The following is a 140,189-nucleotide window of genomic DNA, read 5'->3' on the forward strand; positions in this document are numbered from 1 at the left end:
ATATTTGGACTCTACAGCACAAATTCCGCAGGTGACAGAGTGGCGTGGCGAGGCCTGGTCCCGTGCAGAGCCCCCGGCCTTGCCTAGATTGCCTAGGCGGCCGAGGCTGGGGGCTGGGGGCTGGGCCGCTACCCCCCCCCCCCCCGGCGCTGGAAGAATCGTGTGTAGGCGCTATAATTGTAGTATGTAGCGAGTCTATAATTGTAAGTGCACACATTGAGGTGGGGGAGGGGGAGAGAAGAGGACGTGACAGTGTAATGAATTTACCTCAGCGTTGCGTGTCAATTTTGTAGCATTTTTACCGCGAGTGAGAAATGGCGTCAGCGTCGAGCGAGGGGGGCGTGCGCGCGTTGCCATGGCAACTGCCTGTCAGCGGTTCGTGCATGCGCAAGAGCGTGCTTTGTCCCGCGCCGGTCGGCAAATTTAAATAAATAAAGAGAAATTGCACCAAAAACTCTATTTTTACTACTTTAAAGGTGACGGATGGGAAAACGGAATAGCCTATTCCCACCGCGGGGCTCGGGGCGTGCCGCCCGGCAAATTTATTTCGTCGTAAACCCCACCGTCCGAGAGCCAAATCCCTCGCAAGCGAGCGTGTGCAGACGGACAGAGGGAGAGACAAAGAATGCCTTTTATAGGTTAAAAGAAAAGAAGATAAGAAAAAAGAGACTGTTGGAGCAAGTGCTGTTAGCGAGCACCTATGAAGGCCGGTACGGCACACGAAGGGGTGGGTGACAGCACCACGCTCAGCCGCCTTTGTCCCCCCAGTGGCGATGTTCACACAGCAGACCAGTTACTCGTTTGAGGCTGATTCGACCTAGGTGAGGCCCAGGACCGGTTAAAATAATCGTCACCAGTGGTGGCCGTGAGCAGGAATCGAACTCGGGTAGCCGGGTTCGTAGCGCAGCGGTGCGCTAACCACTACACTACAATGCGTGACGCTTCCACATGCGCGGGTCACATGACAGATTTGACATCACAGCTCACTTGCTGTGTAAAAAATATATGCATTATTGAGCTCCCCCCCCCCCCCAAAAAAAAGTGTAGTTTAAGAATTTTTGCATGGTGTACAGTCTAGAAAATACCCAAATGGCAAATTTCAAGTTTGTTGCATGTCGGGAAGTACGCTAAACATTTTGAACAGACACACATAATCACAACTTTGCCTTTTATATATATGGAGATAACCGTCGACAATTACAATTGGTCTTGCAATTGATACACATGTATTGCTACAGTAGAGTTATTGCAACGTGAAAAATGCAAACAGCGAATGAGTAAATTGGCAAATGCATGAACGAATGGGTGAACAGACAAACGAGTGAATAGGGAGCGTATACATAAGTGGAATTGGCAAATGACCGTGTAAATGATGAATGAATGATGGAATTCGTAGATGATTGACCGAATGAGTGTGAAACTTCAAATATCGAATAGGCGGATTAATTGAATGAATGAGCGAATGAATGATCACATAGGTGGATGAATCAGCAAATAAGCGGATGAATGAACGAAGGAGAAAATCAAATGAGTTATGCACGCACGCAGATATTTACCTTTATCCTCTGGGGTCTCTTCAAGCGACTGATAATTCACCTTGGTAGCTCCGACTCTTATGGCCTGGGACTCGCCCCCACACGTGTGGTCAGAGGTCGCGGTGGGCATTGGCAGGGCCGGACCTTGGGCAAACACACGAGGCGCACGGTTGAAAGGTAAACTTTCTTTTCGAGTAACGTCACGGTTCAAGATTATTATTGACGTTTTTCGTTGACGGTGGTGGTGGTGGTGGTTATTGTTAAACAAGGTGTGGATCGGACTAAACGGATGGTGGAGGAATTAATGAGTGAAGTTCAAGTTAACAGTGACCATTGTTATAGCGATAAAGTAATGAGGAGACGGCTGTCCGCTGGTCAGTGATTGGAGTGACTTAGTGAATGCACATGATCATCAACCTTAAACAAAATATCTGCTCATGCTGCTGCATTGCCAGTGCTACGCAAGGACAATTAAGAAAATCAACACATTTTGATTTAAAGCTTTCGTGACTGCAGGGATTCATATTCTTGGTTCTTTCGGTACCGAACTGTGTAAAAGTACCGAAAGAACCAAGAATATGAAACTCAACAGATTCGTCGATAACACTGTGTGACATTGAAAGTTAAAAATTCCTTCTAATAGGCGACTTTTCGGGAAATCTTCCTTCTTCGTAGCACTCAAATCAATAACCCCGACTGATTTACGACGACTGCAAACACTCCTGGCAAGCTTGCTTGGCTGGTTGGTTGCAGTGGGGAGTGATCATCACATCGGCTCTAGCAACGACGCTGAAATGACCAGGCATTACAAGGAGGAGGCTGTCACGTGGCTCTCTAATTACTACTTTTTTCACTGTATATCTGGTGCACTAACTGTGTAAAAGTCACGTGTAAAAGCATTAACTTGCGATCTGGCTTGGGCCCTTCATTGTTCCTGTACTTTTCTAACACCACTTCTGTTCTTACTGAAATCACAGCCAAAGGACCTGAGCAAAAATATCCGAAAATTGCAAGGTACTTAGACATCTGGTCTCTTCAGTTCTCACCTGAACCGCCACAACCCTATCAACACTGGATTTAGAAACATGCGTTTAGACTATTTGGCTGCTAAACATTTCCACATGAAAAGCCAATTTCTTAACCTATCATTTGTGGTCAGGTCACTTCTGAAAAAAAGTTATATAGCTCCGTGGGCCTTACCTGATACAATAAAAACTAGTTTAAAAGTTTACTTTGAATAGGATACCACGACTACCACACTCACAGTGTCCTGGCATCATCACCATGAATATAAAAACAAATCGCCACAAACTACGGATCTAAACACCATCGTGATAACACCACCATCATCATAATCGCCACAACCCTACCACTATACCACCACCACAACACCTATCCCACCCTCCCACCCACCACTACGCCATTGACGGTTAGACCTTGGCACTCTGAACAGTTAATTTATGGTCACGTTACGTTCACACCCACTGCGGTACACAGAGCTCGTGTCAATATATAACCCGCGGTATATGTCACAGTCCTCAATAACGGTCCCCATAACATCGGCATGCCCTTCCTTTCCTCTGCCCCTTACGCGCCTAAATCACTGCATCTGAATGACCGCGAGAGTAACCCCGAGGTATTAAGAGAGAGGGGATTGGTGGTTGGAGATGTGGATACAGGGAGAGTGACTGAATGAGAGACAGAGCGCCGTGAGGGATAAGAGAGGAGTGACGGGCGAGGAGAGAGCTGTGGATGAAGAGGAGAGGACTGTGGGTGAAGGAGGGAGCTGTGTGTGGATTGAAAGGTCTGGATCTCTTACCTGTCCCCGCATGCCAGTGAGAAGAGTGTTCGCTACACGTACATCGTCACATATATCAACATCAGCAACCATCATCATCAATCCACTGCTGGATGAAGGGCTTGCCAACCAAGCCACCCCTTACACTCCCTGCTATGCTAATTTCGAACAGTGTGGCCTGCCCAAGAGTGTTAACCTGGTTAAACAAATTAAACTTAAACATGAAACAAGAACAAGTCTATTAACATTCAGAGGGATGTCTCTAACCTGCACATGTTCTCTCATACAGCACGTGCATTTATGCTCAGTGAACCTTACCTGGTCAAATATAAAAGATGTTAAGTTTCCTAGTCGTTAGTTGTAAAATGTTAAGGAACTGGGACAAAAGCTGAGAGATGTGCAAAGAAGCATGTGTAGATGCGTGCTTGGAATTCACATTAAAGACGGAACAAAAATTACCCGCAAAAATGTCCTCAGAAATGTATTAGCCACCTGTATTATTGCCAGAAATGGTAAAGCATTTGCTTTTTCTTTTGTATGTACCCAATGGGTGTTTGTTTACCTATGCCAAAATAAAAACCAAACCAAATACCTCTGCTCCCAGCTATTGTGTGTGTATCATTGATCATGTCTATTTGTTTTGCGAGTAAAGCGCCTGTAAATGGTAAACCTTGAAGCGGGGTTTGTGGTTTGGCCCTGACACAGGCGAAGGTTGAGGGGGGAGTGGAGCAAAAGCGGCTCGAATAAAGCAGCCGCCTGGTGTGGTAAACACCGCCTGGCCTCATGGTTTTTTTTCTCTTTCCAATAAATCAAATGAGGATATTATTTGGTGATGTTGCTATGTCGGAAGTGGAGCCCAAAGCACGAATCACAAAGCAACTTCAACACATCCATAACATAGTTTTTTTGGGTTAGATTGCGTAGAAAAATATTATCCATAAAAGAGTTTTTTTTTTAAATATATGGATAATATCTATCGCGAAAGCCTACGTGTTAAACCAACGTCAACACGTCCGTGGCCTTAAAATAAAAATATAATCAGTGACGTTTCGGACAGTGGCCTTCTTCACAGCATATATAAAGTGCCATTAGCCATAATGTCGCCTGGTGTATATATATATAAATTTCCCCGTTTAAGGCCACACACAGTATTTATTGACGAGTGGAAATGAGCTGTTAAATAATACAGTTTACAAGTGTAGTGACATAGCGCTGACTGCTGTCCAGCAGCGGCAACAGTGGACAGTTAGCGCACACACCGTTGTGCCGGCAGGGCAAAGGAACTGGGGCAAGAGTCACAGAAGACCTCATCGGGCAGCCCCTGGAGCCCGCTAGTGGGTACGAGAAGGGAGGCGCAGCCAGGTTGGAGCCAGGCCGCCTTCACTCGATAATTGCGCGGCCGGACAGTTGTTGGCTGTCTCGGTTGACGCCATCGGTGCAACGCGGTTACGGTTGTGTCTCAGCTGGGCTGTACGGCAACGCGAGCGAGAAGGGAGGCGATCCTATGTGTGAACGGCCGAAGGGTGTTACAATAAAAGAAGGTGCCTCCCGCAACTACCTCATCTCCGACTTGCGCTACTCTACATCTGGTGTCAGAAGTGGGGTTCCAAGTGACCCTGAAGAGGAACCCACCTATAGTGTCATCGGGACAAGGATGGCGGGACGGTCATCCCTCCGACAGCCCCGGGACCAAGCCATAAAATCTGGTTACAAAGGCTGCGGAGCAGTGGGAGAGGCGCCGCGGATCAGCACAACAGCCACTGCACATCGACGGGAAAGCGGCTACGCATTTGTGGGAGAGCGGCTGCAGAGGAGAGCGGCTGCGCATCTGCAGGAGAGCTGCTATGCATCTGCGGGGAAAGTGGCTGCGCATTTGCGGGGAGAGCGGCTGCAGAGGAGAGCGGCACAACTTTCCGCAGTCGCGCGCCAGCCACATGGCAATGTGGAGGACCGCAGTGTCGAGAGGGGCGCGGGATGGCGCGGAGAGCGCACCGTGGGCGACGGTGCGGAGAGGAGTCACGGGGAAATCTCGGCTGGAGCGTCCGTCGGAGCAGGAGTAAAGGGGCCCGGACAGGAGACCGTGCATATGGTGGGCGCCATTTTGCTCCTGGAGGACCTACCGTGGCTAGCAGGCTTTTTTTTTTTAAGTTGAGCGCGGGAACGCGCGGAGGAGGCGCAGAGGTCAAAGGCGCTGCAAGGGGCCGCTTTTGACCTGCCACAGGAGGCCCACACAAGATTCCTCAAGAGAGAGCAAGGGGAGGCCAAGACGCCCCACGCTTTCCGGAAGGCGCTGCTGGTGCTGGGACTTGGAGGCATACCCACACTCGGGTGAGGGGGCGCTCGACTTTTGGGTGGCGGAAAGGTTGAGGGCGCTGGCGCGGGAGTTGAATATCGTCCTGCCCTCCGCTACCGGTGCAGAGATCTCGTCAAGCCTATGAGGACCACCATCATTGGTCAAGAATGGAGGCTGGGCCATGGCGGATGGAGGACATGATTGCAGCATTGGGTGGCCGGGGGACGCGCTAGAGGGTCCCCGCGGGGGGACTGGCAACGGGGGCAGTCCCTCCCACCCTGGGAACCTACGGCCAAGTGTTTTATGTGTGACCTTTTGGGCCACATCGCTATTGAGTGTCGGGGTGTCAGCAGGGCGCGGCAGTGTCACTGATATTGTCCGACCCTCCAGCAACGTCTTCCCAAGCCCCACCGGACTCGGGTCTCTGAGGCCTTCGAGACCGCCATATGCGAGTTCTCGGAGACCAGATCCGGACAGGTGCGGCAGAAAATCCAGGGAGGGGCCGCGCCCTTTAGGCCGCGAGTTCCTCCTTCCTCCTTCATCTCTCCCCATTCCTCAGAGTCCTGGGGGTGCAAGACCATGCTGAGACAGGGGTGACCACTGCTAAGAACCGGCTCACGCGAGCTACGTTCCGGTAAAACCGGACTCTCCCTTGCACGGTGAGACTCGGGGGGAGAGGAGGTATTGGGGGTAAGGGCCTGTGTAAGGGGTTGCGTTGGGTGTGTTGCCGGTTCGCGGGAGGTGCCACTTTGTGTGAGTGTGTTGCCGGTTCACGGGGGGCGCTGCATTGTGTGAGTGTGTTGCCGGTTCGCGGGAGGCGCCGCTTTGTGTGGGTGTGTTGCCGGTTCGCGGGGGGCGCCACGTTGGGCTGTGTGTTGTTGGTTCGCAGGGGGCACCGCGGTTGAGTCACGACTGTAAAAAATTATATTTCTCTTCCTTTTATGTTCGGTTGGTTCGGTGATAGGGGTATTCCTCAGGTTTGGGGGTTGCTCTGCCGGTACACTAGTTTTGGCTGTGGTATTGGCAGCCGGGACGGCTGTCTTTTAACGGACAGCGCCTTCGTGTGAAGGATCGTGTCTGGAAGCCCAGTCGACCTCTCCCAGCGAGGGGTCGCACCCTTTAGGCCATTTGTGTGATGTCTCGGGGGTCCCCAGCGTGCAAGTTCCTGCTCGAGATGGGGGACCGACGTCGAGGACTCGCTCCAAGAGCGCTTCTTTCTGCTGAACTGCTCCCTTCCTGTCATGACAATTGTGTTCCGACATTGTCCAGTGGGTGACCGCCGCCGTGAGCAGGGCTGTGGCTTCCAGTTGATCTGGGATCCTTCCCGATACTCATAGGCTACGGCGCACCAGCGGACGTCGTGAATTGTTGTGCTTCCCTCGCGGTTCGGGTTAAATAATTACGGGGTTTTGTTACTGATATTCTTTGGGTTTTTCAGTAAAGCCACGTAGATGGAAAAATTATCAAAATAATAACAATAATACGACGTTTCGATCGTAACACAAGCAATCGTCTTCAGGTTAAAAAGAGGGGGAAATCTGCCGAGGCAGGCTGTTTATAAAGGTTTAGAGATGGGTGGGGCAGCTAATGCCAATGTGGGAGAGGTACTACGGAGCTGTGGGGGTGGCCATTGTATTATGAGAGATTAGCATGTCAATGTAAGAAAGTTGCTTGTAAATGTAAGCCCGGACACCGCAGTGGCCACATGGAGGTGGAAAAGAATGGCAAGCCGCCATTTACTAACACAGCTAACGGTGGCTGTGTTAGTGAATGTAACTCAGAGAGTCGAAAATAACTGCTAACATAGGTAGGGAGGATAGGAACATCACAGCCAGTTATAATGACGTCTTTCCAATGATTGCTCAGTTTGTACCCATCTTCTCGGTTGAAATTGTGTCTGTGTTGACATATGTGGATGGCTTCATGAACGAATCTTTGTTGATAGCCAGTGGGTTTGCAGAGTACCTTCCTCTTGGCGAAATCAATTTCGTGTGTGTCCACAGCGTTAAAACACTGATCAGCCACGGCTGAGATATTGGTCCTACCGTGTTTCAGATCTGCCTTATGTTCACGGACCTGGTCTGAGACATGTTGCTTAGTTTCCCCAATGTAACTGCCGTCGCAGACACAGCTTAAGTTGTAGACACCAGGGTATTGCATGTCGGGGATCGCATCCTTCACAGAAAGGATACAATCACGAATTGTATGTACTGTGTTGAATCGTAACTGGATCTTATGTTTGCTCATGATTTTCGAAATCTGATCTCAGAGAGAATAAGACTGCCGCGATTTGAACTAGACAATTTAGACAAGACCCTCTTGCAATCACACTTAACATTGACAGAAAAAATGTCTACATCTGATTGGGACCATGTAGATAACATGACAGCCTCTTCAGCTGCCTCAATGTCAGCTAAATGCAAAGATAACTTGATTTCCCAGTTCAACCTCCTCTCCAAAAAGAAGCCAGATCCAGACACTAAAAGTTAGATGGTGACAAGATTGTTATCAATCAGAGCAACAGCCCAATTTCGGACAGCCTAAAATCGGTTCTAGCTAAAGGGTTGAATTTCGCAGTCACCCCTAAACACATCCCAGTTGATGATATCATTGTCCAGGTCGACGGGTTTTTGACACATTCTTGCAGACGTAGCAAGATCGGAAATCGCTGCAATCCTCAAAAGCGCTTAGCAACATCAGCAAGGATAAGCGCCTTGAACTCTCTCAACTAAAAAAGAGAGATGACATAGTCATCCTCTCAGCCGACAAGGGCAATGCCACTGGACCTACTTAATGATGGCAGCTATATCAAAATCAATAGAGATCCTACCAACCGCCTGGTTACGAAAACCAACAACATCATCACTGATTCGACATCTTTAATCGAACCAACCAAGCTGCTTGCCTTAAAACCCTCTGCTGCTAGACCACCCAGATTTTATGGCTTACCAAAAATCTATAAAAAAAAAGGCACACCACTCCGCCCTATCATCTCCACCATTGGCTCACCCACCTACAAACTGGCCCGATTTATGTCTGAGACCTTGCAACCATTCACTGGTAAGACCACCTCAGCTGTACTTAACTCAGCTCACTTGATATCTTCAATTAAGGACATCTCACTATCTCCAGGTGATTTGCTTGTCAGTTTCGATGTGGTGTCTTTGTTTACCAAAGTTCCTGTGCCTGACACCATTGCAATCATTGAAGATTTTGTCCAACAAGGATTGAATGCTGATGTACCAGCCCTGGTTAGACACTGTCTCACCAACACTTACTTCACCTGGTATGGAACATTCTACAAACAAGTTGAAGGCTTCTCCCATGGTGAAACACATGTAATCGGGTATACCTTTTTTCATTATAACATTACACATTGTTTTACTTTTTCTTTTTTTCGATTTAAAGCTTTCGTGACTGCAGGGATTCATCTTTTTGGTTCTTTCGGTAAAGTCACGTAGAAGGGAAGTAATAAAATAATAAAAATAAAACATAATAAAATCATTCTCACGACGTTTCGGCCACAACGCAAGCAGCCGTCCTCAGGTGAAACCAGGTCTGTCGAGGCGAAAGAACCAAGAAGATGTTTTACTTTTATGAGTACAGACTACATGAAAGACAGTTTAACTGCGTTTTACACATACAATTGGTCAATAAGTCAAGGTGAACGGAAAGGAAAAATTTCGCAACACTGCAAATATAGCCATTTTGCAAAGTGAATGTCACGATTGCATACGCGTTCGTGGGAGTGCGTGAGTTATTAACGAGATGAGTCGATATATGTGTGTGCATGCGCGCGGGTACGTGCGTGCGTGTGAGGGTTTGGGTGAGCTGGTGGGGTTAATTTGCTGAATCGGTGGGTGCGCGTGTGGGTTGATGATTACATGTCTGGGTAGAGGTGGTGCTGTACGTGGAAGAAAGTGTGTGTAGTCGTTTTTGCGCTTGTGCGTGTGCAGTTTAGTGTATAGGTTTGTATTTAGGTCTGTGAGTGTTGGGCTTTGCTTACCTAGGGTGAGTCAGTGTGAGTACGTGTGGGTAGATTGATGAGTATTTATCTGGGTAGGTGGGTGTGTGTGTTTTCAACGATGGACCCATGGAATTGGGTGTAAAGTTGACAATATAAAGGTGGAGTTGCCAAATGTATACAACCAGCGCAGAGACCGAGGCTTGCTAATAAAAAAAAAAGATCGCCCCATATCCTTAACATACTACAGTATTTGGGGCAAGTACTGTTAGCGAAAACCTATGTAGGCCATGGGTGGGTAGCCAGCACCCCGCCCGGCCGCCTTTGTCTCCCTAGTGGCGACGTTTACACACCGCGCCAGGTACTCATTTGAGGCTGAGTCAACCTTTGGGAGGCCCAGGAGCGGTTCAAGATAATCGTCACTGGGTGTTGGCCGTGAGCGGGAATCGAACTCGGGTCGCCGGGTTCGTAGCGCAGCGCGCTGATCGCTTTCCGCGATGATGACAGCAGTCGCCGCGCAAAACTCAATCGGAGGGGCGAGTGGAAGAGCAATGATTGATCATAATGATGGTGGTGACTTTCAGGAGCTCAAACAGCAGAACATTTCGGAGGCGGGATACATAGAGTGCAAAGTCACATATAACTCCACGTGTCTTTCGGCTCACACGAATATCGTATTACACCACCTGTGTTTTTATCCTCAGTGCTGACAAATCCGTGTTAACTGGTTTCCACTGCGGTAAATAATTAAAGTCACTTTTTTTCGGGAAACAATTCTGATCTGGTATAAACTCATCTTGCAATATAAAGTGAAATCTTGATGTGAAGCTTTCGTGACTGTCTAACAAGCTTTCGTGACAATAACAAAGCATCAACAATATTAGGTGGGAGGGTAGCTTCATCCAGCAGTGGATTTACCACGGACGATGAGGGTGTCCTATGAAATGTGTCTAAACACGACGCAGTAATCTCCCAAATCCGTATGTATTTATCTATAATTTGCATTAAAAGTCTCAACATCTGTCTACGGCACACAGAGGCCCCCTGAGAGCGAGCGCTATCTACACCACCTCTTCTTGCCGACCCGCCTACGGTTAAGGAAATTCAGAAAACGATGAAAACATTCGCAAGTTTTAAGTGGATTTACCGATATCCGTGGGCGCCGCCGGAATGATGATGTGGTCACCCGGATCGTGTTCACCACTCACACACGAAGTCCAATTTATAGTCTCGAAATGACGCTCACTTGAAAACCCTTAAACAAAGCTCATACATATTTCATGGACGCTTGATATGCGAATGGTCGCTTGTTTGAACACGCAATTGGACTCCCTCAAGTCCTATATATAAATTATAAATAGCGGACGCTTGCGCGTTATTTTCAAGGCAAAAGCAGACCCATCACTTATGCCCCCCAGCCACCCCCTAATATTGATGATGATGAATTGTTGTTGCATTATTGTTGTTTGTGTTAGATACACTTAATATTATACAATTTAAACTGAATTAATACGAAGCTCAAGAATAGAGTATTCAATTGGCGTGTGCGTTACCTGCGATGACATACGCGTCAGAAGCGTGGACTTTGGCAAATACCGCGAAACGAAAGTTGAAAAGCGTGCCAAGGAACACGTAGGGGTTGTTTGATTTAAATTACGCCGACAGACAGAACGCGAAATACGCATCAGAGAACGTATCGCAAAATTTGGGAGATTATGGATAAGACGTCGCAGGAAGGGTTGATGGCCGGTATCGACAATCAACGGCAGAATGGAAGTCAAAGGACGAACAGAGGGTTGCACACAAAAACAAAGAACCCCCGTATATCTTCTTCTTGGTTCTTTCGGTAAAATCACGTAGAATGGAAATAATAAAATAATAAAAATAAAACATCATAAAATAATTCTCACGACGTTTCGGCCACAACGCAAGCAGCCGTCCTCAGGTGGAGAGCAGGTCTGTCGAGTAGACAGAGAGAAGATTAATCTCTGCAGTCACGAAAGCTTTAAATCGAAATTAAATCGAAATTTAACCCCCGTATAGTCATAACAGACTGCCGGGAAAGTGCTGTTAGCCAGCACATATGAAGGCAGGCACGGCACACGAGGGGCTGGGTTTGCCAACACCACGCCCGGTCGCCTTTGTCTTCCTAGTGGCAATGTTTACACACCGCGCCAGGTACTGATGTAAGGATGAGTCCACCTTGGGGAGGTACAGGACCGTTTCAGATGTTCATTACCGATGATCGCCGTGAGATGTGTTCGGGCATTCTGTCAGTGTTGATACATGTGGGAGGAAAGCGGAGCACCCCGAGAAACCGCACGCGTGTGTCATGACGACTCAACGCACTTCTCTTGAGATGGCACTTTATTGCAGACACGTTCACTTGACATCAGGCCCCACCTTCTTGGTTCTTTCGGTAAAGTCACGTAGAAGGGAGATAATAAAATAATAAAAAGAAAACATAATAAAATAATACAATTCTCACGACGTTTCGGTCACAACGCAAGCAGCCATCCTCAGGTGAAGAACAGGTCTGTCGGAAAGACAGCGTATTTTATTATGTTTAATTTTTATTATTTTATTATCTCCCTTTTACGTGACTTTACCGAAAGAACCAAGAAGATTAATCCCTGCAGTCACGAAAGCTTTAAATCGAAATCAGGCCCCACTCCAAGAGCCCCTTTTATACCGACCGAGGCCAACGCCCCCCTTCCCGAACCTTCTCGCTGACTCCGGACGCTCGCTCCACCGGCAGACTCCACCGTCCTCTTCCGTCACCTGACCGCGCTCCCTTCTCGAATATTCCCGTAGCCTAGATTTGAAGCTTTCGTGACTGCAATGATTCATACTCTTAGTTCTTTCGGTAAAGTCACGTAGGTAAAAAATGAAATTTAAATTAATAAAAATAAAATAAAATAAAAAGCACGACGTTACGGAGGCAACACAAGTCTCCGTCATCAGGTGGGACCGTCACAGCCAGATTTAATTTAATTTTTATTAATTTTAATTTCATTTTTTACCTACGTGACTTTACCGAAAGAACTAAGAGTATATTCCCGTAGCCACCAGTCCCTTCACACTCACAGCTGACTCCCCTGTCATTACCTCCCGTGGCCACTAGTGCACTCGCACCACATGCAGGCTCGATTGTCATTGCACATGCGAGGGGGCAACGCTCTATCATATACAGAAGGGACAAATGATTTCAGTGCACACTGTGCTGTATTGCATTCTGTATGTAGGATGTTTTGCACACCGTACGTAGGCAACCGTGTTAATCGGGGAGTCTTGCAACATTTTGTCATTTTGTCCGATCCACTAACCCTCCTCGCTGCTGCCTCCACAGTGCTGGACTACAGGCCACGTGCATCGTAGCCACCGCCCTTGGCTATACCTGCACGTGGTTTGTTGCATCGCGGGACAGCGAGGGTTGGTGACAACTTCGGGAGGCCTTCATCCAGCAATGGATAGATCATGGCTGGCTATGATGACAAATATTTACTAAGAGTCCGTTGAGAACAGGCGTCTTTTTTGCACGCGGAGACATTGGATGGAGTAAATATACCCAAACAGCACATGCACACATCAGCAAATGTTTCATGGTGCAAAGTCTTAAAAAGCCAGGCATTGAACAAATAATATGGAGAGCGGGGGGAGTGGGGAGAGAGAACTATTATTTAAACTCAAATATTTTATTTTACCAGGTAAGGCCCTCTTGAGCTATGAATAGCTCTTGTTCAGAAGCGATCTGGCCACAAATGATAGCTCAACGAAGTGGCTTATCACGTGGAAATTTATAGCAGCCAAATACTCCAAACGCGTGTTGATTCTAAATGTGGACGTCTAAACCCGGAGCACCCAGAGAAAACCCCACGCAACCACGGGGAGAACATGCATACTCCAAATATACAGGCGTCAGGTCGGGGTCGATCCCACGACCTTCTACATAACAGGCGAAGTATTTAACATCTCACCAGCGCGACACCCCATTTTTATAATAAAGCGTCAAATAAAACCTTGACCGTTGAGGACAGGCGACAACTGTGCAACGCGCAGAAGGGTATTGCAGACAGAAGGAAGCGAAGGCGGCGTATGGTGTCATCAAGAGCATTGCCAGTGACGGCTTCTTCAACTTGAGATTTGTATTCCTTACCAACATCCCCGTGGTATCGTAATCCAGAGCCACTGCCTTTTCATAACCGATATAAAGAAGCAAGCAATATAATCCTCATCATCAAAAGAGGAAGCCAGCAGTCGTGTTCATGTGGATATACTGGTCCTCGTCATAAAAAGGGAGAATTTCCACGGTTGGCTGAGAACGTAGGAAATATTTTTTGGCCCGAGCTGGGAATCGATCTTCGGTGGACTGGGCTGATCGCGCAGTATGATAACCACTGCACCACGAGCACGACCCGACCCATTGGTTATCATATTAGAAATAATTTACAGTCCTTTGTCAATCCACCACGACTGGATGAAGGGCTCTCCCAGGCCGTGTCGAAAATGGGGAATTGCTTGACCATCATCGACCATACTTGGGTGCAAGTTGGTGAAGACGGGATGACTCACGACCTGTTCAGGTATCACTCGCCACTGACGTTCGCCGGGGTTCGGGGCGCACCACTGCTCCCGGTTTTCCAACTGTGTGCACATTTTGAGATTGTAAAACCTCACGAGACGCGCATCGAATCGCGTGTTTTTTTTTGTCTTTTTTGTGCAACCATATAGGCGTCGTCACATTCATTAGGGGCCGTCCATAAATGACGTCACGCGACTTTGGACGATTTTTGACTCCCCCCCCCCTCGTCACACGGCGTCACAAAAAGTCAGACCCCCCCCCTCAAATGTGACGTCACAAAGCTCTGCCCCCCCCCTCCAAAACCATATTTCTATTTTGAAAATAAAACATGCTTCAAATCGCTTTAAACTATTGTCATTGCAGTGCGTGTTTAATGTGGCGCTGCACTCTGATGTTGTAGGAGAAAACATTTATTAAAAAATCTATTTAATTAAGTAGAACGTGTTGTGTATATTTATGTAAAGTTGCGCATTTTTATGTGACGTCACATTTCTCAACCCCCCCCTCGTCACACATCGTCACAAATGTCTGACCCCACCCCCCTAGGTGCGTGACGTCATTTATGGACGGCCCCTTACGATGGTAAAAAAGAAATGTTGCTTTCATCGTTACGGAAGTGGAGAAGGGAGGTGTGAGGAGTGGTTTAGGATCACGTCGAGGAGGTGAAGCTGGACTAAGGTGGAGGTGGAGACTGCTGGCCACTGTCACTCTCAGGAGCATCGGCAGCAACATCAGCGGCATCCGTTTCAAGTTCCATTTCTTGACTCGGGCGGTGTGTGCGCCACCTCGTGTCCATCACTGCCTCTACAACTGCACCATGAAACCCATCTCGTATTCCCAGGTCAAAGGCGATTCCGTGGTCTTTTCAACTTTGATCAGCATGAGACCATGACCAATCCACGGCTGGATGACCCCTTAACCCAAACCTTAACCCTGAAGCCCTGGCTCAGTAGCAGAGCTCCAAAAATGTCCCTCAATCGGAGAAAAGATACACTTTGCCCTGGTGCGACTTCGATCTCTACCGAGATGGGGAAACTCGTCGACCTTTCACGCCACCCCGAGCCCGATTGCCGCATCCAGCGAACCCGCTCTTCTGTGCTGCTTCCAACGCCCTCGTGGTTCACACTTGCCTCATAAATGCCCAAGTGCCCTGTTTTAATGTTTCACAAAACCTATTTGATACAGCGTGGGGGCGTCGCGGTGGCGAGATGTTAATTACCTCGCCTGGTATACAGGGAGTCGTGGGTTTGATCGCAACTCCTTGACGCCTGTTGTATATTGGGAGTTTGAATGTTCTCCCCGTGATCGCTTGGATTTTTCTCCGGGTACTTCGATTTTCCCCTCCACATTTAGAATCAGCGTGCGTTTCGAGTCCACGTGATAAGCCACTTCGTTCAGCTATCATTTGTGGCCAAGTGGTTTCGGACAAACAGCTGTATTGCTCAGTGGGCATTACCTGGTAAAATATAAAATATGTTTAGTTTCGTAGTCGTTAGTTGTACAATGTTAAAGAACTGGAACAAAAACTGAGAGATGTGCAAATAAGCACGTGTAGATGCGTGCTTGGAATTCGCATGAAAGACGGAACAAAAATTACCCGCAAAAATGTCCTCAGAAATGTATTAGCCACCTGTATTATTGTCAGAAATGCTAAAGCATTTGCTTATTCTTTTTGTATGTAAACAATGGGTGTTTGTTTACCTATGCCAAAATATTAACCAAACCAAATACCCCTGCTCCCAGCTATCGTGTGAGCGTCATTGATCACGTTTCCTGCATAGGCATTAAGAAGTCGTCTTCTTGTTTTAGCGAGTAAGGTGCCTGTCAATGGTAAACCTTGAAGCGGGGTTTGTGGTTTGGCCCTGACACAGGCGAAGGTTGAGGGGGGAGTGGAGGTGGAAGCGGTTCGGATCGAGCAGCCGCCTGGTGTGGTAAACACCACCCGGCCTCGTGAGGGGTATTTTTGTTCTCTTTCCAATAGATCAAATGAGGACATTATTTGGTGCTTTGTCGGAAGTGTAGGCCAAAGCACGAATCACAAAGCAACTTCAACACATTCGTAATAGAGGTTTTTGGGTTAGATCGCATTAAAAATATTATCCATCAGAGTTTTTTGGGTTTTTTATTTCCAAAAACTTCTATTATGGATAATATCGGTCGCGAAAGCCTAAGTGTTAAACCAACGTCAACACGTCTGTGGCCTTAAAATAATAAAATATAATCGGTGACGTTTCGAGCAATGAAGTGCCATGAGCCGAAACGTCGCTTGGTGTATATTTATTTTATTCCCATTTTAAGGCCACGCATAGTATTTATTGACGAGTGGAATTGAGCTGTGAAATAATACTGGTAGGAACCTTCTGGTTATACCAGCCCACAGGGGATTATTGTGTCCGTCGTGCAGGGAGGGGCTGGGTGGGAGGGAAGGGCTGGGTGGGGAGGGGCTGGGTGGGGAGTGTGGGGCTGGGTGGGGAGGGGAGGGTGGGGAGGGGCTGGGCGGGGAGGGTGGGGAGGGTCTGGGTGGGGAGGGTGGGGAGGGGCTGGGTGGGGAAGGTGGGGCTGGGTGGGGGGTGGGAGGGGTGGGGAGGGGCTGGGTGGAGAGGGTGGGGAGGGGCTGGGTGGAGAGGGTGGGGCTGGGTGGGAGGGATGGGGCTGGGTGGGGAGGGGCTGGTCACCCCGTGGTGCCCTTATAAAACTCAACGTTTAACCTACTCACGCCGGCTTGTGCCCGCCCTCACAGTCGGGCATATTTGCGGAATACACCACGCCGCCGTTGACCCTGGCCATTGACCGAGCAACCCAACGTTCCTACCAGCTCCCTCCGCAGGAATGTGTTAAGTTGAATACGTTCGGTATAAATGAAGGGAACGGTTCACGGCTTTGTGTCCAGGCGATGGCGTTGACCGGGGGGACAGCAGAGGGCGCTGCCCACCCGCCGAGACGAGTTTCCTCTGAAGGGGTTACCGAGCCCCCCTTCATCAGTGGGTTCAACCCCTCCACTCAGTAAAACCGCTTCACCAGGGGGGGTTCCGTATCTCCTCGATCGGGGGTTGGGGTCCCCATCTGTGCTTCTTCTCAACGGGGGTTAGGGGATCCCCTTTAGCAGGGGGAGGGAGGGGGGGTCCAGATCTGTCAACCCAATACGGCTTACCCGTATTCGTGTGCAGGGAAATTTATATTCTTGGATCTTTCGGTAAAGTCACGTAGAAGGGAAATAATAAAATAATATTTTATTATCTTTTATTATTTTTTTTATAATAAAATTATATTTGATTATTTCCCTTCGACGTGACTTTACCGAAAGAACCAAGAATATGAATCCGTGCAGTCACGAAAGCTTTAAATCGAAATTCATGGAAATTGAGTTTAAAATTAAAATAATAATGTTGTCTATTTGTTTGTGTTTCTTCCCTGCGATGGGACTTCGTAGAATGAACGTTGAGATGTATAAGGGGCACGGGGGTGACCAATAAGTTCTGAATCGGTCTGTAATAAGTTAGGGCATTGACAAGGGGTTGTCAGGTATGGGGGTCCCCTTCTCCCCTTCTTCTGTTTATCTTAACCGTGGTCCCCTCGACAGCTTGCCGGGGTCCATGCCACCAGGGTCCCCCCCCCCCGAACCCTGCACGGGGTCCATGCCACAAGGGGGGTGTCCCCCCCCCCCCACCCTGCACGGGATCCATGCCACCAGGGGTCCCCCCCCCCCCCCACTCTGGACGGGGTTCCCCCCAGCAACCAGCACCCGGGACCCCGTGGTCCCCATGGTAACCTGCGCGCGAGAATGGGCGTGGCACGCGCGCGCCCTCCCTATAAGGGCCCTGATTTCCCTTAAAAGGAAACCCCGTGCCTTTATATGGAGGAAGGGCGGAGTGCGCTGAACGATCCCTCCGCGTAAGTCACTTTCCCGTTCTTTCTCGCGCGAAATTCTCCGTCGATGTCGCCCTCCTCCGACGCTGTCTAACCCCCCCACACCAGCCGGAGCCGAGCCGCGATGCCGTCCCGCGTGAACGCGGGACGGCGGGCGGCTTCCGAGCGCGAACTATTTTCAGCGGCTCAAGAATACAGCGTAGGGGGGTGGTTGGGGGGGTGGTGAGTCGTCCTTTCTGAGACGCGAGGAAATCGCTTCGAAGTGAACCCGGGGACCAGGAACCACGCAACGAGGAACCCCCAGACGCACAGGGACCCCTCTCAGCAAGGGACCCCGATCGATCGGGGACCCCGAGACACAGAGGGACACCCCCAAGGACCCCGCTCAATCAGGTACCCATCTCAACCAGGTACCCTGAGGCGCAGGGCATCTCAGCTCAACCAGGGGCCCGCGATACCCTGGGGACCCCTTTCAACCAGGGGCCCGAGACTCTGCGAACCCCAGGGACTTTGCTCAGCAGGGACCCCCCCACCCCCCAACGACTCGGAAGACCCCAAGGTGACACCCAAGACCCGAGAACACTCTGCGACCACCTCGCCGAAACCAGTCGAGAGCCCGAGGCCCAGCGAGGGTAAATCAAGAGGGGGTGTCCCCGAAACGTCGGGGACCAGGAGGAGGAGGAGGAAGGGGGTTGCGATGCAGGGCGGCGTGGACCAGGACATGTCCGCAGACAGCGACGCGGAGAGCGAGGGCGGCGGGGTCGTGGCGGGGTCGAGCCAGGCGGGAGAAGTCGCTCTCAAGCCGGGCAAGAAGACCCGCGGGCGAGTGAAGATCAAGATGGCATTCATAGACAACAAGCTCAGGCGATACACCACGTTCAGCAAGCGTAAGACGGGCATCATGAAGAAGGTGCGGGGTACTGGCAAGCTCACCAGAGACACCCACCCTGTCGTGTAGCACCATACAGTGCACACACACAGAGAACGTGCACGCAAGGCATGAGGATAACAGCGAACAGAATAGAGTGCACAGGGCATAGGACACAGCAGTACATAGCAATACACAAGCCGTATGAAACCGCGTACAGTGCAACACAGTACGGAAGCCATAGGACGCAACGTACAGTACATATACCAGAGTACACAAGACGCGGCACCAAAGACTGTAATTGATGCACAGGACACAACTCATCCTAACGCTCTTCACAAGCCACAGGACACGGCACCAAAGACTGCAATTGATGCACAGGACACAACTCACCTAACGCTCTTCACAAGCCACAGGGACACGGCACCAAAGATTGTAATTGATGTACAGGACACAACTCGCATAACGCTCTTCACAAGCCACAGGACACGACACCAAAGACTGTAATTGCTGCACAGGACACAACGCACCTAACGCTCTTCACAAGACACAGGACACGACACCAAAGACTGTAATTAATGTACAGGACACAACTCACCTAACGCTCTTCACAAGACACAGGACACGGCACCAAAGACTGTAATTAATGCACAGGACACAACGCACCTAACGCTCTTCACAAAACACAGGACACGACACCAAAGACTGTAATTGATGCACAGGACACAACGCACCTAACGCTCTTCACAAGCCATAGGACACGACACCAAAGACTGTAATTAATGCACAGGACACAACGCACCTAACGCTCTTCACAAGACACAGGACACGACACCAAAGACTGTAATTAATGTACAGGACACAACTCACCTAACGCTCTTCACAAGACACAGGACACGGCACCAAAGACTGTAATTAATGCACAGGACACAACGCACCTAACGCTCTTCACAAAACACAGGACACGACACCAAAGACTGTAATTGATGCACAGGACACAACGCACCTAACGCTCTTCACAAGCCATAGGACACGACACCAAAGACTGTAATTAATGCACAGGACACAACGCACCTAACGCTCTTCACAAGACACAGGACACGACACCAAAACCAGGACACGGCACCAAAGACTGTAATTGATGCACAGGACACAACGCACCTAACGCTCTTCACAAGCCACATGACACAACACCAAAGACTGTAATTGATGCACAGGACACAACGGACCTAACGCTCTTCACAAGCCACAGGACACAACACCAAAGACTGTAATTGATGCACAGGACACAACGCACCTAACGCTCTTCACAAGACACAGGACACGGCACCAAAGACTGTAATTGATGTACAGGACACAACGCACCTAACGCTCTTCACAAGACACAGGACACGACACCAAAGACTGTGATTGATGCACGGCACACAACGCACCTAACGCTCTTCACAAGACACAGGATACGGCACACACAGTACCCAATACAGTACGCGAGACACAGTACACACAGATCGACGCCGCACACAACAAACGCACAGCACAGCGCAAGACATAAATCAGAAGAACACGTACACAAGTGCACGTCGCAAAAAACAACACGCCACTCGGGCGCACGTATTTTGTGTCAACAGATCATACCGATACAGTGCTGCTTGCCCGGTGATCAATGTCAATGTTACACATTTGTCGGTGTGTTCCCCACAGACGCGCACCTACTGACGGAAGGAATGTTCTTAGCTCGTGACCCTAGTGGCATTACAGAGTGAAATAATAATCAAGGTTGTCTTTTAAATAGTTTTAAGCCGTGCGGCGTTTCTTGTGTATCCTCGCTCCCCCCTACCCACGTCCTGCCCCCCTAAGGCATACGAGCTGTCAACTCTGACAGGCACGCAGGTGCTGCTGTTGGTGGCAAGTGAGACGGGACACGTGTACACGTTTGCCACGCGTAAGCTGCAGCCCATGATAACCAGTGAGAGTGGCAAGGCGCTCATCCAGACCTGCCTCAACTCGCCCGACTCGCCACCAAGGACTGACTCTGGTACCCAACAGCGCATGAGTGCCACGGGCTTTGAGGAGACCGAACTGATCTACCAGGTGGCAGACGGGGAAACTTCCTCGGCTGACGTCAAGGTAAACCCACCGTCCGTCACTCGCAGAATATCTAACATTGCAGCGATGCGAACATTTTTTTCTTGTTGTGTTCTGTGTTAGAAATCGAGAGTGATCTCAGAAAATGTGGAGAGAAATGCTGGGGGCTCCCGCTATCATTTGTGTATGCGCACGCGCGCGTTTCTTTAAAATCATCGTTGAACAAATTATTTGGTGATGCTGCTACATTGCCAGTGCATCATTGACACCGTAGCGGCAGCATCACCAACAAAAATGTAATACTCTTTGGTTCTTTCGGTAAAGTCACGTAGGTATAAAATAAATCACGATGTTTCGGGCGCAACACAAGCGTCCATCATCAGCTTTCCCACGTGACTTTACCGAAAGAACCAAAGAGTATTGATTCCTGCAGCTACGAAAGCTTCAAATCAAGATTAAAAATGTAATAGACAATCTTTTGGGCGATAATCTCATAGTTCAACGAAAAAATCCCATTGCCCGAAATGTTACCTATTTTATTTTAAAGGCATCGTTATTGGCAAAGTGTGGACGTTTTTACATTTTATTTATATCATAGCTGGGACGCTTTGTCCATTTCACGATGATCCTTGCGCGTTCCAGCACGAAACCACAGCCAAGCCCTCCCTGGTAACCATCTCGAACATCCCGGGAGCGGTGACCAGCGGGCAGTCGGCAGGGGGGGCCGCCACCAGCGTGCAGTTTGGAAGCAGCACTGCCTTCCCCATCACCAGCTACATGGCGCCTGTGCTCGGTACCCATACCAGCAGCAGTGCCAGCAGCAGCGGCACCAGCAAAGGAGGCAACCAAGGAGTTTGCCAGAGCTCCAGTGTGCTACCCAATGCCATCACGCTCATGCCCGGTCAGCATTTGCCTCGAGTCGGTCTGTCCACCTGCATCTTTATGCCTTTTAGTGCCTCGCCACCAATAGCAGCTCCAGGGCTTTGGAGAGGGATGAAAGTCCTCGCCTATATCCCAATGTGCCGTGATGTATAGGAGTAGATTAAGTATGGCTAAAGGTTTGCCTGATAAAGTGCAAGCGATGCAGCTGTTCTAACCCTCCGCAGTACAACTATGCCACCCCATTTTGGCTTCAAGATGCCATGCTGGAACTTAAAGGGGCTGTAACCTCACTTGTGCATGCACGTTTCTGTTCATGTCACGATTGCCGCTTGTTGTAGAGATTCGCGACTCGAGCCCAGCGGCCGCCCCTGGTTAATACTGCACATGCACTCGGCAAAACATGTGCTCCCACTGTTTCACAGTGGACGTTAAAGAGGCTTTGATGGTATTCGAAAAAGAGTAGGCCACGTGTGTCAGCTTCACGGTCCAAATTTCTTCAATTATTTGGCACATTACCTAACCATCTAGCAACATCACCCTACCATCTGTGAAATTACTGCAGACTATAATCGAATGTGAAACATAGCGCCTTTCGTGATAGACTTGCACTATAAGCATGGCGCAGATACACAATGTACTAATAATTGGATTTGATATGTTTGTAGGTACTATCTTGCCTCCAGGAACACCAATCGGATCCCTCTCACAGCAGCTGACCCTTCCTGGGCCTCCATCGTGTGGTGGACAGCACACTGTATTCCGATTTCCAGGCTCCTCTGCAGGACAAATTCTTTCCATAGGTTTGCTTTGCCTTCACACTATTCCCCCTCCCTCCTGGATGACCATAGGCTGCGTGTTTCAGTGCAAGAGCTATACAATGATACATTTTGAGTTGTTTATCTTTTCACTTGACCATGTTAATACATGGGTGTCAATTGGAGGAAAAATGTACCACACATTGAAGATTTAAAAAAATAATTCCCTACAATTGTCACCAGGGTTGTGTAAACTGGACTTGCACATGAATAAAAACCAGTTACCTTCTGCAGCTCCGACTCCAGGCTACTCGACCACTTCGCTTCCCCTCTCTGCTGTCAGATCTCTCCTCAAAAGTTTCCTCTTCAATGCCATGTCTTCGGGCCCCATAAAATGCTTCCATTCTCCTTCCCTTGCTCGGTCCCTCCTGTTCTCTCATGCCCCACCGTGCTGTGAGACGTGTATTGCATTGTGGGCGTATCGCATGTACAACCCTAATGAAACACCATTATTATGTAAGATAATCGTGCAAAGTATAGAAAGTCTCCAAAGAACCATGAAGGTGCCGAGTGCCAAAGTGAAGTATACCCCGAGATGCCACGTAGGTGTAGTGTGTTGCACTGTAATGTGGTGACATGCTTGTGCCTCGAGATGCCATGTGTTAGGGTGAACTGTGTTGTGCTGGGTGACGACGTGCTTTTGAAGTGATTGGTTTTACTCCTCCAGAGACAAATGGAGTTGCCCAGCAGATGCCGCTGCAGGCCATTCAGATCCAGCCGGGTCATGTGACCCTTCAGCCAACCAATGGACATGTCAATCTCCAGCCAACCAGTCAGACAGCAGCATCGAGCAGCACCTTCACTGTTGTGGAGTCTCCGCCCACAGGTGTGTAGCAGGGAGCATGGGGAGACCTCGGCCGCTCTCTTATTCTGTCATGGCTGAAAAGGACTTTGCTACATTTTGTCTACAGTCGTGTGTGTTGGTATCGCAATCGAAAGAGGTGTGCCACCATAAAGAACTTGCACAATATTGTACAACTTAGAATTGCGGTGTCAAGAATATTACCCAAACTCAATGCGATGCAGCATCGGCAGTGATGCGCAAGGACAAATAAAAACACATTTTGTCAATGGCAGGGCCATTATCCATAAGTATATACTTTCCTTGAGAGCAAGATTTATTAAGAATACAGTATATTATTCTTGCTTTGTTAAGATTGGTTCTTGAAAACAGAATCTAAAATGTGATTCAAAGAAGAACGTCGCTCATTGCCTGTCCCCCCCCCCCCCCCCCCCCCGCGGTCGTCACTGTTTTAGTGTCCATGGCAACCCTGGTCCCTACAACGTGTGCCACGACGGTTGGAGGCCACGTGATGTATCCCCACGGCGTGATGTACGCCACATCTTCCGAAGGGCTCACCCTTCTCAACGCGTTCAACGCGCACTCCGCTGGCACGCACGAGCAAGGTACCCCACCATTAAATTTCGATTTGAAGCTTTCGTGACTGCAGGGATTCATCTTCTTGGTTCTTTCGGTAAAGTCACGTAGAAGGGAAAGTAATACAAATAAAACATCTTCTTGGTTCTTTCGGTAAAGTCATATAGAAGGGAAATAATAAAATAATAAAAATCCAATTTGATAAAATAATTCTCACGACGTTTCAGCCACAACGCAAGCAGCCATCCTCAGGTGAAGAACAGGTCTTGTCAGGAAGACAGCGACAGACCTGTTCTTCACCTGAGGACGGCTGCTTGCGTTGTGGCCGAAACGTCGTGAGAATTATTTTATTATGTATTATTTTTATTATTTCCCTTCTACGTGACTTTACCGAAAGAACCAATAAGATGAATCCCTGCAGTCACGAAAGCTTTAAATCGAAATTTAAAAATAAAACAATAAAATAAAATTCTCACGACGTTTCGGCCACAACGCAAGCAGCCGTCCTCAGGTGAAGAACAGGTCTGTCGGGAAGACAGCGTCCGAATGAGCACTCCACCCTTGAACACGGTTCCTCCCGGCAGGCGCTGCACAAGCATGCACGGCTGTGTCCTGGCAACACACCTGAAGGGAGCGTTGACAATATTCAGAATCCACTTCGTAGCCAAGTGCACATTGTCATACGCATTATATCTGCATTTTAATTTAGTTGAAACGCCGTGGCAAATCTGGACGTTTGACATGACGTAACTGATGGAATATTGTCAGTTTCTGAGTTGATGAAGGATTGTGATTGGAACTGGTCGGGACCCACCTTATACTACCAATGGCAATGTAAAAAGCTCCTAGTTTTCCTAATATATATTATAACAGAAATACAATGTTTACTTCAATGGTGCTCATTCCAAATACAGTGTTGGTCCAAGAAGCCAGGTTGGCTTGGTGTGCCCACGTCTCATTTTTAAACTAATGCATCCACTGTTGCTTTTGTCTTAATGCAAGAGCATTTCATCGTTTTACAACAGAAACATTTCATTTTACATATAAAAGATTATCATTTTTCCACGTTCTAGGGTTGTTTGTGCTGCATTTAGTTTGCATTGAAATGTATGTAACCTTAACATACATATAGTCACTAACCTTCTTGGATCTTGAAAGCTGTTGAATGAACATCATTTTGTAACGACCATGCCAACATAATCGGACCAGTGAAAACCATTTGTGTACACAGGCCCTCGCACAGTCATCCACAGTGCTTAAATCGTCAACTGCACGACTCATCTTCTTGGTTCTTTCGGTAAAGTCACGTAGAAGGGAAATAATAAAATAATAAAAATAAAACGTTATAAAATACAATTCTCACGACGTTTCGGCCACAACGCAAGCAGCCGTCCTCAGGTGAAGAATAGGTCTGTCGGAAAGACAGCGTCTGAATGAACACCACCAAGCTTGGCAGCGTATATTTAAGCTGGGTTAGAGGAGGAAGGGTGCCTTGACAAAGGAATTTGCATATAAAAAATGCAGATATGGGATTAGTCACTACTTGTGGAATGCGTAGGAGGTGGGGGGGGGTTCAAAGTCATTATACCCGTGCATTATGTAGGATTAGCAGCACGACTCCTCTGTATGTTCAATTACCAGGTGATGTGTACTGTATTGGGCTTGCGTTGCGGTGTGCTAGAGCATGCTAAGGTGTTGCGTGTCGATGCTGCTGTCTGTGGGACAGGCATTCCTCAAGTGGTGCTCACCAGCTCTGGGACAGCACTGCAGATCCCAGTAAACTCTTTGCAATTCCAACAGGTAAAATTGCATTGTACTGATGAGGGAACACTGCTACTGCTACTTTCTATTCACCTTGAGAATTACGTGTTTTGTTTTTATTCGTAGACTGCTTTTTACCAAAATGACATTGGCAATGTCGTATACGTGTGCTTGTATGAAAGTATTTTTTGTGCGTGTGCACGCATTATTGAGGAGTGGCATTGTAGCGATCGGTGCACTGCGCTACAAACCTCGTGACTGGTGTTCGATTGCCGTTCATGGCAAACACCAGTGACGATTATCTAAACTGGTCCTGGGCCTCTCCTAGGTCGACTCAGCTTCAAATCAGTATCTGGTGCAGTGTAAATATTGCCACTGGGGAGGCAAAGGCGACCAGGTGTGGTGCTGGCTACCCACCTCCTCGTATATCCTTCGTAGTTGCTACCTGCTAATAGTGCTTGCCCCAACAGTCTGTTTAGGCTAAATCGGGGGACCTTTGTCTTTATGCACTTTGTCCAGCTGTCAACTCTCAGCCAATCACAAACATCGTCATCACCAAGCCCAGCGGAAGGGAAGTCCAGTGGAGAATGACTGGAACATGGAGACGTTGGACGACTCCAGCCAGACCTACGTGCCATACCCGAGGTTTCCGTCGCCTGCGAGCACATGACTCGGCACTTGAATGGCGGGTAGCAACTGTCTGGAAAGGCTGCAGGCAGTGGTGGCCCAACACATTTTTCAGGTGCTGCTGTCGGAATGACTTTCAAGAGATGAACATTGGCGTTTACCTGTTCTCCCACTTTGGTAGATGCTTAGCGATGACCGTTTGTGTTTTTGTGCACTCTTTTCACTGTACCCTTTACACAAAAATGCTTTTGTATGACCTGACATTTAAAACATTCATAGGATATTTTTGTTTTAATATATGTATATATGCACACAATGTAGATATTGTACAAGTAAGATTACATTGCATGCTACAACCATGGACATGATTATGCTACAAACATGGCACATGACTGCATGCAATGCTATCGTTGTGCAAACCTCATTGACTACCTGGAATAATGTGTGTACATTTTTTTTATAATAAAGATCATCTGCAAGTCGTGGTGAACAATGGAAATGCTGGGATCTTCATACACACGTCTACTCCAATGAGCACGTTTGGCCACAAAAGGTGCAAAATAACATACCTACTCCAGCTAAGATTGCATGAAAGACGCCGCTCACTAGTAATGAACAGCAATTTAAATATTTAGGTGCAGGACATTTGGCAATATTGATAGCGTTTTCGGTAGCCAAGTGTATTTCAGATATTCTACTGTTGAAAGTGTTGAGGGCATTGAGTAAGGAAACATTGGTTGTAATTATGACAGCTAAAGACCCACTCTGCCTTTTGTGGAGATCAGATGTGGGTTTTTTTGGCAGCAATGCCAAGACATTTTCAAGATCAACTGTAAAATGATCAAGAAAGGAAACACTTCCACCTTACGGAGAAAATAGGTAATGAAGGGAGCCATGTGTTTGCTATGGCGTTGTGTGGCAGTGAGAAAATGTGAGGATTAGTGCAGGTTGGACGTTTCAAGGAAGGATTGTGTGAAGAAGTGAGGATAAAGTGAGGATGAGGGGTGTAAAATTTATGAAATCATTGAGTGAGGATAATGTAAGGTCAATACATAAAACAATTGAGCTCAAACAACAGTGTTTTCAAAAAATGTTTTAATTGTAATTATTGAATTGTTTCGAGCTTCAGTCAAGCTTACCCATCGCAACTAAAAAGTGTGTAATTGCAACAAGATTATAGAAATCATTGGACCAATTGTGAACTAGAACCAAGAGTGGTGCTCACTATTTCCACTGCACAATAGCAGATGCGTGAGAATAAAACTAAATTGTGACCTTCAACCAGTGATCATATGTTAATCGTCGCTAATTTTGGAATATTTTACAACCGTAAAAATCATACAAACCATAGATTGTCTTAATGTGTACATATTCAATGAAAAAAAAGTGAGGCCACAGTAGGACACCCGGGGGCTCCGTTATGCTAAGGTAGAGTAGTGGGCTGTTGTAGGGTGTTTAAAAACTGTGTGATAATATCACACGCTTCTTTCTCCTCCGAATAATCTTTCACCTGCACGCCTTCATTTTCCTGTGTCCCTCGGATCATGGCTGACAATGCTGCAAGACAATAACACTGGTCACCCACAAACCAAAGGAAATACACAGCCACCTTTTTTGAAAGTGGGTCAATCGTGCTCAACACCACAAACGATGGTTAACAGTTCTACACATTTACAATGTGATGACGGGTGGATCATGAGAGGTGGTGCTGATTTGGGGAGGCCTTCATCCCGCAGGCTGATGATGACATTGGCAATTACATTTGGTGTTAATATTACATGTGCAGCTAGTTCACAAATAAGCAAAGTGCACAATTATTTTTTTATGTAGAGCTAGAAAACACGTGTCTGTCTTATCAACAGTGGTTTGCTTAGAATTGTATAGCATCTGTATGCATTGCATAAAGTTGAATTTTGTCGGCATTTACATGAGTAAATGTCGTTGTCCACGGTCCAATTCAGGCTCATTATAACCAAAATCCAAGTACACATCGCATTGCGATGTTTATAACCTAACAAGACCTTTAAGCCAAGCCTAAAAAAAAACCGTGCCTGAAGCTGCTGATGGAACTGGGGAGGGGGAGGAGCCGATTGATAGGGGGATGGGGCCAACATATGCAATGAATGAGGTATTCATTGCATATGAATCCATCCATAGGATGGGCTGTCAAAATTTACTCGGGTCATGTTTGTCGTGCAGAGCTAACTTGCCAGACACCACGAACTAATCACGTGGTGATTGTCAAGCGAGTTGCTCATGGGTATGAGTGGTAAGACGGGTGAGTATTGACGCAAGCCAAGCTATGCAAAACTAGTGCCAATCTTAATTTTAGAACTTTCGTGACTGCAGGAATCATTATTTGTTTCTTTCGGTTAAGTCACGTCTAAAGATAATAAATTAAATTAAATAATAGAATACGACGTTTCGATTGCAACACAAGCAATCATCAGGTATAATGAAATAGCGACATAAAATCCAACCAGAAAACTATAGACAGACATACCAGCAGACAGACATCACCAAGATACACAGAGAGAGCAACACAGGCAACAGAGAGAGGTGGTCGTCTCTGTGGGGTGGCCTTAAATAGACAGAGGAGGGCGGACGCAGAGAGAGGGAGGGGGGCCAGAGAAACTAGTGCCGTTGGAATTAAGTGCTTAAATGGGCTACCTCCCAACATCACATCTGTAGATGACAAGAAATAGCCACGGTAACAATAACAGTGCAGGCCACAAAACCAATTGGTTTCAAAGACGTAGAAATGTGTTTCGAGCACTCGGTCTTAGTGCATAAGCTACCTCCCAATGCGCAGAATGCAGAGTAAACGACAAATGTGAGGAAAGCAACGGAGGTGCATGTAACGACTACGGCACAAAGCTTATACGAGTAAAATGTTCAGCAATGGATGCAAAATTTAGCCGGGGGCATTTATGTGCAAGGGATAATGACGGAGGCATGGCATCAATATACAACAGAGGCGACCTGTGAGATAGGCCTTGAACAGGGGAAGAGCCGATGCCTCGTTGAATAGTTAAGGCAAACATCGGATAGCTTACCCCACCCGGAAGATGGTCGGAACAAGCAAAGAATGTTCTTCTTCATGGCGACAGCGCGGCCAATCTCGTACCCAACTCCAAGGGATGGCTGCGTCACTTCTGCAACAACAACTAAAACCGCCACGACCACGCAAGCGTCAGTCACTGATTCTACGGATATCGTGGGATGAATCCTATTGCGAAGTGCTGTAAAGCGATAAGGGATTCCGTCCAGATTTTTTAGATTAATCCAATTAAAAGCCAATCTGAAATTTCGTACGATCTCAGTTTTTATTTGTGTGCATACGACATCACGTGTGCACATTTCCTGCCAAAGGAGATGTGACATGCCTTGAGGCGACGTCACTATCGTTAGCGGGAAAACGTATTTTACAAAAGCATGTTACTGGTCTGAAATTCTAGTCACAAAACTGTCCTTAAAAATTCAAAATCTTACGTTAATTAACCCATCTTTCCTATGCAAATAATGTAGAAACCGTATAAACATATTGCAACAACAAAAACAATGATGGGAGTTGACGTTGGTGGTGCCGTCGTTATCTTCGAGAAAACGTCAGAACCGGGGGAACCGATGTGTGTCATCTTGAACAAGGCGTTTACTCTGGACATCCACGCTGTTCCACTCTGCTCCACTCTGTTCATCGACGTTCTTCCGGATCTAGGTAACATTACAGTCAACACGGCGCCATTGGCTCCATCCAGCTTACCGTCTGCTTGTTCAAGCCACTCCATGTCGCGCCTGTAGATGTAGGCTTCGTCCAGATTCGCCTCCCCTGCACATCAGCATCGTCACCAAGACACGGTTTAGGACTGGACATATGTGGAGAAAATGAGATCTTCATAGCCCTTCGGATTTCTCCAGGAAAAATAAAGATTCTGGTTCTGGATCATGGGACCTCCTCCTTTGCCAGTACCAAAATATGAGAATAGGTTTTCCCCTTTTTTTCTGGCAACAAAACAGGTGTTGAGATTTTTCGATTTAAAGCTTTCGTGACTGTAGGGATTCATATTCTTGGTTCTTTCGGTAAAGTCACATAGAAGGGAAATAATAAAAATTAAAAAAATTCTGTGAAAACCCCAGCAAGAATATTTTCGAATTTTATTGCCGTGGTTTTCACACCTGATGATGATTGCTTGTGTTACAATCGAAACATCGTGAGAATTTTATTGTTTTATTTTTATTATTTCCCTTCTACGTGACTTTACCAAAAGAACCAAGAATAGGTGTTGAGATGTTATAACACCAAACTGAAACCTTTTACAAGGAATCATGTCTGCATTAACCACAATACATGTGGTCAGAATGCAAAAAAAAAGTACTCTGATAATATATGCATTGTCTTTGAAATTGATTGGTCCACACCAGAGACAGCTTTCTTTTGAGCCGAGTCTCAAACAGTGTTAGACCAGAGGACGCCAAAAGGCATACAGCACAAAGACAATGCACTATCAGAGTAATGAGATCCCGGGGTGGGCAGCTACATCATGGGACCTCTGGTCTAACCGTCTGAGACTAGGCTCAAAAGAAAGCTGTCTCTGGTGTGGACCAATCAGTTTCAAAGACAATGCATATATTATCAGAGTATATTTTTTGTTTGCATTCTGATTACAAGTATTATGGTTAATGCAGACGTGATTCCTTGTAAAAGGTTTCAGTTTGGTGTTTTAACATCTTAACACCTGTTTTGTTGCCAGAGAAAAAAGGGGAAACCTATTCTGATTCTGGCTTACACCAAAATTCACAAGCGGCGGTACAATATCATTCAATATTGGCAAGACCAGGTGAGTGTGATTCTGGCCACTATTGCAACAATGTACATTAGTTCTCTCACACAACGGCTTATGCTGGTGAAATATGTTGAGATAAAATCCACTGCGAAGGATACCGGCACAGCAAATAACTACTCTAACAATTTAATTAGTTGACCGATTTCTTATACAATGGACCTAATGCAAAAAACGAAAAACATGTCAACAACACTGCCAAAGCTCTGCGGGCCTCTACACATTAAGGCGTGCTACGCTCGATGCAGCTCGCAAACGCTTCTTGATACATTCCACGGCGTGTAAGTTCACACGTGGAACCCATCCACTTCACTGACTGAACACTTAAAAAGTGCGGTAGAGTACATTGGACGTGACTGACCGCCCCGCCCTTCTCACAAAACGCAATGATGCACCAACAGCAGCCGCCGTTCGCCCACACAAAGTGGCGCGGGCGCCTCGTGCCAGGCTAGGTGCACCACGCGAGTCCAAAGCGCCACCATCAAATCCACCGCGTCGCTCCGGCCTCTCACCGCTCGCCCCCAGCTCCTGGCAGCCGACGTGAGCCGTGAGCACGCGGCCGTGGCTCTGCAGGTGCCCGACGAGAGCCGCGTACAGCGCCGCGTCCCCTCGCCCGCCACGAACGCTGCCGCAGAAGTAGATGAGCGGCGCCATGGTGTGACGTCACCACGCAGGGGGACCCCCCCCTCTGCCTCCTGGTGTGACGTCACCACGCGGAGGGACGCCCCCTCCGCCTCCTGGTGTGACGTCGCCACGCGGAGGGACGCCCCCCCCCTCCGCCTCCTGGTGTGACGTCACCACGCGGGTGGACCCCCCCCTCTGGTGTGACGTCACCACGCGGGGGACAAACCCCACCCCCGACTCTGGCGTGACATCACCACGCAGGGGATAACCCCCCCCCCGCTTTGAGCGTTACGTCACCACGCGGGGGACAACCCCCCCCCCCCCGCTTTGAGCGTTACGTCACCACGCGGGGGACAACCACCCCCCGACTCTGGTGTGACGTCATCGCGAGAGAAAGAAACCCGTGGAGTGACGACATCCGCTCGCGGCCCGAGACGGAAACGCGCGATGACGTCACAACGTAGGTTTAATCTTGAAATTGCAATGCACTCCCCGAAGGCCGGTGGTAGCCGATGGGATGTGTAAACAAAACACAAGTTTGGTTTGTGTGGTGACGCAGATCGGAGACAGCAATACCTGGAGGCATCTCTATATTCTTTACTCACGATGGGGACGACACGCACCCTACGTGGGTGCACACTGTTCATACATTCTTGATTTGAATTATTATATACATCTCAACACGCACGACCGTCTGTTGTCGGCGGCACTAACTAAACAGTCGGCATGCTGTCTAGCAACAGCCCCGAGCTCTCGCTCAGGGCCCCCCCCCCCTCTTATCCTCCCGGCGTGGCCTTGATCCGCCCTCACCACGCCCCCCTTCTGGATCCTACCAACACGTTCCCGGGGCTTCCAGATGCCCCCCCCCCCCTCCATGAACTTTGCCCAGATGTTTTATATCCCCTATGTACCGTCGTCTCTTGACGTGTGTTCTGCCGTATCTTGTAGTTACACTTTATAGACAGCAGCCAGCGCTATTGCACTACATTTGTATAAAAACATAGTTTGTAAACAAACTATGTTTTATGTGGAAAGACAAACGTGTATTGTCCGCATATGTATTTTGTATTCCATTATAAATGGTCGTAGCTGTTGATGTGAATCCACTGCTGGATGGATGAGTAATCCCCCCCCGCCCCACACGCTCTTCGAGTCATATAGTACCTGTCATGTAAATGACAGGTACTCGTCTATTTTACCGAGTTGTTGACATCCCCAGCGTTTAACAGTGCTGCTATTTTGGTTTTGGCAGATATCGGCCATAACCCCTGTGGAGGTTCTTCACTTGGACCTCCCCTTCTAGCCCCGCCCACCTTCCCTTCTAGCCCCGCCCCCACCAGTCCCTGACTGCCACATTTAGATAAGCTCCTCCCCCCTCCCCATAACCAGTATATATAAGATCTTATCTCTTGGATTTCTCTTCACTTGATACAGTAAACTTTGCTGTGACGGTCCCACCTGAAGACGGAGACTTGTGTTGCCTCCGAAACGTCGTGATTTAATTGAGTTGTTTTCATTATTATTTTACCTACGCGACTTTACCAAAAAAACCTTCAAATCTTGAATTCATGTAAATGATTTGACTATACTTCACCACGACGGTTCGTAGGGTTCAATTGACACCAGGATTTTCAATGTGGTGCTATTCTAGGAAAATAATGCGACCTAAAAGCAGCGTCTCCTCTACAGATGATGTCCCGTGAACAGAACAAGAAAACTCGATCCCCCATATTACAATGTTAGGAGGCATCAACAGCCAACCCTATATAACGACGCAATGCCGGATCCACAAATACGAAGGAGACATTACAGCGATAAACTCCGTTGCTCCTGACGCGATTATCTGGCTTGAAAACCTAAATGTAAAATTGTCGTTGTTGCTGCTGCTCTGCATCTACACCAGCCATATGAAAGAATGATAGCTTCTATCATAGGATGGGCAAACAAGCTGGTGAAAGAACCACCACCACGTACCGCATCCTCTGTACGTACCCTACCACCTGTAGCGACCTTTATAGACCTTTGCTCTGTTGGTTTATTGAGTAGACAAAAAAACCAAGGTATATACATTCAAATGTTTGTGTCGTGTGCCACTCACACATTACACGCGTAAAGTAAATACACAAACCGCACGTGTCCAAGTATGCATACTGTACTTCAAAAAAGGTCAAATATGTAAACATCAAATTTATAAACGTATCAACTGTAGAATATTAGGTGCCCATGACATTTCGGTTATGCTTTACCCCAGTAGCCTTTGAAAATATCGATGTGATATGAAGATGGCCCATCAAGGCAGCAGCCCATTTAGCGCGGGATAAGTCATGTTAATCAGGTCACCCCATTTTCGCGCAGCCAGTGTGCATTTCTTCAAGCACTGCAGTCATCACCGCAGAATGTAAGTGGGTAGTAAACATTAGTGTCATCTCTGCCAGAGCTGCTTTATTCTTCTCTACTTCCTCTTCACGCGCCTCTCTTCAAACAACTGAAACGCGTCTTGTCGGAGCCTCCTTACAACGGAGTCCAAAGGGAGAAATCAGACCTGCAAGCCTTCTTGACTGGCTTATTTAATCGTCCAATGGCTGAAAGTTTCTGGCCATACTTGGAGCTCTGTTTTGCAATGTGGGGTGGAAAATCTGACATGAACACTCTTCCCCGTCCACTCACTGACACGAGATTTCCAGCTATTTTAACGTGTAGCCTTTGCTGAGGGTAGATTGGCCGGAGAGGCTGTTCAAACACATCCCGCACGCCATAAGCAGCACGCATCCGGCCTCCCTTCTCTTGCCGCTGCCGCGTCCCAGACTTTGATTTGCGTAGTATATTTGGTCTGAACGGAGGCGACTTGGAAGGCTCGAGTTTTCCTCCATCACGTTCTCGGGCCATCTCCTGCAAGCATAGATTGAGCAGAATCTTCTTTTTTCCCTTATCACCTTCACAAGAAGCCATGCAGCTCGCTTTCTGCGCAGCTGCGGCTTCTTCCGCTGAACCGTCGTCGCCCAGTGGCACCGAAGAACTGGCTCCAGTGCCGAAACGCAGCGCCAGGCCGTCGCCAAACAAGTGGTAAAGCTGCGTGTAGAGCGCAGGAAGGGATGCTGTGCCACCGTGAGCAGGCAGGCTGGCTGGGAGGAGGCCCTCTCCCCCACCTCCCCCGCCACGCCCCAGCAGGTGGCTCGCCGGCCCGAACGTGAAGTCGGGCTGAAGGCTGGGGACAGGACTCTGGCACGGCGACACCTCACACGCCGTCGCGGCCCTCCCGCATGACAGTTCGCTCGCTTCACACAAAGCCACCTTGTTTTTCACAAGCTTCTCCACCGCGACCTGAATGTGACAGAAACTCGAATCATCACTAACTCCACGCAGGGATTTTTTTGTTCAAGTCATGATTCAGAAACGCGGTCATCAACAATAAAGAAATACGGAACAAAAATAAAGTACGGAGAGATGCACACTTGGAATTGCATTGAGAGGCAGAATGAGGAACAGATGGGTGACAGAATGTACGCAGGTTAATGACATCATGCACACTGTTGTGAAGAGTTGGCTTGGCCAGGACATGTCGCTAATGGTCAAGAATAATTAGTGGCAGCCCAGGAATGGAACATGTCCAAGAGGATGTCCACTGAGGAGATGGAACAATGGTGGATTATTACATCAAAGCATCACAAGAGGTGATGGTGGCTTGGTCTCGTACAATACTTTTTCCTCTGCCTATGACTGACTTTGCCTCGTTCTAAAGAAGAAACATGTCCACTGTGACGGTACAGCATTGTGCGCTAGTTGCATTTAGATGCCTTATAAATACAACTTGCAATGTATAAGTGCTTTCACAAGTGGTCCAGCTGTCACCGCAAATTTGATCACGATATAATCAAGTACTATTAAGGAATTGGTCTAATTGCCCTACTGTTTTTGGATAACTAATGTCAGAAATAAAACATGCAAATTTAATTATGAATACAGTATTTATATTTTCAGTGAATAATGTCTGGTCACCAGAGATAACAAAAATGCAAATTTCATTAAAAAAACTGTCAGAAATCAAGCAGGGTTTTCTGAGCGTAAAATTGGAGACAATTAAATCTTGCAATTAACATTCAAGACCAAGCAGGAACATGCTGATATATGAGATGCAGTAAGTGGACATGTATATGCGTATGTTGAACTGCTTTCGCAATGTACGAAGCAAACCTTGCGGCACGGGAGTGGGTGCTGCGGTTGGCTACGTACCATGCGGTTGGCAAGGTGGAACGCAGTAGTGTAGTGTTTAGCACACTGCACTACAAACCCGGTGACCCAAGTTTGATTCCTGCTCACAACAGTTACAAATATTTGAACCGATCCTGAACATCCATTAGGTTGACTCGGCCTCAAATGAGTACCTGGTGTGGTGTGTAAACATTATCACTGGGGAGACAAAGGCGGCCGAGCATGGTGTTGGTCACCCACCCACTCCCGTGCCGTGTTGGTCTTCATAGGTGCCCACTAACAGTGCTTGCCCTAACAGTCCGTTACGGCGATATGGGGGATTTTTATCTTTGCAGACAGTGCTTTTCTTTCACGGCAGAGCTCACCATGATGGCTCCGTAGACCTTGTGAGCGTCGGCCTTCACCTGACCATTGGAGACAGAGCAGTCATCTAGCACCGGCTGCAGGTTGGACCAGTAGGTGTGCAGGTGAGGCAATAACACCCTCTCCACCGCCTACACAAGGACGATAGATGCTCGTGTCACCATGCACCGAAGGCACGTTGTACCGACGTACAAACATCATATGAACCGTGTATTGTGTATACCAGTGAATTCACATCAACAGCAACATGCGTAACAGAGACATGCCGAGTATAAACTCTGCTTAATCGTCTACAAGTGCCTTGATGGTGTGGCACCTTCCCCGCTGCTTGTTGGGAGCTACACCCGCCTGTCTGCCAATGACCGGAAACGCTCGTGATCTGCTGCTCGTGGTGGCGATCTTGTTATTCCATGAGCCCGACTATGAACTACAGTCGATTGCGCTAATCAGAATGCGGGCCCTGTCGGGTGGAGCAATGCCTAACCGGACAAACTCAAGAACAACAAATACCTCAAGTTCAACCACCACTTTAAGCGATACCTTAATATCAATTTAATGAGCACAGTGCAACGAGGCAGCAATGCGCATTAAGAAATATTTTTTGCACGATTTCGTGCTGCTTAAATGACTGTTTACATTACAACCGATTACAATAATACAATCTATTCTCGTAACTGTCACAACCTTAACACGACCAACACCGCTACTTTCCAAAATTACGTGTAGATTCTGTCGTGGGATCACGTGGCGGCACGTGTTTTCCTGAAGTACGTGCTTGTATCGGAGGTATAGCACTGAAACATTTGTGTATAATGACCAGGTAGATTCATCAGAGCATGAGAAATTACCTTCCATCCAAGGGCACTGAGCCCCACGACGGCTCCGTAATGTGAGCAGAGAGGGCGCACAGGGTCAACAAGGACCTTCTGCAGTGTGAGCAACACCTGGTGGTACAGGCCTGCCACCACGTCTCCATACAGCCTGCACACCAAAGACAAAAAGACAAAGATCCCCCGTATAGCCTTGACAGACTGTAGGGGCAAGTGCTGTTAGCGAGCACCTATAAAGGCCGGCACGGCACACGAGGGGGTGAGTGGCCAACACCACGCCCGACCACCTTTGTCTCCCCAGTGGCGCTGTTTACACATCGCATCAGGTACTCATTTGAGGCTGAGTCGACCTAGGGGAGGCCCAGGACCGGTTCAGATAATCGTCACTGGTGTTGGCCGTGAGCGGGAATCGAACCCGGGTCGCCAGGTTCATAGCGCAGCACACTAACCGCTACACTACCACATCTCTGTACAGCCTGCACGCCGCACACACCAACATCATACCATCATTCCGAAGCCAATAACACAGCAAGCAGCATACACCGCACCGGAGTGCATTGGGACAGGAGCAGCGCGACGTGCGCAAGTGCGGTTCTTACGCGATGATGTGTGCAAGCAGGTGCGCGGCGAGGTCTCGCAGGGCCCAGTGGTCGTTGAGGGGGTTGATGGAGGCGGCGAGAGGCTCCAAGATGCAGTACATGACGCTGCACACGAGGCTCTGCGTGTGCGCGCCCAGGTAGACGCACGGGTTCAGCACAAGTCCCCGCGCCACGAACATCAGCCGGTTCAGCTGCTCCAGGTCGTGGGAAACAGACTTGACCTGCGCACGTCCACGGAGCGCAAGCAATGCATGGAGCTCTCGGCACTCGGCCGTGTGTGCTTTTGGAAAAATAGATTCACTTTTCTTTTCCATTTTTTGTATTTGTGCTTGCGCTCGGAGTGTAAAAAAGAAATCTCACTCCATTTGGAGGAGTTATACATTTACTAGTTTTAATCGACTGTATAAAACTACATACATACACGGCAGTGTATTTTAATAATCTATTATATTACTTAAAAATATTAATTTAATTTTCGTCATACTTACGCTATTGACAAAGTTGACAAAATAAGGCAGAAGTGCTGCAATCTTCGGATTTTTCTGCAGGTCCTGCAGTGCAATCTACAAAATAAACCATTGATAAGCTCAGTTAAAAAAAGATGCCCCTAAGCACCAATAACCACTTCGCAACCACAAAATACATTGGTGTTAAAACTGACACGGAACACGTGTGTAAAATATGTAACCAACGAGGCATTACGCTGCAGCAGGCATCTTCAGGAGTGGAATTGAAGATGCCCACAGCAGCATGAGGCAAAATCTTGACAGATTAAATACTCTCCACGCAGCCCAACCCAGAAGACCGCACTTAAGTTGTTTTATAGTTAATATCATAGGACTATGACGTCACTTGGTATAAATTGCAAATGTCAGAGTGGTGAGTGTATAACCACTGTAAACTTCGCTTAATGAAGATAAACTAGTTCCAGGCTACGATGTGTAAGGCCGGACATAATACCAGCTGTTGGTGGCAATTATTATTACGAATGAGTGTAGGGTATTATAGGGGGATTGTGGATCTTATGCCTCAAGGTACAAGTTTCATTCGGTCAGAATTACAAAGTTGAAGGGTTAGGGTTAGGAGCAGATGCTTCAGACCTTCATGAGCGGCAAGTCGGAGCCCAGGATGGCCCGTGCAGCTTGCTGATAGTATTGGCTCATGTCGTCGCACAGGCCACCAGACACTGCAGGAGACGCAGCAACGTCACCATCGGGAGATGGGCACGGCATGAAGCCACGGCTTCGTGGACTCAGGCAAAACTTTCCTCAGAGCATAAATGGTGGTTTGTAAATGTGCATGCAAAAACTAAATCACCGCAGTATACTTAATATCAAAATTTAAGTGAGAGTAAAATGCCAGGAAATGCATGTGCTGTTCAAATTAATACAATCACATGCACAAGCCGTGTCCATGCCTGACAATTTGGTGTACGCTACATGTGAATGCATAGATGGAATCAGCCACTGAACTGCGTTATGTTTAAAAAGGAAACTAATCAGCCTCTTGATGACTCTTACCTGTAGATAAGCACTGTTGACTTTTGAAATCAAAATTGAGAGAATGCACTGCAATAAAAAAAGAGTAATAAAAGAAGCAATCATCAAAAACAACATCAGTATACCGATAATTTATTAAAAACACATGGCCAACTGCAACACACATTCTCAGTCTTCCCATATCAAACAAACAGGATATGTAAGAAACACAGCCAAGAAAATACACGACAGAGCAAAACCAGTTAGGGCATACCAATGCTAGGCAAATATATTAGAGGAAAATTACAGACGCGAGCAGTCATTTACAGAAATGAACAGCGACCTCGGATCACACTATGAGCCCATCCTGACCGTGCATGTGCTTCGGAGCGCAGGGGAAGGGTGGGCGCGGAGTCAGAACCAGCTCCGCAAGAGCCACTTCCCGATCCTCCACAAAGAACACCTCTCCCTCTCGCGCACAGCGGAAGGGCATGGGCTCAGACGAACCGAACCCGCACACCGCCTGCGAAAAACAATCGCACCGAACCCACACACCTCCATTCGTCCCATGCTCGTCTCGAGTGTCAAGAAAATTGCATTAAGCATGCATTGCATGAAGGTTTTGGCAACCATTATGACGCTTTCTAACGTATCGTGGTCGTACCTCCACATTGCTCCACCGAAGTGCACGATTGAAATCCTCCACCAATAACTTCTTGCGTTTCCCGTGCTTCATGAACTGGCAACTTTTCTGAAACGCAAAGTGATGTAACCGCACACACGGTCAACGGTGCATTTTAATTATCAATCTCAAACGAAATGCACAAGGCAATGGGAGAGAGGGGGGGCTCCCTTTTCGACCTCGTATGTTCATCCCCAAGGGTAAATTCAATACCATGCAAACGTCATGTCAATATAAACAACGGGGGTGTGCGACAAGTGAAGCTGTGCTGAGATGGATGGAACTTCCGTCACCGATTCATTCAAACACTACGGAAGGCTACCACTTCTATTCCTCTACTGGATAATTTATTTGTACACGTCTGATGCAATTCTTGGCTTTCCAGCAAATTAACGAGTGCTTATAGAAGTGGAAGGAAACCGAAGCACCCAGCGCTAACCCACGCGGTGCGAGGGGGCAACACTCTATCCCCGTACAGATGGAAACACAGTGATAAGTCCACTTGCTGTACTGCACTCAATCGACGCCCACCGGGAAGGGACCTTCACAACATTTGCGCGATGATCCATAAACCCTCTCGCTGCTGCCTCCGCAGCGCTGGATTACAGGCGATGTGCATAGCCACCACCGCCCGCCAAACGGGAGTATTGTATCATCATTACGACACCACGCGTGCATTCGGCGTGTTAAACACCTGACAACTACACGAGGTGCGTTCTCTGCACAACGTGGTGAGACCCAATCGCATTTAGACGCTGTACACGATGGAACATTGCGTTGCAAACATAGGCAGGGGTACACAGTCGGCAAAAGGTCTGCCAGTGCGTGCCAGACAGTGTCTGGGGAGCGGTAGTGTAGTGGTTAGCGCGCTGCGTTACGAACCCAACCACCTGAATTCGATTCCCGCACACGGCCAACACCAGTGACGATTATCTGAACCGGTCCTGGGCCTCCCCTAGGTCGACTCAGCCTCAAATAAGTACCTGCTGCGGTGTGTAAACGTCGCCACTAGGGAGACAAAGCGGGCCGAGCGTGGTGTTGGCCAGCACTTGCCCCTACAGTCTGTTAGAGGCTACACGGGAGGTCTTTTGTCTTTGCCGCGTGCCCGCGTTACCTGCGCCGCCTCCCGCACGCGGTAGCCCGCGTCCTCGGCAAGCGCCGCGGCCGCCGCCTCGCTGAGGCCCGCGAGCCCCACGGCCTCGGCCATGGCGCGCACAGACTCCTTCGGGATCTCGGCGAATTTCTTGTCGTCTCCCCTGTCCGCCATCACGCTCGCTCGCTCCGACAGAGGGGCTAATTGATCCGCTTGTTGTCGTTGTTGTTGTTGTTGTGAGGATTGTTGTGGGGATTGTTACTCGCTCCGCTACGTGCGGCTGCAACGGCGCCTCCCACGACCTCTGACCCGCGCCCTTTGACCCGTGACGTCATCACGCGCGCGGTGCTGTGCCGCCGCGCCACTCGGAGCAGCGCCCGTTGCCCCTAGCAACTGGTGACGTGTAAGCCGCCCGTTACCCCTAGCAACGAGTTATTACAAGCTTAACGGGTTACCTTTTTAAATCCTTTATACTACGTTCGCTTGCGTGCTTGCTTGCTTGCTTAGGACCGTGCAAAGCTTTCGCTCGTTTTTTAACCCACTTCCCGTGATCCAATCGAGCTGACATTTTGCACACAGACTCGTTGTGCGAGACAATTAACGTTCGTGAAAAAAATTCCTAAATTTTACACTGTTTAGGGAAAACAAATTAAATATTTAATTACCAATTGCTTAATGGTGCAATGCAATCATCTGACCCATAGGTGGCAGCCATTTCAAGCCAGAGGACAAGAGGACTCTAGCCGCCACGCATATAAAGGATTTAGAGTGAAAAACTTTGTTTTTACGGGTTACCTTTTTATATTCTTGGTTCTTTCGGTAAAGTCACGTAGAAGAGAAACAATAAAATCATCATTTTGTAAAAAAGAAATTCTTGCTGTGGTTTTCACACCTGATGATGATTGCTTGTTGCAATCGAAACGTCGAGAGAATGTTATTTTTTATTATTTTATTATTTCTCTTCTACGTGACTTTACCGAAAGAACCAAGAATATGAATCCCTGCAGTCGCGAAAGCTTTAAATCGGGTTACCTTTTGGCAACGGGTTACCCAAGGCGACGTTTTACCCCTCAAAAGGGTTAACCTTTTAACGGGTTACCCCTAGCAACCCAGCCCCGCCCCACCCAACCCCGCCCCACCCAACCCCGCCCCACCCAGCCCCACCCCTCCCCACCCAGCCCCACCCCTCCCCACCCAGCCCCACCCCGCCCCACCCCTCCCCACCCAGCCCCACCCCTCCCCACCCAGCCCCACCCCTCCCCACCCAGCCCCACCCCTCCCCACCCAGCCCCACCCCTCCCCACCCAGCCCCACCCCTCCCCACCCAGCCCCACCCCTCCCCACCCCACCCCACCCCTCCCCACCCAGCCCCACCCCTCCCCACCCAGCCCCACCCCTCCCCACCCAGCCCCACCCCTCCCCACCCAGCCCCACCCCTCCCCACCCAGCCCCACCCCTCCCCACCCAGCCCCACATCTCCCCACCCAGCCCCACCCAGCCCCCCCCCCCCACCCTCCCCTCTCCACCCAGCCCCACCCCTCCCATTTTTGGATGCACGACGGACGGACGGACACAATAATCCCCTGTGGGCTGGTGTAACCAGGAGGTTCCTACCAGTAAAAAAGTAACCTCAATCAGCTCAGTAGCAGCGGTGGCAGTCGCGTCCGCTTGGTCTGGGTCTCTCTCCCAACACCGGCTTTCCCAGTACACTCAGCACCCGAGATTCCGTCGATTACCCCTCCCACTTCGCATCAGCACAGACAAGGTTTGAAAGTCGAGGGCTGGAGCAGATGGGCCTCACTTCGCTACTGTCCATGCAGTCTCCCGTGTTCTTCCACCCGAAACATTGGCACGGGTTTTCGTGTTTTGAGGGATGGTTGTCACGACATCTGTAAATCCCCATGTACATTGAGCTCTGTCAGCAACTTCAGGGGAGTGAATTTCTCCTTGTGCACACACACACACAATTCACACAACTCTTTTGTTTAATTAAAGCAAAGATTCAAACAGCACACACTGTTCAAAGCAGTCCTCATTTATATATTCACATTTAACAGATATGGGAATTATGGTAAAATATCAACTTTGACGAGGACATTACATTTATGAAACTACAGCACACCTTAACACTGTGCAACACAAGGTGTTCCTGCACAAGCAGAACCACCACTGCCGGGAGAGGCAGCATCAGGTCGTGCGAGACTAGCCACACGGCGAGCTCAGCTAGAGGACTTTATATTCTACATGAACCTCTTTTATACTTCTTCACAAGAACACCTTTATAGTTCACACTTCTTTTTTACAGTTTACACAAACCTCTAAAGGCCAGCCTTCAGCCTATGCTTTAAACTCCGAACATAAAACAAAGCAGGACTTGTGCAAACTTTTGGAGTGGCTTTCCACAACGCTCATGGGGAACCGCAATCACCGCACGTGAACCGAGAGAAGCACAACTGCCGTGGCTGCCAACCCGAGGGACAGGCAAATCCGCTTACCAGCGTCCTAAAATTCAGGTAGCGATGCTCAGGGTAACAAATATATTAACATTCTTATGCTTTCTCTGTAGTAGAATACTGACTGAATGATATGTACTCTGTGGTGACCATTCGAGACGCTGTTTCATTCGAATGCAAACGGGGAAACCATGCAGGAGGAATGCATGCAGACAATATTTCATTTCATAATCGTCTTCCTTTGGACTTGACCCGCGAGCGACTAAAAGTGCCCAACGTGTTCCCCAACCGTGGGCGCGAGCCACCGCGAGGCAGGGACATCTGCTCAGTAGCGCCAGCGCCGTGACGGTGCCGAGTGAGACGAGCCGGCCTGGGAAGACCCCGACAGTGAGGCCGGGGGCCCAGGGTGCCCGGCATGCCCCAGTGGGGAGGAGGGCCGGCTGCCCCCGCTGCTCTCCACCTGCGCTGCCCCAGGCAAGACCGAGCTGGCCAATACGCTTAAATCTGCGGCCGGATGGGCAGGGGCTGCGGGACCTCCAGGAGGAGAGGTGTCCGGTAGAAGCGCCGGCTGGGCCGAGTACACGTTGGGCAAGCCCTGCGCGCCGCCGTCGCCTCCCCGCACCCTCCCCAAAGAACCCCTCAACCCTTCCGCTTCGCCAGTGTGTTCCAAGTTGTCACCCACTCCATCCTCCTCGTAGGGACCGACGCTTGCAGGGCACTCAAAGTGCACGCAGTGGAATACCTGCCCGAAGCCCCACACACACACACGTACGCACGACACAGACACGTGGTGCGGCGGGCGTACCACACGCAGCAAGGCATACAAGAGGCATGATTACTCTAAAAAAACGACTGAAAAGATAGTGGTCGTAAACAAAACAATATGACCATTGTTAAAACATGAGGCAGATACATCACAGAAACAAGGGTATTAACGCGAGTGTAAATTCCTACACGGAGCAGCTGTACCATTACCTCATTGGCAGTGTTGTGGGTGCCCACAATACGGATGAATGACACCGGACGTTTGTCAAAGGTAATGGTTTGCCATGACCTAAAGGCACACGAGCAAAAAAAGAGTAACAAATTAAAACAAGAAATATTTCACCAGATAAGCCTATGAGCAATTCAGTCTTAGCAATGCAACAACATTAACAGCATTCTTTTTGTGTATTTCGAAAGACCAAAAGAGTATGAATTCCTGCAGTCACGAAAGCTTTAAGTCAAGAATTAACAGCATTAGTGAGTACGTGTTGCCTTTGGTGTTTTCTAGCAGGTGGAAGCAGAGGTGGGAGTGCTAAAAACAAAGAATGCTGGAAGCATCCTGGGAAAGTACCTGCAGTGACTGGCGGGTAAGCTAAAGAACACTCAAGAGAGAGCGCCCGAACCGTGTATGTGCTGGCACCGTGCTAGTTACCTGCACGCCTGCTTGGTACGGTCAGCCACACGGTGCCAGGTCTGTTGCTCGGTCGATACCTCCACGTAGAAGCTGTAACTTCGATCATCACAATCCCAGAGCAGCAGCCTGCAGCCAGCACGAAGAGCCACATGTTATCAACACATGTATGGGTTATGTAGAAATGGACTCGCACAATGTAACTATGGCCAACTGTAACAAAGTAACGGGTAACACATCATGAACACCACACAACCCTGCCCACGCACCACCTACACACACACTGCCTATTCACCACTCGCACACGTTGCCTGCACATTATTCCTGCACACACCAAAAAGAGACTGATGGAACAAGTGTTGTTCGTGAGCACCTATTAAGGCCGGCACAGGGGAGGTGGGTGGGCTGCACCACACTCGGCTACTTTTGTCTTCCTAGTGGCGATGTTCACACACCACACCAGGCACTCATTTGAGGCCGATTCCACCTAAGGGAGGGCGAGGATTGGTTCAGAGAATCGTCACTGGTGTTGGCCTTGAGCGGGAATCTAACTCAGGTCGCCGGGTTCGTAGTGTAACACACGAACTGCTAGGCGACAACCCACACCAACCGCACACACACACACAAACCACACGCAATGCCCACACGTCAGCCACACACACCCCACCAGCAGACACTGCCTGCACACACCGCATGGAGCCAATGATGTAGGGCTGGGCCAGCTGCACCACGATGGCCCCGGAGCCAAGCTGGTGGCACGTGTAGCCACAGTCCCAGTCGTAGTGGCGCGTGTCCCCGTTGAGCAGAGCGTTGCGGCTGCGGCTCACCCCCTCGATTACGCTGGCACTGGCCACAATCGTAGCCACATTCTCCTGGGGAACTACACACGCAAGCATGCAAGGGGATCCCACGGTAGACAGGCAGGTAGCATAGAGCTGATATAAATGCATACATCCCCGCTTGAAATGCAGTATCCAGTGACCGCCTTTATAGCACAGCATCACGACACCATTACAGCAAACGCAACTCTAATATAGCAATGCCACACCACCAATGTTACTCAACTCCAGCATTCAGCTTCACAGAACAGTAAGGGGAACGGTGAGAAGAACCACTTACCGACAAGGCCACCGTCCAGCACAAAGGGGCGGTTCGTAAACATGCACTCAAATGCCACCACGTGGAACACCCGGTTCACCGTGTTGTGGGTACCCACAATCCTTAGGAACCTACAAAGACAAAAGAAAGATCCCCTGTATAGCCTTAACAGACTGTTGGGGCAAGTACTGTTAGCGAGAACCGATGAAGGGCGACACGGCACAGGAGGGGGTGGGTGGCCAACACCACGCCCGGTGGCCTTTGTCTCCAAAGTGGCGATGTTAATACATCACACCATGTACTCATTTTAGGCTTAGTCGACCTATGGGACGCCCAGGACCGATTCAGATAATCGTCACTAGTGTTGGCCATGAGCGGGAATCGAACCTGGCTCGCCAGGTTCGCAGCGCAGCGCACTAACCGCTACGCTACCGCTCCCCACACAATACCACAGACCTTCAGCACCGGACACACAAACCCACACTCAACGAGGCCTAATGATTACCCGTGGACGCTGTGACCACAATGATGATATTCACCAGATTATAAGATACTCCGGAAAGTAAGACATCCGCCATACTTGTGCCAGGTGTCAATAAAGTTATACAAATCGGGTCACACACACCTACCAGATTATAAGATCCACACTGCCCAACATTTGCTTTAAAATACCAGTCTGGAAAATACAGGACACAGCAAGTGTCATGCTGCATTCGAAGGTGGGTGGAGGAGTTACTCACCGACACACGCGCGCCGGGAAGTACAGCAGCTGCCAAGAGCGACAGAAGTGACGGGAGTGGTCGACCACGCGTACCCAGTCCTGCTCGTCCATCGAGACCTCAATGTAGTAGGAGTACGATCTGCCAGACACAAGCTCACATTTAGTTTTAACTCAACCGTGGCGGTGCGTTTGTGTGTGTGCCCAACATGTCCCTGCAGTTGTGGTACGCGCACCCCCACACCATGCATGCTCAACCCACCTAGAGTCTCGGTCCCAGAGGAGCATACGGATGTGGTTGAGGATGGCGGGCGTGCCAAGCCGCACGGTGATGGCGCCGCCCCGTGAGGTGTCCGGCTCGATGGGGTGACGGGAGAAACCGCGATCCAGATCGTACGTTGTGGTGTCGCCGTCCAGCAGCGCCGCCTTTAGCTCTCCTTGCGTCACCACGGCCCCATGCCGCAGTGTCGCCACATTCTCCTCGGCCACTGGGCAACAACAACCTCGATGAGCATCCGTTACAACCCGAGTTGAGAAAATGACCACCGCTAACAAAAACTTGAAACTCAACCATCCTCAGCACTCCAAATCCTGTCACGTTCTGTGTGTGATCTGCACCCTCCTAGAGTGGTTCCTCAAATACAACATGCCGAGGTTAACTTGGAAGAACAAAAACTTCCTCTGGCCCCAGTGAGTTGGCCACTGAATGGCATTGAATAGCAAGTTTGTTTTGCTGCCTTTTCATGCAACCTCCCCCCCCACTGCAAGAACTGTAGCCTCATTCAAACTGCAGTCTGGTGACACCACACCCTCGTACGTAAAACATCCCCTTCGTGATATCTTCGCGCAATAACATTGGTGTGAATCCTAAATGTACTAATTATTTGATTTAATGGGGGGTTGATGGGGTTGGCGACTCACGCAGCACTCCACGATAGTTGAGCTCCGAGTCGCGTCCCTGCGAGCGCGCCTTGATGGCATCCAGGATGGCGTCTGGCGAGAGCAGGCCCGAGGGCCGCACACGGTCCAGCAGCTCGGACAGGTTCATGAGCGGCAGCCGCACGGCAGCGACGGCCTCGCGGGCATCCTCCCCAGGGTTGTGCCCGCACCTGCACAGCGCGCGCTGCTTAGCCTTCGGGAATGCGCTAACTCTCTTACCATCGTTACATAATAATAAATAAATCTTCGAAGTAACTTAAATTTTGGAGAGTCTTTGATTATCACCCCATCAATAATTGTTGCAGGTAATGTGTAAATAATAAAACACACGAGAGCCATGTTGTCCATGAACCCAGACCAGACGCTTTGCTTGTCGGTACCACCTAAGGTGGCATACATGTATTTGCTTCCAATTTATTTACATGACCAATTACAGTAAATTATGCGATAGCCATTTAAAATGTTTGCAAGTAATCAAATACTTCACTCGAATTAACCATAAATAAATCTCCACGACTGTTGGCTTAGCTGGTACCAACTTCTATTCATTTAAACCTGGTGGAACCTGCATGCAGAGGCCCCCAAGTTGGTGTTCTTACCAAATCCACACCTTATTTTTCAGAGGTTCTCTCAGCAAACTCCACAACAACAACACCTGCACTACGCACTTGTATGCGGAAAACCTCAAGCTAAATCTCAAACCGCAATGTGTAAATGAAGCGAGGAAGGACAGCTGCGGTCTGCTCACACGCACCAGGCGACGACGGCGCTGAAGATGTCTCTCTCTGGCGCCGCAAATGAGTCCCGCGACAAAATCCTGAGCAGCGCGCCCTGGGCACAAACAGCGACGGTGAGGTTCTGTGAGGAGGCAGACCATGTGGCGCCACGGCAGGCTCTAAAGGCGAGCTGAAGAGCAGTGGTCTGGACTCGCAATCGAACGGAGCCCTCTATTGAGCCGACGAATGACGACGACGGAGGCCGCTGACCTTGGAGAGTGTGAAGAAGCCGTCGCTCTGCAGCACGCCGGCCGCATGCTTGTCAGCGAACGCCTCGCAGGTGTTGCACAGCGTGGACAGCGAGTAGAGGCTGGCCACGTCATACACGGTGCACACATTGCTCACGCTCAGCACCGAGCACAGGTAGGTTGACAGCGCGTTCTCGAGCTCCGGGAAGCCCAGGCGGTGCGCCAGGCTCAGCAGGTCCAGCAGGCACTCCTCCCGCAGATCACCCAGCGACACGCGGCCGCTGTAGATGTAGCGCAGCAGCACGGCGAACGCCTCTGCTGTGGTGTCGTCCAGGCGCACCTCCGCCTCGGGCTGAGACTCCTTCATGCCGCCGTAAAGTAGTGCTCTGCTCGCAGCGAGGCACGCAGGAGTGCAGAGAAGCGCATGATGCCTTTGCAGGGTGCGCATGTTACTGCTCAGTGTTAGCACCGACGCCCCCACAAGCTACACAACATGCACAGGCTGAGCGATGGGGTTACTCGTGCACGGGACCTGGGTAAGGGGCAGGTCCATCTATCATAGACCAATAACCTTGCAGTAATGTTCGTGTATAGCACTCACACAGGTGTATTGCATTCATTCTGACTACGGGGAGCGTGGTCTTTTGAGGCAATGGCCCAAAATGATTTATCAGTACCAACCGGGGAGGCAAATGCTAATGTTTTTTTTTAAGAATACTATGTCTAGATCACAAAAATGTATGATAGCAAGGTCAATGTAGTCGCTCTTTTCGAGAAAATTGGGAGGTTAATATAGGATATGATAATGAACATTCACGCAATATAAACTGGCGAAATGCGTCAACAAAACATACACCACATACGCTCAGGTGTCTGCTAGTGGTACATACTGCTCACGGTGGAAACCGGTAGCGTTTGTCATCGCAGGTGTACCGGATCATTGGCGCTTCAGCCCCCAATCAGCATTGGTTTCGGGAGTAAGAGACCGACGTTAACGGGCCATGCACAGTGGTCGGAAGGCGGGGGGGGGAGGATGGGAGAGATGGAAGGGTTGGGGATTGCTGTTTAACTTTTCGGCTCGGCTGGCCCCGAACCTGAAGTAGTGGCAACGCGCGGCTAGGAGCACGCGGTGCGCGGGGAAGCGCGTCCCGTCCACCACGAACACCACGTCGCTGTACTCATCGCGGCCGCACAGCACGCCCAGGTGCGCAGACAGCAGCCCCACGTGCTCCAGCTCCCCCGCCGGCCCAGAAGCCCGGAGGCCCTGGCTGTCGCACATGGCGACCGAGGCAGCTCCAGTCCTACACGAGTCGTGGGGGAAGGGTGGGGGTGGAGGTTACTGAACAACTTTGAGAGCTCCACCGCGACGCGAACCGAACCCCACGAGAGCGCACGCTGCGTCCCCCTGACACGGGAGGGGTGGAGGGGGTTACCGCGAGGATTTCACGATTGAGGGGACGAGACAAGCGCTCGAGAGGGTATACCCCCTGGTCCTCCCGAATGCCCCCCACACCACTAACGCAATGCTCGCTAATTCTCCGCGATAAAACAACACGCCCCCGTAATAGTCTCCAACGCCTACATACTCTCGACCGCTGGATCAAGTACTCCCCTCACCGCGTGTCGGTCGTAGGGGTCAGTGCGAACTGGTGAAGTGGACCATACTTCACCCAGGTCGGGTTACGACATCGCTCGCCACTGGCGTCTCCTGGCCGGGAATCCAACTCGGGGTGAGTTGGTCGGGCGCGGGGAGCGGAAGGGGGGGAGGGGGTCCAGATTCACCGCGCAGTTAGCCAACAACTCCACCACCGCTTCCCGGTTATACAACATGCTCCAGTACTCCCTCCTGAGCCATCGCGACTTTCAATACCCCCCTGGAGCCCCCCTGGAGCCCCCCTGGAACCCCCCTGGAGCCCCCCTCGTGCCCGGGACGCGAGACTCACGGTCCGGCTGCTCTCCCTCGCGCTACAGCGCTTCCGGGTCGTGGGGTCAGAGGTAGCCAAAGCACAACTTCCGCATTCCGATTGCATTATGGGAGGCGGGGGCCTTAGGTAGGGGAAGGGGCACGGGCTGTGGGGGAGGGGCTATTGGGGGGGGAGGGGCTATTAGGGGGAGGGGCTATTGCGGGGAGAGGCTATTGGTGGGGGAGGGGCTATTGGGGGCTATTGGGGGGAGGGGCTATTGGGGGGGAGGGGCTATTGGGGGGGAAGGGGCACGGGCTGTGGGGGAGGGGCTATTGGTGGGGGAGGGGCATGGGCTATTGGGGGGGTAGCACGGGCTGGGGGGGAGGGGCACGGGCTGGGGGGGAGGGGCTATTGGGGGGGAGCACGGGCTGGGGGGGAGGGGCACGGGCTGGGGGGGAGGGGCAGGGGCTGGGGGGAGGGGCTATTGGTGGGGGAGGGGCATGGGCTGAGGGGGAGGGGCACGGGCTGGGGGGGAGGGGCAGGGGCTGGGGGAGGGGCAGGGGCTGGGGGGAGGGGCTATTGGGGGGAGGAGCAGCGCGCGGCCTCATGTGGCCATGCGCGTCTCCGTGCTGTGGGCCCGCGTGGCCTCTGGGGCCTCGTTGCTGCTGCTGCTGCTGTTACTGCTGAGGGCGCGACTCCGACCCGAGCTCCGCGTCGAACGAGGCCCCGAGGGCCTCGAGGCCCCCGCGTTCCCGCCGGGCCCCGTGTCCCCGGTGGCGCCCGAGGAATCTCCCCGTAGCCCGGACCCCGCCGCCGCTATTCGCCGCCTGGTGCTGCGGATGAACGCGGAGCAGAGGCCGCGCAACGCGGGTGGCGCCCTGACGTGGCGTCCCGGCGGGCCCGTCGTGGTTGTGCAGGTCCACTCCCGCGCCGCGCACCTGCGCCTGCTCGTCGAGTCGCTCGGCGCCGTCCGGGGCATCGAGACGGCGCTGCTCGTCTTCAGTCCACGACGAGGTGTCGGAGGAGGTGGACGCGGTGGTGCGCGGGGTGCGCTTCTGCCAGGTGCTGCAGATCTTCTACCCGTTCAGCGCGCAGCTCCACGCGGCCTCCTTCCCGGGCCCGGACCCGCGCGACTGCCCCCGGAACGCGAGTCCCCTCGAAGCGCAGCGCCTGGGCTGCACCAACGCCGCGACCCCCGACCGCTTCGGCCACTACCGCGAGGCGGCCTTCACGCAGGCAAAGCACCACTGGTGGTGGAAGTTGCACTTCGTGTGGCGTGGATTACGGATGCTGCGGGGCCACCCGGGGCCCGTGCTGCTGCTGGAGGAGGACCACTTCGTGCTGCCCGACGCCCTGGCCCTACTCGCGTCCATGTGCGAGGTGCGCCGCCTCAACTGCGCCGACTGCGACCTGCTGAGCCTGGGCGTGCTCGGGCCCGCGGTCGGGGGGGCGGCAGCGGCGGCGGCGGCGGCGGCGGCGGCAGGGACAGAGGCGGTGGACGTGGCCCCGTGGCACTCGAGCCGCCACAACACGGGGATGGCCCTGATGCGCACGGGCTACGAGAAGCTGTCGCGGTGCGGCCGCGCATTCTGCACCTGCGACGACTACAACTGGGACTGGAGCGTGCAGCTCGCCAGCGTGGACTGCGTCCCGCGCGGGGCCATGCTGGTGCTGGCGACGCGGCTGCCTCGCGTCCTGCACACAGGCGGCGGCTGCGGGATGCACCACCACCGCGACTCGTGCGGCGTGCAGCAGGAGAGGGCGCACGCCATGCGCGTCTTGCGACAGATGGAGGGCGCTCTCTTCCCCGCCGCGCTCTCCATCCGGTCGAGGAACGAGGCGGCCGCCGTTCGGCCTCGACTCAACGGGGGGTGGGCTGACCCCCGTGACTGGGCGCTCTGTCTGAGCCAAGAGAATCGCACCACCTCGCCTCGAGTATTCCCTCCTCGCCGGCGAGATATCGGGCCCTTCTTCGTGATGTCGCCGGGACTTTTTTAGTTGGCATATCCGAGCCGGCGCGGGGCTCTCACAGTATGGATATCCACCGGCTATATTTGTAGAGCCAAAAGCAAAACGTTGGCTTCCCGAGACATTACGGCTAAGCAGGGCTATGGGTGCGGCAAATAACGCAGTCAGTAGACTGCAAGGACAGCACATCATAACTTCATCACGACACATTCAGTCCATCTGACATTCGCGGCACGACTTGGGTTTTGCCGTGGGAAAATAAACTGGCACTTTCTCAGCTGCTTAGCTTACTTGCAGTGGAAAAGAGGGAATAGGGTGTCCCACATGGCCCAAGTGAACACGAAGTGTGGGGGCTGCAGGAAGTGGTGCCTGGACCAGAGTCTTGTTTGGACTCACCCTCCATGGCAGCAGAACTTGTGGAACAGCCAAAGTGCGGCCTCATGGCTAGCAATGCGAACTCAACAAAGTGCAAACAGAAGCCATCGACCCAAAGCACAAGCAATGGATGTTGGGAATTGAGTAATCTGACGAGGGCTGGCTGACAGGAAAATTGTGATCCTTTCAAACTGGGCTCCACATATTTGAGTAAACATGAAGTTTCAACAAGCAGAGCTCGGTGTCTTCAGCAAACATGGAGTCATGGCATTATTATAAGACGAGCAGCGTTTTACAGGTTTAAGCATGTTTATTTAACCAGGTGCAAGTGAAGGGCACCAAGATTTCAAAATACAATTAAGTTAACAAATTAAGCAAATAAAAACAATGCAAAAATAACCAAATTACAGGAGCATCTATACAGAGCATATAGAGAACACCAGAAAATGATTAACAGTTTACGTGTGGGCTTGATGTATTTATTCAATATTAATATATGTATGTACGCTTTAGCAGCACATCCCATATAATATATTAAATTAATTTCCAAAATCTTTTTTGTGTTTGGCAGCTTGCAGTATGGGTTTCATTTTTACCAGATTCTTCCACATCCAGGAAATGTGAATTTAAATGCATCCGTTTTATGTTAATGTGCGCCACCTACAATATGTATGTAGAACTTATTTCGCACCGTACACAGCAGAGGTCGCAAACGGGTTTTGATTCCTTACCCGTACCCGGCCGCACCAGGATCGCAAACGGGTATGGGTTACCCGTACCCTACCTGATACCCGGCCGGGTACGGGTAGCCGGGTATCAGGTAGGGTACGGGTATCGGGTACCCGATTGCGACCTTCTGGTACACAGCCAACCGCGCTAATCGTAGGTGTGGAAGTACAGCTATGCAGAACGAGTGACTGCTTTTTGAGGACAAGGGACGGCTCAGGTCCACACGACAGCAGTGCAATTCGGAGTTGCGATTCTGTTTCCACATCATGATGCTCCCTTCTCCCTTGTTGCTTCATCTACATATCTTGTAGTTTACTGCAAAAAACAGAGGAGTACACGCACCATACAGTATGAGTACATGCATTCTTTATAGTACAAGTGGACATTTTCAATTCCCTATGTGCAGCGGTGGTGCTTTGCATAATCATGCCAAGCATAAACCGAGGGCCCCAAGTAACTCAAGAGGTCCTGGATTTATGAGAAAATAGGGATTCGCATACAAAGGACATTCAAATACTAAGAAACATAAGCTAAGCAACAAAGGCCAATACATTTATTTAATCGGTCTTTTCTGCAACTGTTCTCTTATTTCATGGATGTTTGTCTATATTTCTATGACATATATCTCTTATCTATCTCTTATCTCATGTCACGTGGATTGTATTTAAAGGAAAACATACTTTTAAAAATATGGTCATCAAGGGGCGAGCACTACCGCTGTATTTGTGGCATATAAATCAATCAAACATGTTAACTGCATGCAAGGTGGCAGGTGTATCATAATTGCAGCTCTCACCTGTCCTCCACAGTCCGGCTGGATGGGTAGTAAACTTTAAAGCTGAATTCACTCCGAGGGAAGGAGCCCTGGAATGCACATTACACATATGGGTTATGAAGAGGAATTCATATTTTGCCAAAGTAAATCGATGTGGCCATGGGTGTGGATAGGGCAGCATACCGGGTTGATGCACATGCACTCGGTGTTGGTGATGCTGAAGGGGTCGTACTTGTCGGCACACACGAGCAGGTCAGGAAGCGGGTAGAGGGACAGGGTATAGTCGTAGCCCCAGAACACAGGGCTGACAAACAGTGGCAATGATGACAGGTGGCCCTGGCTCACCAGTGTCTTCACAAACTACAACAAGGACACCCAAACACAAAAAAATACTGCAATCAGGAGAGGGCCCACTGAGAGCACATTTCCTTTGCAAGGGAGACCTGAGATAATGATTATAAACGTGAAGGTCGCAAAGATACTGCAACGCATTGCAAAGAGGAATTAAATGTCAGAAATTTCATTATTGAAATAATGCAACAGACAGCTAATACAATTAAGGGTGAAGATCATGATCAGGGATTGGAGGTTATAGATTGAAAGGTAAAAGACAAAGTTACGCACGTGGGTGGGGATATCCGTGCCAGGATTTGGAAAGCGCACGCAGTTCCGGCACATCTTGTTTACCAGATCCTCTCGGAATATCACCACCTCCTGTGTGCAGTACTGCAGCCTGTGAGACCACACGTCCATACCGGCTTGAACTGAATACCTGCCAACTATGCATTCTGAGGGTGAGGACACATGTGAATGAGTGTGGTGAATTTTGCAAGAGTTGTGGTGTGACTGGGAGTGGCTGTCACCTGCAAGGGTTTGTGGCAAAGATGGCGGAGGGCACACGTCTTCTGAACTCTGCCGTAATGTGATTGGCAAGCGGAGACCTTCATAAAAAAAATGTTAAATGTTACCCATACATAGTAATGTCTGCATTCATAAATCCATCCATAACTCCCATCACTTTACCCAATCAACTATATATTTAAACTTAACTCTTTAAACTTAACTCTAATGCTCAATCCCAAACCTCCAATTAAGCCTTGCACCAAGAAGCACCTCATTAAAGTCCTTGAACACTGTACAAGGCGGCAAGCTTGTTGCTTGTGCCATGTGTAGTACCTGGGCAGAATAGCTCCGGGCCCTGGATCCTCTGGTCCTGGAACAAACACGAATCGGCTGCTGCACACACACACACAAAGCACACATGCATGTATATATTTTCTTGTACATATATTGATAAATATGCTCAAGTAAAAACATTTCATTGAAAAAAAACACCACGGGCACAGGAAGCAAGCTCCACTCTGTTCTGGCTAAGCTGCTGGGGAAATGTTTGTTGGAACGGACCTACTATAAGATGGCACGTTGCACATCAAGACAAACAGGCGCCCCCCCAGCCCATGTGCATTAAGTAATTAGTTTACTTACGAGTAAACCTAGGCACTCGAGCCACTTAGGAGAATTCTTACTCAACAAATTAGTTTGATTTACCTTTCAAGAATGGAGGGAAACTCACAAATGATGTCGGCTAAACATTTCAGCGAATCTGTTAAGAAAAGAACATCACATGAAGGGCAGGGCAAAAATGAGTTAGAATCAATCTGCTTTGGTAGATGTATACGTGTAGCTTTCAGTGGAATATGTATGTGCTGTGTGTTCATGCACAATGCCAATACAGAGTGAGGACCTTTGTCAGCTCAACCTAGACAATATATTTCCATGGTGTCACCCCAAGTCTTGATATAAAAAAGGTCTGTTGTTGGACATATGTACACTACCCGTGGGTATGATCGTGGACGTGCATTATCTGCTGATCTGATGTTGGATGCGTGTGTGCTTTACCCTTGGGTCCGTTGTTAGAAGTGAATGTGCTACCAATGGGACTGATACTGGACAAGTGTGCACTACCTATAAGCACGGACGTATGGTTGCGGCCATAAGGAGCTGAGCTGAAGTTTCCACAGAATATGAAGCAAGTGGGTGGAGCACCCGAGTATCCTGCATGAAAGTGAAGACACAAGTCGAGTTAATTAAACAATAATGGCATGTCTACACAGCAAGATGAGTCAACATAATATTACCACCGTGGCACCACTCTCCATTATGTCACCGCTGTAATGTACACCCCACCATCATGAAGATGCTGATATACTTTGACAAACGTACATCCGACTCGAGTGTAAACAACACTAAGATATGCTAAAAGTGTACTTAGTCAATTGGAATTGCCGCTTTACGACTGCACAAAGAATAGCTTTCAATATACAACATTCAATAATGTGCAGTAACTGTGTATGGTCAACAATGTAGATTCAACCCTTAGCAGAGGAACTACACAAGTTACTATATTTATATGAATAACAATGAAGACTATGAAATGTACGGCACTCTCCGGATCATACATTTTTTTTACATCTATTTTAAAGCAAAATTTGGAGGTGTGCATCTTGTAATTTGTAGACGACATTGTGTCTTGCCAAAGATGTATTTTAATCTCATTCAGACGGTTCTCTATATCAATACATTACTACCCCGAGCACAGAATACCACCAGCTATTCAGAATAACCTTCCAAAAGACAACTGTCACTCGATTATACCCCACGAGAGGCCAGCTTTTTGTGATAACCAATATTTTTTGTTCATATTAAAAGCCGCTGCGCACACTGCCTGCATCTGATAGCACGTTCGGGAAGATGGCTCTCCGTAATACTATATTCTCCTGATTATAAAAGTTTTATTTTAAAATGTTCCTAAAGTTTGGGACGTGTCTTCCTCTCCAAACCATCTTCTAATCCAGAGAATAGGATAAGTGCCACCCTGCCGAGAGCTTTCAGCTGTAGCTCTGTTCTCCACAGATTGCGAGGGCTGTCCTACCAGTAAACATGAGCCTCAGCCGATCAAGGACGTCCGTGCGGTCGAGCCACACGTCCGAGACGAACACAAACATGGCGTCAGTATTGCGCTCCTCGATGTTGGCCAGCACTGCCGAGGCCTTCACACTCGTGAGCGACGGCCCCCCAAACAGGTTCACATCTCCAAAGTACGTCCTGCAGACACACACACACACCAGGTAGTGGTGAAGATACATCTCGAGGAGTGTGTGATATCATCTTCTTGGTTCTTTCGGTAAAGTCACGTAGAAGGGAAATAATAAAATTATAAAAATAAAACATTATAAAATTATTCTCACGATGTTTCGGCCACAACGCAAGCAGTCGTCCTCAGGTGAAGAACAGGTCTGTCGGAAAGACAGCGTCTGAAATATGACTTTACCGAAAGAACCAAGAAGATGAATCCCTGCAGTCACGAAAGCTTTAAATCGAGTGTGTGATAATTTCATCCGATCCAAATCTTGAACGTATCACAAACGTAACGTCATGCCCACACTGGTGGCAACCATTCCCACACCTGGATATCTTTGCCGCTTCCGTGGGAGGGAAGCCAACCGCGTTGACGTGAAACACCTCATCCTCGTACCAACCTGAAGGGCACACGTATTAAAACATCACGTACCTTCAATAAGGATTTAATAACATTTGACAATGTTCCAATGGAAAAATACACATCATAGTAATGCAGTAGTTTGCAATGGATTGTGCAGTTTTTGATTGGCAGGAAGGAACTTACCCTCAGCCAACACAAAGCAGGACTCCGTGTAGAGCCCACTGTGGAACTGGTGTGATACGTCAAGTCTTATTGCGGTGACAAAACGATGACATCAAATCCTTGCTTTAGCTGGCAAATTTAACAATTACATAATTGCACTTTCAAGTACGCGGAACCATAAAGCATTCATCATCAAAGATGAATGCTTAAAATTAATATTGGTGACTATGCATCAACAGTTTTATGGGTCGTTACTGGCTGCATTTTTAAAAGGATATGGCATTCTTGAGATCAAGCTGCACAGTCCCAGTGGGGTCTTCCAGGTAATACTTCCCCTGTAAAATGAAAGAGGAGAAAGTAGCTGGGGTGGTTTATACTTTCAACCAATAATAATGCAATTTGTAAAATACATCATATTTCAGACGTAAATTACTGGTAACTGAGCCACGGAATAACATGGACTCGATACAGCTGCGATGTCAACTTTTGACCACTAACCTCTTTGAGCTGGGTCAGCATTCCCAGCACAATGACCTCTCCCAACTGGGCAGTGCTGCCCTGAAGAAACTCCACTGTTTTCAGCTGCAACACACACATGCATCGTACAAGTACACAACAGAATCTATGTCAGTTTAACACGTAGGCTTTTCGCAACCAATATCATCCATAATAGAGGTTTTTGGGTTAGATCGCGTAAATATATAAATGTGTCGTTAAAACCCGCCACCACCCGACACAGCCAACTAGTAAGGGTTGTCACGTAAACAGAACGTGCCAATTCGTCACTAGTACAGCACAGCGGTGTGTTGGAGAGCCAAGCCACAACCTACAATCTGAGTACGACGTTTTGCCAGTAATTACAACTAATTACTGGCGAAACGTACTCAGATTGTGCTATACTAGTGACGAATTGGCATGTTCTGTTTAAGTGACAACCCTTACTAGTTGGCTGTATCGGGTGGTGGCGGGCTTTAACGACACATTTATATATTTACGCGATCTAACCCAAAAACCTCTATTATGGAGAAGCAATGTCATTCATGTACAGAGGTGCATATCTGCAATGCATGCAGACAGTGACCAACTTGTAAACGACCTTACATACATTATTTCAATTACTTTCAATACAAGGATGTTGGATTCTGGCTGTTGCAAAACTGTTATTAGTTTTGTCAATGCCCATTTGGTATTAAAACATTAAGAGTACCAATTCACTTGCTGTAGTAGTCTAAATGTTCAGTGTTTCTTGCTTCACTGCAGTTACACAAGCAGATCCCATGAAACTATGTACAAAGATGGATTTCAAGCAGTTCACCTGAAACTTGTTGCGTCCTTCCTCTGTGACTGATCCGACCACAGGAGGGGTGAAGAGGTCATGCCGGTGGGTCCGCTGCGACATCGGACAGCACAGAACCTCTAGTCATGCGACGGTGGAGCAGATCCAAGTAATGACTTGGATCACCAATTACATTCAGCATACAGAAATATGTGTGATAAAGACAACTGCAGTTGAATGTAAACCACAGCCTCAGAGGATTAATGATGCAGCAATGAGCAACTGTTACTGAGGTCACCTGCTGCAGGATGGCGTATCGCTCCCGGAAAACTGCAGCTTTGTCTCGAGGGGAGGCTATGAGGCATGGCGGAGGGTGGTTCGTCATCGCCAGCCTGTGGGGATGCACATATGCGTACACCCATTTAACTCACAGGACAATGATAAATGCTGCTTTAACATGAAACACGACTGCAATTTGCATGAGCCATAGATTGAATCATGAATATCCAATGCTATACTCTTTGGTTCTTTCGGTAAAGTCACGTAGGTATAAAATAAAATAAATCACGACGTTTCGGGCGCAACACAAGCGTCCATCATCAGCTTTCCCACGTGACTTTACCGAAAGCATCCATCATCACCACCTGATGGATGCTTGTGTTGCGCCCAAAACGTCGTGATTTATTTTATTTTCTACCTATGTGACTTTACCGAAAGAACCAAAGAGTATGGATTCCTGCAGTCACGAAGTTTCAAATCTAGATCCAATGCTATGTTTAATATTGTATCACCATGCAGGAATGTTGAGTGTCATTCTCACTAGATAAAAGTTTTGGCTTCGATATAAAAGCATGAAACATGTCTACTGAACAACATTTTTCTACAACAAGTAGTCATATTGGCACGTAAGAATCTGACGAAATAGGGTATTATATTCCAGTGGGTAGATGGTCGAATTGTGAGGAGTGTTGAAAACATTGATGCATAGGAAAGGTACAAAGGAATACAAAGAAACTAGTTACTCTACTCACGGTATCAACTTTTTCCTCTCGTGGTTGTAGATGAACCTCGGGATATCGAATGCACCGATGATGTTAAAAACATTCTCTCTGAAAAATAGAAAATCTGGTTCTTGACATCTGTAAAACTAAAGACAACCATAAAGACCAACAATGTGAGCCTTTTTAATGAGTGCCACAAAAATATCGGCATAAATCAACTAATAAAGAAGGTGAACCACTTATTTGCATTATTGTCAACCTGTAACTTTCAACTGCTGGGCAAAGGCCTCCTCAATTCTCCACCACGAAAGCAGTGGTTCTCAACCTTTTTGGAATTATAGCGCCCCCACCCTCCCCAATCAAGACAACTGGTCCCCCAAACCCACCCCCACCTTCCGCCCAGCAGGTTACTAAGGCGGCCATACACAGAGATCACATGTTCACAGCTCTAGTCAACGTGGTTAGTAAGGCATCAGAGGCTGTGAGACTTTCAAACCCTCCCCCTGGGGTGGTGCGACAGATGGCTTCAGAAGTGCTGCACCAAAGCGTGATGCCGGTGCTTGCTGCTGTGGAAGACGCAAGCAGTACATGTGGAGGCTTCTTACGATTCTTCTGGGCTCGACGATCTGCATTCCTGCACAGCTGCCTCCACCACTGCGAGCTCCACCATGCTGGACGCCACTGGAACGCACAAATACAGGGTCACTCGTCACACAAATCCCAACACATTAATCAATAACACTAATGAATACATATATAATAGGTGACGTTTTGGGTAATGGCCCTTCTTCACAGCACAAAGCGAGGCCAGAGAGAGTGGATACTAAAAACTACATTGTAAATTTTTTTTTCCTGATGAACAGTTTTTAAAGTGGCATAAGCTCAGGTATAGTTGCAATTTGCTCCACATGGGAGGTGCTGTGATGGAAAAGAGCTCAGGGTTCGATGAGGAGGAGCGACACATACGTGGTTGTCTCTGCACCGCGTCCACCACCTGCTCCAGCATGTTCTCCAACTCCACTGAGCCCATTCCTGCCAGGGCATTGCTCAGGAACTTCCGTGCCTCACTGAGTCACACACGCACCGGATATCTCGATGAGCCAGGCACCTCAGTGGGCCAGACACTTACACCTCAGTGACACACGCAGAGAGTCAATTCAGTGAGCCGCACAGCCAGACATCCCAGTGAGACACACATCCAGACATCTTGGTGAGCCACACACCAAGACAAAGACCCCCACCCCCCCCGTATAGCATGCACAGCCTGTTGGGGCAAGTGCTGTTACTGTGCGCCTATGAAGGCCGGCACGGCACACGAGGCGGTGGTAGCCATCACCTCGTCCAGGCCGCCTTCGTCTCCCAAGTGGCAACGTTTACACACCATACCAGGTATTCATTTGAGGCCTGATTCGACCTAGAGGAGGCCCAGGACCGGTTCAGATAACTATCACTGGTGTTGGGCATGAGCGGGAATCGAGCTCTGGTCGTTGGGTTCATAGCACAGCGCGCTAACCACTGCGCCACCGCTCCCCACCACACACCAACACCTCAATGACACACCCAACTCATTGAAGCCGAAATTTCAGTGGACCAGACAACTACATCTTAGGGGTCGTCCATAAATGACGATTTTTGACCCCCCCCCCCACCCCATTGTCACACGGCGTCACAAAAAGTCAGACCCCCCCTCAAATATGACGTCACAAAGCTCTGCCCCCCCCCCCCAAAAAAAAAACATGCTTCAAATCGCTTTAAACTATTGTCATTGTAGTGCGTATTTAATGCGGCGCTGCACTCCGATGTTGTAGGAGAAAACATTTATTAAAAGTCTATTTAATTAAGTAGAACGTGTTGTCTATATTTATTTAAAGTTGCGCATTTTGATGTGACGTCACATTTCTCAACCCCCCCCCCCCTCGTCACACATCGTCACAAATGTCTTGACCCCCCCCCCTAGGTGCGTGACGTCATTTATGGACGGCCCCTTAGTGAGATACACATCTAAGCCGCACAGATATCTGAGTTACAGGTTGACAACAGATACCTGAGTGAGCCACACACAGACGACTCAGTGAGCCACAGACGACTCAGTGAGCCACACAGACGACTCAGTGAGCCACAGACAGACGACTCAGTGAGCCACACAGACGACTCAGTGAGCCACACAGACGACTCAGTGAGCCACAGACAGACGACTCAGTGAGCCACACAGACGACTCAGTGAGCCACTACAGACGACTCAGTGAGCCACAGACGACTCAGTGAGCCACACAGACGACTCAGTGAGTCACAGACGACTCAGTGAGCCACACAGACGACTCAGTGAGCCACACAGACGACTCAGTGAGCCACACAGACGACTCAGTGAGCCACAGACGACTCAGTGAGCCACACAGACGACTCAGTGAGTCACAGACGACTCAGTGAGCCACACAGACGACTCAGTGAGCCACACAGACGACTCAGTGAGCCACACAGACTCAGTGAGCCACAGACGACTCAGTGAGCCACAGACGACTCAGTGAGCCACAGACGACTCAGTGAGCCACATGAACAACTCAATAACTCACACACAAGACAACTTAGTGGGCCACACACAGCTCAAAGAGCCAGACATTTGAGTGAGCCAGACACCTACATCTCAGCGAGACACAAACCAAGACAACTTAAGTAAGCCGCACGTGTCCGTGAGCCCAACACAGACAACTTTGCGAGCCACACATCTCATTTGAGCCACACACACACAGACACACACACACAGACACGCGTTACAATCAGGTTGCGTTATACAGCACTAGCGCACTGGGAAGTTTGAACGGCGAGAAGACGAGGGCGAAACGGTGACAACGACGGGGAAAGAAGCGTGCTAGGGATGAGCAGTGAGGGGTGAGCAGTGAGGGGTGAGCAGTGAGGGGTGAGGAATGGGGAGAGGAACGCGCCTGCGGAGCATGAGGCCGTGCATCTTGAAGGCCGCCGCCACAGTGCGCGCCGCAGCCGCCACCGCAGCCGCTCCGCTCGCCTCGCTCATCGCCATCTTCGCGCCTTCCCGCCAAAACTCGAGAGGGAGGGGCGAGGGAGGGGGAGGAGGGGCGAGGGGGGAAGAGGGGGGAAGAGGGAGGGGGAAGGAGAGGGGAGGAGGGAGGGGGAAGGAGGGAGGGGGAGGAAGGGGAGGGGCGAGGGAGGGGGGAGGCGGGGTGGAGAGGGGGGGCTAGGGTGGGGGAGGAGGGAGGGGGGAGAGGAGAGGGAGGGGCGAGGGAGGGGGAGGAGGGGCGAGGGGGGAAGAGGGGGGAAGAGGGAGGGGGAAGGAGAGGGGAGGAGGGAGGGGGCAGGAGGGAGGGGGAGGAAGGGGAGGGGCGAGGGAGGGGGGAGGCGGGGTGGAGAGGGGGGGCTAGGGTGGGGGAGGAGGGAGGGGGGAGAGGAGAGGGAGGGGCGAGGGAGGGGGAGGAGGGGCGAGGGGGGAAGAGGGGGGAAGAGGGAGGGGGAAGGAGAGGGGAGGAGGGAGGGGGCAGGAGGGAGGGGGAGGAAGGGGAGGGGCGAGGGAGGGGGGAGGCGGGGTGGAGAGGGGGGGCTAGGGTGGGGGAGGAGGGAGGGGGGGAGAGGAGAGGGAGGGGCGAGGGTGGGGGAGGAGGGGCGAGGGAGGGGGGAGGCGGGGTGGAGAGGGGGGGCTAGGGTGGGGGAGGGGGCCGAGGGGGAGGGAGGAGAGAGAGAGGGGAAGAGGAGAGGGAGGGGGTGGAGAGGATGGCCTCTGGTGTGTTGTTTTTATTTTTCGTCCTGCTGGGAAATGTGTTGGCTCTGAATCTTGGAGGCTCTGTCCTGGACTGAACCTTGTTGGCTTAAGGGGAGTGCAGGTTTTTCCTTCCTTGAAAATGTCACTGGCGTGGGAGAGAGAAAACCCCGCCCGGTTTATTTACTTCCTGATGCTCAAAACTAAATTTGATTTTCCCTCTGTCAACAGAGAGCATTGCTTGTTATCTTTTGCGCCCAATCTTTTTGTACTGATGTAAACAAAACAAACCCCCCCCCCAATCTCACAGCACAAATCCTTTGCTGAATTTAACTTTGGGATAATTGGACAGTAAATTCAAGACGTTAACTTCAAGATGGCGCATTCAAGTGTGCATACGGACATGCTATGTAAAATGTTTTCCTTAATTGGCCGCGCTACGATATTGTCACTTTCTGACATTCGTGCAATTTCTGGTAGAAGTGTTCCCGTTGTGACCCATTTCTGCACTCCACCATATGATAAACAACCTTGTTTTCAGTTTTGAGCATCTCAAATGGGTTAGTATTTAAAGAAGATGGAACCGATGAAAACCTGGCAAGTGGTGAAATTTAAACATTGGAAAATGACTTGATGCGCTAGGTTGACATCAAAGACTTTGGTAGTGGTGACCTCTATAATAATGTGTCTTGCTGCAGTCACGGAAGCTTCAGAAGTGACATTCAAACGGTGAATTGTTTTTGCATTGCCGCAAGCAGCGGTTCAGCTGGACACTGTAACAACAGCGATATAAATATCTGTGAAGCATGTAATGTAACCTCACGATAAAGAAGAACCCCTGGATTAATGCACCTGTGTTGTACAATGCAATACTTGTAGAGCCGAATTAACACTGATATATTAAATGTAATGGTCTACTTATAAATTCTGTTTGAAGTTGGCTAAAAATCGGTGACTAGCAAATCAATATTAGGTGAATTGTAAAAAAAAAAATCCTCTTCGGATCGAACACATGGAGGGCACTTATTTCGGAGGATTCAATCCTATGGTGGTGGTGTTAATGGGTTGCTGTGTAATTCATGGAACAGACCATATCCTTCTTTGGACATAGGAAATTAAATTAAACAAGCATCTTCGTTAAATTGTATTATTTATGAAACCTAATTTTTCATGGAGCAAGAAAAAAGTTATACATTTTAAAGCCATAGAAAAATTTAACAATATACAGTGTAAAGTGTGGAAGAGTAGGCCAAAAACCCTCTAAACAGGCTCGAGGGCTTTCTCCAGTGGAGCTTCGTCCACCAGCATTGGTATAAGCAGGGAATTGCAGCCCTGCACCATTACCACTGCATGAATCCAGAGCATTCCTCATTTTCTGATAAACACAGCCCTGGATTAATGGCCAAATAATGCGTTACATTCTTCTGAATATTTATTTTCTCTCTCTCCTCGTCAGCCGATTCATAGATTATAGAAACCTCTCGCTAAACCCATGGCAGTGCTCTTGATATATGTGTACCGGCGACATTTATTCCCACAGCATTCACCAGTGGTGGGCTTGATTAGCCCTGTTCCATGTGGGTGGCTCTTAAGGTGTCTTTGTTTTCGAGAATCTGTTATTTTTTCCGGAGTTTCTAAAGACGTGGGACATTTGAATTGCTTAAAATGTGTAAGCAGCCGTTTTTGCGAATGTTTGTTCTGGCATCAGATGGATATAAACAACAGCAGAAAGAGACAAGGTTTTAATGTTCTATTAGGTCTCGTCTTTTCCTACGGTATTTGCATTTGTTTTAAATGTCCATGTGCAGTCACACCTCTATAATCTGACTGGTTCTCTCTCGCAGGCTTTGGGTTGCAATGCATTATTCTTAAGGTTTTGCTTAATTTGGCAGCGGGATTGTTAGTGCAGGTTGTTATAAAGTAAAGTAATCCATTCCACAAAATGTAATTAGAAACGTAACATTGTTTCTAAACTCCGCTTGATTGTAGGAGTGCGACTGCATCAGAGTAACGAGCTTGCGATGTGTGTGGGGAAAATAAGGTACTGTTAATTCAATACAAGATCAATTGTGTAGCTAGATTGCAAGTGGTTAATGGATTAAACTCTTTACGGAAACTCAAAAAAAAAATAAAAAAAAAAGGGAGGAGAAGGGGGAGGAGAGGGAGGGAGAGGGGGGGCTAGGGGGGGAGAGGAGGTGGGGGCTAGGGAGAGGGAGGGGGGGCGCTGGTGGGGGAGGATGGGAGAAGGGGGGGGGGGCTAGGGAGGGGTGGAGGCGCAGGTGGGGGAGGATGGGAGGAGAGGGGGGTGGAAGAGAGAGGAGCACGCACACCGTGCACGCAGCACGCACACGGTGCACACAGCACAACGTTGTCCCACGCCCGACCGCAGTGCCGCATATTGATGAATGCAAACCGCACATAGTGAATTTTGTATTTCAATTTTAGCCTCACATACGCGAAATATACACAAACTGAACCCGCACACAGCGAAGGAAATCTGTAATAGGTAACACAGTTAATGAGACAAAACGCTCCCTTCCCATATATCCTTCCACACAAAAAAGCGAAATTATTTCGTACACATCACATCAGCATTTGTATTACTGGTACTCTCCACAACAACGCAAATGATAAATGTATTTGCCATAGTGCTGTAGCCGAGGCCAGGCTAACGCAGGGGGCCAATAGTAGGGGCCTCAAGCAGCGCCCTTTGATTTTAAAGGAGCCACCCCAACATATAAATACTTCCATATTTTGAGAGATTTTTTGGGTTAGATCGCGTAAATATATAAATGTGTCGTTAAAACCCTCCACCACCCGACACAGCCAACTAGTAAGGGTTGTCACGTAAACAGAACGTGGCCAATTCGTCACTAGTACAGCACCGGTGTGTAGTGTATAGTGTGTAGTGCAGTGTATAGTGTAGTGTATAGTATATAGTGTAGTACACCGGTGTGTTGGAGAGCCAAGCCACAACATTTACAATCCGAGTACGACGTTTCGCCAGTAATTACAACTAGCTTCATCAGGCGACAGCCAGATTTGTGGGAAAGTCTGACTGTTTCGTTCCTTAGGGGCCGTCCATAAATGACGTCACGCACCTGGGGGGGGGGTCAGACATTTGTAACGATGTGTGACGAGTGGGGTGGGGGGGTTGAGAAATGTGACGTCACATTAAAATGCCCAACTTTAAAAAAAAGCATAGACAACACGTTCTACTTAACTAAATATACTTTTGAATAAATGTTTTCTCCTACAACATCAGAGTGCAGCGCCACATTAAATGCGCGCTACAATGACAATAGTTTAAAGCGATTTTAAGTATGTTTTATATATATATTTTTTGGGGGGGGGCAGAGCTTTGTGACGTCATATTAGAGGGGGGGTCAAAAATCGTGTGACGTCATTTATGGACGGCCCCTTATATCGAGGCGTAGAATGTGTTGACCATGCTTACTGAGTCAACGTACAATAGTTGTACATTATGCATGCGCATTATGCGAGCCCTTTGATCTTGTCCTTCCTGTCTATTGGGTGTATTAAAATAGCCGTACCAACGCTAATCCCTATTGAAGTATGCTGCCATTTATAGGCATGCATTTAAAACATTTTGTGGCTTGGCTCTCCAACACACCGGGTGTGCTGTACTAGTGACGAATTGGCCACGTTCTGTTTACGTGATAGCCCTTACTAGTTGGCTGTGTCGGGTGGTGGAGGGTTTCAGCGACACATTTATATATTTACGCGATCTAACCCAAAAAACCTCTAATATGGATATTGGTCGCGAAAGCTTACGTGTTAAATATAAATACTTGTCTTCATTTACAATGGTTCAAATACGACACTGTTAACGTTCACGTTTACCTGTTTAACCAGGCTAAAACTCGAGAGAGAGATGATGATAGTCTCGTTTGCAAAGAGTGACCCGGGTCGCCAACCCAGTGACCACATGCAACGTTGGGCCAGTGTTACTGGTAGGAACCACCTGATTCCACCAGCCCACAGGGGATTATCGTCCGTCCATCCAAAAATGGGAGGAGTGGGGCTGGGTGGAGAGGGGAGGGTGGGGAGGGGCTGGGTGGGGAGGGGCTGGGTGGGGAGGGGCTGGGTGGGGAGGGGCTGGGTGGGGAGGGTGGGGCTGTGTGGGGAGGGGCTGGTCACCCCGTGGTGCCCTTATAAAACTCAACGTTTAACCTACTCACGCCGGCTTGTGCCCGCCCTCACAGTCGGGCATATTTGCGGAATACACCACGCCGCCGTTGACCCTGGCCATTGACCGAGCAACCCAACGTTCCTACCAGTTCCCTCCGCAGGAATGTGTTAGCATGTGGTTGGAAACATTGGCTCAATGCTCTATATCTTACTGGGATAATTATAAAAAGCAATACCGTTCAGCAATGAAGCACATAGAAATGACGGCAACATTAACTGTATTGCATGAACAATCTAAAAGGCTGCCCAAACATAAATCAATACAAAGGAAATACATTTCCTGTAATATATGACTCACCCGAGATGTATCAAACGCTATAAATGCTATCATGTCATTTGGCAACTAAAGTCGTAGGATGCACTGTGTATTAGAACCAGTGTTGGGCCAAAATAAAAGGCGTTCATATGTACATACCTAAGATGTACGGTGACTAACTATAAAATAAATACATCTTGGATGTTTATAAATTAAATGTGGCACAAAGACTTCAGACATCAGAAAGGAGCAGTGATCGGCAGGGCCACATGCGCAGTCACCCAGAAGTCAGCCACCTCGAGTCAAATAGTGGTGATGATAAAACTGGAACAGTGCTTGGAAGTCCACGGAAGTTGGGTGTCAACTTTACAACTTTCTAGATTTGAAGCTTTCTTGACTGCTAGAATTCATACTCTTTGGGGTTTTTTTTCGGTGAAGTCATATAGGTAAAACATTTAATTAAATCTAAATAAATCACGTTTCGGGCGCAACACAAGCGGTTGTGCTTTCGCTACGTTGTCCCCACCTGAAGAAGGACGCTTGTGTTGTGCCCGAAACGTCGTGATTTAATTTAGTTGTTTTCATTTTATTTTTTACCTACGTGACTTTATCGAAAAAAACAACTTTACAACGACCACGGAAACGTGTCATCAGCAATGGCGAGTTGCGACCACATCCAAAGCATTGGCTCTGGTGACCTGATCCCGTGCTGATTCTATGCATTATACACGTTGCAGTGAGAGCGTGTTATTAATCCAGTGTCCATCGGTCTATGCTTGACATTAAGTGAGGAAACCATGAACAGCGTATACCTTAATATACTAATAGGGTTTTTCCCCTTTTTTCTGGCAACAAAACTGACACCTTTTGCAAGGAATCATGCTTACATTAACCACAATACCTGCAGTCAAATGCAAACAAAAAACAATACTCTGATTATCAGAGTATTGTTTTTTGTTTGCATTTGACTGCAGGTATTGTGGTTAATGTAAGCATGATTCCTTGCAAAAGGTGTCAGTTTTGTTGCCAGAAAAAAAAGGGGAAAAACCCTATTAGTATATTTTGGTACTGGCAAAGGAGATCCCATGATGTAGCGTATACCTTGGTTATCGTCTCCAATTACAGAGGTTGTGAGAAGGGGAAACTTTAGGCAGACATAACACGCGAATAACCCTTTCGCCACATCACATGACTATACCTAACGATCGTTTTAAATGTAGTCATTATGAAGCGCTTAAAATATTGTCATTAAATACATCATCCATCCGTGTTGTCATTGAAGCGTACACTAGGGGATATCGATAATTGTGCGGAGCAGCAGGAGGAAACTTGATGATGTATCAACTTCAAAACATGAGACACACAAAAGTTCTAAATGTACAGTAATATTTTATTCCTGCATTCAACAGCCTTGTTAACAGTGTGTAGACTTGGCGATGACAGTAAAATTAGGATTCTGCATTCTATACAATCCATTATTGCGTATGGCAATGTTCAAGAGCTAAATGCCAACGTTGGGAACGGCTTAGCCATGAGAGCGTCAGGCTAGAGTTCATATAGTTTTGCCATTCCTCCGTTAAAAGAACCATAGGTCACAGAGTACAGTATGGTCCATAGAATGGGTTTCATGATCACAATTGCACTGTGGATTGTCTTTATTAAATCCTTTATATTAATTTCGCTTGCTTGCGTGCTTGCATGCTTGCTTGCTTACGACCGTGCAAATCTTTCGGTCGTTTTTTAACCCATTTCCCGTGATCCAATCGAGCTGACATTTTGCACACAGACTCGTTGTGCGAGACAATTAATGTTCGTGAAAATTTTTTTCCAAAATTTTACACTGTTTAGGGAAAACAAATTAAATATTTAATTACCAATTGCTTAATACTGGCAGACAATCATCTGACCCATAGGTGGCAGCCATCTCAAGCCAGAGGACGAGAGGACTCTAGCCGCCACGCATATAAAGGATTTATAGTGAAAAACTTTGTTTTTACGGGTTATACTTATTTTTACAATGACATGGATGTGTGCATCAATCTGTTGATGTTCTGGAACAACCTCGTTTCCTCCCTTAATATCATACACATCTTCCTTCAAGAAATATTCTGAAGGAGATAAGTACTGGATACAGCCACATTTGCAAATTTGATTTGTAAATTGTATTCTTTACAATGTATCAACAGTTACATATTAATGTACAATTTGAGTGACTGTGCAACATCGTGGTGTGGTTTGGGACTGTTTTTGCTGCTTTTTACTGCCTTTCCCAAACTTGGGAATTTATGTACCAATGCAATTCGAACTTAAATACTTTATTTATCTTTTATTTAAGGAGCGCCACGATGGTGTGATGTTCTTCCTCGCCTGGTATGCAGGTCGGGGGTTTGATCCCTACCCTGACACCTGTATATTTGGGGTTTGCACGTGTAATCTTATTTGTATTTTTGTATTTTAAGATTGTTTAATACGGCTAATTAACATTTTACATTCGCATTTTATAAGGTCTACTTATTCATAATTTTAAAGATTTTAGCCCTTTGGTATTACCTATACTTTGTAACGTTAGTATAGTTAGAGTGTATACCTTTTATATAAGTTAAGATTCCTACTTGTTCAATGTATGCACCGTCCCGCCATAGTGAATTCCTTGTTTGTGCAAACTTACATGGCGATTAAAACCGTTTCTGATTCTGATTCTGATTCCCCGTGGTCGCGTGGATTTTTCTCTCCGGGTTCTCTGGTTTTTTCCTCATTTAGAAACATGCATTTAAATTAAATTTTGCTGCTACCAATTTCCACATAAGCCACTTTGTCGAGCTATCATTTCTGGCCAAGTTACTTCTGAAACAGAAGCTAATAGCTCAGTGGGCTTTACCTAGCAAGAAAAAAATACTTTAGTTTTATTTGTCTATATTTTTGGAAGTGATTTGTTTACATTTCCAATATTTTGCATTCCTATTCTGTTTATGCACTGTTGTTGTACCGTTCTAACCTGCCCCTACTGGACATCTATATAAAAAAGAGCTTTATAGCTAATCGGATTCCTCTGGTATAAATAATCTGATGTGGTTGATGGTCATACCAGTGTCTTCAAGCAATGTTAAAGCCAGGTGCGATGTCTGGGTCTTGAATCAAGTGTTTATTCTGGACTTCTCTGTTGTTCCACTGTGTTCGCGAGCATTCTTCGGGATATTGGTGATTCTACGGTGACAGCGCGATCAGCGGCACGATATATTTTAGAGGTTCTGGACCAGGTTGGAACGCTATATTCTGCCGCTGAGTAATTCAGTGATAGGGGAGAAATTTGCAGCACATCAGCTGACGCACCCTAGGTCGTTCCTGCAAGTTTGCCAATGCTAACAGTTGAAATTATTTTATTGGAGGCATATTTATTTCGCTGACAGCTCTAACCAAATCCTTCCAAAGCCATCTCTCCATGATTGTTCAGGCGTAAAGTGCTTGTGGTGGTTTTCTAAGGATTTGGTCGGAGCCTTCAGTCACAGAAATATTCCTCCAATAAAATTTAGATTAGCTTTAAAAAGTAATGGCGATCTTCTCGAGGTTTTTACCCTGTGTCGGCTTGGCACTGGCTCGCAAATGCAGGGTGTGGCACTACTGCCGACTTATTTAGTTGACTGCGGGCTGCACATGTGAACTTGGGCGCACGTGCCCCTGTGATTGTGAGCATGTATGTACATGATTGCATGTAGGCGCTTCAGGAACCAGAGGCTGGGCCCCCTGTGCGTTGAAGAAGGCGGCTGCTCAGGTGGCGAGGAAGCGCCCCCCACTGAGTACAGAGTAGTTCCCGATGGCGCGCCACGGCGTCCACGCTCAGCCTGTATGCACACACGCACGTCACCCTGTGTAGCCCAGGCAAGGCTTGCTGGAGCTCCAACTCTATATTGGTAGTTCCCAACCTTTTGTGTGTCATGTACCCTCTTACCAAATCTATCGACGAGCTATCTGTGTACCCCTACCAACATGTATGTGAAATAATATATTAACTAGTCGGATTATTTATTTTTAGACTGGAAACAATCGAAAAATCACATTCTAATTACATTTACTATAATTATCTAACATTTAATAAATAAATTTCCCGAAAATACTAAAAACAGCTATGAACATACCATTGCACACGCACAAAGCAGCTCCACTGAGTAACCCCAAATGACCATACCCCACTACCATCGCACTGTCTCCATAACACCCCCCCCACCCCCCAGACTTCACGAGTACTCCCAGGGATAGGTGTACTGTAGGCTCTGCGCGAAAATCTAAGTAAAGCGTTTCATAGAGGCCCTCACCCAGGACATTCAAACATGATGCCCAGTTTACAAATGAAAATGTATGATCTTGATTTGAAGCTTTCGTGACTGCAGGAATCCATACTCTTTGGTTCTTTCGGTAAAGTCGGGTCTATTTCAGCAGTTTCCCTGCTGTGATTGTCTCACCTGATGACGGTCGCTTGTGTTGCCATCGAAACGTCGTGATCTATTATTTTAATTTTTTCTACCTACGTGACTTTACCGAAAGAACCAAAGAGTATGGAAATGTATGGTTCACTGAAACTCCAAAGACGGATGCCAGATTATATGCTGGAGTTTCCTTGGCACATACCGTTGGATCAACTGGAATAAACGTATGACCACCAAGTACCTCAATAATGTAATGCATTTGAACCCTCACTTCAGCTGTGAAGTGTTTTTCATAACCATTACACATTTGACATCACACGACCTTACCGTAGAAGAGACTTTGGCTGAATACAAAACACCAACACATCGTTCTTATGGCCCTGAAAAAGGAAAACGGCAGTTAAAACTCAAGTTAACGGCAGGTTCATTTGAAAAGCATGATCGACTGTTGACGATGCTGAAATAAGCATCAGACATTATCCACTGCTGGATGAAGGCCTCCTCGAGTCATCATTCCTCAGTCTTGCGATGCAACAAATGCATATTGCTCCTGCTATGTGAGTGAGACATGAATTCAACATTTTCGTCAATAACACTCTGTGGTGTTAAAAGGAAAAATATACAATCGGTGACATTTCAGGCAATGGCCCTTCTTCATATCAGATAAACAGAAAGGCTGCAAGAGATAAAGTAGATAAGACTGGGATACTGCACTGTACACCATGGGGATTGATTGAGAATCATATTTTTTTTAATGTGTTTTTTTTGGTTTGATGATGAAGTGAGTGATTAGGTGGGTGTGCAGCTTCATGAGTGTATGGACCAGCTTGCGATCTTACAGACATCTCTCCTGCAAGCAGGTTGTTGGAGCAGCCCCCAAACACCAGCACCTCGCCTTCCTCGCTCAAGGTTGCCGTGTGCCACAGCCTGCAACGCGCGTGGACACACACCCACTGCGTTTAATCCCCTTGCACGGGCCTCGCACACACTTGAGCACGGCGCAATGTCACGACACAGGGTGCACAAGTGTGGGGCAGTGGACCTCGGTCTGTCGGGAGGGATGTGGGAGAGCTTCCGCCACTCCTGGCTCTTCACACTGTAAATCCAACCGTCCCCTGCAACCAGCACCACAAAAAGTGACATTATTAGTTAATGGACATGATTTGGCAGCAGTGTCAGTTCAATCACGTGGACATATTTTCTATTGATCTTGATGTGAGTTCAACTGTCAATATGTTTTGAAAGCTTTGAAACCTTAGCACATTTTGTTAAAAAAAAATCCTTTCAATTTTCTCAAATCAAAATATTGTATTGGCCTATCATGGCCGACCAGCTCTGAACCAATTCCTCAACCACATCAATTCCATACACCCAGCCATCAAATTCACCATAGAGGTGGAAAAGGATGTCAAATTGCCATTCTTGGATATTTTAATCGAAAAGAGACCAGATTACTCAATGGGACACTGTCTACAGGAAAGCCACCCATACGGATGCCTATCTAAAACCTGACTCCCACCACCATCCATCCCAGAAGAATCCTCTCATCAAAACTCTACACCATAGAGTTTGATGTATTTCCAACCATCACCTAGCCAGTGAACTGGAACACGTACACCAAACTCTCAAGTTGAATGGATATTTAGACTACACAATCCGTAAAGCTATCACCCCTACCGTTGGGAAAGAACCATCTGAGGACCCAATCAAAACCATCACCTTGCCATACATAGCAGGGGTCACCAAAAATATTTCCAAAATTATGAGCAAACACAAGATCCAGGTTCAATTTAACACAGTACATAAAATTCGTGATCTGATCCCATCTTCGAAGGATGTGATCCCTGACATGCAATACTCCAGCGTCTACAAACTAAGCTATGTCTGCGGCAGTAGTTACATTGGGGAAACTAAGCGACATGTTTCGGACCGTGTTCGTGAACATAAGGCAGATCTGAAACACGGTAGCACCAATACCTCGGCTGTTTCTGATCATTGTTTTAATGCGATGGGCTCACACGAAATTGATTTCTCTAAGACGAAGGTACTTTGCAAACCTACTGGATATGCATAAAAATTCGTTCATGAAGCCATCCATATATAGACACAGACACAATTTCAACCGAGAAGATGGGTACAAACTGAGCAATCATTTGAAGGACGTTATCAACCAGTTTGAGTCATAACTGGCTGTGATGTTCCCATCCTGCCACCTTCCGATGTTAGTTGTTATTTTCTGCTCTCCGATTTTACATTAACAGGCTAAATTTCTCACACTTACACAGCCACCTTTGCGCACCGACCTAGGGGTTGCGGCTCTGCGATCTGCCATTAACATGCTAATCTCTCACATTAATATAGCCACCTCAGCGCGCTCGCTGTGGAGGCCGCTCACCGATCTTACATTAACATGCTAATTTCTACCTGGCAGCTTTTCAATTGGTGGAAAACCCACCACCGTCGCGGTCGCCGCCCACCACTTACATTAACATTAGCTGCCCCGCCCATGCTGCTGACATTTGGGCAATGCCCATTTCAAACCTTTATAAACAGTTTGCGTTTGACCACTTGTGTTGCGATCGAAACGTCGTAGTTTTTTATGATTTTCTTTGAACCTATCTACGTGACTTTACTGAAAGACCCAAAGAATACCAAAAGCAGTTGTACTCTTTGAGAAAACAAGAGACAAATATACATACTTTACTAGAATTAGGTTATTTTGAGACAGGTCAGATGCACAGATTGTTTTCTCAGTCAGATAACAAGACTGCCCATCTCTACAGCCAAACAAAACAGTAACACTCAAGAAGCACAATCTTTAACAGCACAGATGTGCCTGTTTCAACATGACTGTAAGGGGGTACCAATTTGTTCTTGTGGTCAAATTGTGGTGAATATCAGTGATAAATATCTGAACCAGTCCTGGGCCTTCCCTAGATTGACTCAGCTTTAATTGAGTACCTGGTGTGGTGTGTAAACATCACCACTGGGGAAACAAAGGTTGCCGGGCATGGTGGTCACCCATCGTATTGTATGCCAAGCAAACAGCACTTTTCCCAACAGTCTGTTAAAGGCTATATGGGGAGGTTTTTAATCTTCATATGGGGAGTACCAAGAGGTTGACGCTCCGTCGTGAAGCCACCGTAGAGGAAGAGCTGGTCATCCGAGGCTGCCGTGAGTGTGTGCCATGATCGGCCTAGCGGCACTTCTCCTCTGACTGCTATTCTGCATCAACCACACAACACAACCACATGTACACTACACTCACACGACCACACCATGCAAAGTCCTCCATAGCTGCTTACGCAGTAGCAAGCATAACAAAAAGCACACGATCCCAACGTGGTGCTTCGATCAACAGGCTTCAGGTTGTGAGCGAGTGTGCAATCAACGTACGGGCCGCTCCATGCCCAGTTGTCCAGGTTCAGGTAGTGCAAGTCATTCATCCGAGCCCCCTAGTCACGCAGAGATACACACAAACACGTACACTGTTTAAATTTCGATTTAAAGCTTTCATGACTGCAGGGATTCATCTTCTTGGTTCTTTCAGTAAAAGTCACGTAGAAGGGAAATAATAAAATAAAAATAAAACATAATAAAATACAATTCTCACGACGTTTTCGCCACAACGCAAGCAGCCGTCCTCACGTTTCGGCCACAACACAAGATGCTGTCTTTCCAACAGCCCTGTTCTTCACCTGACGGCTGCTTGAGTTGTGGCCGAAACGTCGTGAGAATTGTATTTTATTATGTTTTATTTTCATTATTTTATTATTTCCCTTCTACGTGACTTTATCGAAAGAACCAAGAAGACGTACACTGTTTACCTAAAAATATTGCATAACAGTGCTTTCACACGCACGCACTGGTATTCTCCCATCCATGAACCACATACGAGGTTATGCTGGCGTTATCCAATAAAGATCCTCGCACCTACCAGGTAGCGGCCTCCAAAAAGGTAGCCCCGGTTGCCGTGGGTGGCACAGGCATGTGCCGCGCGAGGAAGTGGTGGCGTGCCCTGTATGGAAAAGTACGTAACATATCGACTACGAAACACACATCTACACAAATAATTTCAACACGCTGCACAGGATTCGCTCACTCACAAAGAGAGAGAGAGAATGGCTGAGAGGCACGAGGAGGAACGACAGACGAGCGGAAGAAGACAGGCGGTGCGCCGGTGCCAAATCCCCCCACCCAACCTATAAGCTCTGCGTTCCTCTATATGTCAAGGTGTTATCTGCAATTAAAAAGATTACACGAAGGCGGAAATGGAAAATACTGTGATTTACACACGTAAAAGGCATATTTGTGCTACCATATTTGACGTACTGCTGACTTACAGTCGTGAGCGGTTGACTCCAACTGTATGTTTCCAGGTCGAAAATGTGCACATGATTATTCCAGCCTCTGGAAACATTTGGCCCCTGGAAGGTTTTGAGGGTGGAAAACAACAGAATACAAATTTAATGCCCGAGTAACATTCCATATGAACAGGAAACACGGCAGTGTCTGTGAACTGCAGCTTGATTTCATTGAGGATGTGGCGCCGTGAAATCAAAGAAGCCACGGCTATTGAAGGCATTGGGCCACACTGCAGAGACACGCACCCACAGGGAGGTTTCGTCAAACTCGAAGGTCCCTCGATGAGCCTCGCGGGGCTGGTATCCATAACCGCCGAAAAATACGAGCCTGGTGAAGACAACGCACGTGCCGACAAAGTCATGGTCACAATTCTGTAGCGGGCACACACGTAAAATAGGAATAGGGTCAGAGATCTTTGACACGTCGGCTTTCGCGACCAATATTATCCATAATAGAGGTTTTTCGGGTTAGATCGCATAAAGTGTGTCGTTAAACCCACCACCACCCAGCACAGCCAATTACTAAGGTTTGTCACATCTACAATGACAATTAGTGACTAGTTCCACACACCGTTGTGTTGGGAGAGTAAACCGACAACATTCAGAGGCAGCTTGCAGTATCATAGATGGCCTAGCTACTTCAGTGGGCTAATATTGTGCCAGAGTTGCGTTGCCATTTTTATCTCATATGACGCTGATAGCAGTTGAAATTGGGACGATAAACAATTATAAAAAAGAAGAGTGAATACCTTTGCGAATATCCGATACTATTGGTAGTAAAAATGAAGGCAAACTAAATAGCTACAAACACTCCAGACTAAACTGTCAGAACTGTATAATACATTATGCGTGTATATAGCGGCATTCATGCAGAGTTTCTCAGGGTGCTTTGCAATAAAATAAAACTGTGATGATAATAAAAACCACGGGCAAATAAATATAGTTCAAGCAAAAGCTAACGCAAGCAGATATGTGTTTTGTATTTGTTCGAGCTGGTTGTTGGTCTTCTGCTGCTCAAGCCGGGTGTACTGTGTGCTGCTCACTTGTTGCCATGTGTCCAGCAGCCCAGTTTGTCCTTGGGAGAGGGAGGCTGGCCCGTGTAATTTGATATCCTTTCCCACTTGTAAGAATCTCCACGGGGACACAAATACATTGTGTAAAACTGCAAAAAATAACTGTTTTAGTAATTTTCTCAATTAAAAAAAAAATCCCGATCGTGCCATCGGCATTACGTCAAGAGACATGCTTTTGGGTCTCTCGCAGAACAGTGCAAACCCATTCATCTTCAAGAATTGCCCACAGAAGCGGATATCGCAGGGTAACCTCTGAGATCTGGTCAAGTGACCTCCGGTCCACACAGAGTAGAGGGAACGACTTCCCACTCTCTTTGAATATGAGAGAGGTTCTACGCCATAATAGCCAAACCCATATTTTATTACTCAAGTCATCAGTGGTTGGGTTAAGACCATCAACGCACTGCTATTGAGGATCTGGTTTAATCACAGGCAGTGGCCTGGATTCAAACCCAGGATTTCAGCGGTGCCAGCTCAGCTACATTACCTCTGAGCAACCACCCACCTCCTTGCAAAGAATAACTTAACCACTACTTTATTTTGCAAAGTGATCCAACCTGCAATAATTCTGAGTGTTAAATATAACTGAATACATTTCGTGGGTTTCTATTAAATTTAATTGCTATATCAACCACGGCTCACAAAGCCATGCTGAAAACCAGAATAAATTGGGCATGGTGCAGTTAAATACTCACTGCAGTGTGGAATGTGCTTGTTTGTGAATTTTTTCAATGGTGCCATAGTAATATATATATCACACCAAGGCAATAATTAACTGCTTTCCTTCAGGCAGGTGATACAAATGTCGAAAACATTGTGGGAAAAAGTGTTGCCACGGAATTAAAATATAAAATGTTTGACATTTCATAACAGTTTTTGTTAACGTGATATTTTATTCAAAGCTTCATACCATACATGATGGTCAGGTGTGGACCTTAATTCAATTAGTTACAATAATGGCTTTGAAATTCAAAATACAAGCAATTTAAAAACATAGGAAACCGTGGGGTTTCATACTTGACAGGAGTGGATCAATGTCACCATGCCGTCCAGCTCATGGTGCAGCCAGCAGGCAGTGTGCTAGAAGACAGGCCAGGCAGGCCCTCACATAATCCGTGTTGTGTTCAGTGCAGGACATGGAGTGGAACAAAGTGTCAAAGGCAGTTCACCTCATTGCTGTTGCCACGGTGGTGATGGCCCCCAAACATGTATAATCTTCCATCAACGCACACTGCACAGCTGCCAGACATTGGGGGAGGAAGCTCTCCTCCAAGCTCTCGCCGATGCCTGCCACAACACACACAATCCGCCGTGATGCACGCCGCCTGCCTCGACACAAACCGCCGAGACGCACGGCACACCATTTTCTATTGCACACACCGCTGACACAAACCGTGACGCGTGCGGTCTGTCAAGTCACTGCTGTGACACTGCTGTGACACACACACTATCTGCGCTGACATACTACCGTCACACACCACCTAGGAATGTGCCACGAGTCAAGACACCACCAAGACATGTGCACACACATACTGCTGACACACGTCGCCTGCGATGGGACCTTTGTCCAACTCCTCAAGGGGGTTTAGAGCCAAATTGTTGGACTAAAAATCACAAATAATAATGACCACCCTTTATAAATTCTATCGGCATGTGTATGTTGCACTGGGCTGCTCAAGTGCCATCTAGAAAGACAAAACAGGCTGAGATTTCTGGCCATGTACCACCAATTCCCACTATTCAAAGCCACGTGTATAACCAAACATAATTTTTCAACTTGGATTTGTGGGGTGACAGATCAACATAAAATGTAAATGGTGAAAATACATAAATGAAAGAGCAATGAAAGTACGATTAACGAGGCTGATCGGCAGGACACGAAGGCCACCTCATGACTCATTAAACACGTGCACATCTATTCCAAAACAGAGGCTGTACAACCCCAAAACCTCACTGCAAGCAAATAATCCACGATTCTTACCACACTTGGGTTTCAGTATCGTAAATCCACATTTCACTGGAAGGAAGATAAAGGTCCACAGAGTTGTCAGCCTGAATAAAAAGCAACAAAACTATGTCACAAGTGAACCAGACTTCACAACATCAACAAAGTTGCATTTCAACTTAGCAGCGTTCGAATTCAAGCGTGTACGTTGAACTTCTTTCGCACCGTACGTCGCCAACCGTGCTAACCGGAGTCCGTTGCTTACCAGGTACCCGCCCCACACGTACATGCGGGTTCCGCAAAACACGGCTATGTGACCGCTCCTCTCCTCGGGCTCGGAGCGCGACTGGCCCGCGTCATCGGGCTCGGGCTCCCCATTGCCCAGGTCCCCCACGTGCGGCTGCCTCCACCGGAACATAGGGCCTCCTAGAGCTCCTCACTGCCACGCACCGCCAAAATCAGAATATGTATTTATATTGGAGGAATCTGATGAGCTAAACAGCTATTTTTCACAGATGTCCAGTAGTTTCCACAGATGTCCATCACCGCTGTCCCAGAGATGGTCACTAAAGCAGAATATTTAGTAGCATGCACAGCCTTCTCTACACTTACCACACCACGTTCCATCGCACAACCTCGACTCGCTCAATTGCATTTTCACCACACACCACTGCAAACCACAACCGACCCACACTCGATCACATACCCTCACACCATCACCAAACATATCATACACTCCACCATGCAATCACCACACACGATGACACCCTAATCACACACCATCACATACCCCTTACACCCTCACTACACACTCCATCACGACTCACCGGCACTAAATTACACCTCCTCCCTATACGCGATCACCACGTGTACACACCTCCACCACGCTTCATCATCACCCCTATTCAACCAAAATCACTTCTTCACTCACAGGTCTCTGTCCAAGTGCGTAAGCAAGCGCAGAGCAGTGCTCATCTGAAACAAACGCAGGCACCGACTGGCCACTTTCAGGTGTTAATGATCACAACAAAGTTGATCGGCCTCTGAACGATAATTGGTCGAATGTTACTTTAGCTGAAATCTGATCTCACAAACAAGCGTAGAAAGTGCTGAGTGGTGACAACCACGAGCGGGGTGGTGGCCAGCACCACCCCCGGCCGCCTTTGTCTCCCCAGTGGCGATGTTTACACACCGCACCAGGTACTCATTTGAGGCTGAGTCTACCTAGGGGAGGCCCAGGTACCGGTTTCAGATAATCGCCACCGGTGTTGGTGGCCGTGAGCGGGAATCGAACTCGGGTGGCCGGGTTCGTAGTGCTCACCACTACACCACCGCTCCCCATCATCACACACCACGCTAGACAACCACGTAACATCCAATATGAAAGACGCGTTAAAGAATGGCTTTAAACTTCTTATCTGGCGGATAGATGTTGCTGTGTGTGCAAACGTGGCTTTGGTGATGTACGCAGAACGATGCCTTTAAACCGCTTTGAGTGGGGCCCAAAGGAAGCCTTCACGAGGCATGGACTCAGGCCATCCAGAAGGTGGCGTAGTAACACGTATAATGAATATTCTATGGTTCTTTCGGTAAAGTCACGTAGATAGAAAACATAAAAGTAAATATATTTTTTTTATCTTCTTGGTTCTTTCGGTAAAGTCACGTAGAAGGGAAGTAATAAAATAATAAAAATAAAACATAATAAAATTAAAACATAATAAAAATAAAATTTTATTGTGTTTTATTTTTATTATTTTATTACTTCCCTTCTACGTGACTTTACCGAAAGAACCAAGAAGATGAATCCCTGCAGTCACGAAAGCTTTAAATCAAAATATATATTTTAAATAATACATTTTTACGACGTTTCCATCACAACACAAGCGATCGTCATCAAGAGGAAAATAAGGAATAATGAAATTAGCGGGGCATCAATCGCTAACAGGGTATTGATTACGCCTCGAAATCGGGTGCCTATTTAGTGTCTGAACATCTCAACACCTATTTACGCGAAATAAAAAGGGGCTAATGCCACTTTTTTGTCGTCGTCGTTGTTACTATGAAATATCTCAATACTGGCGAAAGGTTCCAATGGTTGTCATACACACATCGCGTATCCATCATCCACATCGACTGCGGAGGGTAAGGGTGAACTCATTCCTCAGGAGGCACCATCCTGCACCCTCCTCCTCACATCCCCTCGTTTATCCTCCCCCCATCCCTCCCATCCTCCACTCATTCCCCTCTCTCATTCCTCTCCCCCCTCACTCATTCCCATCCCTCTCACTCATTCCTTTCTCACTCATTCCCCTCCCTCTCACTCATTCCCCTCCCTCTCACTCATTCCCCTCCCTCTCACTCATTCCCCTCCCTCTCACTCATTCCCCTCCCTCTCACTCATTCCCCTCCCTCTCACTCATTCCCCTCCCTCTCACTCATTCCCATCCCTCTCACTCATTCCCCTCCCTCTCACTCATTCCCCTCCCTCTCACTCATTCCCATCCCTCTCACTCATTCCCCTCCCTCTCACTCATTCCCATCCCTCTCACTCATTCCAATCCCTCTCACTCATTCCCATCCCTCTCACTCATTCCCCTCCCTCTCACTCATTCCCATCCCTCTCACTCATTCCCTTCCCTCTCACTCATTCCCCTCCCTCTCACTCATTCCCATCCCTCTCACTCATTCCCCACTCACTCATTCCTCTCTCACTCATTCCCCTCTCACTCATTCCCCTCCCTCACTCCCCTCCCTCTCACTCATTCCCATCCCTCTCACTCATTCCCATCCCTCTCACTCATTCCCCTCCCTCACTCCCCTCCCTCACTCCCCTCCCTCTCACTCATTCCCATCCCTCTCACTCATTCCCCTCTCACTCATTCCTCTCTCACTCATTCCTATCCCTCTCACTCACTGCCATCCCTCTCACTCATTCCCTTCACTCATTCCCATCCCTCTCACTCATTCCCATCCCTCTCACTCATTCCCATCCCTCTCACTCATTCCTCTATCACTCATTCCTCTCTCACTCATTCCCATCCCTCTCACTCATTCCAACCCCTCTCACTCATCCCCCTCTCACTCATTCCTCTCACTCATTCCCTCTCACTCATTCCTCTCTCACTCATTCCTCTCTCACTCATTCCTCTCTCACTCATTCCTCTCTCACTCATCCCCCTCTCACTCATTCCCTCTCACTCATTCCCTCTCACTCATTCCCCTCTCACTCATTCCTCTCTCACTCATTCCCATCCCTCTCACTCATTCCCATCCCTCTCACTCATCCCCCTCTCACTCATCCCCCTCTCACTCCTCTCTCACTCATTCCCATCCCTCTCACTCATTCCCATCCCTCTCACTCATCCCCCTCTCATTCCTCTCTCACTCATTCCCTCTCACTCACTCCTCTCTCACTCATTCCCTCACTCATCCCCCTCTCACTCATCCCCCTCTCACTCATTCCTCTCTCATTCCCATCCCTCTCACTCATTCCCATCCCTCTCACTCATTCCTCTCTCACTCATTCCCATCCCTCTCACTCATTCCCATCCCTCTCACTCATTCCCCTCTCACTCACCCCCCTCTCACTCATTCCCTCTCACTCATTCCTCTCTCACTCATTCCCATCCCTCTCACTCATCCCCCTCTCACTCATCCCCCTCTCACTCATTCCCTCTCACTCATTCCCCTCTCACTCATTCCCCTCTCACTCATTCCCCTCTCACTCATTCCAATCCCTCTCACTCATTCCCTCTCACTCATTCCTCTCTCACTCATTCCTCTCTCACTCACCCCCCTCTCACTCATTCCCTCTCACTCATTCCTCTCTCACTCATTCCCATCCCTCTCACTCATCCCCCTCTCACTCATCCCCCTCTCACTCATCCCCCTCTCACTCATTCCCTCTCACTCATTCCCCTCTCACTCATTCCCCTCTCACTCATTCCCATCCCTCTCACTCATTCCCATCCCTCTCACTCATTCCCTCTCACTCATTCCTCTCTCACTCATTCCCCTCTCACTCATTCCCCTCTCACTCATTCCCCTCTCACTCATTCCCCTCTCACTCATTCCACTCTCACTCATTCCCATCCCTCTCACTCATTCCCTCTCACTCATTCCCCTCTCACTAATTCCCCTCTCACTCATTCCCCTCTCACTCATTCCCCTCTCACTCATTCCCCTCTCACTCATTCCCTCTCACTCATTCCCTCTCACTCATTCCCTCTCACTCATTCCCCTCTCACTTCATTCCCCTCTCACTCATTCCCCTCTCACTCATTCCCATCCCTCTCACTCATTCCCTCTCACTCATTCCTCTCTCACTCATTCCCATCCCTCTCACTCATTCCTCTCTCACTCATTCCTCTCTCACTCACCCCCCTCTCACTCACCCCCCTCTCACTCATTCCCTCTCACTCATTCCTCTCTCACTCATTCCCATCCCTCTCACTCATCCCCCTCTCACTCATTCCCATCCCTCTCACTCATTCCCTCTCACTCATTCCCCTCTCACTCATTCCCATCCCTCTCACTCATTCCCATCCCTCTCACTCATTCCCCTCTCACTCATTCCCCTCTCACTCATTCCCCTCTCACTCATTCCCCTCTCACTCATTCCCCTCTCACTCATTCCCATCCCTCTCACTCCCTCTCACTCATTCCTCTCTCACTCATTCCCCTCTCATTCATTCCCCTCTCACTCATTCCCCTCTCACTCATTCTCCTCTCACTCATTCCCCTCTCACTCATTCCAATCCCTCTCACTCATTCCCTCTCACTCATTCCCCTCTCACTCATTCCCCTCTCACTCATTCCCCTCTCACTCATTCCCCTCTCACTCATTCCCATCCCTCTCACTCATTCCCTCTCACTCATTCCTCTCTCACTCATTCCCATCCCTCTCACTCATTCCTCTCTCACTCACCCCCCTCTCACTCATTCCCTCTCACTCATTCCTCTCTCACTCATTCCCATCCCTCTCACTCATCCCCCTCTCACTCATCCCCCTCTCACTCATTCCCATCCCTCTCACTCATTCCCTCTCACTCATTCCCCTCTCACTCATTCCCCTCTCACTCATTCCCATCCCTCTCACTCATTCCCATCCCTCTCACTCATTCCCATCCCTCTCACTCATCCCCTCTCACTCATTCCCCTCTCACTCATTCCCCTCTCACTCATTCCCCTCTCACTCATTCCCATCCCTCTCACTCATTCCCTCTCACTCATTCCTCTCTCACTCATTCCCCTCTCACTCATTCCCCTCTCACTCATTCCCCTCTCACTCATTCCCCTCTCACTCATTCCCATCCCTCTCACTCATTCCCTCTCACTCATTCCCCTCTCACTCATTCCCCTCTCACTCATTCCCCTCTCACTCATTCCTCTCTCACTCATTCCTCTCTCACTCATTCCCATCCCTCTCACTCATTCCTCTCTCACTCACCCCCCTCTCACTCATTCCCTCTCACTCATTCCCATCCCTCTCACTCATCCCCCTCTCACTCATCCCCCTCTCACTCATCCCCCTCTCACTCATTCCCATCCCTCTCACTCATTCCCTCTCACTCATTCCCCTCTCACTCATTCCCCTCTCACTCATTCCCATCCCTCTCACTCATTCCCTCTCACTCATTCCTCTCTCACTCATTCCCATCCCTCTCACTCATTCCTCTCTCACTCACCCCCCTCTCACTCATTCCCTCTCACTCATTCCTCTCTCACTCATTCCCATCCCTCTCACTCATCCCCTCTCACTCATTCCCATCCCTCTCACTCATTCCCTCTCACTCATTCCCCTCTCACTCATTCCCCTCTCACTCATTCCCATCCCTCTCACTCATTCCAATCCCTCTCACTCACTCCCCTCTCACTCATTCCCCTCTCACTCATTCCCCTCTCACTCATTCCCCTCTCACTCATTCCCCTCTCACTCATTCCCATCCCTCTCACTCATTCCCTCTCACTCATTCCTCTCTCACTCATTCCCATCCCTCTCACTCATTCCCATCCCTCTCACTCACTCCCCTCTCACTCATTCCCCTCTCACTCATTCCCCTCTCACTCATTCCCCTCTCACTCATTCCCCTCTCACTCATTCCCATCCCTCTCACTCATTCCCTCTCACTCATTCCTCTCTCACTCATTCCCCTCTCATTCATTCCCCTCTCACTCATTCCCCTCTCACTCATTCTCCTCTCACTCATTCCCCTCTCACTCATTCCAATCCCTCTCACTCATTCCCTCTCACTCATTCCCCTCTCACTCATTCCCCTCTCACTCATTCCCCTCTCACTCATTCCCCTCTCACTCATTCCCATCCCTCTCACTCATTCCCTCTCACTCATTCCTCTCTCACTCATTCCCATCCTTCTCACTCATTCCTCTCTCACTCACCCCCCTCTCACTCATTCCCTCTCACTCATTCCTCTCTCACTCATTCCCATCCCTCTCACTCATCCCCCTCTCACTCATCCCCCTCTCACTCATTCCCATCCCTCTCACTCATTCCCTCTCACTCATTCCCCTCTCACTCATTCCCCTCTCACTCATTCCCATCCCTCTCACTCATTCCCATCCCTCTCACTCATTCCCATCCCTCTCACTCATCCCCTCTCACTCATTCCCCTCTCACTCATTCCCCTCTCACTCATTCCCCTCTCACTCATTCCCATCCCTCTCACTCATTCCCTCTCACTCATTCCTCTCTCACTCATTCCCCTCTCACTCATTCCCTCTCACTCATTCCTCTCTCACTCATTCCCATCCCTCTCACTCATTCCTCTCTCACTCACCCCCCTCTCACTCATTCCCTCTCACTCATTCCTCTCTCACTCATTCCCATCCCTCTCACTCATCCCCCTCTCACTCATTCCCATCCCTCTCACTCATTCCCTCTCACTCATTCCCCTCTCACTCATTCCCCTCTCACTCATTCCCATCCCTCTCACTCATTCCCCTCTCACTCATTCCCCTCTCACTCATCCCCCTCTCACTCATTCCCATCCCTCTCACTCATTCCTCTCTCACTCACCCCCCTCTCACTCATTCCCTCTCACTCATTCCTCTCTCACTCATTCCCATCCCTCTCACTCATCCCCCTCTCACTCATTCCCATCCCTCTCACTCATTCCCCTCTCACTCATTCCCCTCTCACTCATTCCCTCTCACTCATTCCCCTCTCACTCATTCCCCTCTCACTCATTCCCATCCCTCTCACTCATTCCCATCCCTCTCACTCATTCCCTCTCACTCATTCCTCTCTCACTCATTCACCAGCGCCGCTGCATCTCGAGTCCACCTCCAACGCAGGCCGCGTCCATCATGGCGGATCAAGGGGGCGGGCGCGCGGGGAGTTAGGGGGGTGGGTTGAGGGGCGGGGGGATTGGGGGCGGGGCGTACACAGTGGGGGCGTTGCAGAGGGGCGGGGCTTGTGGGGGGGGCCTGCCCGTAGGCCACGCCTCCACCAGAGATCCGAATTCAAGGGAGTCCTCTACTTACGAACGAGTTAGGTTCCAGAGGTCATCTTCTTGGTTCTTTCGGTAAAGTCACGTAGAAGGGAAGTAATAAAATAATAAAAATAAAGCATAATAAAACTTCCCTTCTACGTGACTTTACCGAAAGAACCAAGAAGATGAATCCCTGCAGTCACGAAAGCTTTAAATCGAAAATTCCAGAGATCTGTTCGTAAGTCGATTTGTTCGCAAGTCCAACTTTACTCCCGTCGATTCCAAACATGTTGTACGGCGTGTACACTAAACACGGGGAATGGCTTGCAAAGTTGTATAATCTCCTGTAGACGTAGATGCCACTGGTTCTTCACGTTCTGCAGATGTAGATGCCACTGGTTCTTCGCGTTCTGCAGATGTAGATGCCACTGGTTCTTCACGTTCTGCAGATGTAGATGCCACTGGTTCTTCACGTTCTGCAGATGTAGATGCCACTGGTTCTTCACATTCTGCATATGTAGATGCCACTGGTTCTTCACGTTCTGCAGATGTAGATGCCACTGGTTCTTCACGTTCTGCAGATGTAGATGCCACTGGTTCTTCACGTTCTGCAGATGTAGATGCCACTGGTTCTTCGCGTTCTGCAGATGTAGATGCCACTGGTTCTTCACGTTCTGTAGATGTAGATGCCACTGGTTCTTCACGTTCTGCAGATGTAGATGCCACTGGTTATTCACGTTCTGCAGATGTAGATGCCACTGGTTTTTCACGTTCTGCAAATGTAGATGCCACTGGTTCTTCACGTTCTGCAGATGTAGATGCCACTGGTTCTTCGCGTTCTGCAGATGTAGATGCCACTGGTTCTTCACGTTCTGCAGATGTAGATGCCACTGGTTCTTCACGTTCTGCAGATGTAGATGCCACTGGTTCTTCACGTTCTGCAGATGTAGATGCCACTGGTTCTTCGCGTTCTGCAGATGTAGATGCCACTGGTTCTTCACGTTCTGTAGATGTAGATGCCACTGGTTCTTCACGTTCTGCAGATGTAGATGCCACTGGTTCTTCACGTTCTGCAGATGTAGATGCCATTTGTTTCTCATGTTCTGCAGATGTAGATGCCACCACCGCCATCTATTGCGCGGCGGTTGAATTTACGACTCTTGTTCCAAACAGCCAACTGGACATACGTACAGGTTTGTTCGTATCCCTGAAAGTTCGTAAGCCGAGTCCCTGTAAGGACTGCGCAGTATATCCCGTGTGGAGATCTAATTTATAATTATAGAGCTGAAAAACTATTACGCAGTGCGTGTACACTTTTTATCCGTCCGGCGCTCCGCTCGTTGTTGTGAGCGTCGCTCCTCCACCCTCCTTCACGAGCCTCCTCCTCCTCCATCGAAGCCGATTTTGACGCCGCTGGTACCAGTCATCGGCAAGTCCAATCACCTCCACATCCCCGTGTACCACATCAGCACATCTCTTCTCTAGCCCACGCCCGTTTAGCCCCCCTCTATCCGGCCAAACAGAAGCTGCTTGGGCATGCAGAAAACGCAGTGTCTCGCATCCCGGAGGAGCTCACTGATGAGACCGTGTCCAAATCTAGACCCTCTCACACGCACCTGGTCTCACACAGACAAATATCCCCAGTATAGCCTTAACCGGCTGTTGGGGCAAGTGGTGTTCGCGAGCACCTACGAAGCTCGGCACGGCACCCGAAGCGGTGGGTTGCCAGCACCACGCACGGCTGTCTTTGTCACCCTAATGGCGATGTTTACACAGCGCTCATTTGAGGCCGAGTCGACCTACACACACTCTCTCACGCACACCACCCCGGCACTTCACTTCATCGTGGCTCCGAGCGCGCCACCAGTCGCATTAATAATGCAGCTCGCCAGCGGCGCCACAACCAATTAGGCTCCATTACAACCCCTGGACCCCTCCCCTCACCCCTCGATTCCACCCCCCCCCCCCCCCCCCGGATGACCCCTCTACACCAAGGGTTATTTTTGATCCACGTCTCTACTTGACACCCACCACTCACCACCGCGCACATTCACACTATCACTCATTCACCCCGCTAAATTCATTCCCCCCTCTCACCCACTCTCTCGTCACACTCGCCTCTCGTCTTTAACTTATCCTGTCACTCACTTCACTCGCGTGTTCCTACACTCACTTACTCATTGTCCATCCACTCACCCATTCACTCACTCACTAAGTCGCTCACCTACTCACTCACCACCCGCCTGCTATCCACTCAACACATTGACTCACACATCTATTGACTCACCCACTAACTCACTCGCTTACCAACTCACCATCCACCTCCTTTCCACTCACCGACTGACTCACCCACTAAGTCGCTCACCCACTCACTCATCATCCCACGTTACACTCACCCATCGACTCATAACACCCATTCACTCACCCACCGACTCGCCCGCAAGCGCACTCACAACAAATTCACCCACCCCCTTATGCACCCACATACGCATCCACATATCCACCCACCTACTTATCCACTCTCCTACACAATCACTCACCTAACCACTCATCAACCCAACTGATCTCCACTCACCCATCGACTTACCCACTCACTCATTGACCAATGCACTTACTCACCCACCGAACTCTTCATCATTCACTCACCAACACCACTCATCGGCGTACTCGGCAACCCATGCAACACACATTCGCCCGTGCGCGCCTACAATCACGCAGGGACGGGCTTCACATACGCGCAAAAAGAATGCTTATCTTCCTTCGCCGTCAATTGTAGTTAATGAGCTCCAATGGGGACCACACGAGAGACTCCTGAGCGCCGCATGCGCAAGAGTGAGAGGAAGCGAGAGGGAGATTGGAGAGGAGCGACGGCGCTCACGCAGTCGACTCCACGCGCCATCGAATCTTCGTCAAAAGCCTCGCGAAGTGCGCACCCTGGCGTCAAGAGATGCCTCGTTCCTTGAAACGAAAACAAACCTCCTGCCTCCCCTTGCCTCTCTCCTCCCCACCTCTCCCTGCGCCTCTCCCATCTCCCCGCCTCTCCTCCGCCCGATCTGCCTAACCCTGTCTCCCCCTACCTCTATTTTCCTCTCCCCATCTCTCGCTGCGTCGTGACTACGCGCTCCCCCGTGCAATCGTGAGCGAACTGCAGCGTTTCGACCCTCGCGCGTTGCGTGTTGCGCGTGCGTGCGAGCGGCAGTCACCCGCCAGTGCGTATATGGTGCGCGTCATCTCGTCCTGCCATGGCCAATTCCTCCGGTCGAGCGCGGTGAGCGCGTGGTGCGCCTCCGCCGACGGAGCGGCGTCTTCTCCTCCGCGGTGTCGAAGCGAGCGGGACCTCTCGGAGGGGCGCCCCCCCCCCCCCTCCACGGGCCAAGCGAGCGGGCGGGGGGGGTGACCCCGCGAGACCCCCGTTCCCGCCTCCTCCCCGTTATATATTCCTCCCCCCCCCCCCCCCCACGGCTGACCGTCGCCCACGCACTCGGTCCGCAGCACCACCGGCGCCTCTGGGCGCAGAACCCCTCCTCGTTCGCTGCGATTGACGCGAGGACTCGACGCAGAAGAGATGGCGACACGAGAGAGCGGGAGATGCCGAGGATGAGGAGGAGCCGAGCGCCGTGATTCGCGACCAGCGCCGGCCATCGCTGCTCCTCCATCCTTCACCCCCTTCTCGCCTCCATCGCACGCTCTGCGGGTCTCCGAGGAGGCTGAGAACACCCGCCTCGGTACGGATGTTGCATTTGTGGACACGGACACAGAACACACGCGCAGACTCGCGGCTACACACAGAGACGCGTGTGCGTGCATACCCACTGACGCGGATACACGCGCAGGCACGGGTAGCACACAGATACGCGGGCACACACAGATACGCGTGTGCGCGTGTACACACGGACACGGATCGACACGGATCGACACGGATACGCGAACACACGCTTCACGTGCGCGCACAGAACGCGTACACGCACCGTCATGGGAATACGTCAACACGCATGCATAATAAGACGCACACAAACTCACACGCGTACACACGCACGGGTACATACGCAGACATGCTTGCACGTATGCATACAGACTTATGCGCACAGTCACCCACACAATGACCCGCACACGCACGCACACAAACATCCCGCTGCATTCCCATGCCCCTCCACGCACAGCCCTTGTTGACCCAGTTCCACGGAACGGACATCAGCGCGACCTCCTCCTCCTCCTGCTGCACCGGCTACCCCCCCCCCCTCCACCCCTTTATTCCTGCCTCGCCTGCCCCCTTCTGCACTCCCTGCTCCCCCTAGTCAGTCATTGCCCCCGCTCTTCCTTATGCCCTTGCCCTTCATCGCCCGGCTGCTGTGCCGTCGGTGCCCGCTGTGCCCGCGCCACGATCCCATGTACCCACACGTGTTCCTCGAGTCTAATGAAGGTGCTGACCCTACACCAGCAGCGGCTCTCTCGCTTCTCGCAGGAGGAGCGGCGCCTTCAGGCACCGGGGCCCACAGGGGCAGGCGGACGCGGCCGATTATAATTGGGCCCGCGGGACAGGAGCGACCGGAGATCGCTCTCGTTCTGCTGCGGCCGCTCTTGCTGCTGCCGCTGCTGTTCGCGGCTATAATTGGCGCAGGGAGGGGCCAGGTTCCGTCGCGAGTTGCGTCTGGACGGTGGCGATCGCGGCGCCGCTGGGACACGGAGACGTCGCTCGAGGTCCAACGCGCACGGTTGTGTGGGGGAGCCCGCGGGAGATGAGGTCCTTTGCCCTCGGAGGGCGCTTCGACAACAGCCCCGCTCCCGGGTCTCTGGGCCGCGCGGACTGAGGCTTGGAACCCTACTTCGACGGACCGATCGCGCGCGACTCCCCTGGAGCCCCAGACCGGAGACCCCGGAGAGCAGAAAGCGTGGGACCCTCGGACCCCCCCCCCCCCCGGGGTGCGTCATGGTTCTCCTGGCGTGGGCGCTCCTCGTGTGGCTGCGGCGCGCCTCCAGCGCCGACGCGTCAGGACCGGGAGTTTACGGTGACTCCCGCACGCCGCTCACCTCGCTCGCTCCCAGCTCCAGCACCAGCCCCAGCACCACCGCCGTCATTAACACCCTTAACTTCATCAGGCCTAACACCAGCGCCATCACGAGTAGGATCATCAACACCAGCATCATCCCCGACACCAGCTACATCAACGGCCCCCTTTACCATCAACGCTAAAAACAGCTCCATCACCAGTCTCATCCTCATAAGGGGCCATCCATTTAGTACGTACGCATGGAGGGGGGGAGGGGGGTTAACTCAAATGCGTACGCTTGCGTATGGGGGGGTCTACTGACAATGTTCGTACGCACAGGAAACGGGGGGGGGGGTGAATCCTCGGTAATAAATTGTCTACATTGGCTTTCAAATTAGTTAGATAGTCCGGCGGTGGACTATTTGCTTAAACACGTTAATATGATTAATCCTTGATCGTTTCTGCGTGGATTAAATATCGGCCGTTCTATAGGATTCGGGGGGGGAGGTGCGTCAAGCGTATGTGCGCAGGTGGGGAGGGGGGTGTAAATAGTACGCGTGCGTACAGGGAGGGGGTAGGGGTCAAGTTTTGACAGATTTTTACGTACCTACTCAATGGATGACCCCTAAGCAGGCCCATCACCGGCATCATTACCATCGGACCCATCGCCAGCACACGCATCACCCCCGATACCAGCCTCATCCCCAGCATCACCTCCATAACCAGTGCCGGAGTAAGTTAGTGCGGGGTCCGAAATAAATAAATATAACACATAAATATGAAAACACACATTTTTTACTTGCATAATAAAGTCATTGTATCTTTTCATTTGCTATATAGCGAGATAATACGACAAATCGCTAACCTTAAGCACCCAGTCGTTCACAGTAATAGAGCAAGTGCAGAATCACTGAACCGGAATTCATAGCTTGAAAGCATTTAGCGCGGGGCCCTTGAAAGTGCGGGCCCCGTAGCATATGTAGCTCCTTTTGCTCCTGGGATAATCCGGCACCGCCCGTAACTACCCCAACTCCATCACCAGTGACATCCCCAACACCAACCCCATCACCAGCGCCAATGCCATCTGCAGTCGGAGCTCCGCTCTGATGTTAAATACGGCTGTGAACTCCCCTCCCTCCCCTCTTCTCCAGCTCCCCCTGAGGCAAGAATCGTCTCCACGGGGCAGTCGTGCAATGGACAAGATGAGGGTCAGAGCGAGCGCGCGTTCGCCGTGCGCGAGGGGGACACCCTGGAGCTTACCTGCATCGTCAAGGGTCACCCCCACCCACAGGTGTGGCCACTCAGCTTCCTCCACCTGCACCACACACCACGGCTTACTCCTCCTGCACCACGGACCACGGCTCACTCCACCTGCACCACACACCACGGCTCACTTCTCCTGCACCACGACTTACTCGTCCTGCACCACGCACCACGGCTCACTCCACCTGCACCACGCACCACGGCTCACTCCACCTGCACCACGCACCACGGCTCACTCCACCTGCACCACGACTCACTCTACCTGCACCACACACCACGACTCACTCCACCTGCACCACACACCACGACTTACTCCACCTGCACCACGCACCACGACTTACTCCTCCTGCACCACGCACCACGGCTCACTCCACCTGCACCACGCACCACGGCTCACTCCACCTGCACCACGCACCACGACTTACTCCACCTGCACCACGCACCACGACTTACTCCTCCTGCACCACGCACCACGACTCACTCCACCTGCACCACGCACCACGGCTCACTCCGCCTGCCATCGGCCTGGCCGCTCGTACGCCCCAGATTCGCTGGACCAAGACGTCGAGCACGAGCTCGGACAAGCTGCAGGAGATGAATCTATCCAACGAGACGCTGCGCATCAAGAACATCACGCGGCAGCAGGCGGGCTACTACTGCTGCCGCGCCGAGAACGGGATCGGGCAGCCGGCCATATTCTCCTCCCGTGTGGACGTTCACTGTGAGTCAAGGGGTTCACTGTAGGTGAAGGGGCTCACTGTGGGGGAAGGGGTCCACTCTGGGTGATGGGGTTCACTGTGGGTGAAGGGGTCCACTGTGGGTGAAGGGGTTCACTGTGGGTGAAGGGGCTCACTGTGGGTGAAGGGGTCCACTCTGGGTGATGGGGTTCACTGTGGGTGAAGGGGTCCACTGTGGGTGAAGGGGTCCATTGTGGGTGAAGGGGTCCACTGTGGGTGAAGGGGTCCACTGTGGGTGAAGGGGTCCACTGTGAATTAAAGGGTCCACTTTAAAGTGAAGGGGGTCCACTATGACCGGACATATCCCCGTCCATCCACCCTCCTCTCCCGCACCCTCGTGTGCCCAGACCTGGACCCGCCCGTGCTCATGGTCCACCAGAACGTGGGGGAGGCGAAGTACTACCAGGAGCGGACCACCTTCCTGCGCTGCTCCGCCAACTCGAGCCCCCCCGCGCAGATCACGTGGCTGCGCGCGGGCCACGTGGTCAAGCAGGAGCAGGACGACGGCATCAGCGTCTACAAGCCGCTCTTCGTGAAGGTGCGTCTTAGGGCGGGGGGCGAAGGGGGGGGGGGGGCAAAGGGGGGCGTGGTGGGGGCGGAGGGGGGGTTGCGTGTTGAGTTTTTTATTGCGGTTATTATTTGAGGCCACGTCGCTTCTGAAAATCAATTACTAGCTAGGCTTTCTTTACCCGGACGGTTAAAGACAGTTAAGTTTTATTCGCGTATAAAAAATTTTTCTTTAAGTGATTTGTTTACATATCCTATACTTTGCACCCCTGTCGTGTTTGTGTATTTTTTGTTGTTGTAACGTTTTGACCCCGTGTCCCTTACTTGACATCTGTGACAAAGAGCTTCATAGCTCATCGGATTCCTCCGTTATGAACAAATATTCTGATTCTGACTTGAGCCATGGCCGGGTCGGTGCTTCGCCAGCCACGGCCACGTGCACGGGCGGCAACTTCTTGCTATGCAACCGCGGCCCTGCCTGGCTGTAAAAAAAACAAAGGTAAAAGCGCAGCCCTGTAAATTGCTCGCTCACCACCACTGCTGGGGGTAGGGCCTCCGCTTGAAGAAGCTGGAGGGAAGCCCCCTAACATCGAGGGTATTTTGTTCGAATCTTCCACGTTGTACCCAGGCACCTTCACAGAGGTGGGCGTACCCTGCACTAAGATATTCCGCCCCACACGCAACCTGCCGATCGACCACCTGGAACACATTTACACTGTGGCTGGTGGACAGAAGCGGTGTGTGGGAGGCGGGGGGGGGGGTGGGAGGCGGGGGTGGGGGGAGATTTAAGAAACGTGCCCCCATCGTTTCAACTGCCCCGCCGTGGGAGATGGAATACATTCTAGATTTGAAGCTTTCGTGACTGCAAGGATTTATACTGTATCAAGTGAGGCAAAATTCCAAGAGCTCGTCTCGTGGAATTTTGCCTCACTTGATACAGTAACTCTAGCTGTGACGGTCCCACCTGATGACGGAGACTTGTGTTGCCTCCGAAACGTCGTGATTTATAATTTTATTTCTATTATTATTTCTATTATTTTTATTGTTTATTTTTACCTACGTGACTATACCGAAAAAACTTAAGAGATGGAATCCAACCGGCGAACCTTCTCGGCTGGCAAGTCCAGCGGCGGCGTCGCTGCTGACCGCTAGCCGCACGGTCGGTCGGGGGGGCCTCTTCACGCTCCGCGGAGCCGAGAAGTCGCCCCCCCCCCTTCCGCCACCCCCTCCCCCCCCCCCCCGGGAATTCACAGTTGCCGCATCAGCGATTCGCAACAACGACGGCGTGGGTAAGGGATGGCGGGGTTTGGGAAGGGGGGTCAATACGAGTAAGGAAACAAGGAGCGGGGTGGAGGGGTGGGGGGCAGCTATTTGATTTCCTCTCCCAAGAGATCGATTTTTACTCCCTCGCTCTGCTGAGCGCGGCGCGGGGCGCGAGAGGCGAGAGGACGTAGAGATGCAGCACCTCGGGAGAAATGGTTCTCCATGGGACAACAGGATCCAAAGAGGTTCCCCGGGACTGCGGATCCGGGGTTAGAATGCCGCGTGGGCCCCCAGTTCCCACCCCCCTCTCCTCCCCATGATATATTTATTTTTTGTGCGAGGCCTCTGTTGGGGGGGGGGCGTGGGGGGGTGTGCCGTGAATATCGGAGAAATGGAGGCACACGAGCCACGCGGGGACGTGGGTGGGTGACGCGTGGCTTTGACTGCATCGCGCCGGCGTTGCGCGGTGCAGGACGAGCCCATGGTGCTGAAGCTGAAGAACATGCGGGACAAGGACTACACGACGTACAGCTGCGTGGCGTCCGTGCGCAACGCGTGCGGCATCGAGAACCTCACGGCGAGTTTCCAGCTCACAAACAAGACCGGTGCGGGGTGCAGCTCACGCGCACGCTCACGCACAAAGACAAAGATCCCCCGGATAGACTTTACGGCCTGCTGGGGCAAGTGCTGTTAGCGAGATCCTTTGAAGGCCGCCACGGCACACGACGGGGTGGGTGGCCAGAAACCAGAACCGGCCGCCTTTGTCTCGCCAGTTGCGATGTTTACACACCACACCAGGTACTCATTTGAGGCTGAGTCAACACCACATAGACACACGTATATGCACAGTGCTTGAATTCAGCAGGAACAGCCCAAAACGCTGTTCCAGTAATTAATTATTTTGGCACGGCGCATCCATCTCGCCTCCTTTTGCCGAGATGGGAGGTGTTATGGGACGCCACATCAAAAATATAGGGTGTTATTACGCACATGCATAACCTCAACTCTAGTGCCAGGAAGTACCTTACACCGATTACGCCTGCTCCAAGCGCAGCCGCTATGGCAGCGTTATGGAAAATATTGAGTTAAAAATTAAGCCCCGCGTGTGTCCACACTAACAAAGACAAAGATCCCCCGTATAGCCCTAACAGCCTATTGGGGCAAGTGCTGTAAGCTAAGTAGCACATTTGAAGGCCGGCACGGCACACAACGGGGTGGGAGGCCAGCACCACGCCCGACCGCCTTTGTCTCCCCAGCGGCGATGTTTATACCCCGTGCCAAGTACTCAGTTGAGACTGAGTCACAGGGCCGTATTGCTGTCCATACTAACGCACACACACACTCTCTGCCACCCCCCCCCCCTCTTATTCCACCACCCGCCGGCTCCCCCAGCGCCCCCGCAGAGCCGCATCCGCGACGCGGAGAGTCTGGTGATAAACCCAGGTGACAGGGTCTTCGTGCAGTGCGACGCCGTGGCTGGGTACCCCCACCCCTCCCTCTCGTGGTCACGTTTGGGGGGGCGTCTGCCCCCTAACAGTTGCGTCTCGGGCGGGAATTTCAGCCTGGCGCGGGCGCACCGTGAGGACGCGGGCACGTATTACTGCGAGGCGTTCAACCGCGTGGGCGACCCCTACCGCCGGCCCGTGACCATTGTGGTGCGAAGTGAGTCCCGCGCAGAGGTTTGGGGGTGGAGGGTGGTTCGTGCACCGTCACGCAGCATCACGCAGCGTCACGCACCATCACGCACCGTCACGCACCGTCACGCACCACCACGCATCATCACGCACCATCACACACCATCACGCAGCATCACGCAGAATCACGCAGCGTCACACACCGTCACACACCGTCACGCACCATCACACACCATCACACACCATCACGCAGCATCACACACCGTCACGCACCATCACGCACCATCACGCAGCATCACACACCATCACGCACCATCACGCACCATCACGCACCATCACGCACCGTCACGCACCGTCACGCACCGTCACACACCATCACGCTCCATCACACACCGTCACGCACCATCACGCACCATCACGCACCGTCACGCAGTGTCACACACCATCACACATCGTCACGCACCATCAAGCACCGTCACGCACCGTCACGCGCCATCATATATCAGAAGGCACCGCATGCCCCATCGCGCCCCAGCATACACTAGCATGCAGTATCACACGCCATCACATACAACCGTGCACAATCACGTACAAGCATACATGATAATCACACGTTAGCATGCACCATCACATACCTTTAACACAGGATGTACCACGAGTATGCACCATCACACAGACAAACACACACCGACTGACGGGACCTCCTTGAACACACACACACTCCTCCACCCAGCTCTGCGCCAGGGCCGCTTTTGGATCACCCCGGACCCGTACGTAGAGGATGGAAACATCACCATCGGCCGCGGGGTGAATATCACGTGCCAGGTGGAGGCCGTGCCTCTGGAGGAGCTCACGTACACGTGGTACAAGAACGGGCGCGTGCAGTCCAGCACGAGCCACATGGTGATCACGCCCACCGACGTGGACATCCACCCGGGCACCTCCAGCCTCGCCATCATCAACCTCAAGTTCACCGACTTTGGCACCTACACGTGCGTGGCGTCGCTCAACAATTACGCCATCCCCAACATCAGCATCGACGTGAACATCTCTAGCAGCACTGGTGCGTGACCTCAGCTCCAGACGGCCGCCACGGCTGCACCTGAACCCTGCTTGGGGAGGCCGCTGTGGGCAAACCCTGGGATGACGGCGTGCCAATCATTGTTTCACTCAACATCTTTATTATGCTGGAGGAATCCGATGAGCTACAAATGTATTTTTTCACAGATGTCCAATAAAGTGCAGGTTAGAATGTTACAACAAACAATTCAAAAACGATAGAAGCGTAAAGTAGAGGAAAGGTAATAGAATAGGTTTTACCCTTTTTTCTGGTAATAAAACAGGTGTTAAGATGTTAAAACCCCCTTGCAAAAGGTTTCAGTTTGGTGTTTTAACATCTTAACATCTGTTTTGTTGCCAGAAAAAAGGGGAAAACCTATTTTTATATGTTGACACTGGCAAAGGAGGTCCCACGATAGAGGAAAGATAATAAGTAATTTAAAATATATACAAATACAATTTAACATTTTTTTTATCTTACCAGGTAAAGCCCACTGAGCTATTAGCTTGCTTCAGAAGCGACCTGGACACAAATGATAGCTCAACGAAATTACTTATCGCGTGGAAATGTATAATCTGTTCTCTCGTTGCGATCACGGGGAGGATGGAAACAGGACGGACCGGCTACCACTTGCGTAATACGTCTCTCTACTGAGATAACACACAAACGCACCCACACACAGCAGCATCTGCAGCAATTATCGCTTCCTACTGGCAGGCTAATGCCCCACGTCACTCTTGCAAATGAAACTCTCATCCTGCTCTCTTGAGTTCTCACCTGGGGAAACAAAATTATGCTTAAAGAGGTCCGATTTACGGCGCATGCAGAGTTCGTGCGGCGAGTCGCTGACACGAGCCAGAGAAGAGTGTCGTCGCTGAAATGTTATTGCGCACAGACATTGTTTCAGCTGTTTCGTAGACACCGCAGCGCTGTATAGATACATCCACAGGAAGCCGTATTCCACACACGGGGAGCGGAGAGGATCATGGGTGCTCCCCATCCCACCCCCAACCTGCAGCACGAAAGAAAAATCCTTTATATGCGTGGCGGCTAGAGTCCTCTCGTCCTCTGGCTTGAGATGGCTGCCACCTATGGGTCAGATGATTGCCTGCCACGATTATGCAATTGGTTGGAATATAAAAAAAAAATCCTAAAAAGTGTAAAGTTATGGAAAAACAATTTCACGAAAATAAATTGTCACGCACAACGAGTCTGTGTGCAAAATGTCAGCTCGATTGGATCACGGGAAGTGGGTTAAAAAACGACCGAAAGATTTGCACGGTCGTAAGCGCGCAAGCAAGCACGCAAGTGAACTTAATATAAAGGATTTAATAAGCAACGTTTGTTTAAGCGGCAAACCCAGGACTTGATTCAAATGAAATGTTTTGCTTGCAGCTCAGGATTGAAACGCAATGCTGTAGCGCTACGATTCCTGCAGACGATAAATTGCCCTTTTACTATGAAGAAGGGCCATTCGCTCTAAACGCCCCCCATTATTGTGATTATATTCCTCTCAGGGCAGCAGAGTTATTGACAAATGTGTTGAGTTTGTTATTTGTGCTTTTACGCAACTGCCAATGCAGCATCGCGAATACATTGTTAAATAATGATAGATCGTTTGCCACCGGCCATGAGTGCGGGTGGAACATGAGCGCGGGTGAGGGCAGGAATTGAAAATACAAAAATTAACCCGTAAAAACAAAGTTTTTCACTATAAATCCTTTATATGCGTGGCGGCTAGAGTCCTCTCGTCATCTGGCTTGAGATGGCTGCCACCTATGGGTCAGATGATTGCCTGCCACCATTAAGCAATTGGTAATTAAATATTATTTATTTTTTCCTAAAAAGTGTAACATTTTGGAAAAAATTTTGTTAACGAAAATAAATTGTCACGCACAACGAGTCTGTGTGCAAAATGTCAGTTCGATTGCATCACGGGAAGTGGGTTAAAAAACGACCGAAAGATTAGCACGGTCGTAAGCGCGCAAGCAAGCAAGTGAACTTAATATAAAGGATTTAAAAAGTAGGGTCCACAACTCGACAACAGCTCCGGGCCCCCACCACTCAAACTTCATCGGGGCCCACCGCGTATCCTGTCGAGTGTGCCGAGTTTCGTGGTGTGCGTGACCCCTGTCCCTCCCACCCCCCCCCCCCCCTCGTGTTGCGGGGCGCGTACCCAGTGGCCCCCACGGTGACGGTGCCCAAGGGCCGCTCCGTGGTCACGGTGCGAGAGGGCAGCGTGGCGGAGCTGCAGTGCGTGGTGAGCGGCAAGCCCAAGCCCGTGCTGCTGTGGTCCCGCGCCGACCGCGACGCTCCGATGCCGGACGGGGCACCGCACACCGAGAGCCACGACGGGACCCTGCGCTTCGCCAACGCCACGCGCAACATGACCGGCACCTACCGCTGTCAGACGGGCCGCTACAATGGCTTCAACGTCACCCCCCGCGAGGCCAACGTGCAGCTCATCGTGCAGTGTGAGCGTCGGCGCTCGGGTCACGCGGCGGCACGGTGCCTGGGGTGGCTCAAAGAGCCCAGGGTGCATGGCTCAGAGACCACGCAGAGTTACCTGGGAGCAGCGTGGCTCAGAAAAACCCAGGGTGGTCAAGGAGAAGGGTGGCTCAGAAAACGCAGGTTGGCTCGAAGACCTCGGGTGGCTTAGAGTCGCAGAGTGGCCTGGGAGCAGGTTGGCTCCGATATCCAGAGTGGCATAGGATCAGGATCGCTCAAAAACTCAAAGTGGCCTAGGACTGGGGTGGCGCAGAGACTCAGGGTGGTCCGTGTGACCACTTGAGCAACGAGTTACGACCTCCGGCGACCTGCGGAGTTTAAGCGGCAGTCGGAGTGGAACGACGAATCGATCCATCAACACTCCTGCTGCAGGCTCAACCTCCGCCACTTAAACCCCTCTGAAGTCGACACCACGCTACCACAGAAGGACGTTGTGCATGGGGATGTGAGAGCTAGAGCCGATAATACATGGCAGCCAAAAGAACATGGCCCTCGCTCATCTTTCTGTTCACCATTTAACACCACCAACCTCAGATTATGATTCCCCCCCTGCCCCCCCCCCCAATTCAAAACTTGTAACACGGAGTCACACCGCAGGGTCGGGCTCACGGCGTATCGCAGCAGGACTGCACGTGGTACGAGTCGGCGTTTGTTTACGTGTGTGTACACGTTACATCAATGCGATTATCTCACCCCTCCAGCCACTGGAGATGCTACCATTAACGCGAACGTTTGAATTGTCATCCTATTCCTTATTCTTCTTCTTTCGTATGGCATTGTGAAAAGCAACAGGTTTTTATTTTTTCTTAATGATCGTTATAAATGAATGTAAAGGTTCCTCATCCAGTCCAATGAGGTGGTTGACGCAGTGTGGATTCCAGCGACACCGCCAGGATGTGCATGGAAGGAACATTCGTCGGCGATGTGCTTGATGGTTCGGACTTCTCCACAGTCGCAGTTGGGCGATTCTTTGATCTTCCATTTATGGAACGTGTACGCGCATCTGCCGTGTTGCGTTCCTCAATAGTCGCCATCAATTGAAAATTGCTTAGGGTGTGGGGGGAAGGGGTGGGGGAGCGGTCTCACTTTGTTGTCACGCAGGCGCCGTGTACCCTCGCCATATTCTTAGGTTTTTTCGGTAAAGTCACGTAGGTAAAAAATCAAAATTAATGAAAGTAAAATAAAATAAAAATCACGACGTTTCGGAGGCAACACAAGCTTCCGTCTTCAGGTGGAAGCTTGTGTTGCCTCCGAAACGTCGTGATTTTTATTTTATTTTTATTAATTTAAATTAGATTTTTTTTACCTACGTGACTTTACCGAAAAAACCTAAGAATATGAATACTTGCAGTCACGAAAGCTTCAAATCTAGAATACCCTCGCCATCTCTACCTCCTCCGCCCACTCCACCCACCTCCCCTCCGCACTCCACCTCGAGCCTCACACCCCCCCCCCCCCACCCCGGTGTTCCCCCCTCCGCCCCCCCTCCCAGACCCCCCGCAGGTGGAGCCCGTGGCGAGCGAGATCCGTCAGGCGCTGGGCCGGCGCGTGTCGATGCGCTGCGCGGTGCTGCGCGCGTTGCCCGCGCGGCCCCTCGAGTATGAGTGGCGACGCGGGGGCCCCGTGCTGCGCTCGGGCCTCGTCGAGTCTCTGGACATCGCGAGCCTCTCGGCCGGAGACTACGGCTCCTACACGTGCACCGTGACCAACGAGGCCGGGTCCTCGAGGTGCCTCTTCAACGTCACCGGTGCGCACGGGAACGCGCGCGCGTGAGGAGCGCGCCGCGATACAAATCCGGCGAGCCGAGTTCGATTGCCACTGACGGCCAACACCGGTGACCATTATCTCAACCGGTTTCTGGGCCTCCCCTAGGTCGGCTCAGCCACAATTGAGTAACCGGTGCGATGTGTAAAAACATTGCCACTAGGGAGACGAAGGCGGTCGAGCGTAGTGGTGGCCAACCTACCCCCTCGTGTGGCGTGCCGGCCCTCATAGGTGGTCACGAATATAACTTGCCCCAACGGTCCTGTTCAGGCTATACGGCGGATCTCTGTATTTGTGCACATGATGGGCACGCCTGCCCGGTGTTTATGGATCCGGTGTGAATTTCAAGTTGTGTGGTTCATGGGGCGAGCGGGAAGGTGCATGTCCATTTTTGAATGTGTAAGGTAGCTTGCAGGCAGGTTAGACATCTTGTACGGTTCTTTCGGTAAAGTCACGTAGATAAAATAATAACAAGAAAATAATAAAAATGAAGTGAATGAAAAATAATAAAATATCACGACGTTTCGATCGCAACACAAGCGGTCGTCCCTGTTCCTGATGACGACCGCTCGTGTTGCGATCGAAACGTAATATTTTATTATTTTTTATCCACCTTATTTTTATTATTGTATCGTTATTATTTTTCCATCTACGTGACTTCACCGAAATAACCCTAGAATGTGACTTCCTGCAGTCACGAAAGTTTTAAATCAGGCTGAGACATCGTGACAAGGCGCGTGTCGCCAGGCGCGTCCGTGCCCTGATCCCGAGTCCCCGAACCCGCCTCAGTTTCAGCTTTCATGTATTAGGTATTATAGCCCTGTGAGCCATTCGGCTCTTCAATCCCCCCCCCCACCCCCCAGGCCGTGCCTACGCACCAGAGTTCTACTACAACCGGTCGCACCCGATCCGCACGGTGGGCGACATGTACGCCTATCAGCTCGAGTGGACCCAGGCGCTGCCGGAGGCGGTGGACCGCGTCAAGACCTACAAGCTCGAGTACCGGCGGGTGAGACCCCCAGCCATCGGCGTGGGCAGCACGGGCGACGCTCCTCGCCGACCACCTCATCCGCCAACTCACACGCCTCCTCGCCTTTCGTCCCACCTGTCCGTCCGCCCCCTCGTGCCCGCAGGTGGGCACGTTGTTGTGGCGCAGGGTGACCTTGCAGGCGCTGCCCCTGGGGCGTGGGCAGCTGCACGAGCATGTCCTTCCCGACCTGCAGCGGCCCCACTCCTACCAAGTGCGGCTCACGCCTGTCTCGCAGTTCGGAGAGGGAGACACGGCCAACTTCCTCGTCCACTACAAAGAGGGTAAAGCGTCGCCCGCCGCAAGCGAGAGCCTCGTCGCCGCGCGAGGGTGACCGCATCGCCGGCGCGGGCAAACTCATCGTGACCAGGGACGTGCGGTCAGGGGAGGCAGCTATCACATCTGCCTCACTGAGGGGGACGTGTCTAACAGTGAGGACACGCCCCCCTCCGTGAGGACACGCCCCCTCCGTGAGGACACGCCCCCCTCCGTGAGGACACGCCCCCTCCGTGAGGACACGCCCCCCTCCGTGAGGACACGCCCCCCTCAGTGTGTGTCTCTGACACGCGCCAGTGCCTCCCCAGACATTGACCTCACCGCACGTCACTGGTCGTGACAAAGAGAGCAACCTCACCGCTACAAGGGTAACCTCACTACTTGAAGGGTAACCTCACTACTTGAAGGGTGACCTCACTACAAGGGTAACCTCACCACTACAAGGGTGATTTCATCTTCACGAGGATAAACCTCGCAAATATATTTTGCTCTCAGTACAGGTCCCATCTCTCACCCATCAATCACTGTGCTCAACTATCACCAACCGCTCATCCGACTCACTCATTCCTCATCCTGTACACAAGTCTCACCCATCCATTTATCTTTCGACAACGCCAACTTACCCTACACAGCCAACACGCTCCATGCCACCCTGCCCGCTCACCCCCCCCCCCCTCTCGAGCCTCTGACCCCCACGCCACCTCGCCCCCTCTGCACCGCTCTCTCCTTGATCCTCTCTGCCTCACCCCCGTCTCTCCCTCACCCCACTACCTCCCCCCCTCTTTCTTACCCTCCCCCCTAGTTCTCTTGTATGTATGTTGAACTTCTTTCGCACCGTACGTCGTCAACCGTGCTAATCGGGGGTGCGGGGGAAGGACAACAAACTAAGCACTCTCCTACCCCCCAACTCCCCCTCGAACTTACCTCCTAATTATTTTGCTCCCACCCATCTATTAGTCCTTCTCCCCCTCTCTCTTACCCTTCTCTCTCTCTCTCTTACCCTCTCACATTGCCCCCCCCCTTGTCCCCTCTTTCTCCTTCCACCTCTCCCCATCTCTGTCTCTCTCTCTCTTACCCTCACTCCCCCTCTCTCTTACTCTCTCACATTCTCCCCTTGTCCCCTCTCTCTCTCTTATCCCCATCGCCGCCGCCCCCAACGCCTTCCTCTGACGACCTAGACCCACCCCCCTTTCCCTCGTACCCCCTAGATCTCAACGGCTCGGGAACCCTGACCCCTGCCTCCGCGTGTCAATTTGAGGAGAATCTCTGCGGCTTCGCGGCGGACCCGACGGGGACGTTCAACTGGACGAGGCGAAGCCCCCTGACCAGGTCCAGGAGGCCGTCCAACACGGGGCCCACCCTGGACCGCCACAACACCTCGACGGGTCAGGCCACGGCAGACAATGACGCAGACTGCCCTCCGGCACCGCAGAAGTCACGCGCACTGTGCCACACCACGCACGTCATCAGCAGACCAAGCACTCATATTCTTGGGTCTTTCGGTTAAGTCACGTGGATAGTAATAGGGTTTTCCCCTTTTTTCTGGCAAAACTGAAACCTTTTGCAAGGGATCATGTTTACATTAACCACAATACTTGCAGTCAGAATGCAAACAAAAAACATATTCTGATAATGTATGCATTGTCCTTGATACTGATTGGTCCACACCAGAGACAGCTTTCCTTAGAGCCTAGTCTCATACGGTGTTCGACCAGATGACGCCAAAAGGCGAACACCAAAAGGCGTCATCTGGTCGAACACCGTATAAGACGAGGCTCTACGGAAAGCTGTCTCTGGTGTGGACCAATCAGTTTCAACGACAATGCATAAATTATCAGAGTGTTGTTTTTTGTTTGCATTCTGACTGCAAGTATTGTGGTTAATGTAAACATGATTCCTTGCAAAGGTTTCAGTTTTGTTGCCAGAAAAAAGGGGGAAACCCCTATTATTATATTTTGATACTAGCAAAGGAGGACTCATGATGTAGATCACGTAGATAGGTTCAAAGAAAATAACAAAAAAATACAAAAAAACTACGACGTTTTGACCGCAACACAAGCAGTCGTCTTGAGGAAAACGACCACTTGTGTTGCAATCGAAACGTCGTAGTTTTTTGTTATTTTTTATTTTCTTTGAACCTGTCTACGTGACTTTACCGAAAGACCCAAGAATATTAATTCCTGCAGTCACGAAAGCTTTAAGGCAAGATTCAGACCAAGTTCATTTGCCTACACGCACACCACCCCCACCCACACCCAGTGGCGGAGCCAGGATTTTCAGGTAGGGGGGGGGCAACCCCTCCAGCAATGAAAAATGATAGAGGAGTTGTTAGTAAGTAAGGACTTGTCCCTTCCTTTTTATTTGACGCGTGTGTGATCGGCATCGCGCTCGCTGAAGGTATGATGCCTTCAGGGAAGTCGTGTACTGTCTACGCAACTGCACACAATTATGTGAGTCACGTATAACTGCTTTGCCGTTACTTATTGCCAATTATGGACTCAGACTATTGTCCTATCATCTCAGAGTCCCTGGCACGTAATAATATGCTACAGAGTGGCAGTGGGGGTCGCAAAATGCCGACTTATTACTAATAAACCCCAATGATCCTATCGAAATTAGGGATTTCGATCGGATCATTGGGGGGGGGGGGGGCACGTGCCACCCCCCCTCCCCCCCACTGGCTCCACACCGAGTCTGCCAGAGTTTAAATTATTTTTTTCCGAGGTCCTCAAAACCTGCAACACTCCCCCCACCCCCTCCTCCTCCCCACACCCTGGGGAAATCTTTTCCAGAGCTCAGTTCGGGACACTTGAAATAAAGGCCTGACTTGGGGTGACTAAGATTGTGACTCAGGGTGGGTGACTTTGGGTGACTCGCCGTGACCCCGGGGCGACTGGGCACCTCGCCCGCAGGTCACTACATGTTCCTGGAGGCTTCGAATCCGCGCCGTGCCGGGGACCGGGCGCGTCTCCTGAGCCCCTGGTACAGCCCCCCGTGGCGCACCCACTACGCGAAGGTGAACAAGGACATCTGCCTCATCTTCTACTACCACGTGTACGGCAAGCACATGGGTAGGTACGGCAAGCGCTCGGGTACACACACGCGCGTGCGCGTGTTCATTGAGCTTAGACGCACACACACACACACATGCCTGGCCCTCCCTACCCCTGTGACTGCGCTCAGCCCACCTAACCCACCGGCCACACTCGCCTGTCACGCTCATCCCTCACGCTCACCGCTGGCAGCTGGCAGCTGGCCATCGTGAGCCAGATCGAGGGCTGCGGGACACGATGCGGTGTGGGAGTCCACGGCACGACCTCCACCCCGCAGCCCCCGAAGAACTCCTCCCCACGATGTTACGTGCGCGGTGGCTCCGTCACTCGCCCCCATTTCGATGCAAATGAGGCAATTGCCGCGGCTGACCGCACGCGCGCACGCGGCTTCCTTCCGACGCAAGCTGCGGCGAATGGGTTAGGGCCGCGGTGTTCAAGAAGGTCAAGGTCACGTTCAGTGCCGGAATAAGCTAGTGCGGGGCCTGTAGCATATGTTATAAAGGGCCCTTAAATAAAAAAAAACACATTCATGTTAAAACACCAATTTTTTACTTGCAAAGTAAAGTAATTGTATTTTTTCATTTGCTATACAGCCAGATAATACGACAAATCGCTAACCTTAAACATCCAGTCGTTCGTTAAAGTTGAAGGCAGTATAGTACTCTAGTAATAGAGCAAATGCAGAATCACTGAACCGGAATTGATAGCTTGAACGCATTTAGCGCGGGGCCCTTGAAAGTGCGGGGCCCGTAGCTACATATGTAGCACAAGTAGCTACTTGTGCTACGGGGATAATCCGGCACTGGTCACGTTCGGGCTCGGCTGGGGTGCATGTGTAGGGGGACGCGACTTTTCCTCGCATCTCTCTTGCTCCCGCCCCACGAGGACGACGAACGCGACGCGGCCGTTTGTCTTTGCGTGCAGGCGCCCTCAATGTGTACGTCAGAGCGGAGGGAGTCCCCGACAACCGCGTGTGGGGTCGCAGCGGCAACCAGGGGAACGCGTGGCACCACGCCGCCGTGGGCATCGTGCCCCCGAAACGCTTCCAGGTGAGACACTCACTCCCCAAAGGTGAGAGACTCGACAAGGGGAGTGGTGAGCGCCTCACGTGGTGTGGGCACGGAGACCTGTGATGAACGAGACTCGGGTGGGGCGAGTGGGTTGTTAAGTGCTCATCGACACATTCTGTGCACACCCCCCCCCCCATAGACACACACCGCAGCGGGTACACGTACTCATTTAATGCTGAGTCGACCTAGGGGAGGCCCAGAACCGGTTCAGATATTCGTCACAGATGTTGACTGTGAGCGGGAATTGAACTCGGGTCGCCGGATTCGTAGCGCAGCGTGCTAACCGCTGCGCCACCGCTCCTCACCTAGGATTAGACAAAGACCATGACAAACCTGTAGACACCAAACCCACACAACAACAACCGCCACTCGCCACTAAATGTCAGTGACGTTACCACGGCGTATGTGCCAGGCTAGGTGCACTTTGAGGCGACGGGAAGTGTCGAAGGCACGCGCACACTCACTCACACACACTCATAGGCAGACACAAATATGTTTATAAATAAACACTCAGACACACAGATGCACGCATGGGTATACAAGGTGCTTCAAAAAATGTTAACACTTATATTAAACTATCGTTTTTAATGTTAAAGGATAATACACTGTAACATGGTATCAAATGTGATGTTAATAGATTCAAAATGTCAAAATGTCTCCACTTGTTCGCCATCATTGTCAACACGTGCATGGAATCTTCTCCAGGCGGTCTACAGAGCCCGGAGGCGGCACATTTCTCAGAAGTGTTAAAATGTTTTTGAAGCACCCTGTACATCCACACGCGCGCAGACGCGAACACAAACGCAGTCGGCTGGCGACTGCGCCTCCCCAAGGTCACCACTTGAGATGATGAGAGTTTAAATTCTTAGCACCCTTCCCTTGCCTTGCACCATACCCCCCACCTCGCCCCCCCCCCCGCCCGGTAGCTGGTGTTCGAGGGGGTGCGCGGGAACGGGGAGGAGGGGGACATGGCCTTGGATGACATCTCCGTGATGCAGGGGCGATGTGAGCGCTACGTCAACCTCAAGCGTGAGTGCCGCCCTGCGAGCCTCCTCCCCGAGTGTTACTCTGTGAGAATCCCTGAACGTGAGACTCCCTCTGAGTGTGAGTCTCTCTGAGTGTGAGTCTCTCTGAGTGTGAGAATCCCTGAACGTGAGACTCCTCTGAGTGTGTGACTCTCTGAGTGTGAGTCTCTCTGAGTGTGAGTCTCTCTGAGTGTGAGAATCCCTGAACGTGAGACTCCCTGATTGTGAGACTCCCTCTGAGTGTGAGTCTCTCTGAGTGTGAGAATCCCTCTGATTGTGAGACTCTCTCTGAGTGTGAGAATCCCTCTGAGTGTGAGAATCCCTCTGAGTGTGAGACTCTCTCTGAGTGTGAGTCTCTCTGAGTGTGAGTCTCCCTGAGTGTGAGTCTCTCTGAGTGTGAGCTCTCTGAGTGTGAGAATCCCTCTACGTGAGACTCCCTGATTGTGAGACTCCCTCTGAGTGTGAGTCTCTCTGAGTGTGAGAATCCCTCTGAGTGTGAGTCTCTCTGAGTGTGAGAATCCCTGAACGTGAGACTCCCTCTGAGTGTGAGACTCCCTGAGTGTGAGAATCCCTGAGACACCTTAACCCCCCCCATCATCCCCATCTCTGCTCCTCCCCCCCCTCCCCCTCCTCCCGTCCCCTCTTAGCCTCGGTAGGAGTCGCCAGTCCCCTGGGCCGAGCGGGGAGGCCCCGCCGTGCCCACTGGTGGCTCGTGGTCGCGGGGTCCCTCGGCATCTTCCTGCTCGGCAGATGATGACGAGGAGCAGCCCCATCCGTGCACACGCACGCGCGCACACCTGTACACGCGTATCCACACACACACACAAACCTACACACGTCGGTTAACAGAGTCCGGGGACAAGCGCTGTAAGCGAGTAGCACCTATGGAGGCCGCCATGGCACACGAGGTGGTGGATGGCCAACGCCACGCCCTCGTCGCGATGTTTACACATCGCAACAGGTACTAATTTGAGGCTGAGTCGACCTAGGAGAGGCCCAGAAGCGGTTCAGATAATCGTCACTGGTGCTGATCGTGAGCGAGAATCGAACTCGGGTCACAGGGTTCGTAGTGTAGCGTGCTAACCATACACAAACACCTGTGCACACACCCCCATAGACACGTGTGACACCCACACATCTTTGGCACACCTGTGCCTACAGCCACATTGCATACACACCTGTTGACACACACACGCACATCCTCCTCGCTCGGGGACCACAGCCCGGGCTCCTCCGCACTCACGCCTCCCACCCCCGAGGATGAGCTCTCACCTGGAGCCCCAGGAGGGTGGACGCCAGGTGGTGGTGGTGGTGGGGGGGAGTAGGTGGAGGGGAGGGGGGGAGTAGGTGGGGGGGGGGTATCCCCACATTCCCGGCTCTTCAAGACGTCGCGCGTTGTCCCCTGCCGTGCGGGAGGCGCCTGCTGGAGAAGGAGGACGAGGGGACTCCACCAGCTGGGAGCACGGAGAGGCTCCACGTGGACAGTGGGGCGAGTGGGGTTGGGGGGGCTCCACTGCGCCCGCAACCCGGGGCCTGGTGCCACTCACAGCGGGAACTGCAAAGCGCGCACCGAGTCGCGGTGGCGGTGGTGGAAAAACGGGAGGGGGTGATGGTGGGGGGGGTTCGAGAGGGAACACGCGGGACCCCCTGCGGAGTCGTCGCCTGTATTAATCTCGCGGTTATGAGCATTGAGTGTAATCCCTGTTATGAGACAATGCATCCATGTTATGAAAGTGCAGTATTAAGCCATACCTATGATTATTATTATTATTCACACTACGAGTGTTATTGTCATGATGATGACGGTTATTGTTATTGTTGGTCCTTCTGGGCATCACTAGGCCGGGCAAGCTGTGGCCCGGGTCCCCCCTGAGCTTCCCAAAGGGTCCGTGGGGTCCCCTAGAATTCGGGGTCCTGGCGCATAGCCCCCCACCCCCCCCCCCCCCGCGCGTCTCGGTCCATCCATCCAGGGAGACGAGGCGAGAACGTCATTGGCAGCGGAGACCACCATGGCAGTGCCGACACTCACTTGGCCTTGGGACTAGAGCAGTGTTCTTCACGAATTTTCAGAGAGGTGAAGGGGCACTTTCGCCGATAAGACATCATCAGCGTGTGAGGACCGCCACATATTTGAAAGCATTGGGGGTTTGACAGCAGCGCGATGATGATTGGGGGGGGGGGGGGTCACATTTGCGTTGTGTCGGGGGCCGCACGCGAGGGGCCGCACTAAAGGCGCCAAGGGGCATCCAGTGACCCGCGGGCCTTGCCACGTAGAACACTGGACTAGAGCAATGTGGCCTGGCACCCTGGCTAGCGGACATGGGACTTGCGGTCTAGGACGTGGAGCCTGGGAACTGTCCTCTGGAAACTAGGAACCGGTCACTTGGACCTAGAATCCAGGAGCTTGGGACTGCGACCTCGACCACGTGACCCGACCTGGGCGCGCCTTGGCTCGCGAACCAAGCGCCTTGACCCGCGGTCCCACGAGGCTCTGGGGGTGGCACAGACTAGGGGCGCGGTACCGTAATGGGCACGGCCGTTACGGCCCGAGTGGAACCAGTGGAACCAGGAACCAATGGAACCCAGTGGAACCAGGATACAGTGGAACCAGGAGCCAGTGGGACCTAGTGGAACCACGAGGCTCTGGGGGTGGCACAGGCTAGGGGCGCGGCACCGTAATGGGCACGGCCGTTACAGCCCGAGTGGAACCAGTGGAACCAGGAACCAATGGAACCCAGTGGATCCAGTATCCAGTGGAACCAGAAGCCAGTAGGACCTAGTGGAACCAGGAATCAGTGGAACCAGGAACCAATGGAACCCAGTGGATCCAGTATCCAGTGGAACCAGAAGCCAGTAGGACCTAGTGGAACCAGGAATCAGTGGGACCAGGAACCAATGGAACCCAGTGGATCCAGTATCCAGTGGAACCAGAAGCCAGTAGGACCTAGTGGAACCAGGAATCAGTGGAACCAGGAACCAATGGAACCCAGTGGATCCAGTATCCAGTGGAACCAGAAGCCAGTAGGACCTAGTGGAACCAGGAACCAGTGGAACCAGGAACCAATGGAACCCAGTGGATCCAGTATCCAGTGGAACCAGAAGCCAGTAGGACCTAGTGGAACCAGGAATCAGTGGAACCAGGAACCAATGGAACCCAGTGGATCCAGTATCCAGTGGAACCAGAAGCCAGTAGGACCTAGTGGAACCAGGAACCAGTGGAACCAGGAACCAATGGAACCCAGTGGATCCAGTATCCAGTGGAACCAGAAGCCAGTAGGACCTAGTGGAACCAGTGGAACCAGGAACCAATGGAACCCAGTGGATCCAGTATCCAGTGGAACCAGAAGCCAGTAGGACCTAGTGGAACCAGGAATCAGTGGAACCAGGAACCAGTTAACCCAGTGTATCCAGTGGAACCAGGAGCCAGTGGCATCTAGTGGAACCAGGAACCAGTGGAACCAGTTAACCTAGTGGGACCGAGTGGAACCAGTGGAACTAGGGGTGCGACCCGTGTCTCGCCTCTTCATCCTGGAGCGACCGCGCGATCCTGAGCCTCGTCGTCTGTAATATTAACTGCGATGGGGGGGGGGGGGACCCCCACCGTACGAGTTGGCGGAGTACAGGGGCCTCACAACACTCCTTCCCTCTCATCTTCCCCCTCTCATTTCTCCCCTCGGCCTGTCTCTTCTCTTGAATCTCTGCCCTACCCCTTTCTCATCTCTCCCCTTGCATCTCTCCTCTCACGTATCTTTCCTCTCATCTCTGCCTCACCTCTTTCTCTCGCTCTCTGGATTGCTGCAACACTTTTCACAAGGTTGCCTACACTGCACCATCACAACCCCGCTCACCACAAGCGAATCTACACCAACAACCTACCCACCAAATCAACAGCGGACTCGCTACACCCCACACCACACCCTCTACTACCACACCCACAAACACGCCACAACCCATCCACCGCATCGCTACAACCACAACTACACCAAAGACCCGACTCGCCATGCACACACCACACCCCCCTACCTAGACCAGCACACCGTACTCACCACCCCACAGCCGAGCCTCCACATCACAACCTCACTGACCACGCAATCGCGAACCCACCCCTGCCCAGACACCGCCACCCACCCCTCACCCCCTCCCGGCGTCGCGCCCGATAAGAAGCACAATCCGTCCCGACCCACGCAGCGAGTGGCGGCGGAGGAGATGTACAGATTTTACACCAAATCCACAATAAACACCCCGTGTTTACTCTCCGGCGTTCACTCTCCCGTATTCACTCTCCCGCGGCACTTTTCAGGAATGCATCTACTACGTTAAAGGAAGACTTGCTGTAAACAACAATATAACGAAGCAAAATAAATATATATGTCCCGCAACATACAAACGTATTTGTTTTACACATCCAATTCGACCACGTGGCAATCTGGGAGTGCATCACTGCAGCAGCATTGGTTCAGTACAAGCACAAAGCCTGGACCGGTTTCGACAATCATTGTCTCATCAGCAGTCACAGGCTTTGCTTGAAGCAATTGCTGGTGAACTGCCAGACATAATCGGCAAGGACCCTCTCTCGACCACACGGGTCCTATAGTAACCACAGCCGTGTTTAGCCGAGCTCGTGTTGACCACGCCTCGTGCACTACGCCCCCGCGACTGCTCCCATCCATGCGCCCTAATTGCCAATTGCGGGTGGCTACGTCCATTATTAATGATCCATTAAGGAGCCGAGTGGGTCGTCGCGATCTCCAGTGGGGGCTGAGTCTCCCTGCGGTCAGCGCTTCCATCACCAGACGCTCCCCCCTCCCCTACCGCCCGCCCGACATCCACCGCCCCTCTCTCCACCACATCCGCAGTGCTCAACCGGGACGAGGCGACCGCCCCGGGGTGGTCTGTGGTGCGGAGGAAGAGACAAAGGCAAATCCGTCCCATGTAGCCCACACCGACTGCTGGGGCAAGTGCTGCTCGCAAGCAACACCGACGAAGGCGGGCTTGGTGAATGAGGGGGTAGTGCGGCCAACGCCACGCCCGGCCGAACTTCGTCTCCCGAGCACTTATCTTGACCACGTCGCTCCAGGTACTCATTTTAGGCTGAGGCTACCCAAACGGAGGACCAGGACCATGATAAATTTTTTTTACCCTTCTATCTGGCAACAAAACTGACACCTTTTTTTACAAGGAGTCATGTTTACATAGACCACAATACCTGCAGTCATAATGCAAACAAAAAACATAACTCTAATAATGTATGCACTGTCCTTGAAGTTGATTGGTCCACACCCGAGGCAGCTTTCCTTAGAGCCTAGTCTCACATGGGTTGGACCAGATGAAGCCAAAAAGAGCAGTTTTTTGTTTGAATTATGACTGCAGGTATTGTGGTATATGTAAACATGACTCCTTGTAAAAAAAGGTGTCAGTGTTGTTGCTAGATAGAAGGGTAAAAAAACAATTATCATATTTTTACTGGTAAATGAGGTTCCAATGGTGACCAGGACCATCTCATGGATTCGGATAATCGTCACCGATGATAGCCGTGAACGGGAATCGAACTAGGGACGTCGGGTTCGCTGCGCAGTACACTAACAGCCAACACGCTACCGTGGCGAGAGACACGCGAAACATTTGTCTAGACACGGACACGCGCACGGATACACACAACACACACGGGCAGACCCGCGAGTAGCCAAAACATAGGGGCACGGGGACACGCGTACACACGCACCAGAGTCCACCAACACCTGGGGGCAAACTGGGTCCCGGGTTCTGCTGCAATCAGCGCACACGCGTGACAGCTCCCACCGAACCTCTATTCCCACTGACCTACCCTCCCCTACCCACGACGCACGGAGCACAGAACACGATTAAAAACACGTTTTGGGTCACACCATGCTCGAGATGAGATGGGATGAGACAAAATGAGATGGGATGGGTGGGTAGGACAGGGTGAGAGGGATGGACGGAACGGGTGGAAAGGATGGGTGGTGCTAGATGAGGCCGGATGAGACGGGTGGATGGGGTGATGGGGACGAGGCGAGCAGCTATCCCTCACGCCTGGCGGTAATGGTCATAGGGGCGCTTCCTCTATTTTCGTGGTTGCGATTTACGGCCTCCAACCAACCAGGTCCACGGGGAGAGGACGGAGCAGAGCGAGCGGGGAGCGAGGGGAGGGGGACGGCTGGAGGTGGGAGGGGAGAGGCGGTGGTCCACACTCCATGACTGTTAGCGCAGACGATGCGACATAGCTTTTGCGATACGGCCGCGACTAAAGGCAGCAAAGTAGACACTGCCACTGATGTAGACAATGACACAACAACAAGGCTGAATGGTGGTGACGTCACAGAGGCGATGTGCCATTCTAAGTGCACTTTGTTGGCAGGTCACAGGGTAGGTCCGGGTGTTGACGTATCCACTGTGACACGCACACACACACTTGCATAGACAGAATGACACAAACACAAACAGACACCGTGTAACCTTTTTAACAGACTGTCGGGGCAATTGCTTTTAGCGTAGACGTATGAAGACCGGCACGGCACACGAGAGGGTGGGTGGCTTAAACCTCGCCCGTAGCCGCCTTTGTGTCCCCCAGTGCTGATGCTTAAACGCAGCACCAGGTACTCAGTTTAAGTCGACCGAGGGGGCAGGACCAGGACCTGTTCGATATTCGCCACTGAAATTTCATCGCGAGTGGGAATCGAACTCGCGTCAGCCGGGTTCGTAGCGCAGTGCGACAACCGGTCGCCACTACCGCCCGCCACACACAGTGACACGGACACGGTCGCTGTTATTTTTGGGTGCTCGCTTAGACGCTGCAAAATCCTCGTTATCGCGCGGTAGTAAATCTGAGCTGCATGGGGGGGTGGGGGGCGTGGGGGGCGGCAGAGACGAATTCAGCTCCGTTTGTGATGACGAAGCTCTTCCTCCCCTCAACTCTGACTCCCCTACCCCCCCCCCAATGCCTCCGCCCCTCCGCTCACAATCAACACTCGCTTCCCCCCCCCCCACTCCGAGCTCAATACCTCCCCACTTTCACCCACACCCTCCTCCCAAACCCAACTTCTCTTCCCCTTCACCCCAATCCCCTTGGCTCCTGTAGCCACTTATCACGACCACCCACCGCTCAATTCCTCCCACCTGCCGATCCCTTCCACGACTCATTCACATCCACCTCACTCACCCACTGCTCAATTCCTTCCACCTATCAATCAAGCACGTGGTTCACTCTCATTCGCCTCACTCACCCGGCACTCAATCCCTCACTCGCCGCTCATTCGCATCCATCGTTTAATTCCTCCCATAGATCACTGCCATCCACCACCGCTCGCATCCCGTCTGCTGCTCACGCTTTGCTCCAATCTTGATCAACTTCACATTGTCTCGATGGGGGGGGGGGGGGGGGCAGGTAGGGTGTAGTTTAACTTGGTGCTGGGGTGGGGACAGTCGATTTCCACCCACCGGACCTGACCTCTCCAACCCCGAAAAACGCTGCTTAGGCTCGGACCCTTGAGCCAACACCGTCAGCTTTTACGGTACTGCTGTTGGGGCTCTTGATGTTATTGATGTTTGTTGTTAATGGCGATGCTATTGTGGCATTACAAGCAAAGCGAGTGGAGGGATTGAATTACAATCTGCGGGGGCTCTACGGACCGCTGCTCTGTGCAGTTCACCCGCCCCCGCGATTCGCAGCGGGGGCGAGGGGGGTTGTGCAAATGGTGTCCCCCTTCCCTCATTACCGCCAGATCTCGGCAGTGCGGGTGATGTGATTACAGTATTTCTGTTTGAATATTTCATTGCGTTTAGAGATTACATGCTGGGCTAGTGGAGTTGGGCAGCATTGGCCAGGGGCGAAGATAGCACTCGGGACATGCCATGCTTCAGCACCAAGGACAGGGATTAGAATAAAGCACCAACGCCCACACTTTGGAACATTAGTCAATGGGCCAGAACATAAATTAGTTCCATCTAAAGTAAGCACATATTTCTTAATGTTCACGTTTATGTATGCCTAATGAGTGATGTTTTTGATAACTCAGGCATTTCAAATGATTATCTCATAATTGACTGTTAATGGCCATATAATAGAAATTGGAACCACTATATCTGGCCTGTGCTAATAGGACTATATAGATCTATTCAGATGTCTAGAAGCGGACTATAAATATAAAATGAATACAATCTTGCCATAAAAATGTATCCTCTCGAACCTATATTTGACGCTGTTGTCAACATCAGGGCGGACAGTGGAGGATTAGAGAAATTGAATTCGCACGATACAATCCTCCAGTGTGTGTAGAGTGTTATTGACCTACTTGAAAATGCTGTCTAATTATAGTGCTTTAATAATGGATGCTACCATTAGACACCAAGTATGTATCACGCATGTATCATATTTGTAATGCGTGTGCGACGAGCCAGCCTCTAAGGGAGAAGGAATGGGGAGGAAGGAGGGAGCGTCCGCATGCTTTGTCACCTTGACATTTCCCCTGACCCCGTGACCCCGCTTCTCCCACTCTTCGCCGGATAAATAAATAAACACATCACGGGACGCGAATGCATCCGCAGCGCGGGAAGGGAGAAGCTGCTGCTGCTGCTGTTGCTGCTGTCACCCGAGTCGCGTCCGTAGATTATAGGCGAAGCGGCAGCAACGGGAATCGGGGGATGATTGGTGGATGAATCAGTGCCCGGCTGGGTGGACCATGGGCCTAGGGAGGCAGGACAAACCAGGGGAGCTGGGGGTGAGGGACAGGTTGGGAGGGTAAATCCCACCCACTGCCCCCCCCCCCCCCCCCCAGCGGCACCAGGCGCTGATGCAGGGCAGAGCGGTTTGGGACTTCAGGGTTTGTGGTTCAAGCCTCGCCCTCCTCGCGCCGCGCAGAGGAGGCATCGAACCTAGGTTTTCCCCCTTTAACACATCTCCATGATGCACATTTGCCCACCACAGCCTCAGTGTTAAGACTCTTTTTCAGCAGGGTTCTGCTGAGTTTCGCAGAGAGGTAAGGGGGTGATGTTTAAGTATTTGATGTTGGCTATGTATATATATTTTCACAATTGGCCTATTGTTTGGAATAACGTCACGGGATCTTTAACGTCCGCTACGAAGCAGATGACGAAGACTTTTACGGTTACTGCACCCGCAGTATCAACCAGGGTGACCCAAAATACGCTTCCACTTGGCAATGTCACCATGGAAGGGGATGGGCTCCCTGGCACTGTGCAAGTGTGGGGGGGGGGCTCGTCTGTCCCCAGCCTGTGTCAAAAGCTGGGCCTCAAGTTTACTCACAACAGCACTCTGCTGCCTATACGAGTCCCTGTAATTGTGAGTCTTTGGAGGAGGTTACCCCCAGGGTCGTGATACCGACTGGTTGCGGAAAGTGAGACCGTCTGGTCGTGAATAAATGTCCCTCTCCGATAGTGACATTCTCTGGTTGTGAACATTTGGCAGTGGCATCCTCTGAAAGTGACACTCGCTGGCTGTGAATATTTGGCAGTCTCCCTATGACAGGGACCCTCTGGCGATGTCACTCTCCTGGCCATGCGCAACCGCCAACCTCCATGCTATGCTCGCACCACGCTCTCTCTCTCCGCCTGTGCTTCCACAAATCCGCACGCCGCTCACTCCTGCTCACAGAAAATCCATCGGGAGGCCTTTATTTGACCAAGTGAAAGGCCACAGAAACAACCGGTCAGTGCGGCATGGGAGACGTGGGCACAGCAAACAATGTGCACTCGTTCGCGGGCGTGCACCTCCACACAAGTAAAGTCCAGGCTCCAGGTGGAAGACGGTACAAACTCCACCCCGGGTTTTCGGGTCGTTGACGACTGCATCGTGATGGCAGCACGTGATGATGACGATGATGAACAATTACTTGGCTCGCACAAAGCCAGTAAAATCTTTGTTTATCTAAATTAAAGGGACACCTTCCCTGAAGCTTCCCATCTACATTATCGTGGTATATATGGAGAGTTTGAAATCTAAACTGAGCGTACCAATTAAGGGATAAAAACATCAACACATTCGTCAACAACACTGTGGCCCTAAAGAAAAAATACACAAAAAATATAAAATAGGCAATGTTTCGGCCATTGGCTCGTCTTCATATCACGTAGTTTGTGTATTATGGAGAAGGGCCATTGACCAAAACGTCACATTTTTTTTCTTTTAAGGCCAAACAGTGTCGTTACCGAATTTGCTGGAGCACTTTCTTCGTTGCTTGTGCACCACTGCCAACGCAGCAGGAGCAGCAACAAATGTTGACGAAGGCGATTTATGTGACTTGCTACATTTTCCTGTAAATCTGAATGGAATGCATCACCTCCCTGGAAAAATAGGCTTTTGTATTAATGAGTTCTCCGACTATAATGTTCTCAAGTGCATAGGCGTGTGCGTAACTGGGCGTGTGCTGTTATGTGTATCTGTGTGTGGTGTACATACAGGAAGAGAGCTAGCAATGAACCACTGCCATCACATTACAGTTTTTAAGTGGGTCCCTAATAAGAATGTCACCTCGTAACGCGCACGGCATTCACTTTATCTCGTACAGAGAGAACGACTGAGAAGAGAGCGAGAAACCACAGACAAGCAGGAATCTAACGCGACAAGCCGGTGCCAACAATTTTCCAAAGCTCTGCAGTCCTCTATATATCATTTAAGGTGATATCGGCCAATTAATGAGTGTTTACATGTCGGAGAAAAACCGGAGCACCCGGAGAAAACGCACGCGTGCCAGGGGGAAACCACCCTGACCAGAGGTCGCAAACGGGTTTTGATTCCCTACCCGAAATGAGTGACAAACAGTTACTCACCAGTGACTCATGGCCTACCCGTACCCGGCCGCACCAGGGTCGCAAACGGCTACCCGTACGGGTAGGGTACGGGTATCGGGGACCCGGTTGCGACCTCTGACCCAGGTGGAGTCCACATCTTTGCTGTACTGCCATCTCGTGGCGAGTCAGGGGTACGGGCTCCTCGTCGACCCCCACGGGAAGGGAGTTTCTTAACATTTATGCGGTGATCCAGCAACCCTCAACCACCAGAGCACTGGATTACAGACGTGCGCCATCACTGCCCGGCTATGGGGGTCGACGGTCTCGATGTCAGGAAATGGGTCTCTGTAAGTGCATGGGTCTCAATGTGAGTCTAACAGTCTTGATGTGAGTCTATTATGGGTCTCTTATGAGTGCATGGGTCTCAATGCGAGTCTAAAGGTCTCGGTGAGAGTCTATTATGGGTCTCTTATGAGTGCATGGGTCTCAATGTGAGTCTAAAAGTATTGATGCGAGTCTATGGGTCTCTTATGAGTGCATGGGTCTCAATGTGAGTCTAAGAGTCTTGATGTGAGTCTATTATGGGTCTCTACGAGTGCATGAGTCTCAATGTGAGTCTAAAGTTCTCGATGTGAATCTATGGGTCTCTACGAGTGCATGGGTCTCTATGTGAGTCTATGGGTCTCTACGAGTGCATGGGTCTCGATGTGAGTCTATGGGTCTCTACGAGTGCATGGGTCTCTATGTGAGTCTAAAGTTCTCGATGTGAGTCTATGGGTCTCTACGAGTGCAAAGGTCTCGATGTGAGTCTATGGGTCTCTACGAGTGCATGGGTCTCGATGTGAGTCTATGGGTCTCTACGAGTGCAAAGGTCTCGATGTGAGTCTATGGGTCTCTACGAGTGCAAAGGTCTCGATGTGAGTCTATGGGTCTCTACGAGTGCATGGGTCTCGATGTGAGTCTATGGGTCTCTACGAGTGCAAAGGTCTCGATGTGAGTCTATGGGTCTCTACGAGTGCATGGGTCTCGATGTGAGTCTATGGGTCTCTACGAGTGCAAAGGTCTCGATGTGAGTCTATGGGTCTCTACGAGTGCATGGGTCTCGATGTGAGTCTATGGGTCTCTACGAGTGCATGGGTCTCGATGCGAGTCTATGGGTCTCTACGAGTGCATGGGTCTCTATGTGAGTCTAAAGGTCTCTATGTGAGTCTATGGGTCTCTACGAGTGCATGGGTCTCTATGTGAGTCTAAAGGTCTCTATGTGAGTCTATGGGTCTCTACGAGTGCATGGGTCTCTATGTGAGTCTATGGGTCTCTACGAGTGCATGGGTCTCTATGTGAGTCTAAAGGTCTCTATGTGAGTCTATGGGTCTCTACGAGCGCATGGGTCTCTATGTGAGTCTATGGGTCTCTACGAGTGCATGGGTCTCGATGATGAAGCCACTGCCATCGCGCTCTAAGTCACTCGATGAATACACCGACACACGTCATACCCAAGGCTTGAATTTATAGCCTCCTCAGCCTGCAGCCGAGAGCAGAAAATAGACATTAGGAGCAGCATCGGCCCGCGCATCACGGCCGCGGCCCATGCTCAGGGGGCCGTCTTAGCGTCGCCGCGTTGGGGGGGTCGCTCCTCGGGGTCCGAGTCGGGCTCGGACGGTGCTAGGGGGAGGCCATCGGGCCCCCCAGAGCGCAGGCCCACCAGTCGCTCGCTGACCTCCCACAATTTCGCGGCCACGGCATCATCCGTGGCGACGGGCAGGAGCTCCTCCTGGCGGCAGTCGCCGAAGTAGGCGCCGCTGACGTCGGCCACGTCGGGCGAGGCGGCGAGGAAGACGGCGGTGCGGGCTCCCTGCTCGGGGGAGCGGAACGCGGCCCAGGCGAGAAGGTTGAAGAGCGGCCGTGCCAGGGCCGGCATGGAGACGTGTCGGCCCAGGTTGGTGCGCACGATGCCCGGGTGCAGCGCGTTGGCCGTGATGCCCCGGCCACGCAGGCGCCGTGCCAACTCGCGTGCGAACATCACGTTGGCCAACTTGCTGCGTGCCGTACGCGGCCGCGGGGTCGTAGGATCGCTCGCTGGCGAGGTCGTCGAAGTTGACGCGGCCCTGCTTGTAGAGGGCCGACGACACCACCACGACCCGGCTGGGCACCGAGCGGCCCAGCAGCGGCAGCAGCAAGGCGGTGAGCAGGAAGTGACCCAGGTGGTTGACCCCGAACTGCGTCTCGAAGCCGTCCTCGGTGAGCGCGTAGGGGCAGCGGAACACCCCCGCGTTGTTCACCAGCACGTCCAGCCGCTCCTCCTCACGCTCCATCCGCGCGCAGAAGCGACGCACCGACGCCAGGGAGGCGAGGTCCAGTTGGCGCACCACCAGCAGCTCGGCCTCCACGTGGCCCAGCTCCCGACGAAGTTCGCCCGCCGCCTCCTCGCCCAGCGCCACATCGCGCACCGCCAAGATGACGCGGGCCCCGAGGCGGGCGAGGGCCAGCGTGGTGGCGCGGCCCAGGCCGCAGTTGGCACCGGTGACCACCACGGTCTTGCCGCGCATGCTGCCGGACATGAGGGCCAGCAGCGAGGGCCGCCCGTGGAGACGGCGACGCGCCGCTGCGAGGAGCACCACCAGCAGCAGGAGGCCGCAACCCGCGGTGCCCGCCAGCGCCTGGATGCCAGGGCCCATCTGTCGGGTCAAGTCGACGGGGACCCCGTCAGCTGTTCGGGCGTGGGCGTCCCCTGGTGGCCATGCAGGATTAGAGCCGTAAGCGCTATTATTCTTAGTCGTCATGATCGCGTTTTTACCTCGGTAGGGCGATTGGTTTGATGTTGGTCAGAGAGTCGAGAGCTCACGGGGGTGATGCTGTGAACGGATGAGATTCTGCGAGCGAATGATGGACCACGCGCAGTGGAAGCCCTTCTCACCGCAGCTTGTCGTTTAAATGAATACCGCGGTAGAAATGGTGGATCGCTGCAATTGTTTACGCCACTGCTGGCAGAAAGGCTCCCTCTAGAGGCCAATTGAACGACTACTCTCCCACGTGTGCCTGACGTCTTGGAAGAGGGAGTCCGTGGTCAGAGGTCGCAACCGGGTACCCGATACCCGTACCCTACCCGATACCCGGCTACCCGGCCGGGTACGGGTACCCGTTTGCGACCCTGGTGCGGCCGGGTACGGGTAGGCCGTGAGTCGCTGGTGAGTAACCGTTTGTCACTCATTTCCCAACGTCTTGTCTCTTCTCACAATTCAAGTTCCTAGAATCAACCCACTCGCGCCTGCAACATGGCTTCATCCCAGAGGTCGCAATCAGGTACCCGATACCCGGCCCGGGTACCCGTTTGCGACCCTGGTGCGGCCGGGTACGGGTAAGGAATCAAAACCCGTTTGCGACCCTCTGGTCGTGCTCCACACTTCACTGAACCACAGGCGGACCTGGGTGGACGCAGACGGAGGGGAGAGTCGGATAGTTGTTAAGCTTCAACTGACTCGAATGTGCGCACTAGCGGCGCCATGGTGGCGAGATGTTAACTACCTCGCTTGGTATACAGGAGGTCGTGGATTCGATCCTAACCCTGACGCCTGCTGTATATTTGGAGTTTGTATGTTCTACCCGTGGTCGTGTAGGGTTTTCTCCAAGTCCTCCGGTTTTTTCCCTCCACATTTAGAAACATGCGTTTTAGAGTACATGGCTGGTATAAATTCCCACAAGCCAATTCGTTGAGATATAACGTGGCCAGGTTGCTTCTGAAAAAGAGCCATATAGTTGTGGGCCTTACCTGTTAAAATAAAAAGTTTAGTTTACATCTTAGTAGCTGCGCTGTACTCTAAAATGTAAAATTCAATGGTTTTAGTGGCCTCCCTTTGAAACTATTTGACTGTTACACAGGTTTTTCTTAATTTTACCATACTCCAAAATAATTATTTTTTACGAGCTTAAATTTGAAAAAACATTAAGGTAGGGGAATGTTATATGGTTTCTCGGTCAAAGGTCATATGCCTAACAGCTCATTATGGATACAAGTCTCTGGTTCCTATCAGTCAGAATGAGACCTCAACTCTTTGGTAGGCATGTGACTCGAGTGCTGTGACTGATACACTCATATGGATGAATGCCGTTTTTTAACAGTGTAGATACGAACACTGGCATTGCAGAAACATGATCAATAACAACAGAATGGAGACGTTTTTCCGAGAGCAGATAGACAATGGCTAGAGATGTCAAGAGGAGGAAAAAAACACATCAGGAGTTTAATGGCCACAAGCACAGGTTCCTTAGCTTAGGCTTGGAGGTCTCTATCCCTATGGAGGGGTTCGTTGGCCCTGGGTTCTCAACTCCACACCCCCGTTGGGTGCGACTGTTCTATAGGGGGTCACAAGGACGGGAGTCAAAGTCTTCTACCATAAATTGCAATGATGGCTCCAGGCCATTTGTGCTGGGCACCATCCGATAACTCTTAAAATCTCAAACGCCAACCATAAACACCAAACCCTAAATCCAACCTTTAAAGTGCGCCGGAACCATTCACCATGCGACCATTACTTTCACCATCTTTTATTTCAACTTTACAGATTCGTATGTGTTTATTATTTACAGTGTATTATATCACTACATTTCGTAAGCACTTTAAAGTGCATTTCCAAAACAATCAAGCTCACTAAATCAAGTTGCTCATCTCACCGATGAAATATGTAAATTTCCCAAAAAATGTATTACGTCAATCTCCGAGGTGAGATTGGAAGAATTACACACGAGGCTAAGGCAGCACACGCGAGAGGCACCGCAAGATAACCCGAGTCAGCAACACAGCCGCAGCCTCCTGCCTCAATCGAATCTCATGGCAGCAGCTCCTCGTCACCCGTGCACGACGACCAGGAGCTCACGCATCTTGGCACTCGGGCTCGACATCTGGAACAGCAACAATTGTTGCCTGCGTTTGATTGTCAAGTGCTGTTGCGCCGACGTCTGCCTGGACGGCACTGAACAGCTCTTCCATGTCCCCCAGCATGTGCTGTTGTTGCTGGGGCGTGGTGGCACTGGAGCCGGTGGCTTGCTGCGTGTCGGCTGGAGTGCTCGGTCCTGCTTGCGGCACTCCCAGAGTAGGGGGGCCCACGGCTGCTGCACCCACGGGAGGGCTTCCCGCCGCTGTCCGCCGCCCGCGCCTCTTGCCCAGCACCTGCACGTAGTTGGCAGGCGCCAGGCCGGTGGCCACCCCATCGCGGCTCGCCAACAGCCAGCCCCGCACCCTCGGCTGCTGCTCTGTAACCGCGCAAGCACCACCAGCTCGTGAGTCATGGATGTACATATTTAAAATGGTTGGCTACGTATGGTGCAAAATAAGTTATACATACAGTGGTTTGTCCCAATAAAAGTGGTGTGTGTCAAGGTGGCGTGGGAGATGGTTATATATGGGATGTGTTGGCCTGGGCTTTGATGTATAGGTCTTCGAAGTTGGTGGTATGGGGCATGGTAGTGTGGGCTGTGGTGGGGTGTGGTGGTAGCATGGGTCAATGTTTCCTGGCTCATGGTAGTGTGGTGCCATCGGTGGGAGCAAAGAGGGCAGCGGTACCACCCAGGGGAAGTGCGTGTGCATGGCGTGACGTACCCTTGGGTGCCAGGATGAGTACATCTCCTGCACGGAAGGAGATCTCTTCATCGGACGTTGCGGTGAAGTCGTACCCCGCCCGGGCCACAATGTGGTCATCTTCACCACTTGCCCACTCACACCCTGATAATAAAATAAATGACACAGACACTCACGACCACTCTCGTTTAGGCGCCCACCCCGTTCCTGTGAACTCTGCTCTCAGAATCTTTCATAAATCCCAGGCTCTCACCAGTTTCAGGTTCTTGTGCAGCAGCACTAAGAAGCTTCCAGATGAGGTAGGGCCCGCCGAGTACCACAGCAAAAAACAGAAGGATGGGCCAGGACTTGGGGCCAGCTCGGCCAGCTCCGGAGACACTTGCACCCTCTATCGAGGCTCCTGGAGAACATGGAGGTACCCACACACCAAGCTGAAATTCCCACCCCCACAACCACGGCTATGCTTACCAGTACAAAACAATCGGTGGGGAAAGGCAAAACTTTGATTTTAAAGGAGAGTAGCACGAATGTATCAAAATGGGCATGCAGGTGCTGCAGGTTCGCTGCTTGTACCAGCAGCACAGCTCTCCACCCAAGCAGCGTCAACTTCACTCTTGCTCCTAAGCCCCAATAGCGCCAGGAGACGCCCGTAAAGAAACCTGACGGTGACAAGCACACATGTAGTTACCGAGCGGCACCCTGCCCACATCAAGCATGGGGGTCACCAAACACGTCTACTTGCATCACATTTCAGCATTTGATGGAAACGCATTGGTGCAAGACGGGTACTATTGGTATGTGCCCCTCCCGCCCTGGCGTCGCTGTGGTTACCGGATAGTGCGCACGAGGGCAAAGGCCGACAGGGCGTTTGTGAACTGCATCCGCAGGCGGCTGAAGTGGTCTGCGACGTCGAGCACGGCGCGGAAGCTGTTGTACACGGCCGAGAAGGTGGCGTCGAGCATCATGGAGACGGAGCTGAACGCGTGCACGATGCTCTCCACCGACTGGAACGCCGTGCGGCTGCTCTCCTCCGCCGTGCGCACAAAGCGGCTCGGCCCGCTCGTATTCTGCTCGCGGAATCGGCTGTAGCCGTAACCGCCATACTGGCTGCCACCAAAGCCAAGGCCGTACCTGCAGAGACATTTGCCATGAGAAAGCGAACAAAGACAAAGACCCCCCCCTCCTATGTAGCGTACACAGGCTCCTGGAGCATGTGCTGTGAGCACCTACAGTGAGGGAAAAAAGTATTTGATCCCCTGCTGATTTTGTACGTTTGCCCACTGACAAATAAATTATCAGTCTTTAATTTTAATGGTAGGTTTATTTGAACAGTGAGAGAAAGAATAACAACAACAAAATCCAGAAAAACGCATGTCAAAAATGTTATAAATTGATTTGCATTTTAATGAGGGAAATAAGTATTTGACCCCTCTGCAAAACATGACTTAGTACTTGGTGGCAAAACCCTTGTTGGCAATCACAGAGGTCAGACGTTTCTTGTAGTTGGCCAACAGGTTTGCACACATCTCAGGAGGGATTTTGTCCCACTGCTCTTTGCAGATCTTCTCCAAGTCATTAAGGTTTTGAGGTTAACGTTTGGCAACTCGAACCTTCAGCTCCCTCCACAGATTTGTTTATGGGATTAAGGTCTGGAGACTGGCTAGGCCACTCCAGGACCTTAATGTGCTTCTTCTTGAGCCACTCCTTTGTTGCCTTGGCCGTATGTTTTGGGTCATTGGCATGCTGGAATACCCATCCACGACCCATTTTCAATGCCCTGGCTGAGGGAAGGAGGTTCTCACCCAAGATTTGACGGTACATGGCCCCGTCCATCGTCCCTTTGATGCGGTGAAGTTGTCCTGTCCCCTTAGCAGAAACACACCCCCAAAGCATAATGTTTCCACCTCCATGTTTGACGGTGGGGATGGTGTTCTTGGGGTCATAGGCAGCATTCCTCCTCCACCAAACACGGCGAGTTGAGTTGATGCCAAAGAGCTCTATTTTGGTCTCATCTGACCACAACACTTTCACCCAGTTGTCCTCTGAATCATTCAGATGTTCACTAGCAAACTTCAGACGGGTATGTATATGTGCTTTCTTGAGCAGGGGGACCTTGCGGGCGCTGCAGGATTTCAGTCCTTCACGGCGTAGTGTGTTACCAACTGTTTTCTTGGTGACTATGGTCCCAGCTGCCTTGAGATCATTGACAATATCCTCCCGTGTAGTTCTGGGCTGATTCCTCACTGTTCTCATGATTATTGTAACTCCACGAGGTGAAATCTTGCATGGAGCCCCAGGCCGAGGGAGATTGACAGTTCTTTTGTGTTTCTTCCATTTGCGAATAATCGCACCAACTGTTGTCACCTTCTCACCAAGCTGCTTGGCGATGGTCTTGTAGCCCATTCCAGCCTTGTGTAGGTCTATAATCTTGTCCCTGACATCCTTGGAGAGCTCTTTGGTCATGGCCATGGTGGAGAGTTTGGAATCTGATTGATTGATTGCTTCTGTGAACAGGTGTCTTTCATACAGGTAACAAGCTGAGATTAGGAGTACTCCCTTTAAGAGTGTGCTCCTAATCTCAGCTCGTTACCTGTATAAAAGAAACATGGGAGCTAGAAATCTTTCTGATTGAGAGGGGGTCAAATACTTATTTCCCTCATTAAAATGCAAATCAATTTATAACATTTTTGACATGCGTTTTTATGGATTTTGTTGTTATTCTGTCTCTCACTGTTCAAATAAACCTACCATTCAAATTATAGACTGATCATTTCTTTGTCAGTGGGAAAACATACAAAATCAGCAGGGGATCAAATACTTTTTTTCCTCACTGTATAAAGGCAGGCATGGTGTGGCCAGCACGACGTCCAGCAGACTTTATCTCCCCAGTAATGTTTACGCATTGCATCAGTATGCCGACCAGGACCAGTTCAAATATTTGCTTTTGATGTTGCTATTTTAACAGGAGTAGAACTTGGGTTGCTAGCTTTGTAGCGCAGAGCACTAACCATTACCTTACCACTCCCGATATAAATACACGTACACATATAGACACAGAAATACAGACAGAGGCCCACAGGGAGACACACAAACTCAACACGCAGTCTATCACCTCATGCACACACCACAATGTAAGATGCACTCGTGAACAACATTCCTGCGCACGGTACCCCATGCCGTTGTTGTAGTAGGGACTGGAGACCCCGTAGAGGCTGCCGGCGTGCGGGGAGGTGTACGAGGAAAATCCCGGACGGTAGGCAGACCCCATGGAAGTGAAAGCTGACGAGCTCTGGGTGGGGCGAGGTGGCAGGGGTGGTGGAGCCGCCCTGCCCGGGCCACCCTGTCCAGCCCACGCCTCTCCGCCCGGGGCCTCTGGGGCTCTGACCACAAATATGAGTCGCATAGAATGCCATGGTGCGGCCAGGGCAGGTGGCCTCATGGGCTCGTTGTACCAAAAACATTCCTCTCATCCATACCGTGTTAAACAAATTGAAGAACGCAACATTTTTCTCTCCCTTTTTCCTTGCACTGCTCCACTTTGAAATGCACTCCCGTTCCGTTTCCTCAAATTCCGATAAAGCTTGCAAAACTCAAGAAACGTATTGTCTTTTAAACTAATGTCAGTGCCGTTATTTTTTGGCCGCTTTGCATACTGAGTATATGATTTTAAAAAAACACACACACAAAAACAGGGCGTTGTGGCAGTGATAACTACTCTTAACTCTATTCTAGACTTGAAGTTTTCTTGACGGCAAGGATCCATACATACTCTTGGTTCTTTCGGTAAAGTCACATAGGTAGAGAAAATAAAAGAAAACAAAACACGACGTTTCGGGCGCAACACAAGCGTCCGTCATCAGGCGGGGACAACCACAGCGGAAACAATCGCTGAAGTATGCCAAAGAGATGATTGTGACAATCCCTGATGACGGACGCTTGTGTTGCGCCCGAAACGTCGTGTTTTGTTTTATTTTCTCTACCTACGTGACTTTACCGAAATAACCAAGAGTATACTCTTAACTCTACCACGCGAGAGAGACTCAACCTACCCCCCTAACTAAACAACCTGACCCCCCCCCCCAGTCCATAATCATGGTGTTATGCACACTATGCAATCCTAACCCTCATCACACAAGTCAATCATCTCTCGATATCAACCCTGCCCTAAAGACATTGTTAATCAAACAACATTTGCATGACCTTTCTCCCAATATCTAACCATAGAGCACCTCGCGGCACTGGTCCTGCACGGGTTGTCACGGCCACCACAGGCTGTCGCCAAATCGTCATCGCTGGTTGCCTTCTGGCTCCTTACCGCAGCTGTTTGAAAGGTCAACACCACTGCGACCTCGAAGCTACCGCACGAGCTCAAAGTGGCCGGTTGCATTTACGCTTTGAGTGAACTTCTCAAATACTCTTAGGTTTTTTCGGTAAAGTCACGTAGGTAAAAATTAATATTTTTAAAATAAATATTCATACTCTTAGGTTTTATCGGTAAAGTCATGTAGGTAAAAATAGGTATTACATTTGAGAAATTCTAGATTTGAAGCTTTCGTGACTGCAAGGATTCATATTTTTATTTATTTCTACCTACGTGACTTTACCGAAAAAACCTAAGAGTATGAATCCTTGCAGTCACGAAAGCTTAAAATCTAGAATTTCTCAAATGTAAAACCACGTGGGGATTTTCCCTTGCGTTATCCATGCAATGCAAGTTAAGGGATAAAATCCTAAGCCACTTTGTTGAGCGATCATTTGTGGCCAGGTCGCTTCTGAAAAAAAAGTTAATGCCTCGGTGCGCTTTAAAAAGAATGGTTTAGATGTGTGTATTTTGAGTGATTTGTTTACCTTTCCTACACTTTGCACTCCCACCGTGTGTTTGTATTATTTGTTGTTGTAACGTTCTGACCAACGCTAGTACTGCACACGTGCAAAAAAATTGCTTTATAGCTCATCGAATTCCTCCAGTATAAATACTCCGATTGTGGACCCCCCATCTCGAGCGTTTCCCATTCAACTCTCCACCCCCTTCTCTCTCTCCCCCATGCGACTTTCACAGCCACCACCTCGCGGCACCAGGTGGCAGAGGACCCTGCGGGGAGGAAGGGGGACGCGGGGTGGGAGACGCGAGGCCCAGGTACCGGAACGCGGGGTTGACGCCGCTGTTCGGGACCGCTCTCCTCTCCCAAGGTTTCGGCGGAGGCTGCGAGGCCATGGCGCCTGCTGTCCCGCGGAGCTCCGGCCTCGACCGTCACGGCTTATTGGGCTGGGGTGGGGTGGGGGGCCGCGGGTTTCACGTGGCCACGGCGTTCATGGTCGGGGCGGTCGAGTGTGGAGTCGAGGTACCCCCGCGTCCCCTGTGGCCCCCGTGTCTCCTGTGTAGTCGAGGTCCCCGTGTCCACCGTCTAGTCTCCCCGTGTACCCTGTCTAGTCTCCCCGTGTCCCCTGTCTAGTCCCCCCGTGTCCCCTGTGTAGTCTCGCCGTGTCCCCTGTGTAGTCTCCCCGTATCCCCCGTCTAGTCGAGGTCCCCGGTCCCCTGTGGCGGGGGGAGGATCTCGGGGTTCGTGCTCCTTCTCAGCGTCTCCCACCAAACACGCGCCCCGCCATGTTGCGGGCGACGTGACACCACATCCGGGTTGTTGTGTTGCGTGACGTCATTTCCGGGGGTCGTGGGTGGGGAGGGCGCGCGGTAGGGGGCGGGGCCCTGGACAGAGAGGGGCGGGGTTATGGTGTAGGGGGCGTGGTCACTGTAAAAGGGGCGTGGTCATCGGGGAAGGGGGCGTGGTCTTGGGGAAGGGGGCGTGGTCACAGGGCAGGGGGCGTGGTCACGGGGGAAGGGGGCAGGGCACGCGGCTCCACCCTGGGACCGGGAGGGACACGGACCGTGGCTCCTGCCGCTGCTGCTCACTCCCCTCCCGGCTGCTGCTCACTCCCCTCCCGGCGGCTCCCGGCGGCTCCCAGCGAGGCTCCTTCAGGCTCCCATCGCCGTTCCAGAGGCTCCAGCTCACTCGGTGCGGCTCCCCCTGTCGCCGTCCAGAGGCTCCGTCTCGCGCCTCGGTGCCACTCTCCCGCATCTTCCATCGACGCCTCTGCCCCGTCTCTGCTAGCTTTGCTGTTAATGTCCTCTTCTGCCTCCTCGCCTCAGCTCCCCTCCTTGCCAGCTTTGCTGATCTCTCGTCTCCCTCCCTCCCTCCATCCCTTCTTCCCCGCCGCCGCTATCACAGCGCGAGTGATTATCCGTCCATCTCCTCGCCCCGTGTGCGTCTTCTCTCCTCGCCCCGTGTCTCTCTATTGGTCGCGAAAGCTACGTGTTAAACCTCTCTCTCATCTCATCTCCGTGTCTCTCTCATCTCTCCGTGTCTCTCTCATCTCCCCGTGTCTCTCTCATCTCTCCGTGTCTCTCTCTCCGTGTCTCTCTCCTCTCTGTGTCTCTCATCTCCGTGTCTCCTCTATGTGTCTCTCCCCGTGTCTCTAATCTCCGTGTCTCTCTCCCTCTCTCATCTCCGTGTCTCCTCACCGTGTCTCTCCTCACCGTGTCTATCTCGTGTCTCTCTCCCTCTCTCATCTCCATGTCTCTCTCCATGTCTCTCTCCCTCTCTCATCTCCGTGTCTCTCTCCGTGTCTCTCTCTGTGTCCCTCTCCTCACCATGTCTCTCTCCGTGTCTCTCTCATCTCCGTGTCTCTCTCCTCCCCGTGTCTCTCTCTGTGTTTCTCTCTCCGTGTCTCTCTCCGTGTCCCTCTCCTCACCGTGCCTCCTCTCTCAACCCCCGGCGCGTGTCTCGCCCCCAGGCACCATGTTCAGCTGGATGGGCAACGACTCGCGGCGCAGGAAGGAGCCAGAAGTCTTCCAGACGGTGACCGAGGGCCTCAAGAAGATCTACCGCACCCGCCTGCTGCCCCTGGAGGAGCACTACCGATTCCACGAGTTCCACTCTCCCTCGCTCGAGGATGCGGACTTCGACAACAAGCCCATGGTGCTGCTGGTGGGGCAGTACTCGACGGGCAAGACCACCTTCATCCGCTACCTGCTCGAGCAGGACTTCCCCGGCATCCGCATCGGTCCCGAGCCCACCACCGACTCGTTCATCGCCGTGATGCACGGTGACACGGAGGGAGTCGTGCCGGGCAACGCGCTCGTGGTGGACCCCAAGAAGCCCTTCAGAAAGCTCAACGCGTTCGGGAACGCCTTCCTCAACAGGCGGGTGGTGGTGGTGGTGATGTGGGGTGACACGGTGGGGTGGGGGGGGGGGCAGGTCAGGTCATGGAGAGTGTCTTGAGGTCGTGGGGGGCAAGAGTCGAGAGCTCATCTCTTCCCCGCCCCCTCGCCCCCCCGGGGTCATGGGCCCACAGTTTTGATTGACCCAGGCCGGTAGCGTGACCTTGTTTAAAACAACAAAAGGGGGGGAGGAGGGGATTGGCAAGCGTAGACTCGGGTCAATGTCAAACAGAAGGGCCAACGACGAATGAGCAGTCGGACGATCAGCACTCCCTGTGTATGTATTGGACCAACATTGATTGCCTTGACTCTAGGAATTTAGAGAGGGCTAAGATCCCCCACCTACTGGAGGCTCTGCCTCTTTGTAACTCCCTTCTCCGTTGCTCTGAGGGGCTGCTTTGACCTTTCCTGGGTCACAGTCAAAGTGGTTGGTGTGACCTGGGTCACAGCATGGGTCATAGTTGACCTGATCTCTCCAGAGTTATAGTCTGAGCCGTACATACGACCTATCCTGGGTGTCATGGCTTGGATCATAGTGCTCGGGCCTTTTATGAGCCGCGGTGCGAAGCTCCTCTCTGTCCCTTGCTGACAACAAACCCCGATTCCTGGCCACGGCCAACATCGGTGGCGAGTGATACCTGAACCCGGTCCTGGGCCTGAGTGAAACATTAGAACTGGGGAGACAAAAGCGGCAGGGCGTGGACCCGGCCACACCACGGCCTTGTGCCGGCCTAAACAGGTGTTCACCCCAACAGCCTATAAAGGGATCAACCCAAGGGAATCTCTGGTTGGTACGTGGATACAGTTAGAGGTCATGTGTAAGGTTTGGTTTAGGGTTCAGAGTAAGGGTGAGAAGTGGTTATAGATGTATGTTTGTTGAACTTTTTTTGCACCGTCCGTAGCCAACCGTGCTAATCAGAGCTAGCGAGGCTTAATTTCTCATGAAATATTTTACCAAGGTCCCCAAACTCCGCCTCACCTCTCCCCGAGAGTAGGGGGGGGGGGGGTTGGGGGGTGGATTAAATTATGTAGCTTAGCCCCAGACAGCTCCTGTTGAAATCAAGCCCCTGGTAATATAGGAAGGAGTCTGAGTGAGCGTTAGGGTCGGGCTCATTCACGTGGCATCACTGCCGCTGCAAGTCTGGGCTCAGGAGGCCGAAGGTCGGCAAGACGCGCCAGCTGGTGACTCGTGCGAGAGCCCTCTCCCTCCCCCCGCCGTACCCGACACGGCCGCCCATGTTCGGAGCCACATGGCACGACGAGCCGCGGGCCCGATGATGGTGCAGGAGCACTGGGGGAGGGGGAGTGGAGGCAAGGGAGGCTTGCATGAAGTTGTAAAGCCTCGTGAGATGACAATATAAATTGACAGTTGTACTGAGAACATGGTAATGTAGAAAGAGATGTAGTGAGACGGGAGAAAAGAGATGCTAACAAGACGAATGAAAGAGATAAATTATCTTTTTGATGTTGATTAGCTTTTTGTGTTGATTGGGTTTGGAATTTGACGTGATATTTAATGCACCCATACTAATTAAATAATTAATTATGAATCCAGGTCCCCCTTGTGTTGCTTGGGGCGCTAAGCATTTGTTGGCTTTGCTTGTGCCGAGCGCCGCCACTGGAGTGGTGCCGGTGGCCGCAGGAGTACCGCCAGTGACGTCACGGCGTATGCTTCCGTCCCGCAGGTTCCAGTGCTCGCAGATGCCCAACCCTGTCCTGGAGAGCATCAGTGTCATCGACACCCCTGGAATCCTCTCCGGAGAGAAACAGCGCATTAGCCGAGGTGAGGGCCGGTCTTTGAGAGATGCGTGGATGTGAGAGAGGCATGGAATCGAAAAGGATGGTGGAGGGCGTGGGTCAGGGTGAGGGATAGGTCATGGTGAGGTTGGCAGGGGGTAATGGTGGGTCATGGTGAGGGTCAGTCAGAGTTGAGGGCTGGATTTTTATTTTGGCCCAGGTAAAACCCATTGGGCCATAAATGCTAATTGTAGATGGTGACCTTTTTACAAAAGCCTGATTACAGCCAAACAATTTACGTAACAATCAGAAAACAACAGATTGTAGGATTCTGGTGTGTTCAGGGTGAGGGTATCTAGAGGTGAGGCTGGCTCGGCATGAGGGCTGGATCGTCGAGTAGGTTTGACTTGGGTGAGAGGTGCAACTTTACGTGCAGACTTGTCTACTTGCTTTGTAAAGTTTATTTTAAACATCTATAACTTGTAACAGTTCGTTCTTGGTAAGTAGCCCCTGTTTCAATAGGCGGTTAAGGCTGCAAACAAGAATGGAGGTGCGAAGGGAGGATCCCACGTGGGTATGGGGAGTTTCTCCAGCCCTTGCACAGGGTCTCCAAAGGCCAAACCTGGGCAGAAGTGTAACATTTGTTTTGAACCGCTAACTCGGCTGCGCATCACCGACTTGTTTCGAACCGACGACCTTGTCTGCGTGGGCGCCCAGGCTATGATTTTGCGGCGGTGCTGGAGTGGTTCGCGGAGCGCGTGGACCGCATCATCCTGCTGTTCGACGCGCACAAGCTGGACATCTCCGACGAGTTCTCCGAGGTCATCCGCTCTCTCAAGGGTCACGACGACAAGATCCGCGTGGTGCTCAATAAAGCCGACCAGGTGAGGCCTCGCCCCGGGGCGGGGGGGGGCAGCGTCGGGGATGGTTCCTATCCCTCGTTGTCCTGGGGCAGGCACAATTTTCTTGCGGCGCGCGAGCGTCACGCCGTTTGCCTTCGTTGCAGGTCGAGACGCAGCAGCTGATGCGCGTGTACGGCGCCCTCATGTGGTCGCTGGGCAAGATCATCAACACGCCCGAGGTGGTGCGCGTCTACATCGGCTCCTTCTGGTCCCAGCCGCTGCTCATCGCCGACAACCGCCGCCTCTTCGAGATGGAGGCTCAGGACCTCTTCAAGGACATCCAGAGTCTCCCGCGCAATGCCGCGCTGCGCAAGCTCAACGACCTCATCAAGCGTGCGCGTCTCGCCAAGGTGCGTGCGGCCGGGGCACGAGGCGTGCCGGCGGTGGCGGTGGGGAGGGACCGGTGTGGCCAAGGCCCCCGTTATGTTTGTGTGCATTCGTGCATCCGGAGTCTGACAAACGGTCTCTTATCTGAGGCTGTGAAGGGTGGTGTTCGGTGATGGGTAATCAGAAGGACCATTCGTTACTCGGAGCTACATCCCGTGCACCGTGGTCGCCGTTGAATGGTTTTGAAGTTTTCACGAAGCGTGAGATTGTGAAGGAAACGCGAGACAGATAGATGGATTGCCGTTATTTATATCCAGGTCCACAGATCTGAAGTCTCTGTTACAAGGGAGTCATTTATCAGAACTTTTTCTTGTAAGCGCCTGGTTTATCATTGAGGCAGGATGAGCACTGGCCTCATATATGCGTCTACGGGTATATAGTTGGTCACCCAAGGTGGACTCATTATACAGCTCAACAGTGCGCGCTCTATCCACGCGCAGGGACCTGATCAGCACGCGCCACGCACACACATAGAGTATGCGCGATAGCGCGGCGTGGCACCTTTGCTTTGCCTGGCATCGCTGGCACCGCTTACGCAGGCGAAGTGAGCCGTGGCCGATCACACCCGCTTGCGTTGCCGCGATACGGGGAAGAGGCAGATCTGAGATAAATCGTAGCCCTTATGTAAACAGCACATGTGGCGGTATCTGCGCCGCCCTGCCTTCTCTCTCGCAAGCACACGCACCACTGCTTAGAGTGTCCTCCAGCACTGCCTCAGAAGCGACTTGTGTAATCGAACCCACAGCTTCACGCCCCCCACTGTCACCACTTTCTGGTCTTATTGCACAGTCAAAATTCTCGAAAATGTAAAAAAAAAATTATTGCAAATATTGTAAAAAACCAGCACTCATTCAGTGATTTGGAGTTGCGGAGGGGGTATGGGGCGCTCGAGTGTGCGTCAGACGACGCTCATTTTTCGTCCAGAGTCTCTGCGATACTCCAGCGTGACAAGGAGCCTGAGGGCACTGGGAGCTGGGGATTAAGTTGTGGACTAAATACGGCAAACGGAGAGTGCGGCTGCTGGTGGGGGCGCAGGGCTGGGAGAGAGCGCGGAGCACGTGGGCGGCGGTGCAGCTGACGATGCAGCGATCACAATGGACGCTTGGTTCCTGTCCGTCGCTTCCTGCAGCCCATTTCCTGTTTCCATGTGGATAATATTCATAAGTGCGGTGCACACACAGCATCTTGTATGCTCACACACACACACAAACATGTACACACACAAACGCTACGAGCCCTTCAACCGGATCATTGTTTTTATAAATCCGGGAGTCGTGGCTGACGTCACAACTGAACCTTGTTTGTCATTTTCATGGTACCCTGGGTGAGTGACGTGACCCTGAGCCCCGACGTCCCCTACCACCGCCCACGCCCGTGTGGGGGGTGATGGTGTGCGGTGGTAACGCGGCTCCGGCAGGGGCCTGATGGGGGAGGCTATCCTCGCTGTAGTGGAGCATTTGTCGGTTGCTTGGGGATTTAAACGAAGCGGTTGTTTATACTGGCTTGGAACTGCAGTCGCCGGAGGATAGAGGCGTCCACTGCATGGGGGAGGGAGTTGAGGAGTCTGCACTCGTCCAAAATTTGCGATGAGCTCACCGCCACCTCGCCTCCCGCTTGCATAGCACTTGACCCTCCTCAGCTGCTGCTGCGTGAGAAACCGCGGTTGGGAAATTTTTGCGAGCTGGCGCCGTCAGCGCCGCTGGTCCCGCGTGATCCACTGGCGACGGTGGTGGCGGTGCCGGTGGCGAGAGTGCCGGCTGGCCGCTCGACTTGGTGCCGCGTGGCGGTGCCGCCGGGTGTGAGTGGGGTCATACTCTTAGTTTTTTCGGTAAAGTCACGTAGGTAAAAAATGAAATAAAAATTAATAAAAATAAAAGAATAAAAATCACGACGTTTCGGAGGCAACACAAGCTTCCGTCTTCAGGTAAAACCGTCACAGCAAAATATCTGTATCAAGTGTGACGGTTTCACCTGAAGACGGAAGCTTGTGTTGCCTCCGAAACGTCGTGATTTTTATTCTTTTATTTTTATTAATTTGAATTTCATTTTTTACCTACGTGACTTTACCGAAAAGACTAAGAGTATGAATCCTTGCAGTCACGAAAGCTTCAAATCTAGAATGAGTGGGGTCACCTTGAGAGCCTGAGGAGGTGGCTGGTACTCTGTCAATGATTGCCTGGGAGTGTGACTTCAACTTCTCGCTCCAACTGTCTCTGTTTCGAAAGTTGAATTTCCTTGTGCTCGTCCAACGAACGGCTTACATCAGCTGTAAAGTGTTTATGTCTCGCAAAGGAACAACGTTTGGTTCGAGCTTGTGCGGGTTTCTTAATGCATTGTTTGAACAGCATTTATCCTTCGATTGCACCTCCTTATAAGGGAATCTGAACTTTGTTCCTGCAGTGGCTGTTATTGAAGCATTCTTAGCTCACTCTCGATCAATGTGGCCACCACCCACACGACCTGGCCCAGCAGCCACGTTCCCACTACACAGCTCTGCCCATGGTTGTGGGGAGATTTCCAGTAGCAGGTGAATCAGGATTCTGGTGCAGCACATTCGGTGTAAATTCCAGGACAGGTTTTCCACTATTTCAAATTCGAGCCTGGTCAAAATAGCAAACACGACCGACACGGTTTAATTTATTGGCCTTACCTATTGTCAGCTCAAAACCTGGGGAGTTTGTCCGTGTGATGGCAGTGAGTGCACGTGCGATGGCTGCGAGTATGTGTGATGGGAATGCGTGCATGAAGGGAGTGTGCATGATGGGGGTGTGCGTGCGTGAAAGAGTGTGCATGTGTCATGGGAGTGTGTTTGTATGATGGCAGCGAGCATGTATGTGTGATGGACGGGAGCATGCGTGTGTACTGGACGAGAGAGTGTGTGTGCGTGTGTGTCCGATATTCGGAGCGCGTCCCGTACTCTGCATCGGAGTGGCCAACCTCCCCATGGTGGGCGGCATGTGTTGACCGTGCACGCGTCTGTAGGTGCACGCGTACATCATGTGCCATCTGAAGAAGGACATGCCGACCGTGTTCGGCAAGGAGAACAAGAAGAAGGAGCTGATCGCCGACCTGGGCAAGATCTACAAGCGCATTGAGCAGGAGCATCAGATCTCCCCGGGAGACTTTCCCAACATCACCAAGATGCAGGTGCACACACGCGCTCGCACGCGACCCCTCGGCGCCATTTACCCGCTCACCGCCCGTGACCTCTCGCCGCCCGTGACCCCGCGCTTTCCCGCCGGACTTTATCTCGTCGCGCGCAGTGGGGAGCGGTGGGTGGGGGGGGGCACTGACTCCCAGCGACAGGATGTTTGCAGGCGTCGCACGGGAGAGGCCCGCGATGGATTTCTGTCTTGGCATCCTCGGTACGTTTGTACATCCTGTGGTTTTTCACGTGCGACGTGAAGCTGGAACAGCGTGTGCCGCAGGAAGTTCTGGATGGAGGTGCGGGGGTGACTGTGCGAGGGGGAGGAAAGGGAGTAGTGAGGGGAGAGTGCATCAGGGGAGAGGCGGTTGGCAGGAGAAGAATTTGGGGGAGAGAGAGAACCAGAGGAGA

At 50.9% G+C, this 140,189-nt stretch overlaps 10 protein-coding genes and 1 pseudogene across 18 annotated transcripts in view; 4 read left to right on the plus strand and 7 right to left on the minus strand.

The window, feature by feature from the left end:
* The first annotated feature begins 18,070 nt into the window (after positions 1–18,070).
* Positions 18,071–26,938, plus strand: LOC133352756 (serum response factor-like). Its single transcript, XM_061568611.1, has 8 exons — positions 18,071–18,949; positions 20,765–21,034; positions 21,635–21,893; positions 22,540–22,674; positions 23,357–23,515; positions 23,947–24,096; positions 25,794–25,867; positions 26,348–26,938. Exons 1-8 carry the CDS (start codon positions 18,737–18,739, stop codon positions 26,417–26,419), a joined length of 1,332 nt encoding a protein of 443 aa, XP_061424595.1. The 5' UTR covers positions 18,071–18,736; the 3' UTR covers positions 26,420–26,938.
* A 597-nt stretch (positions 26,939–27,535) lies between these two features.
* Positions 27,536–32,011, minus strand: DNPH1 (2'-deoxynucleoside 5'-phosphate N-hydrolase 1). The gene is made up of 4 exons (XM_061568625.1): positions 31,809–32,011; positions 30,219–30,284; positions 29,512–29,622; positions 27,536–28,012 (listed from the first exon to the last, which is right to left on the minus strand). The coding sequence occupies exons 1-4, from the start codon at positions 31,948–31,950 to the stop codon at positions 27,879–27,881; spliced, it is 453 nt and encodes a 150-aa protein (XP_061424609.1). The 5' UTR covers positions 31,951–32,011; the 3' UTR covers positions 27,536–27,878.
* A 2,045-nt stretch (positions 32,012–34,056) lies between these two features.
* TAF6L (TATA-box binding protein associated factor 6 like) lies at positions 34,057–41,531 on the minus strand. The gene is made up of 10 exons (XM_061568602.1): positions 41,196–41,531; positions 40,064–40,150; positions 39,772–39,922; positions 39,442–39,489; positions 39,022–39,107; positions 38,410–38,484; positions 37,922–38,142; positions 37,341–37,473; positions 36,495–36,623; positions 34,057–35,241 (listed from the first exon to the last, which is right to left on the minus strand). The coding sequence occupies exons 1-10, from the start codon at positions 41,346–41,348 to the stop codon at positions 34,432–34,434; spliced, it is 1,893 nt and encodes a 630-aa protein (XP_061424586.1). The 5' UTR covers positions 41,349–41,531; the 3' UTR covers positions 34,057–34,431.
* A 1,662-nt stretch (positions 41,532–43,193) lies between these two features.
* On the minus strand, positions 43,194–50,800 carry BTBD9 (BTB domain containing 9). Of its 3 annotated transcripts, none has more exons than XM_061568597.1 (12): positions 50,686–50,800; positions 49,813–50,043; positions 48,765–49,128; positions 48,533–48,609; positions 47,761–47,948; positions 47,102–47,327; positions 46,862–46,981; positions 46,143–46,252; positions 45,714–45,903; positions 45,045–45,152; positions 44,603–44,681; positions 43,194–44,369 (listed from the first exon to the last, which is right to left on the minus strand). In XM_061568597.1, exons 2-12 carry the CDS (start codon positions 50,019–50,021, stop codon positions 43,953–43,955), a joined length of 2,088 nt encoding a protein of 695 aa, XP_061424581.1. In that variant the 5' UTR covers positions 50,022–50,043; positions 50,686–50,800; the 3' UTR covers positions 43,194–43,952. The 3 variants fall into 3 exon arrangements, with proteins under 3 accessions (XP_061424581.1, XP_061424580.1, XP_061424582.1); XM_061568596.1 differs by lacking the exon at positions 50,686–50,800 and adding an exon at positions 50,360–50,673; XM_061568598.1 differs by lacking the exon at positions 50,686–50,800 and adding an exon at positions 50,360–50,672 and having other exon boundaries at positions 49,837–50,043.
* Positions 50,801–51,240: 440 nt separating this feature from the next.
* On the plus strand, positions 51,241–53,304 carry LOC133352754 (alpha-1,6-mannosyl-glycoprotein 2-beta-N-acetylglucosaminyltransferase-like; annotated as a pseudogene).
* Positions 53,305–53,896: 592 nt separating this feature from the next.
* On the minus strand, positions 53,897–63,515 carry POLE2 (DNA polymerase epsilon 2, accessory subunit). 2 transcript variants are annotated; one of them, XM_061568610.1, is made up of 19 exons: positions 63,374–63,515; positions 61,401–61,501; positions 61,040–61,115; positions 60,465–60,542; positions 59,732–59,825; positions 59,473–59,547; positions 58,656–58,739; positions 58,436–58,492; positions 58,179–58,227; positions 57,960–58,032; positions 57,426–57,598; positions 56,459–56,548; positions 56,042–56,096; positions 55,670–55,726; positions 55,357–55,434; positions 55,118–55,226; positions 54,677–54,853; positions 54,515–54,582; positions 53,897–54,033 (listed from the first exon to the last, which is right to left on the minus strand). In XM_061568610.1, exons 1-19 carry the CDS (start codon positions 63,466–63,468, stop codon positions 54,015–54,017), a joined length of 1,608 nt encoding a protein of 535 aa, XP_061424594.1. In that variant the 5' UTR covers positions 63,469–63,515; the 3' UTR covers positions 53,897–54,014. The 2 variants fall into 2 exon arrangements, with proteins under 2 accessions (XP_061424594.1, XP_061424593.1); XM_061568609.1 differs by having other exon boundaries at positions 55,670–55,729.
* A 6,480-nt stretch (positions 63,516–69,995) lies between these two features.
* On the minus strand, positions 69,996–87,779 carry LOC133352760 (kelch domain-containing protein 2-like). The gene is made up of 14 exons (XM_061568618.1): positions 87,708–87,779; positions 80,695–80,868; positions 80,466–80,536; positions 79,654–79,771; positions 78,455–78,573; positions 77,658–77,739; positions 77,391–77,474; positions 76,985–77,065; positions 76,444–76,502; positions 76,160–76,272; positions 74,090–74,162; positions 73,887–73,974; positions 73,375–73,427; positions 69,996–72,465 (listed from the first exon to the last, which is right to left on the minus strand). The coding sequence occupies exons 2-14, from the start codon at positions 80,845–80,847 to the stop codon at positions 72,345–72,347; spliced, it is 1,215 nt and encodes a 404-aa protein (XP_061424602.1). The 5' UTR covers positions 80,848–80,868; positions 87,708–87,779; the 3' UTR covers positions 69,996–72,344.
* Positions 87,780–90,952: 3,173 nt separating this feature from the next.
* LOC133352741 (MAM domain-containing glycosylphosphatidylinositol anchor protein 2-like) lies at positions 90,953–111,378 on the plus strand. 6 transcript variants are annotated; one of them, XM_061568588.1, is made up of 17 exons: positions 90,953–91,605; positions 92,343–92,886; positions 94,020–94,159; positions 94,678–94,852; positions 95,216–95,406; positions 97,111–97,243; positions 98,031–98,300; positions 99,006–99,335; positions 101,513–101,806; positions 103,333–103,587; positions 104,468–104,613; positions 104,738–104,915; positions 106,086–106,292; positions 107,820–107,982; positions 108,885–109,009; positions 109,957–110,059; positions 110,703–111,378. In XM_061568588.1, the coding sequence occupies exons 2-16, from the start codon at positions 92,808–92,810 to the stop codon at positions 110,010–110,012; spliced, it is 2,742 nt and encodes a 913-aa protein (XP_061424572.1). In that variant the 5' UTR covers positions 90,953–91,605; positions 92,343–92,807; the 3' UTR covers positions 110,013–110,059; positions 110,703–111,378. The 6 variants fall into 6 exon arrangements, with proteins under 6 accessions (XP_061424572.1, XP_061424568.1, XP_061424569.1 ...); XM_061568584.1 differs by having other exon boundaries at positions 90,955–91,605; positions 92,319–92,886; positions 107,820–107,978; positions 110,703–111,377; XM_061568585.1 differs by having other exon boundaries at positions 90,955–91,605; positions 92,322–92,886; positions 107,820–107,978; positions 110,703–111,377.
* An 8,299-nt stretch (positions 111,379–119,677) lies between these two features.
* On the minus strand, positions 119,678–123,804 carry LOC133352761 (retinol dehydrogenase 14-like). Its single transcript, XM_061568619.1, is given in 2 exon segments — positions 119,678–122,863; positions 122,865–123,804. Coding segments are annotated over 2 exon segments (1,188 nt in total). The 5' UTR covers positions 123,600–123,804; the 3' UTR covers positions 119,678–122,410.
* A 1,541-nt stretch (positions 123,805–125,345) lies between these two features.
* PEX13 (peroxisomal biogenesis factor 13) lies at positions 125,346–132,003 on the minus strand. The gene is made up of 7 exons (XM_061568612.1): positions 131,533–132,003; positions 129,562–129,771; positions 127,223–127,522; positions 126,965–127,050; positions 126,645–126,791; positions 126,413–126,535; positions 125,346–126,066 (listed from the first exon to the last, which is right to left on the minus strand). The coding sequence occupies exons 1-7, from the start codon at positions 131,604–131,606 to the stop codon at positions 125,687–125,689; spliced, it is 1,320 nt and encodes a 439-aa protein (XP_061424596.1). The 5' UTR covers positions 131,607–132,003; the 3' UTR covers positions 125,346–125,686.
* Positions 132,004–132,212: 209 nt separating this feature from the next.
* Positions 132,213–140,189, plus strand: part of LOC133352759 (EH domain-containing protein 3) — an 11,463-nt gene continuing 3,486 nt past the window's right edge. Inside the window, exons 1-6 of the mRNA XM_061568617.1 lie at positions 132,213–132,402; positions 133,181–133,589; positions 135,293–135,390; positions 136,062–136,228; positions 136,351–136,596; positions 139,616–139,780. Of these exons, the coding sequence (XP_061424601.1) occupies positions 133,186–133,589; positions 135,293–135,390; positions 136,062–136,228; positions 136,351–136,596; positions 139,616–139,780 (1,080 nt within the window). The 5' untranslated portion in view covers positions 132,213–132,402; positions 133,181–133,185. The remainder of the gene's footprint in view (positions 132,403–133,180; positions 133,590–135,292; positions 135,391–136,061; positions 136,229–136,350; positions 136,597–139,615; positions 139,781–140,189) is intronic.

Source organism: Lethenteron reissneri, chromosome 41 (genome assembly GCF_015708825.2).
Source record: "Lethenteron reissneri isolate LAM-NWPU_2019-01 chromosome 41, ASM1570882v1, whole genome shotgun sequence".
Classification (NCBI taxonomy): domain Eukaryota; kingdom Metazoa; phylum Chordata; class Hyperoartia; order Petromyzontiformes; family Petromyzontidae; genus Lethenteron; species Lethenteron reissneri.

What these genes read in the sequence shown, in the direction of transcription:
- LOC133352756 (XM_061568611.1), top strand. Translation starts at nt 18,737, where the DNA reads ATGCAGGGCGGCGTGGACCAGGACATGTCCGCAGACAGCGACGCGGAG. An exon ending in AGACGGGCATCATGAAGAAG is followed by an intron (nt 18,950 to 20,764) that starts GTGCGGGGTACT and finishes TGCCCCCCTAAG; the next exon opens with GCATACGAGCTGTCAACTCT. An exon ending in CTTCCTCGGCTGACGTCAAG is followed by an intron (nt 21,035 to 21,634) that starts GTAAACCCACCG and finishes TGCGCGTTCCAG; the next exon opens with CACGAAACCACAGCCAAGCC.
- DNPH1 (XM_061568625.1), bottom strand. Translation starts at nt 31,950, where the DNA reads ATGGCGCCGCTCATCTACTTCTGCGGCAGCGTTCGTGGCGGGCGAGGG. An exon ending in CCAGGAGCTGGGGGCGAGCG is followed by an intron (nt 30,285 to 31,808) that starts GTGAGAGGCCGG and finishes GCTGATGTGCAG; the next exon opens with GGGAGGCGAATCTGGACGAA. An exon ending in GTGGCTTGAACAAGCAGACG is followed by an intron (nt 29,623 to 30,218) that starts GTAAGCTGGATG and finishes TGGCGGTTTTAG; the next exon opens with TTGTTGTTGCAGAAGTGACG.
- TAF6L (XM_061568602.1), bottom strand. Translation starts at nt 41,348, where the DNA reads ATGGCGGACAGGGGAGACGACAAGAAATTCGCCGAGATCCCGAAGGAG. An exon ending in TCAACAGTGCTTATCTACAG is followed by an intron (nt 39,108 to 39,441) that starts GTAAGAGTCATC and finishes CGTCTCCTGCAG; the next exon opens with TGTCTGGTGGCCTGTGCGAC. An exon ending in CTGCTTGCACACATCATCGC is followed by an intron (nt 37,474 to 37,921) that starts GTAAGAACCGCA and finishes TTTGGTGTGCAG; the next exon opens with GCTGTATGGAGACGTGGTGG.
- BTBD9 (XM_061568597.1), bottom strand. Translation starts at nt 50,021, where the DNA reads ATGTGCGACAGCCAGGGCCTCCGGGCTTCTGGGCCGGCGGGGGAGCTG. An exon ending in TTCAGCGCCGTCGTCGCCTG is followed by an intron (nt 47,949 to 48,532) that starts GTGCGTGTGAGC and finishes CGCGCTGTGCAG; the next exon opens with GTGCGGGCACAACCCTGGGG. An exon ending in GCTGGACGGTGGCCTTGTCG is followed by an intron (nt 45,904 to 46,142) that starts GTAAGTGGTTCT and finishes TTGCGTGTGTAG; the next exon opens with TTCCCCAGGAGAATGTGGCT.
- POLE2 (XM_061568609.1), bottom strand. Translation starts at nt 63,468, where the DNA reads ATGGCGATGAGCGAGGCGAGCGGAGCGGCTGCGGTGGCGGCTGCGGCG. An exon ending in TGCTGACCCAGCTCAAAGAG is followed by an intron (nt 58,493 to 58,655) that starts GTTAGTGGTCAA and finishes TTCATTTTACAG; the next exon opens with GGGAAGTATTACCTGGAAGA. An exon ending in GCACGGATATCCCCACCCAC is followed by an intron (nt 54,854 to 55,117) that starts GTGCGTAACTTT and finishes TCCTTGTTGTAG; the next exon opens with TTTGTGAAGACACTGGTGAG.
- LOC133352760 (XM_061568618.1), bottom strand. Translation starts at nt 80,847, where the DNA reads ATGTTCCGGTGGAGGCAGCCGCACGTGGGGGACCTGGGCAATGGGGAG. An exon ending in TTGACGAAACCTCCCTGTGG is followed by an intron (nt 77,475 to 77,657) that starts GTGCGTGTCTCT and finishes AAAACCTTCCAG; the next exon opens with GGGCCAAATGTTTCCAGAGG. An exon ending in TGCTTGCAGGAGAGATGTCT is followed by an intron (nt 73,428 to 73,886) that starts GTAAGATCGCAA and finishes TTCCTTTTTCAG; the next exon opens with GGCCATAAGAACGATGTGTT.
- LOC133352741 (XM_061568584.1), top strand. Translation starts at nt 92,808, where the DNA reads ATGGTTCTCCTGGCGTGGGCGCTCCTCGTGTGGCTGCGGCGCGCCTCC. An exon ending in CGTGACCATTGTGGTGCGAA is followed by an intron (nt 98,301 to 99,005) that starts GTGAGTCCCGCG and finishes TCCTCCACCCAG; the next exon opens with CTCTGCGCCAGGGCCGCTTT. An exon ending in GAACATCTCTAGCAGCACTG is followed by an intron (nt 99,336 to 101,512) that starts GTGCGTGACCTC and finishes GCGCGTACCCAG; the next exon opens with TGGCCCCCACGGTGACGGTG.
- PEX13 (XM_061568612.1), bottom strand. Translation starts at nt 131,606, where the DNA reads ATGGCCTCGCAGCCTCCGCCGAAACCTTGGGAGAGGAGAGCGGTCCCG. An exon ending in GGTGGAGAGCTGTGCTGCTG is followed by an intron (nt 126,792 to 126,964) that starts GTACAAGCAGCG and finishes CATGTTCTCCAG; the next exon opens with GAGCCTCGATAGAGGGTGCA. An exon ending in ACTCATCCTGGCACCCAAGG is followed by an intron (nt 126,067 to 126,412) that starts GTACGTCACGCC and finishes GCGCGGTTACAG; the next exon opens with AGCAGCAGCCGAGGGTGCGG.